The sequence below is a fragment of the Pinus tabuliformis genome, chromosome 2_1 (assembly GCF_031772625.1).
Source record: "Pinus tabuliformis cultivar Carrire ecotype Pingquan chromosome 2_1, CPIR1, whole genome shotgun sequence".
Taxonomy (NCBI): Eukaryota; Viridiplantae; Streptophyta; class Pinopsida; order Pinales; family Pinaceae; genus Pinus; species Pinus tabuliformis.
The window spans coordinates 485,331,330-485,475,508 of NC_142299.1; positions in this window are offsets into that span (position 1 = coordinate 485,331,330).

Here is a 144,179-nt window from a genome sequence, read left to right on the forward strand (position 1 = left end):
GAGATTTACTAAGATTGGAAGAGCATAACTTTGGCATTTCAAAGAGGAATACTCCAAGTTTGATAGAAGAAATCAAAGGGCCAAGGCATTTTGACCTACTGTTCTTGGTCTTTCAAATGGAAAAACCATCCCCATGTGGAGCCACTGTTAGCTACCTATACCAATAGGTTTCATATTTCATGATTGACAAAGAAAGGTCCAAATATGGTCTGCTTTGGTGATGCAAAGATCCCATATTTCCAAGAGAAGACAATGTGTGTATATAGCTTGATGTTCACAAAATTTTGGTGGGTGGTCCAACAGCCTAATTTGGATCATGCCATGTTTCAATTTTCTGTTGTAGATGTAAAAAAAAAAAAAGTTTGTCCAAACTGTTCAATCTTGGCAGACTAGTAGCTTAGGTAGAGAAGTAAGGTTCCCAACTACTTAATCTGGGACCTTGGAAGCAATAAGGGTAGTTCTAGATAGGAAATCAAAAGAAAAAAGCCAAACAAAAGAAAAGGCACAGAAGGGTCTGCTAGTCTAAGTGCACCCTCCATGAAGAAACAAAAAATGCTAGGCAAATAGATGGGTAGGCAGATGGGGTGGCAGAAATATCATTCCTTTCAAGTGAGTGTGTGAGAACCTATTTGCAAAGGAATATCAGTGAATAGAGAAGGTCCTCTTCTCCATCATGTTGCAGCAAAGCAAAGGAGCATGACTAACTTCCTTTCCCCCTTTCACACTCATCATTAACATCCCTTCATCAGTTGTAATTCATGAAAGAATTTAAGGTGTTATGATGGTCCTTATTCCTGAAAAGAAGCCACATTTCCTGTGTAAAATTCTTTTCATTTTGATCTACTTCCTAACTAAGTTTAAGTCCCAAAAAACTTAGTAAACACCATTTCCCATTCTTATTTCCCCCCAGTACTAACTACTTACTGTATCTACACTAAATCCCTTATGTTTCCCTTCCCCCTACTATTATAACACCATGGTGTATAAATCCCAAGCATTGTATAAATATCCTCCCTTTTTAGCACTATAGCTAAATAAGTTTGTCTAAGGGAGACATTAGTCCACCAGGGACTATGGTCAACCCTTTCATGGGATTGCTCTAACCTCTGGTTGGAGTGATAACCTCCCCCTAAGCCCTCACCTTCCCTCTATTCAAAAAATTCCATAAAAAACCCCTTTCCCTCTGCTAAAACCCACTTTTAACCTCTTTTTCCTAAAGATTAACCCAAAAAACTTGAAAAAATCCCAAAAAACCCACAAAAACCCTTAAACCAATGATCCCGTGCATAATTATTAAATGAAATATTTTAATGGCCGGGCAGGACCCAGCCCAGAGCTGCGCGACCGACGGTAGTACCCGCCAGCCGTCCGATCTCTGCCACCCCCGATCCAACAGTGGGCGGTCAATATCGCTCCCCGACCTGCCTCCCTTTAACGTCCGGGGAAGGGCGGTATTGGGCGTCGTACCCTGGACGCATGGCAGGCGCTGGGGTTGTTCGGAGCCCCCCTCCCCGATACTGCCTATCACCAAAAGCGGTGCGGGGAGACTGCTTATCGCCTTCCCGAAACCGCGCCTCCCACACGTCATCGCTCACGTCACTATGAAGTCATGCCACTCCGCCTGCCCTCGCGAACCGTGGCCCTCCACGTAGGCTCGCCACCGCATATGTCTGCCACCACATCCAGCCACGCTGGCCTCCACGTCAGCATCCACGTCACCCTCCGTACCGGGCCCGCCGTGACGTCATGCTGACGTCATTGGCGGAAAAAGCGCCAATGACCCTTTTTTCCCAAATTTGCCATTATTAACGCCCAAACTAGCCGTTTGCAGTCATTTTCATGCGAAAAAAATGCTGCTACTGTTGACCTGTTGCCGCGAAATTGCCTCCAGCCATCCAATTTGAAGATTGCGGCCGCTATAAGTGCGAAATTTAGCCGCAGTGAGCTCTCCCGTTCGGCCCGAAGGCGTTCCGCGCATATTCTCCAAGTATTCACCACAAATTCCCTGTTTCGCCCCTATGCATACCATTTCTATGTGAATTCCCCATAAGAATCATTTAAATCCTAAACTGCACACCGTTTGTCACTGAATTTGCCATCAAATCTACCTGCATTACCCTTCGCCCCGACAATTCTGTATTAAAACGATAATCCACAGTCGAAGGTTATAATTTCGGCCCCGAACTTGCCCGGCATTGTTCCCTTTTGCCGGGTGGAGGCCCAAGTCTGTATGTCACCAAATTGAAGCCCGCTCACCCTCTGCAATCATCCTCATGAATTCACAATCCCTGTGAATTTACCAGCAAACAGAAAAAACAAGTCTGCTAAGCCTGCCTTTTCAACTTTGAGGAGAATTTCAAGTATTGTCTGTTAAACCTGTCACTCAAATCTTTGAGGAACCTTGCAAACCATTGTAATCACCTCAGTTAAATTCAAACTGCATAATGGCTGCTCCTGCACCCTCAGCCCTCAGTGTTGCTCCATTAAATCCACCAAATAAAGACCTGGAGTCCTTGCCTCTTGCTGACAAGGACTACCTCATTGAAGACTTTGTGGGTAACAGGGACTTTCTGCAGACCTTCAGGCAATTGAGAGAGGACTACCTGAATGGTCATGATACATATGGGATATGGGAGTCAAACCTGCCATACTACTGTCTCCCCTCTGCCAATGTTTTTCCTGAGATCATTCGCCTATGTGCTGAAAACTATGATGTGCAGCACAAAGCTATTAAGTCTCCATCTGGGAGCATCCTCTTTTACATTAAGCCTGAATCCATCAATAAAATGCTCCATTTTGATCAGACTGAGCTGCTATTCCCTTTCTCCATGAATTATCTGCTGGACACTGGTGCCAAGATGACCAGTGAGGAGATTCAAAAGGTCACCAGGACATTCATGAGACCTAAGTGCCAGCCCACAGGGCCACCTCCCTCCTTGGATGTCTATTTTACTGAAGTAGGCAGACTATTGCTGGACATGATTGCTTATGTGCTGGGATACAGAACTAGCGAGCATGTGGATAAAACAATGCTGGTATTTCTAGCTGCTTACAGCCCAGGCCAACCCCCTGCCCGCAAATATAACTTTGCTAATTTCATAGCTAACAAGATTCATGATCAGTTGGGCACAGTGGACAGATAGGGTGTCTTCAAGTACTCGGCCTATATCTACCACCTTTTCATGTACTATCAGTCCGAGGCTTTTCCATGCTACATCAAAAAGCTGGATTATAGAGGGGAAAGAAGATCTGTTATCTTCTGGACATCTGTCTATCACAAAGTCTCAAATTCACCCTATTCCTATTGTGAATTTATTGACCAATTTGTATACCCTGTCTCTTGCTTATTGATGAGGTCCCCTCCTCCCAGAATATCAACTGAAATATAGAAAGCTCTGCAGCTTTCCAAGAAGTACAAAATAGGTGATTGGTACCTATATGAGAATCATACAGTCATCAGAGTCTATGGCTATGAGCTCTGTCCATACAGGCTCCCAAAATATGTGCCTATGAGAATATTTTCCTTGGAGTATTATAGGGAGTTGATTCAGTCTGACCTCACCCACTTCCACAGCTCCAAAAAGAAAGCCCATCTCAAGTTCAAACACCAAGTGGGCCCCTTCATCATGAATAGAAAGGCAGGATGGGAAGATGCTGACCTGATCCTCAAAGATAAATACAAGCTATCATATAGTTTTCGGTGGGTCCCTTATGACCCTGAAGGCTTCATTACTGCTAGAAGAATCAAGTACAGACTTCTAGGTTATAGGCATTGCAAATATCCACATATTGAAAAATATGCCAACCAACAAGAATGGCAGCAGGATACTCTAATTGAAAAACTAACTGAAGAAGAGACAATGTTAAAGAATGTCAAGGAACTAGAAAAAACTCTTGACCTAGACTCTATGCAGCAGGTACCCTTCAAACGGCCTTATTCAGCAGGAGAAGGGACCTCGGCCTCAAGGACTGCACCAGCCACACAGGAACCTTCTACAGAAGCACTAGTTACAGACAAAGGGAAAGGCATAATGGGTGCTGAAGAAGAAACAGTGAAAGAAAAGCCTGCCCCTTCAAGTGAACAGCAACAAGGGCAGCAACCGGAGCAGCAGCAAGAGCAGACTCCCCCTCCACAAACTGAGACACCAACAGCTCCAATTTTGCAGACCCCAACACAAGAGGACAGGGGTACGAAAAGAGCCAGAGAAGAGTCCACTCCTGCTAGTGGATCCTCCCAGCAACCCCAGACCAAGAGGCCAAGAGCTGATTCCCGAGAGGTAGAAGACATCACTGAAGAATTCCTTGACAGTTCAAGGAAAAACAGGGAGGGCAGCTAGCACACAGGTACAAGCTCCTTTCAGCAGGAGCAAGGATTACAACTTGGTTTGGAGGTGTCCTCCCCCTCCCAACAGAGAAAGAAGCCCAAAGGCACTAAGGACTTCTTCAAGCAAATAAAGGCACAGAATGACCTGCTGAGGGTGGAGGTTTATAAACAATTTCTCAATGCCACACCAGCCCAAAAGGAAAGGCTAATGTCTGTATATGACATTCAAGAGGAGAAAATGATCCTCAACCATTTCAAGCCTATAGTGCCCCATCCAAAATCAGCAGCAGATTATGTGAAGACAAGGGTGGAGGTCCTAGCCAAAGACATCCATCCCATGGACCAGATTGAACTCCACAAACAGACTGGAGAAATGGTCTATGCAACCTTGGTGGAGAGGGCAACCATGGCCCATGAACTAAAAGAGTCACTCAAAAATACCAACACTCAGTTGGATTTTGAGAGAATGTCCTCCTTAGCCAAAGATAACAGAATAAAGTCACTTGAGGACATTATTGTTGACCTAGGGCATGATCCTAAGGATCCAAAGGGTGTAAGGGCCCTTATGAAGAAAAAGGAGGATGACCTCAATGCATTAAAGAAGAGGTTAAAGCTGCTTCCTACAGAGCATCCCCAGACAGCAGAGCTGCAGAAGGAAAAGCAGGTCGATGAACAACTAGACCTCATAATGCAGCTAAACCAGAAAATTCTTGAGTTGGAGAAAGAGCTTGAAGGGGCATTACAAGACAAACATGGAGAATCCACATCCCAAGCCCCTCCAACTACTTCAACCACTACAACAACTACAGAGCCAGCAGTGGCTCCCACAACAGAAGCAGCAGCAACAACAAAAGCTCCAAGTTCCAGCGCAAGTGTGGAGGAATTAACCAAGGCCATTAAGGAAATGGAGCTCCAGGAAAATGAAATAAAGAAGGCCAAGGAAAAATTGGCAGAATTAGATGCCAAGTATGATAAATCGAAGATGACTGTGGCAGAAAAAGGCAAAGAAATAAAGGCCCTAAAAGAAAAGATAAAGGCCTTAGAAAAAGAACTGAATCTGGAAAGTACCATGGCTGAAATAAGAAGAATTCTGTGGGCCAAAATTGGCCAATCCATCGATAAACAGTGGAGGTCAATTAAAACTATACATGAGCAGATGGATTTGGTTGGCCAAGCACAGATAGAGATTCAGAGGGCCAAAACAACACTAGGAGACAAGCCTGAACATGCCAACAAAATGATAGATTTTTTGAATAGGCAGGAAACGGAGGAACTGGCAGCCATTGGCATAGTCAACAGAACAGAGGCCGTCCTCACAGCCAAGAAAGTACTCACTCTCAGGAATTATGCACAGACTATGGAGAGAAAGTGCTTTGAAATACAGGCTGAGGTGCATGAGTACCAACACAAAATGGAAGCACTGCAAGCAAAAGGACTGCCCAGCCTACTAAGTGGTATAGGAAGACTGATCTCCCGAGATCAATTTGCTAACAGGATGGCAGCTTATCTTGAAAACCAAATCACTGCATCTGGCAGTACCTCTCAGGAAATAGGGCCTCCAACAGGACAGAGCTTATATGATAAACTTGAAGGCCTGTTCTTTATTGAGAATGAGGTAAAGCACCTTTTTGAAATTCCTCCTAATCTTTACAGATATACAGAGGCCGACGAAACTTTGATAAAGATTCGAAGACATCAAATGCCTAAGGAAGATTGGTGGCAGGCAATGCTTCAAATTTTGCCACGGTAGCCTCAGTTGCTCGGTCACTGCCATCTCCAGCTCACTAGAAGAGAAACAACAGAAAAAGGTTAGCATTTAAGGCAGCTGAAAAGTGACTCAGCACATGGACAACGACAGCTAGCCCAAAGGATAAGAAAAAACGCATATCTTTGACAGCGTATCCTCAGCCGACTCCAACAGCCACCAAGTCAACAGTCTCTGACTATTTCTGACAGCTAAAGCACTGAAGAGTTATTACAGCATTAACTTTCTCAGCTACAACGCTCCAGGAGTTGGCATAACATCAATGAGCCATTAACTCATTTCCTTGATATTTTTCATGTAAATTTTGTATATATACCCCCCTTAGTAACGCATAAGGGGTTGGTAATTTTCACTCTGAGGAAAATGTATTGTATACTTTCAGATTGTCTAATACAAAGGGCTGGACCAGCTCAGTGATTTCCTGAAAATTTGATGTCTTGCTGATGACCTGCGTGCTGTTGCAGAATTCTTGTGCTGTCTGATGGAATAATAAGTTTTCTTAATCTCTGTTTTGTCTTCTTATGTTATTAAATCATACTCATGTTTTCACTAAATCTAGCAATAGAGAAAAGGGATAGTACAGGATATGTTTCATCACACCCTGTGCTCAATCTTTTATTGCTGTAAATGTTTTCTTCAGAATTAACCATGGACATGAAATCTTAAATGCTCATGTTTGCATTAATTCTATAAATGTGAATGTTGTCTAGAAATTTTTCACTGCTTCTAAATAATATTCTAATTTCTTTACATATCATTTTATTGAAAGATTCTTAACTGCCTTTCATGAACTGAATACATCACACTTAATCAAAATTTCAAAGCGTTGTTTCCAAGACATTTATCCAGCTCTGCAGCATCACTATTGTATCAACATAGCACACCAAGCAACTAAAGGACCACTGACTCCATGCCCAATGACCTATAACATTCTAGTGAGAACATATATATCTTGACTGAAACATTATCCAACCAAGTCCAAAAACAAATCTTGAACATCATAGCTAGCCTAAAATTTCTACACAAACAGAGCTAAACCTTAAAGAGAGAGCCCTCTCTGATTACAGCCTGGCTAGAAGCTGTAATCCAAAGATTGGTTAGTGGTTACCCCGGTCGTATTCCCTTGGGAGTCAAAGGGAACAACCTGGGTGATAACACCCACTATGTTGGGTGATGAATGTATGTATTGAGTCTTTTGGTGATAGGAAGGTCTTTTATAATGTATAAGTCATGGTTCTTTTGAAGAACATCTTTTTGCAGATCTTGCCTACAGTCAGGGGGAGCATGTTCAGCACAACAAAGCAGAGATATCAGCATGTACTCAGGGGGAGCACAGCCCTTTGCCCTTGATGACAAAGGGGGAGAATGACCTTGAGGATCTTGGGGTTGCCATCAAGTCCAAAGGGGGAGATTGTTGGCATTTTGGCACAGGTGTGGCGCTATGGTACAAGTGTTGTCCTCGATGGCAACTCTCTTTGATGACAGATCTCAGTTCAGACTACAAGAATGAAGATAAAGTTCATATACGCAGTTTCATTAAACCCAAGTCGCGTATACACGTCGTTTCACTATATACCAAGTAGCGTATATGCAGGTTCTATATATACCAAGTAGGGTATACACGCAGTTTCATGAACGTAAAAGAGAGTACATGTCGGAAAGCTTACTTTTGGTCCGTGGTAGTTAGTCCTCGGTACTTGAGCCTATGTTTTTGGACCAAGGTATCTCGACAGACGTGTTGATCCCTAGTATTGAAGTTGATGGTATTGTGTTACTATGGTTTTGGACCGTGGTATTGTGAAGGGCCTAAGGCTATATAAGGAGAAGAAGATCATTAGGCATGTGTATCGAAAAAGTCTTGAATATCTGATGAAGAAAGAGATCTAGTATGCAGGTTCTGGGTTGATAATGCATTGCTTGATCTGAGCTAAGGAGAGATCACACTGGTTGATGGAAGACAAGATCTAAGTATAGATCGGGATCAAATGGTTGGAAATGGACTATCTTTATATGGTTGATCATGCGTATTTTTAGATCTGCATACTAACGCAATGTTATGTTCTGGGTATGACTGATGTTTGGTACAGCTGCAAAGTTTTAAGAAAATATTTTTAGATCTGTACGCAGGTTGGCTTCGTTAAAGGCGCGTATATACGCGGGTTGGTTTCATTGAAGTAGCGTATACCTTTTGAAGCTTAATTTTTGAGGTTACAGTTGGGTCTGACTGTTATTGCAGAGTTCTGTAGTCTGCTCTGTGTTTTGGTGACTGGGTTGTTGACAAGGTTTCAGAGGTTCAGTGATTCAAAGGTTGATGATGCTAGTATTGATTGTTTTGTGCTTCAATGATCTTTAATGAAAATTGGATGAATCATGGTCTTCAGATTGTAGTATTGTGCTTCAGGAGTATCCAGTCTGAAAATGCATGAAAAGTGGTACCTGAAGGAAAGAAGATTGTAGGCCAGCACCTACGTACTAGTATCTTAGCTAGTACAAGAGAAAAGGGGGTTGGAGCTCCCTTCCAGGAGAGTCTGGAAAACGAGAGAAGGTTGTAGCCTGCTGCAGGTTGTAGCCTGCGTACTGGTATAAGGCTGCACTAGTACAAAAGATTGTAAACTGAAATTTCTTATTAAAGAAAGATAGAGACGACTTGCAGCAGGTGGTTTTCACCCACATTGGGTTTCCACCTTATATCATGGTGTTCATGTGTGCTTCTTGTGTGTGATGATCTATTCTGTTTACTGCACTTGCTTACTGTTCATATGGTTAATGAAGATCTGATGCCTAACTAATGTCTCACATTTAAGGGTTTAACTGAATCATAAGTTTTCTGATATACGCTAGTTGCTTTAGGCATAGTAGCGTATACACGCTGGTTCAATTAATTGAAGTAGCGTATATGTTTATGAATATAGAAATGAAAAAGTTTTATTGATCTGATAATACTGATTCACCACCCCCCCCCCCCCCTCTCAGTATTATTTCCAACATAAGGTGCTGAACAAATGAATTGAAATGAACTTATCCCTTAGTCCCGAAAAATTGGAGTTCTTGATGACTGCAGGGACTGTTCTAAGTCACTCAATATCCCAGGAAGGACTGCAGGTAGACCCAAATAAGATAGCCATCATAAAAAGGGTCCCGACTCCACAAAAACAGAGGGATGTCAGAAGTTTTTTAGGTTTAGCCGAATACTATAGGAGATTTATAAAATATTTCAACAAGTTATCTTCTCCTTTATTTGGGTTATTGGCCAAAGACTTCAAATTTTTATGGTCAGAAAGCTACCAAGAAGCCTTGGACACCCTAAAGGACAAGTTGACTACTGCACCTATTCTCTGAGGCTCAAATTGGGCTCTTCCTTTTCATATTCATGCCGATGCCTCTCACAAAGCTATAGGAGCAGCTCTAAGCAATATGGATGACAAGCTACCTTATGCCATTTACTTCATCAGTAGGAATTTGTCAAAAGCCAAGCTGAACTACACAGTGACTGAAAAAGAGCTCCTAGTTGTTGTGCATTCATTGAATAAATTTAGGCATTACATTACTGGTTACCAGACATTTGTACATACCGACCATGTTGCAATTAAATACTTTATGAATAAACTTGATGTAAATGCCCAAATTATTAGATGGTTACTTTTATTGCAACAATTTGATTTAACTATTATTGATAAGCATGGCAAGGAGAATGTTGTTGTAGATTTTTTATCCAAGTTGACTTTTCCTGCAGGGGAGGAAGGAATGGTTGATGATCAATTACCAAATGAACATTTATTCGCCATTTCAGTTCTCTCTCCATGGTTTGTTGACATAGAAAACTACTTGGTGTCTACACAGATTCCTCCAAATTTGTCTTCCAAGGAAAAGAGAAGAATAATAAGAAAGAGCACCCCATTCACTTGGATTGGGGGCAATCTCTTCAAGCTAGGTGCAGATAAAATTCTAAGAAGATGTGCCAGGGAGGAGAAAGTCTTCGACATCCTTCTGGCTTGTCATGATGGGCCTTGTGGAGGTCAGTTTGTAGCTAAAATAACAACATTCAAGGTTCTACGAGCTAGTTATTACTGGCCCACTCTTCACCAAGGTGTGAGGAGGTATATCAACTAGTGTGATCGGTGCCAAAGTATGGGGAAACCTACCCCAAGGGATGAGATGCCTCTGCAACCTCAAGTGACTTTCGAGACATTTGACAAGTGGGGCATGGATTTCATCAAGCCCATTGACCCTCCATCCAAATAGAAGTAATACATGTTTGTGTGCACTGACTACTTAACAAAATGGGCTAAAGCCAAAGCCATCAAAGTAGAAATAGAAGAAAAAGTGGTTGAATTCTTAAGGGAGAATGTGTTTTATAAGTTTGGGTACCCTAGAAAATTGGTCACTGATCAATACAGTCAATTTACATCTCACATGATTGAAATTCTATCAAGCTGGCACAAGATCAAGCACATAACATCCGCCCCTTACCACCCACAGGCAAATGGGCAAGTGGAAGTGACCAACATAAAATTGGAAGGCATTCTAACCAAGGTGATTAGCATAAAAAAAAAGGTTTGGGCAGACAGATTAGTTGAGGCCACCTAGAAGACCACCAATAACTTCACTCCTTATGAGCTGGCCTATGGGAAGAAAGCCCTGTTGTCCATTGAATTTCAATACAACACCTTAAGGATGGTAGCACTGCTAGATCTAGATATCACAAGGGCAGAACAAGAAATATTTCTCTAGTTGAATGGGTTATATGCATTTAGGATGCATGCCCTCTTGCACATAGAGGTGACTCAAGGAAAATCTGGTATGATAAGAATATAAAAGACAAATAGTTCCAAGAAGGTGATAGGCCCAAGAGGGTTAATATATATATATATATATATATATATATATATATATATATATATATATATATATATATATATATATATATATATATATATATATATATATATATATATATATATATATATATATATATATATATATATATCATGAGAATAAAAAGATCTCTGGGTGAAAACCTATTTTGAGGTACCCAGGGCAGGCAACTAGGATAAAAAACTCATTGGGGGTAGACTAGTTGCTTTTCAAAAAAGAAAAAAAAGAAAAGAGATACAAAAGATGACAATTCTGTTTTGCAAGTCTGCAAGAGGAGGATAAGAAAAACATGAGGAGGACAACAGGACCTACAAAAGCCATGTTTTAATTCACCCATATCGTACCCTCCATTATCCTCTTAGCCTTCCATCTATAAACCACTCCATCTCATTTCAAACAAATTCTGTGTTTTCTACAGGATTCCCTGTAATAGTACAAGAGTTTCCTGTAGAAATGACAGGAGACCTTGAAAACCAAAAAACCAAGAAGTCCAATAGCAAGGTGATGACACAAGCCTGTGTCTGAATGAAAAAACCATTTACCTCATGTTGGGAATGGGTCCCCTAGGGTAAATTTTGGGGTTAAAAACCCAAGTTTTGGGGTAGAAAGCTCGAATTTTGTATAAATAAATGTAAAGCCTCTGCATTTTGTGATTGCGGAGTGTGAAGATATCAATAGTTGAAAAGGGTTTCCACCCTTAATTTAGATAGGTTTTGTCGGCTTGATGAGATCCACCCTTGGCCCGTGAACTGTGGGATTATATAAAAAGGAGGTCTTAGAGGATTCTAAGTTAGTTTTAAGAAAAATTAAGTAGAGTTGATGGAGATAGAGTCATTCTTGAGTCTGTAAGGAGCTAAGAGTGAGACTCTTAGCATAGCAAGAAGGCTCTACAGCTGAGTGCGTAGAGGCCTAGGATAGAATTGTAGCTGAGTGTGCGAACCCTTGTAGCTGTGTGCGCAGGGTAGTCAGAGTCTATATTGAAAATTTGGATCATCAATAAAGAAGAGTATTATGAAATTACTGTGTATTTTACTTCTGTCAATTGCATGCGATTCTGTTATGTTAAGCATTGGGTTTATGTTTTACTACTAAATTGATGCGTGAATCTATATGTTTTCCTCTATTATATGAACGCAAGTAGAGATATATGTTTACGCAAAGATAATCTAAATTACATGATAGAATTGGCTAACACTTAAGATAATTCAGAGAACTATACAATAAAGTAGTTATAGAGGCACATAAGTGTTTAGATTGTTTGTTAGGGCTATGCAAAGGACAATCATAGACCTTCACGGAGGTTTTGAAAGACTAATAGAGAAGTACATCGATAAGCCCTAAAGGCTTACTGATCTATGCAAAGGTAGAGTTAAGGTATAAAACCAACATCACAACCATCTCACGGTGTAGAAGCTTGGTTCCTGCTTCCCCCCATACTGCTTCAGGTGAGACTTCAGTCCGCGCTTTGCGGATTGATTCCAAAAGGGTCAATAGTGTAGGGATTTGTTTGGCTGACTAACGCTGAACCTGGGTCAAGGCCCATCAAGCCAACAAATGGTTCTGTTGTCGGGATGGTGGAAACATTTACTAAAATATTAGAGAGTGCACTCATGAAGGTTTGCAATGCTCAAAGAAATGATTGGGATGTTCGCATACCTACGGTGCTATGGGATTATAGAATGACTTGCAAGAAGTTGACTAAACAAACACTGTTCAGACTAGTTTATGGCGTGGAAGCTATGATGCTGATGGAGTATATTGTACCTAGTCTGTGCATAGTGGCATTCACAAGAATGGAGGATCACGAAGCCCTGGAAGAGAGGCTTGCATAACTAACAGAGCTTGAAGAAGATAGGTTTCTAGCTGGATTCCATCAACAGGTTCAAAAGGGGCACAAAAATGCCTGGAACGATTGGCACATCAAACTGCACACATTCAAGGTAAATGATCTGGTTTTGTTATCTGATAGCAAGTTTGATAAATTTCTAGGGAAATTTAGGATGCATTGGATGGGGGCCTATGTCATCAAGGATATTACCGATGGTGGATCAGTTCACTTTGTAAAATTGAATGGAGAACCATTCCTAGGACAGGAGAATGGAAGCTGATTGAAGCCATACATTGGTGATCCATCTAGATGACTACATGATGAAAGCATAGTCTTAGCGCTCCAGGTAGCTGAAAGGAGGCGCGAGACTATAAACTACACTGCCCGGGTTGGGGAGTTGCGCGATTGGGGAACTGCGTAGAATGAAGGAATGTCACAGTATCAGTAGACATGTGCAGGGAGTTGTGTTATCCAAGAAGGGACCGCGTAGGGAAGTTAGAAAGTGACCATTATGGTCACTGTTCATGACTTGATAGTTGGAAAATGGTCAAACAGAGTGGGGGGGCGACATTCAAGTCAGAATTTAAGGGCAAGATCTGTGAAAATCTGTTGCCAATCCAACATTTATGAATGCGTTATGGGGGGAATGGTCGGATTTGAATTTGAAAATGCCTATAAATTCCATAAAGCCAACACCTCACCACACCATAGCCAATACCTCTCACCACCATGTCACCCGTGTATCCATCAGAGAAATCAGTTCGAAAAGGATTACAAAATAAAAGAGAAAAAGAAAAGAAAAAAAGGGAGATAAAAAGGAAAGAGGAGGCATAACCAAAGCAACATCCCTCTCCTACCATTCCATAAGCCCCTTCTCCACTCATTTCATCACCCCTTCTACTTCAGAACTGAGAAAAATGTGAAAGTTTAAGGGAAAGGCAGCTACATGACATCTTGTAGACATCTTGTAGGAAATCTTGTAGTAGCATATCCCACAAAAGAGACCACAAAGATTTCAGCCATCTTCAACACAGGGACTATAAGGATGAGGAAGCTCCTCCAGAGCCCAGCAATAGCAATAAGATCACCAACAACAAGGTCCAGCACCTGCACATCATCAAAAAGGAACAAAACATCAAATGATGAAATATACAGTGAAAATATGTAGATTGACAAGCACAGCAAAGTGGCACCACTCTCTAGCATGCATCATCAACGAAGAAAAGTACCCATAGGTATGTCATGTTACCAATTCTCTCTCATAAGTATGATATTATCAAAACTATAGGAATAATGCGGGAGTTGATTTTATAACTTAAGGTGGCTAGTAAACTTGGCCACCTTCGGCCAGTTAACTTGGCCACCCTCGGTCAGACAATGAGAAGAAAAGAGTTAGACCACTACACACGTGGAAAAGGTAAAATCAAAGGAAAAAGGGAATGAATACAAAAATGGTTAAGTTACGGAGGATAGGAGTGGGAGGTGATTACGAGGTAAGGTGAAATGATGGACTGATAGTGGGACCAACAGTCCAAATGAAGGTGCTCATGCTCGGCCAACCAGCACACCACCCCATACGATCATCGATAAATAGAAATAAAACATTGATTCCCATACGAAGAAAGAAAAATAAACTTCTAGGATTCATCAAACGAAGAGGTTTCTCTCGACATTCCTAAAATATCACCTACAGGAAATAGGTAACATCTACAGCAAGCAGGAAACCTACAGGATACAGAGAGATCAACCTACAGAGCTATTAGTGGACACTAAGGGAATTAAAATCAAGGTTTATCCTCACCATGACATACCAAAGTGAGGTAGGTTCCATACCTTCCATATTTTCCATTTAAAAAAAAAAAAGAAATCCTCAATTCGGTTACGAATTTGTAGTGCATCTTAGGATAGAAAAATTGAATTGCATGTCACTAAAAGTTAAATTCCAAAACTTCCTCACCTACCAGAAGTCTTGAACTATATTGACACAAACCTCAAGAATTACCAGGAAAATATGACAGGAGGTTTCAATAAGAGAGAACCCACCAACACAGTAAGAATCCACTAACATCCTCCTATGGTGGAAATTTTTACAAGGCATCAATGGATGGGGTTCTTTGAGATGATGAGAGGATACGATGATGATGTGGCCAGATAATTTTCCCTCTAACTCATACCCCTCACTAGGGCTAGTGCAACAACTGTGGTGAAGGGTTTATCAGTAGCAATTACCCCTGAGGTTATAAGTAGAATTACTACACTCCCCCTAGGGTTACCATGGAGAAAAGAATACAAGACTAACAACACCCTCGCAAAGAAAAGCTTCTTTTTGGAAGGAGAAGAGCCAATAGAGGACAAAAATGGGGTTATAAGGGAGAGCATTCCATACCCTTGGAATGAAGTCAATTACCACCTCATCAAATATATTTCATGTGAAGGGATATACAATGTAGTGTATGGATACCACTTCAAACTCCTCCAAGAATTGAGATTTGGATAGAACACACCTCCTGATTACAGATTGAGTATGCCCTATTTTCTTCTACAATCCATGATAGACATGAGCATCAAGGTACAAGAGGGAAAACATCAGTAGCTAGCCCATCATGGGTTGATTAAACTCATCCTTGAAGATGCTCTACAAAACTTAAGATTCCCTATTGCATGGACAACATTTGCAGATATGCAGGTAGAAGGAGGAATTCAAGCTATTGAGTATGACAGAAGCCCTACTGCTAGTGAGGGAGAAGAAGGAACAAATGATTTCAAGGAAGAAGAAATAGAGGAGGAAAATGAAGAAGAAACAGAGGAGGAAAATGGAGAAGAAATAGATGAGCATAATGAAGAAATAGAGGATGAAAAAGAAGAGGAAGGACGAAACAAAGGAGAGGATGAAAAATAAAATGGAAAAGAGGAAAAAGGATAGAAGGATGAACAAAAGTATGTATCTCAAGGTAGAGAAGAAGAAGAATCACCAAGGGTGTATCTAGAGCCTACAAAGAAAGAGGCAGCAATTGCTCTAATTGCCCTAAGTAGACTTGTTAAATCAAAAGGGAAAGAGGCAAAGACAAACCCCACTATACTTCAAGACAAGGAAGAGCACTAGGATTAGACAAGGGAGGCCTCAAAAACCTACCAAAACTCCAATTGTCATTGAGGATTCACCAAAATAACAAGAGAAGGCAGTCCTTCTAAAGAAAAATGAAGGAGAAGGAACAGCAAAACAATATCCTCCCAAGTCTCAAATCACCTATGTTAGGAGGTTTGTCACAAGGTTAGCCTCATCAAAGGGAAAATGTCTCCTATAGGAGACACAGTCAGACCTACAGGAAGAAAAGACCATCCTACAAGAAACTCTGTCAAACCTACAAGAAACACACAAAAGAGACCAAGAAGGAATTACTCAACAAGAAAAAAAGGAAGAGGGCCAAAAACTACAGGAACCTAGCCCATAGCCAAACCACAGCTCCTACTATAGGTTCATTGAAGGAGGTAGGGTGATACCACAAAATTTTACCATTCCTCTATTCTTTGAACTTGAAAAAGAGAGGGAAAGGACACACAGGTGGATGAAAATTGCTAAATCAAAATGGGTAGAGGATGTAGGCCACATGGAGGAGAAATTGTAGGAGATGCGAAGAGAACTGAGAAGCATAAGAGACAGAGAAGAATTGATGAAATCTCAGTTGGAGGCTAAGAACACATGGCTAAGGAAGCAACTACAAGAAAGGGAAAGGAAATTGGCAACTATGGCAAATTTTTCCATGGAGGCAATCTAGTGTAGGATGCCAACGAAGTCATATGCCTTATACCTCAAGGAAAAATGGCTACAATTCTAGATAAAGACCCTAGCACAAAGAGGAAATATGCCCTTCGAAGACTACATACAATTCATTGATCTCTATGATCAAAGCACCTTGGAGGATAGAGCAAGGATATCTGAGTTTTACCTACACAATTTAGCTTTGACAGATTTAAATGTGTGGAACCCAAATCCAAAGCTAGGGGACTTGCAATTGATGGCCTTGGCATCTTGGATGAATCACAAGGAGGCAAGAGCTACAGAGATGAAAAAGTTATTGGAAAAAGAAGAGGCAAAACACCTTATGATCAGAGCAAAACAATCTAACCCAATGTTTGTCATCAGCTCCCACAACCTCGTTGCAAATGATCCCAAGCTTGCGCCAAGGTACCTTGCTATACAAGAATAGGCAGTCACACACTTTGAAGACATGCTAATATTTCTAGGAGATGACAACCAACAATCCTGCCAAAGAATATGGAACACCCTACCTTACAGCCTAAAAATCAGAGAATATCATCCTCCTAACAGAATGAGAGAGCCACTAAATAGAACCCCAATGTATAAGCAGGCATTAAAAAGACTCAAATTCAATTGGATTGGCTTGAAGCTAGGTCCACCATTGCTTTTAGGAATGTTGGAAGTAAGGAAAGAAGAAGAAGAAGAAGAAATAAAGTAGTGGGAGGAGATAGAGAAGAATGCAGGGTTTTATTCACAGGAGGAAGAGACCACAATAGAAGCATGGAATGTCAAGGAAGCCATCAGAGCAATGAAGGACATGGACATAGATTGAGTTGCTTAGAGGATTAGCAACACTTTTAGTAGGGGGTCATGATGAGGCTCATCATTGGATAAAATATATGGACCTTAATACACCTCCAAGCTTACTAAAATCAACTCTTCTCATAATTCTTTACATGTTTTAATTATATTTTTCTTAATGAGATGAGTAAAAGTAAGATGTCATGTCTAGTGGTATAACGTGCATTGATTGTATATTTTTGGGAGAAAAGATGGATAATTAGGGTGCAGTAACTCGAATGAGACAAGAAGGAGATATTATAGGGCATGGATCTCCCTCATTAAATCCTCACTCACTCAAAGATCCCTCAATCAAATCACACCATCTCAGAGTTGCAGGTGTTAGGTTCCTATACCAATAAGAGTCATAATTTTTGAATGGCTGAGATTAAACCTGTAATATTACATACCTTTACTTTCTACAAATGTTTTCCATATTCGAAATATTAAAAAAAATGTAAAGAGGGTATGTCCTAAAAGAAAAATCAAAGGACAAAACAATAAAAAAGGTCAAGAAAGATGAAAAAATGAACCCCAAGAAAACAAAATGCCATGAAAGTGTACAAGTCAAAATGCCACTCCTAGTTACTTTTGATGCAGAATAAATGATTATGTGTAGATTGTTATCTTTGCCACAATCCATGATAGTCAAAATGTTTAAACTTGACTATTTCATGTTTTCAATTTTGTGCTTATAGATAGAGAATAAAATCTAACCAAACTGTTTAATCTTGGCAGATAAGTAGATAGGTAGAGTGAACAAAAGGAGCTCAATTGTTTAATCTGAGCCCTTGGATGTAATAAGGTTAGACTTAGTTAGATTACTATTGTAAAAGAAAATAAAATTTTTTGATAAGGGTTTGCCAGCTTAAATGCACCCTAATAAAGAGAAGTCAAAATGGTAGGATGAGTAGGTGGGTAAGTAGAAGAAAGGTTGCAAAATTGTGATGATTTTTAGATAAAAGCATATTGATCACCTTCATCATCAAAGTTCTAAGTAGGGATGAAAATTGGACATGCATCAAGTCCACAAAGTCAAAATGATTAACTTCCCTCACTCATTACACCTTTCACTTAACTAATTTCCAATAAAATGTCTTAAGTACCCAAAATCTTAAGTCAAAGGGGCTCAAAGAATTTCTCTAACTTTTGGAGGGACCAAACCCTCGGCCCAATGACTTACAGGTCCTAAGTACTAAAAACCCCCTCATAAACATTCACCCCCTTCAATTCACTCATATTCCCAAACAAATCCCTTTCCTAAGAAAAACACCATTTTCCTAAGGAAAAGTCATTTTCCCCTAATAAACCCCTTTTTTCTAAGGATAAAATCTTGTTATCCTAGGAAAAGTGATCACCTCCATGAAAAAGACCCATTTTCTCAAAAAACCCAAAAATACTTTTAGCCTAAGTCATAATATATGTGTGCTAAAAGCAAACAAAGGCAATAGATACATTATACTTAGCGCTTTTTCATTCTCCACCATTATCATATTAATTTCTAACGTTTATATGTATAATAATTCCCGAAGAAAAGAAATAACCCTTCCCTTATAGTTATAAATAAATCCTTTTTATTAATACCCCGTCCCCTAAAGTTTGAAACATAAACTTTATTAATACCACAACCCGACTAATGAGTTAATTAATCGGTCAACGATTAATTAATAATCAAAACCCTCCGCCAATAAAATCACCCCCGACGCCCTAAACCCACCTTAAACCATCATTTGATTAAAACCCGTTGTGCTTAAATATTAGTCGGGCCCATCCATTACCCTTCATACAAACTCCCCACCCCGATCACCATGCGATCACCTCCCCTTTAATCTGACGATTATTAAACATATCGGGCAGCCTCAACACCTGAACTTTACCTGCCCGATATGGGCTATTTTCCTTTGGGCCCCGATGCGATGTGGCACCCGATGAGTGGGATCGGGTGGCCTTCCCCCAAAACCACCCAGCCCACAAAAGTGGTGCGAACAAACCCGCTTACCGCCCCCCGCTAAATGACAAAGCATCACGTCATCCCACTAAAAGCCAAAAGTACTACTATTCCCATACACCCGCCAAATCATTGACTTTGTTAATAAAACAAAAAAACCTCATTATTTTTTGTTTTATTGTGGAAACAAACATCCCAGACCTCCATGCACGTGATTGACAACGTCCAACTGCCAACCTGCAGAAGCCACTGAACTCCCAGTCCACCCTCCATTTCACGTATACCTTTTGCAATCGTGCACAGTCACCTGTCAACCCATTTAGAGCCAAAACTCCCAGAAATTCAAGGTATTTATCCAAATTCACTAGAAACCCTGTCTCATTCCTGAGCCTGTTACTTTATTTCTTGGAAATTATTAAGAAATTAAGTAAAAGAACTGCACAACGACCCAAGACTTCTATGTATTGGAACCCAGTTGCCCTAATTCATTGAAAAACCCCATTACCCTCAAAAAACTGTAAGTTCTATCTCCCATTCTTAAATCCACAAGAACTAAGAATATCTGCCCCTATTACCATGGATGTTAGGCCAATTACAACTCCCCATCTGGACTTAGACCATATCCCTCTGGCAGATAAAGATTTCTAAATTAAGGACACTACTGTCTGTGAATCCCCTACCAAACTATACTGTCAATACAGGGACCAATACCTAAACCAAGTTGATAAAATAGGTCTTTGGGAGTCTAATTTTCCCAAGTATCAATTCCCCGAGGTGCACATTTTCCTCGAGATTGTTCATTATTTCCATGCAAACTACAGCCCCAGACAAAGAGTAGTGATGTCTCCAAACCAAGATGTATTCTTTACCATCACCAATGAATCAATCAACGAAACACTGCAGCTCCAACTAGGACAAAATATGACCCTTATTTCCATTGGAGACCTACTAGACAAATTCCCCAATATTACCCCTGCCAGACTTACTGAAATTTTCCAGACCCTTATTGTGGAAGAGAAACATATTCCAAATGATCCTCCCCCATACATGTGGACCATATTTTCTAAACTTGGCCAAGACATTGTGTCAATGATATCTAGTGTCTTAGGCTATACTACCAATGAGTATATTGATGAAAACATCCTAGCCTTCATATCCATCTTCACTCCAAGACAACCCCCTGCCATCATGTATGATTTTGCCAAATTCATAGCAGATAAAATGCACGATCAATTCTTAAGAATGAACAATGAAAGTGTTATGCTCTTAACATGCAAAGTAATACCAAACATAGAATATGCAAAGAAAAGATACCCAGAACACAGAATATACGAAGAAAATATACCCAAAACACAGAATAGCAATGATTTTGTTACTCAGAGAGAAATGTTCACAGGCCTCTTCGAGGGGGCAACCTCCAATAGAGCAGAGCTCGATTACAAAACAAGACACGATACTCCTCACAGGGAGTCTCTATCCTTTATATATGACTCATACATGCAATACCACGGGCCAATACCGTGGGTTTTATTAATACCATCTATCTAATACTACCGCCCATTTACCATCTATCTAATATTACCGCCCATTTGCAACTAACTGTGGTCCCGTCATTAATTGCGGGTTAACCACTTACAAATATTAATATGGGCTTTATTGACTCTTGACTATGACGTGATCCCATGACATAAATAAGGGGGTTAGGGTGGGACCCTAACATGCCCTACCCCTTAAGACTAGCCTTGTCCTCAAGGCTGAAGTTGCGAAAACTGTTGAAGAATAGTGGTTGGTTCCCAAGTTGCATCTTCCGGAGAGGTGTCTTTCCATTTGACGAGGACCTCCTTAATCATGCGGCCGTGTAGGTGCTTGTCTCGTGTGTCTAGAACCTGTTTAGGTTGAAGCCAGATTGAGCCTTCTTCGTCCAATTCAGGTAGACTGGTTTGAACTCGGAAATTGTTCCCAATCACTTTCTTAAGGCACGATACATGGAAAACTGGGTGGATTTTTGCTGTAGGTGGCAAAGCCAACTTGTAAGCCACTTCTCCAATGCGCTGAAGTACTTGGTATGGTCCGTAGAATTTTGGAGAGAGCTTTTAACAACCCTTCTCTTTGAGTGATGTTTGCTTATATGGTTGCAGCCTAAAAAAGACCTGATCCCCTTCTTGAAATTGGTGCTCTGAGCGATGTTGGTCAGCCTGTTGCTTCATACGGTTCTGAGCTTGATGAAGATTCTCGCGCAGATGGGCGAGCATGGTTGCGCGGTGTTGTTGGAGTTGATCCACGACTTGTACTTTGGAGCACCCCGTGAGATAAGAAGTAGGGGAAGGTGGAAGTTGACCATAGACTGCTTCATAGGGAGTCACTTTGGTGGTGGCATGATAGTTGGTGTTATACCACCATTCCGCCAGAGGTAACCATTGTACCCAAAGGTGTTGCTTTTCTGAAGTGAAACACCTAAGGTAGCTTTCTAGACATTTGTTGACGGCTTCGGTTTGACCATCTGTTTGCGGATGATATGAAGTACTGAGTTTGAGTTGAGTGCCTTGTATTCTGAAGAGCTCCTGCCAAAAATTACTGGTGAAGATTGGGTCGCGGTCGGACACAATAGAAGTGGGCATGCCATGCAAATTGAAGATCTGATCCATGAAAGTTTGAGCAACCAAAGTTGGTGTAAATGGTTGGGGTAGGGCGCAGAAATGAGCATACTTCGACAGTCGGTCCACAACCACCATGATGACTGACTTGTTCCCAGACTTTGGAAGACCTGTAATGAAATCCATGGAGACCTCCGTCCAAATTGACGCCGGAATGGGCAATGGTTGTAATGTGCCTGGTGTGTTGACGGTTTCCCCTTTGTGGCGTTGACAGACGTCACATTCTGCTACGAAAGTAAGGATGTCCTGTTTCATGCCGGTCCAAAAGAATGATCTTCTGGTGCGAGCATACGTCTTCTGAAAGCCCGAATGTCCTGCAATGGGATATGAGTGCAATTCTGCCAAAATGCGACTTTTGAGGGTGGATGTTGGTGATATTACGACTCTGTCCTTGTAGCGAAGAATATCATTCTGCCACGGGTAGCCCTTGCTGGAATTAGGATCTACCTGCAATTGAGAAATGAGTTGGGAGAGCCCGGGATGTGAAAACCATTCCCTGCGAGCCTCTTCAATCCAGTCTGGAATGGGGAGGGAAATTGCGAGCAAAGTAATTTCCTCCTCAAATTGGCGCGACAATGCATCTGCTACACTGTTGTCTTTCCCTTTCTTGTAAATGATCTCATAATCATATCCCATCATTTTGGCTAACCATTTATTTTGTTGTGGGGAAGATAGGTGTTGCTCCAAAAAATATTTAAGACTGTGATGATTTGTGCGGATTTGGAAACGTCGCCCCAACAAGTAAGGTCGCCAGGTCTCGACTGCATGTAAGATGGCCATCATTTCCTTCTCGTAGGTAGATTGGCCCAGATTCCTCCCACTTAGTTGTTGGCTGGTGAAGGCCAATGGTCGCCCTTCCTGCATTAAGACCGCTCCAATACCTGTTCCCGAAGCATCACATTCAATGACAAATGATTTGGTGAAGTCCGGTAGTGCTAAGACGGGAGTGGAACACATGGTGGTTTTGAGAGCGGTAAATGCCTGTTGTGCTTCCTCGTTCCAGAAGAAGGAATTTTTCTTTAGGAGTTGCGTTAGGGGCTTCGCTATGCGGCCATAGTTGCAGACAAATTTACGATAATAGCCTGTGAGACCCAAAAATCCTCTCAAGCTTTTCAAGGTCTTAGGTTGAGGCCATTCTTGCATTGCCTAGATCTTTTTGGGGTCCACCTTGACACCTTCACGCCCCACAATGTGGCCCAAATACTCAACTTCTTCCATGCCAAACGAACACTTAGACATCTTGACAAATAATTTATGCATGCGGAGCAATTGCAAGAGTAGATCTACATGCTGAAGATGTGCTGCCCAAGTGCCACTATAGATGAGGTTGTCATCGAAGACAAGGACAAATTTTCTGAGATATGGTTTGAGGAGGTGATTCATAAGGCTCTGAAAAGTAGAGGGGGCATTACAGAGACCAAATGGCATGACTAGGAACTCATAATGGCCTTCATGAGTTCTGAAAGCCGTCTTGGGAATGTCAACTTCCTTCATGCGAATTTGGTGGTAGCCTGAGCGAAGATCCAACTTAGTGAAGAATTGAGCCCGATTGAGCTCGTCCAGCAAATCGTCAACCACCGGAATGGGAAATTTATCTTTGACTGTTAACTTATTGAGGGCCCTGAAGTCGGGACACATCCGCCACTCCCCATCTTTCTTGAGGACCATGACCACTGGGGATGAATAAGGACTAATGCTGGGACGAATGACACCTGCTTCCAACAATTGCTTGATGATTTTTTCTATTTCATTCTTTTGGGTGAACGGATATTTGTATGGCCGCACATTTGGGGGTTGGGCCCCTGGAACCAATGTGATGCTATGATCATGTTCCCCTCGTGAGGGTGGAAGCTCATGAGGCTTGTTAAAGACCGTCCGATGTTTATTTAAAATCTGTTGCATCTCAGGATGAATTGGCAGAGACATGGTGTCGACTACCTGGATGGCATTAAATTGAGCTACCACTCCATGATGGCCCTTTTTGTAACCATTTTTCCATCCTATGCGAGCTGATGATAGAGGGGGCTCCCGCCTGTAGTCCACGTAGGGTATGTGTGGAGTTGTTCTGCTTAAAACTCATATATAACTCCTGGAAATCCATTGTGATTGGCCCAAGAGTGCGGAGCCATTCCGCGCCTAGGACAATGTCGCAACCCCCCATGTGTATTGCAAACATGTGGGTTTTCAATTGATAATCCCCCATTTGAAGTTTGACATTTTCACAGCGACCTTCACATTTCATTGTGCCCCCATCTGCAATCTGGACTTGGAAGTTAGAAACTGCCCTGACGAAACAATGTGTTGCTTTAGCGATCTTTTGATGGATGAAATTATGGGTACTTCCACTATCAATCAAGACTACTACTGGGCGATGTTTAAGAAAACCCCTGATTTTGAGAGTTTGAGGGGAAGAAATTCATGCCAATGCATTTAGTGAAATAATTGGTTCATCTGATACAATCTCCTTTTGGTTATCTTCTTCGATCGCCTCCGGTTCCTCAAGTGGTGGATCTTCCTCGGTGGAGCTGTAATCAGTGGAATCTATTTGAAAAAACTTGGGCTCTTTGCATTTATGACTCGGGGAATATTTTTCATCACAGTAGTAACATAGTCCTTGCTTCCTTCTTTCGGCCATTTCTGCATGTGACACCTTTTGAATCTTAAGTGTCTGAGTCGTATTGGGAGCCTGTGAGGGATGACCTTTAGCGGGGAATTTGGGGCGGCTGGATTGGGCTGTTAATGCACGTTCCACCTTACGAGCTACCTGGCAAGCCTCTGTCCATGTGGGAGGGTGGTGGAGTAGAACCTGAGCTTTGATGGCTTCTTTAAGACCGCTGATAAAGCATTCCATGTATAACTCATCTGTGAGACCCCTAGTGCGGAAGGCTAAGGCTTCAAAAGAAGTAATATATTCCTCCACTGTACCCGTCTGTCGGAGCTTAGTGAGACGCCCCAAAAAAGAGTCTTCCTGTTCAAAGCGACTTCAAAGAGCTTTGGCAAATTGGGCCCAATTCTGAAAATGTCCATTGCAACGCTGATGCCATTCCTTCCATTGCCATCGTTCATTGTCCAAGTACATGGTGCCCACCATAAGCTTAGTCCCCTCATCTATGATATGATTCAATTGGAAATACTGCTCCATTTGTGCTAGCCATGCGGACGTGTGAGACCCGTCAAATTTATGCATATCCAACTTGGGAGGTCGCTGACTGGGTGGTGGATGGGTGTGCTAGACGTGATGAGAGTGGCTAGACTCACCCTCATGGTATTCATGGCCATTATACGCCTCCTCGTGTGCTGGCTCCTTGCCCTTTGGGAGTGCATCATGTATCTGGAGACTTACTCCTTTAAGCTCAAGTTCGATATTCTTCACCGCAGTTTGGAGGGAGTTCACATGGTCTTCAATTTTGTCTATCCTTTCATTGGCCATCGCTTGAGCGCAAGTTTCTACCATACACCAACCTGATGAAAAATTGGGACCGCCTAAAAAAATTTTACTAAGAAATTGAATGGTACCACCTTGCTCAGCTCGTCGTCCTGATTCTGATGGGCTAGGTCACCAATAAGCGCCCCGGAAGATCTCAGACTCGTTTTTTTTTTTTTTTTGGAAAACTCCTAACGGAGTTTTACTCCTTCCTGATCAATACTGCAGTCGCCAAATCCTCAGAATGTCAATGCCGCCAAAAGTCCTGCGAAAATTATATCCAGGGACAGGAACCCTTCACAACTACTCCGATCTGGTGGATCTGAGAGATTTGAATGGTGGAACAACTGCTGCTGCTGATCTGATGGAGCGGCGGGACTGATGTCGGCTGCTGCTGCACTTGTTGATCTGGAATAGGTGATGTGTGATCCCCCGATAGAAAGGGAACTACGGTCTTGAGGAGTGTCAGGTGCTATAGATCTCAATATACATAAGGGTCTGACAGTAGTACTCGGCCCAATGTTTCAGGGCTCTAACTAAGGAGGATCGACCGTACCCTTAGCAGTACAACCCGACTACCCTATCGTACGGGCGAGTAATCTCTCCGAGTGCTGTTCTCGGTGTACTGTAGCCACAAGACGACCGAAGGTTTATCTATGGCGAGGCTTCAAGGGAGCTAGGGGGCTTCCTATATACCCAGAGGGTACGTGGAAGACAGTCCGTGCGCGGTTCTGTCTAATGGGCTACTACTCGAAGGGGTACCCACAGGGGTTACAAGGGAGTCCAACAGACGTGACCACCTCTTGTATTTCCTGTGTGCATGCCTCCCCAAATCTGCAGGTTTATGCGCTTAACGACAGATCCCGTGGTTTAAAGACGCTGGAACACGTCTCTAGCCAAAAAAAAAATTTGCTAAAATTTGGAGATCTCACCGAGCCCTGGAAAGTGCTTTGATACCACTTGTTATGCTCTTAACCTGCAAAGTAATACCGAACATAGAATATGCAAAGAAAAGATACCCAGAACACAGAATATGCGAAGAAAATATACCCAGAACATAGAATAGCAATGATTTTATTACTCAGAGAGAAATGTTCACAGGCCTCTTCGAGGGGGCAACCTCCAATAGAGTAGAGCTCGATTACAAAACAAGACACGATACTCCTCGCAGGGAGTCTCTATCCTTTATATATGACTCATACATGCAATACCACGGGCCAATACCATGGGTTTTATTAATACCATCTATCTAATACTACCGCCCATTTACCATCTATCTAATATTATCGCCCATTTGCAACTAACTGTGGTCCCGTCATTAATTACGGGTTAACCACTTACAAATATTAATATGGTCTTTATTGACTCTTGACTATGACGTGATCCCATGACATAAATAAGGGGGTTAGGGTGGGACCCTCACAGAAAGAGTATTCAAGTATTCCTTAGTTTTGTACCACCTTTTCTTATACTATCAAGCTGACAAGTTCCCATTCACTCTCCAAAATCTTGACACTAAAGGTAATCCTAGGTTTGTAATCTTTTGGACTCCTTTGATACATAAGCATGATACCCTATATCCATATACAGAATTCATAGATCTTTTTGTATATCCAGTAGTGGCCATGTTGCTAGGAAGTCCTCCTCCAAGAATCAGTTCAGACATAAGGAGAATCATGTAGCTGTCTAAACAACACAAAATGGGAGATTGGTACTTGTACCAAAATCACACAGAAATCGGGATCTATGGCTGTGAGTTGGCCCCATACAAGTTACCTAGATACCTACGAATGAGGTTATTTGCTTTGGAGTACTACAGGTAGATAATCAATTCAGATGAGGTACATTTTGTTAAATCCAAAAAGAAGGCTCAACTCAGAATCAAATATCAACTAGGCCCCTTTGTGTGCAATAGTCGAGAAGCTAGAAGAGAAGCAAAAGAAATCCTTCAACGGCTCAAACTAAAAAAAAGCTTCATATGGAGATATGACCCCTTTTATTTCATCTGCAATAGAAGACAGAAAAACAAGATGTCTCCCTATATCCACCACAGAATCCCTAAGATAGAAAAATATGCAAATCAATAAAATGGGTGGAGAATACTCTAGTGGATAGAGATAGCACTGAAGTTGCTGTTGAAAATGCATTAATTGATCTAGAGATGAGGCTTGATGAAGGTTCTTTCATACAGGGGCCAGGGGAATCTCAAGCACAAAGGGAATCACAGGCACACAGTGGACAACAAGCAGAAGAAAGACCCCACGTGCAGGAAGAGTCAGAACAACTAGACTTACCAGAAGAACTAACTCAAACAAAACTACCAGAGCACATTATGAGTACTCCCCCTAAATTGAAAACTCCTTTAAATGAGGAGAAGAACCTCAAAAGGAATAGGGAGGAGGTCACTCCTTCAGGCAGAGCCATTTCACAAACATATGTCAAAAGGAAAAGGTTAAATCCTTTCTCCGAGCAAGAATTCACAGAAGAAACAGTTGGAGCCACAAGTAAAGAAAGATAAGGGAGTAGGAATGCTACTCCCTCTGTGGGCACACAAGAACCTTCCACTACACCTACTCAGATGTTGGAAAGACAACAAAGTGTGGAAGTGTCCTCATTAAGGATTCTAACTGACCAAGACCAGGATATCAGAGAAAAGTACAAGGAAATAATGGCCAAGAATGAAAGGCTAAAAGCCCAAAGCTATGCACAGTACCTCAAAATGGCTCCCACCAACCAAACAAGGTTTATGTCAGCCTTTGATGTGAAATAAGGCAAAATGCAAATGACTTTCCTGAAATCCACCACTTAGCAGCCCAGATCAGCAGCTGACTACCAGAAGACAGATTTTGAAGTACTGGAAAAGGATATCCATCCTATTGACTAGATTTAGCTGCACAAACAAGCAGGAGAAATGGTATATTCCACTTTAACAAACAAAGCCATTGCAGCCCATTAGTTACAGAATTTGCTGAATAATATATCAACACAGTTTCAATTAGAAAAGGCCTCCTCACAGGCCAAGGATACAAGAATCAAGTCCTTGGAGGACTTAATCATAGAGTTGGGACATGATCCCAAAGATGTGAAGGCTGCAAAAAGGTTAATAAAAAAGAAGAATGATGACATAGCTGCTTTGAAGAAGCAACTCAAAATTCCACCATTGCATCATCCACAAATAACAGAAGTCCTGGAAACACAAAAAGGACAAGAAGAGCTCATGGACTTGGTCCTTAAGCTAAATGACCAATTGAAAGAAACAGAGAAAGAGTTGGACACATTGATTTAGTCTAAACAGAGTGAATTGGCCACCACTCCAGTGACTATTATTCCCACAGTATCTACTGCAGTTCCCTCTGTTATCACCCAGGTTGTTCCCTATGACTCCCAAGGGAATACGGCCGGGGTAAACACTAACCAATCTTTGGATTACAGTTCCTAGCCAAACTGTAATCAGGGAGGGCTCTCTCTTTATAATTTGTCTCTGTTCTGATAGTATTTTAGGCTAGCTATTATGCTCAGGTTTTTGGTTTAGGTTTTGGTTGAAGGACTTCTTTCAGTGCTTAAGATGTACTGTTCAGGTAGTAGTATATCATTGGGCAATGGAGTCTAGAGCTTTGAAATGTTTTGAAATACTGGAGTGATGATCTTCAGACAGCAGGGCCTATTGGGTATCTCCACAAACAAAATTTAAACTTAAGTGGTGATATATGGTCAACCAACAGAAAGCAATTAAGAATTTTCCATTAAGCTGGTGATGTGAAAGTGAAACATGTTGCTCAGGAGCAAACTTGAATTCCTGAAACAAAGGTCACTGTGAAAGATATATTCTGAAAGTGCAGCAATTAAGAATTACACTTATCAAGATTATAGCTGAAGAAAACATTCATTAACAACATAGATTGAACTCAGGGTATTGCATGAATAAGTCCTGAAGGTTATTCTTTTTCTTTGTTGCTAAACACTTAGAAATTAGAAACACATATGGATTGTAAGAGATTGAAACACATAACAAAGAGAGTTACAGAAAAACTTATTGTATTATGAGGTACACAGGAATCCTGCAGTTTTTCAACAGACACCAGAACGCATTCAACACTTCAGAACTCCGAGAAATTCCATCACTTTCTTTATTAAATTCTGAAAGGATTACAGCATAAGAACTTCTTCAAGAGAAATCAACAACAACCCCTCAAGCTTGTGCGAGGGGCAAATATATACCATCGGTTATACAAAATATCTGAGTGCTAAGTTATCTCAGAAATGAATACGTTCACCAACTTTTCAAGATATTTGATAAGAAAGTTATTACATCATTGAATACAAAGTAAATGCATCTTTATGCTTGTCAGAAGATATTTTGGCCTTAGGAGGCCACTGAGTCGGTTGGAGTGATCTGCATTAATGCTGAGAAATGCGCTTTTGGAGCTGTTCTGCTGTAGCTTCTCGGCCTGGACACCTGTAGCTTATCACCTTGCTTTGTTGGCCGTAATTTCTGCTGAGTTGGCTCAGCTTTCATCTTTAATGCATGCTGATTCTTTTAAACTGTCTTGTGTATGACAATTTGCATTTTTCATGAACAAAATTTATTGAATGGCTTCCTGTTTATAAAATCATCTGTATGGCCTTAGTCCACCATTCTAGTGTAGGTAGTTGATGCCTGAGAATTGCATCCATAGTCTCTTCTGCCTCTGTATATTTGTAAAAATTGGGAGGCACCTCAAACAGGTGTTTGATTTCATTCATTATAAAAAATAAACTTTCTACTCTGTTGTAGAGAGTCTATCCTGTGGCTGGCCCTGTTTCCTCTGAGGTGCTGGGCTTCTCATTGATCTGACTTGTGGCAAATGCATTAACCCTTTTGGCATACTGCTCATGAGTGAAAAATCTCCCTGCGCTGTTCAGTAAGCTAGGGAGCCCTCTGTTTTCTAATAGCTGAAATTTCTCCAAAAACCTGTTTACCTCAGTCTGCATGTCCTGGGTTCTTCTCTCTAATGTCTGCACCAAGTTTCTCAGTGTGAGAACCCTCTTGATTAACTGAATGTGCTCATTTCTGTTTGAAATTCCCATGGCAGCCAACTGGGTACTTGTTCTATTGTTAAGCACATTAATCATCCTGGTGGCAATTTCAGGCATATTGCTTAGAGCAGCTCTTGATCTCTGAATTTCAGTCTGTGCTTTTGGAATGAGCTCTAACTGCTCATGGATTGTTTCAATATATTGCCATTGGTCATTAATAGATTGTCCAATGTTAGCCCACAACACTATTTTAAGCTCAGCCACAACCTTATCTAATTTGAGCTCATTCTCTAGCTCTTTGATCCTGTCTTTGAGGCCTTTTATCTCCCTGCCCTTTTCTGCCACAGACTGCTTGGATTTGTCATATCTATCATTCACTTTGGCCAATTTATCCCTAGTCTCATTCAACTCTGTCATTTGAGCTTCCAGGGCCTGGATCTCATTCCTCAGCTTTTGCATGTCCAAGCTTGGGGCCTGCTGATCCAAGTGGATATTGGTGGCCACCTGCCAAGTCCACCTGGACCCCCACCATTGTCTTTCTCAGCATTTTCAATTTCCTTAATTGTAGCACAACTTACTATTTTTAGCAGTTTTTCGGGTCCTGAACTTCTAGAGCCGTTTTGAGGCCCTAAACGACGTTTTTTGGGGAATCTGGGGGCAACACGAGTCCATGGAATGGACTGGTGTTTCCCGTTCCAACAATGATAGTTCTCGGATAGATCTTTCTAATGAGCTATTGTACGCGTCAAACGGAGATCATATGCCAAAGTTACGACCCCGGGAAGTTGATGTACCAACTTACCCCCAAACGGGGCCCACAGTTTGGCGTTTCATCTCCTAGGGTTAGGTTTTGGAATGTTAAGGGTTTTTCCATCGTTTCTCAACAATAAATAGGCCTTCGAGCCTCATTCTAACATAGTTCAGAGGCATGTAGCCATCACATCTCTTCTCAGAGATAAGCTACCATCGCCCTAGCTAGTTTATTTCCATTTCTGTTTGTAAGCATGTTTTAATATTTTCCATTAATGAAATGAAGTATTATTTCCGCTGCATCTTTGTGTATATGGTTATCTCTGTAATTTGTTGCGTTCCTGTTTAAATCTGGATCAGTGGTATCATAGCGGTCTGCTTTTTCTCTATTTTTCTTTGCATGTCCCCAACAAGGTCGGGATATAAGGAGTTAGGGCTTGAACTGGTTGAACCTTTGCAAGACCAGCCTCGCAAATCCCGACGGCCTCCCATGGCGGACGAGAAGAAAGATGAGGGGGCAGGAGATCCCATCAAAATCTTGCTCGAAGAAGCGCTCGAGCGACAACGGAACGCGATGATGGACAGCTTCGCGCAGATCCTTCAGCGGCTACCCAGAAGTGGCGCATCGGCTTCCAGCAGCTCCTCTGGAAACGCCACACCTTTTAAGGTACAAGTTAATTTTGAAATCCCCATATTCGAGGGTCAGATAGATGCCGATGTCGTAGATAAATGGTTAAATCTGCTAGAGGGTTATTTTTCTGTTCATGAATTTTCGAGTCGGGAAAAGATTGTTTTTGCTCTTCTCAAAGCAACCCCCCACGTCAAGGATTGGTGGGAAACCTACTGCGAGCAGAAGGATGAAAGTACTGGCTCACTATTTTCAGCCGCACCCACCTGGGATTCGTTCCGGGATGCCATCAAGGAGCAGTACTACCCTGTCGGAAGCTATGAGGATGAATACATAAAGTGGACCACGCTGCGGCAGGGAAGGGACCAAGACGTGCCGGAGTTCACCAATCTTTTCCATACCCTTCGCACAAAGTTGGGTATCAAGGATTCGGAGCAACATTTGATACTCAAATACCGTGGCTGCCTGCACAAGTACATCCAGGAAGAAATACAGTTCCTAAACATCCCCTTGCTCGGCGCAGCATACCGGTATGCCGTCAAGGTCGAGCAGAAGTTTAAACAAAAGAAGCGAGACTTTGGATCTGCGAATCCAAAGCAGGGGAAAGGTGCCCCTAAACCACAGAACAAAGGACAAAGCCAAGGCGGGATAGCCCAAGACAACCAGCCGAAGCTGCAAGCAAAGAGCAACGCCGCGAAGCCGAGAAAGGACACTGGAAAATGGTGCGAGTTCCATAAGATCTCCACTCACAACACAAGTGAGTGTCGGGCCAAGCAGTCACTGGTGGCTGAGCTAAAGGTTTCAGAATCAGATGCATGTTCCGACTCAGAGTCAGAACCCGATAAGGGGTATGAAAAAGGGAAGAAGATCATTGATGTGGATCCCAGCGCCACTGTTGCTACCCCAAAGATCCAGAAAAATGAACCCGAAGATCCAGAGGAGGAGGAGCATCTCTTCCACTCCCAGATGTGGGTAAAGGGCTCCCCGATACAGTTCATTGTTGATAGCGGGAGTCAAACGAACCTCATTTCGGCAGAGGTCGTGAAGCGGTTGGGCTTACTGACCACAGCACATCCACAACCATACACCATTGGGTGGCTTCACCAAGGGCGAGATCTTCGCGTGAGCCAACAGTGTCGCCTTCCATACAACATCAAGCCCTTCACGGATGAGGTATTGTGTGACATTGCTCCCCTTGAAGTTTGTGATGTATTACTAGGACAACCATACTTGTGGAAGCGACATGCTGTGTATGAATCAAGGCCCCGTGCTGTTATTATTACATTGGGAAATAAGTTGTTCAGGATACCAGAGGTAGCACCACCTGCCGCCATCTCTTTGATTACTGCAAAACAATGCAGTAAGATCATTTCCAAAACCAGGAAATTTGTTTTCCTGATGATACGCCCTCAAGGGAAGAAGAAGACAGTGGCCGCGGCCTCCAAACGGGGTCCCTCTTCACGGCAGCTACAGATGGACAAGATTGTGGAGGAGTACGAAGACATCTTCACCTCCCCGGCAGGGGTTCCTCTGCACTGTCAAGTCAAGCACTCCATCGATCTGACCCCAGGTGCGCCGCTACCCAATGGACCAATTTATCGGCGCTCTGTTCTGGAGAACAATGAAATTAAGTGGCAGATTCAGGAGCTCTTGCAGAAAAGTCACATCCGTCCGAGTTCTTCGCCCTGTGGGAGCCCGATAGTGTTGGTACAGAAGAAGGATGGGACGTGGAGACTCTGTATTGACTATCGGGCGCTGAACAAGATCACTGTTCGTAATAGGTACCCGATCCCGCGGATTGATGACCTCCTAGACCAACTAAAGGGGGCGAAATATTTCAGCAAGATCGATCTGAAGTCAGGATATCACCAGGTACCAATTGAACCCTCAGATGTGTGGAAGACTGCCTTCAAATCCAAGGAGGGCCTCTTCGAATGGTTGGTCATGCCTTTCGGATTGACGAATGCTCCTGCAACCTTTATGAGGCTAATGGATGACATCTTGCGGCCATTCACCAACTCCTTTGTAGTAGTATACTTGGATGACATTCTGATCTTCAGCCAGAGTTGGGAAGAGCACCTCCACCACATCCGACAGGTTCTCCAAACACTGCAGCAACACAAGCTATGTGCCAATTTGGAGAAATGCACTTTTGGCATGACCGAGGTTCAATATCTGGGATACATCATTGATGAACAGGGGGTGCATGTCGATCCAGCCAAGGTCCAAGTCATTCGGGATTGGCCCTCTCCAACCACTCTAACAGAGCTCTGCAGCTTTCTAGGTCTTGCCAACTTCTACCGCAGGTTTGTGTTGGGATTTTCTCATATTTCTTGGCCCTTGAGTCAAGTCACCAAGGGCGGGGCGAAAGAAAAATTATTTTGGTCTGAATCTCAACAGAAGGCATTCAGGGAGTTGAAGGATCGCCTCTGCACGGCACCAGTGCTCGCGTTACCAGATTTACAATAACCATTTGAGGTCGAGACAGATACCTCTGACTATGTTATTGGGGCAGTCCTTACTCAACATGGACATCCAGTGGCATATCACAGTGAAACATTTTCAGACACAGTCCGGAAGTACCCCACTTATGATAAAGAGATGTATTCCATTGTACAGGCCTGCCGACAATGGAAGCATTACATTTTGGGGAAGGAAACGGTCATCCACACAGACCACCGACCTCTGCAGTTCATACAGACCCAAGGGAAATTGCAGAATGATCGCCATCAGAAGTGGTCTACATACCTGCAACAGTTTCACTTGAATATCAAGTATAAAAAGGGCAGCACCAATAATGTTGCAGATTGCCTCAGTCGACCACCAATCATGGCGCTAACCACCGTGCTCAACTCTTGCGGGCACGAGACTTCTGATTGGCCACTTCTCTACAAAAGCGACCCAGAATTCGGCCACACATACCAGACACTCTTGGAGGATCGGCAGGTTGCAGATTTTCACCTCCAGGATGCCCTATTATGCCACCTCAGTCACCTTTGTGTTCCTTCAAGCGAGCGTGCCAAGATGATTTGGGAAGCACACTACAGTCGCGCTGCTGGGCATTTCGGGGTCGAGAAAACAGTGGCAGTACTGCAAAACTATTTCTATTGGCCGAATCTTCGACAGGATGTTGGGAAGTACATCCGATCATGTACTGCCTGTGTCATTGCCAAACTGACCATTAAGAAGCAAGGCCTCTATACCCCGCTGCCTACCCCTAGTCGACCTTGGGAATCCATCTCCATGGATTACATGTCAGGCCTTCCTTCCACTAAGCATGGAAATGACTGTGTTTTTGTGGTCGTCGACAGGTTCTCAAAGATGGCCATTATGATAGCCTGCAAGAAGAATATCACAGCAGAAGCCACTGCTAAACTCTTCTTTGAACGAGTGTGGGTGCACTTTGGGATCCCACAGTCTATCATCTCAGATCGGGACAGTCGGTTTCTCAGCACCTTTTGGTCCAGTCTCTGGTCAATGCTGGACACCAAACTCACGAAGTCCACATCCTTCCATCCTCAAACTGATGGCCAGACAGAGGTTGTCAATAGGATGATTGTGCACATTCTGCGCATGTATAACTCAAAGCATCCACGCACATGGGACGAGAGCCTCCCCTACGTTCAGCACAGCTACAACCGAGCTCTTCACAGCTCCACTAGCCATAGCCCTTTTCAGGTGGGTTTGGGATTCCAGCCACTATGCCCCATTGATGTGGCCATGCCACTTGCAGCTACTCACATGAATTCAGCTCATGTCCAGTTCGAAACAGATAAGGCCACCAGCTTCATTGAGCGCATCCAACATATTCACCAGCAGGTCCATGACATTCTTGAGAAATCAAATTCCAAGTACAAGCAGCGACATGATCAACATCGGGTGCCACACAAGTTTCAGGTGGGCGACAAAGTCTGGTTGCATTTGCAAAAGGAACGTCTTACTGGAGCCTATCGGAAATTGAGACCACTCCGATATGGTCCTTACACCATTACTAAGGCTATGGGAGACAATGCATTTGAGCTCAGCATTCCCCCATTCCTTGGCCTGCACCTAGTATTCAATGTGGACCGCCTTCGGCCATACTTTCCACCATTGCTAGATACATCCGACATTGCAGAACAACTCAAACCCACAGAATTAAATCCAGATTGCATGGAACAAGCTGCAACTGATCGGATCATGGACACACAGATCAAGAACACTCGCCAACAGAATATCCAACTGTATCGAGTTGTCAAAGCGGGCCAACTCCTTCAGCAGGGCAAGTGGCTCACCAAGGAACAAGTTCAACAGAAGTTTCCTCATCTCATGGAGGAGCTCAACGCAATGGGGACCATTGCTTCCTAAGGGGGGAGGAATGATCCAGGTGGATATTGGTGGCCACCTGCCAAGTCCACCTGGACCCCCACCATTGTCTTTCTCAGCATTTTCAGTTTCCTTAATTGTAGCACAACTTACTATTTTTAGCAGTTTTTCGGGTCCTGAACTTCCGGAGCCGTTTTGAGGCCCTAAACGACGTTTTTTGCCCGTTCCAACAATGATAGTGCTCGGATAGATCTTTCTAATGAGCTATTGTACGCGTCAAACGGAGATCATATGCCAAAGTTACGACCCCGGGAAGTTGATGTACCAACTTACCCCCAAACGGGGCCCACAGTTTGGCGTTTCATCTCCTAGGGTTAGGTTTTGGAATGTTAAGGGTTTTCCCATTGTTTCTCAACAATAAATAGGCCTTCGAGCCTCATTGTAACACAGTTCAGAGGCATGTAGCCATCACATCTCTTCTCAGAGATAAGCTACCATCGCCCTAGCTAGTTTATTTCCATTTCTGTTTGTAAGCATGTTTCAGTATTTTCCATTAATGAAATGAAGTATTATTTCCGCTGCATCTTTGTGTATATGGTTATCTCTGTAATTTGTTGCATTCCTGTTTAAATCCGGATCACCTGCTCTGTTGCTGGTGGTACTGCTGAGGTGGATGTTGCTGCCTGTTCTGTTTGTTGAGGAGGAGGACCAATAGTTGGAGCAGTTTCCTCAAGGTTTATTACTTTAGGAGGAGGCTGGGAGGTCTGACCTTCTTCTCTTTGCTTCAAAGCTGCCTGTAATGCTGCCTGTGCAGCCTCTGATTCTCCCAGCTTCTCTTGTGTCTGGATTAACTGCTTATATAGGGACACCAGCAAGGCTGAGGCATCTTGATCATGCCTCTACTGGGCAACCTCATCTGTTTGAGGGTGAATTGTGGCTGGCATTTTGATCTTTTTCTTCAAAGCGGCCATGTCTGCATCCCTTAACTTCAATATCTCCTGTATGCCCTTGATATCTTTGGGATCATGCCCAATCTCAATAATTATATCTTCTAAGGACCTTATTCTGTTGTCCTTTGCTTGTGAGGATGCCCTTTCCAACTCAAGTTGGGCGGCTGTATTATTAAGGCTATTTTCCAGCCTATAATTGTCCAATGTTTTGTCTGCCAAGGAGGCATAGACCATCTCACCCGTTTGTTTGTGTAACTCAATTTTGTCCATCGGGTGGATGTCCTTGGCAAGGACCTCGAGATTGGTCCTTATATAATCTGCATGAGACTGGGGTTGTGCTACAGCTGGCAAAAAATGACTCATGATCATTTTGCCTTCACTAACATCAAAAGCAGACATCAGCCTTTGTTGGTTAGTGGGAGCCATCTTCAACAAATGATTGTACAACTGTATTTTTATGGGCTCATTTCTTTTCTTTATGTCTATGAACTGTTGTTTAATACTCAGTTCACCCTCTCTCTGCTGGCTAGAGGAGCTGACTTCTCCTCCCACAGTTATGTTCTGTTCCTCTTGGAAGGAACTTGTAGATGCTTCCCTACTAGGTGGGCCCATGCCCAGAGACTGCCCTGTTGGCATTTCCTCTTCAGAGAAAGGATTCAATCTCTGTCTTTTCTCACCATGACTTTCTGATGTGGTCAAGGGAGTCTCTCTGTCCCTTTTTCTGCTAGTATCCTCCTTTTGTGGAGTTTGGAGGATTGATGCATCAGCTGATGTTTCTTGCCTAGGAGGCACCGTATTTTGTGCCTGCTGTTCAGTGAAAATTGGGGCCTCAACTGCCCCTTCTTGCTATGGGGGCTGCTCTTTATTATGCCGCCCTTCTTCTTGCTGCAATTCTTGTTGTTGTTGTTGTTCTACCTGCTGCTGCTGTTGCTGTACCTTCTCATGAGGTGGTTGTTCAGTCTCCATTTCCTTTTCCTTGCCTTTGCTAGATATATCTTCAGTTGCTTTGGGTGCTTGCTGGTTTGCAGTCGAGGAGGATGCAACTGCTCCCACTTGTGTGCTTGGAAGGGAGAACACCTGTGAACAAAGTTCGAGGTCAGCCATCTTTTTTAGATTCCTCACCGCTCTTTGATTCAGATCTTCTTGTGTAACTGGCTCTTCTAGGGTTCCTCTCCTCCATTTTTCTTGGTTTGCATGTTTTTCAATGTGAGGGATCTTTACATGATCATAGCCAGATAGCTTATATTTGAGCCTTCTCAAAGTGATGAAGTGGTTGGGGTCATAAGGTTTCCAGAGGAAACTGGTTTGAAGGCCAAGGGACTCAAGTATCCTGTCTGCTTCTCTCCAACCTTCCTCCCTGTGGTTATAGACAAAGTGGCCAAGTTGGTTCCTGACTTTCAACTGTGCTTTCTTGCCTTTGCCTGAAAAGTGAAGCACATCAACATTGCCAAACTGCCTGAAGTATTCTAGGGCAAACAGCCTCATGGGCACATATTTGGGTAGCCTGTAGGGAGGCAATTCACACCCATATATCCTGATGACGGTGTGGTTCTGGTAAAAGTACCAGTCCCCAATGCTGTATGATTTGGATAACTGCAGGATCCTTTGCATTTCATCAGTGAGCCTTGGAGGAGGTGAGCCCATCATCATTGACATAGCTGGGTGGATGAAGAGATCTATGAACTCACAATAAGTATAAGGAGACTCGAATCTATAGTGGAAAATAGAGGACCAATAGACCACTGATCTTGGATTGCCTTGGGCATCCTCTCTTTTGATTGGAAAAGAGAACTTCTGATGTTGATGATATAAGATCAAGTGGTAAATGTAAGAGGTATATCTGAACACTCTTTCTCTTGCCAGGTTCATTAGTTTCTCATGTATTTTGTCTGCTATATAGGTGGCATAGTCATAGCAGATAGGAGACTTGCCAGGAGTAAACATGAGCATCACTACCAGCACAGTTTGATCGACAAACTCAATTGAGTTGTAGCCCAAAATGGGACTAATCATGTCTGAAAGATCTCTACCTAGTTGGTTGAGGTATACTTGATTGATAGGAGGATACATCACAGAGTCAGAGTCAATGTATAGCTGGTTTAATTTGGTGACCTGAGCATCTGTCATTCTGGCTCCTTGATTTATCAGGTCTACAAGTGATAGAGGGACCCGTTTCTTCTCAGTCCTGAAGCAGAGCATATCCTTGATAGCTTCTGGGGTGACATAAAACACAACTGAGCCTGAAGGGTCGAGAACTGCCCTCTGAGTGGGGTCATAGTTTTGAGCACACAGATGGATCAAATCAGGGAATTGTCTAACCTAAGGGAGCTTAAAAATAGGGAGGAATGAGTCCCATATGCCCAGCACATCTGTTCCAGTCTCATGCTTGGCCTTCAATTCATTGAGCAGGTGAATATGGAACTTAGTCCTCATCAACATTTCCTCTGAAATCTGATAGTCCATGTCTGCCAGAGACTGCCATTCCAATTGTCTCTGAGGGGCATTCAATGGAGCAACGTTCAACGCTATTGGAGCTACTGGTGGGTCCATGATTTCTCCTAGGATTATGGATGGAGTTGCTATGCAGAGCAACACAAAGAGTTTTCTTTGAGGGAGAAATGTGAATTTTTCAGGGATAGAGGATAAATGATCAGCTGCAGCAATTGAAATACTGCTTTAAGGTAGAGATAAGACTAATGTCTGGTATCAATCTGTCTCTTTTAGCAGGTATGTACAATTTGAGTGACTGGTTCGCGATTGCGCGAACAGAGTACAGTTTCTTATGAAAATGTGGGCAAACAATGGTTCAGCTGGTGCTTTTAGACCTCACAATTGCTAATGGGGACTAGGCACAGAGATTTTGCCGGTGAATTTGCAAGTTTTTTGTCTTTTAAGCTCTTTTGAGGGAACTCACAGAAAAAGTAGGCATATGAAGGATTTATAAGGGAAAATACCTGGTAAACAGCGAGCAATAGTCACGAATGTCTGTAGAAATGGCGCGCCGGAGGTCTCCAAATTGATTTCAGCAGGGTGGTGCAGGTTAGGACGTAAAAATCATGGAGAGACAGCAACAACGTTTTTGGAAAAAGTATGAAAAAATGCGAAAATTGGCCTAAATATGGATTTTTGGCATATTGGCACGTTTTTTGGATGATGTCAGCATGACGTCATCAGGTGTGGTCAAGGTTGGATGACGTCAGCATGACATCATCGGGTGAGGTGGTAGGCTCTGATTGGTCCACGGATATGATGAAGTGGCAGACATATCAGCGCGGGGGCGGACGAAGGAGCTAACGCGACGACGGGGTGGCACTGACGTGGGTATGACGTGGTGGTGACGTTGGCTGGGCGGATCGACTGAAAACCGGGAGTGGTTAGCGGTTTCTCATCGCACCGCTTTTGATACGGAAGAGGAATTGTCAGGCATATCTCCGATAAGCTGTGGGGATGACGCGTGGCGGAGGCCTGACGTCACCCTCTGACAGATATCGGAAGGTATCTGTCGGACGTCGGGGCCGCTCCGATATGAATGAGGACCGTCGGATCAAAGGGGTCCGATCCGACGGTTGACGGGTTAGTGAAATGATCGGACAATACGGAAGGGGGCGGGGTTATTTTAATATTTATTTCGGGATCTGTGCTTGGCGGAGACCTCTTGGTATAGGCGGATTTATAAAGGTTTTTCAATGCCCTTTTAATATAAAAATAACACGGCGCCCATACTTTGGATAAATGAGAAAAGTGGGTTTTTTGTTTATTTTGCAAATTAAAGCGGGTATAGGTAGAACAAGGTCTTTTATAAGGTTTTCTTTAGCAAATGAAGGTTTTACTGGGCCAAATGAATTCAGAAGAGGGGAGGGGGTTAGACTTAGGTTTATCAAAGTGACCAGATGTCATTTGATCCCTGACAGAGGACTTATTGGCTATAATGCCAAGGGGAGGGATATTTATACAATGTTTTGGGGTTTATACACCATGGTGTTATAGTACTAGGGAAAAGGTAACATAGGGGAATTATATAATAGAGTTAGGGTTAATATGGATGAAAGGAGTGGATGAGGGGAGATAACACTAAGTTTATTTGAAAATAACTTAGCTTAGGGAGTAGATCAAAATAAAAAGAGTTTTAGACAAGAAATGTGGCTTCTAATAGGACTAAGAACCACTATAAAACCATCAATTCTTCCATGAATCTCAACTGATGATGGGATGTTAGTTATGAATGAAAAAGGGGAAAATTTGGGAAGTTAGACATGCTTCTCTGCTTGCTGCAACCTGATGGAGAAGAAGGACTTCTCAATTCATTGATTTTGCTTTATGAACAAGGCTAATCACACTTGCAATTTGTAAGAAATGATATTCCTGCAACCCCAACTGCCTACCCATCTACTTGCCTAGAATTTTTTGTTTTCTTCTTGGAGGGTGCACTTAGGTTTGCAGACCCTTATTTGCCTTTTCTTTCTTTGGCTTTTTTCTTTTGTTTTTCTATCTACTTCTACCCTTATTTCTTCCAAGGTCCCAGATTAAGCAGTTGGGAGCCTTTCTTCTCTACCTACACTACTTGTCTGCCAAGATTAAACAGTTTGGATAGGCTTCTTTCTCTATTCTACAACTGAAAATTTAAAACATGGGATGATCCAGATTAGGCTGTTGGACCATCCATCAAAATTGAGAGAACATCCAACTATATACACAGATTTTTTTCTCTTGAAAATATGTGATCTTTGCATCATCAAAGCAGAGCATATTTGGACCTTTCCTTGCCAATCATGAAATATGAAACCTATTGGTATAGGTAGCTAACAGTGGCTCCACATGGGGATGGTTTTTCATTTGAAATACCAAGAACAGTAGGTCAGATTGCCTTGGCCCTTGACTGCTTTTATCAAAACTTGAAGTATGCTGCTCTGAGATGGCAAATTTTGATCTTCCCTTTCTTGGTAGATATCTAAACCTATTTGTCTTTTGCTGGTAGTTGAGAAAACTTTGAGAAATTGCATTTTTACATCTCAACAGAAAGTAATATATACATCTGGATATGTACAAGGGAGAACTCAGGCTGCACTTATGGGTGGTAGTCAAAATAGTGCTTGAGCATCCTGCCATTCACAGGACCTTCATCCAAATCAGTTTCATTAAGACTTTTAAGGAAATAAGTGTTGTTTCCTTGTACTGCTTGGACAGCAAATGGTCCTCTCCAAAGGGAATCAAATTTTCCATGTTTTCCCTTATCCTCTCTTCTTGAGTCCCATTTGAGGACTTTGTCTCCAACATTAAAGTCTTCTGCCTTAGTTCTTCTGTCAAAGGCCTTCTTTAGCTTTTCTTGTAGAACTTGAACTCTGCTGAAAACTTGATCTCTAGTTTGCTGTAAACATATTATTTGATTGATCCTTCTTTGCATATTATTTGGTTCAGCTTGGCTTTCTTGAAGAAGTTTCATAACAGGCACCCCTAATGATGAAGGGAATTTGGATTCTAATCCATAAACCAACTCATATGGGCTGGTCCCAATTGATCTCTTGGTTGTTAGTCTATCTGCCCATAGAGCATTCACAAGCTTCTTATGCCAATTCTTTTTGTTCTCTTCCAGCACTTGCTTTATGATGTTTACCAGGCTTTTATTTGATGACTCAGCAAGGCCATTTCCTTGGGGATAGTAAGCAGTAGAATGGCCCAAGGTAATGTGAAATTTATGGCAGAAATTCACCATCTTCTTGGATCTGAAAGCAGCAGCATTGTCTGTTATTATTTTGTCAGGACAACCAAATCTAGCCAATATGTTATTCTCCAAAAACTGAATGATTGTTGAATCATTTGCTTGTCTACATGGAGCAGCTTCAATCCACTTGGTGAAGTAGTCTGTGGCTGTTAAGATCCATCTATGTTGGCCTGAAGATGAGGGATGAATTTCCCCAATGAAATCCAAGCCCCATTGTTGAAAAGGTCTCTTTGTTGCAATAGGCTTTAAGGGAAGTGGCAGTAACTGTCTCTTTCCCTCAAACACTTGACATTTATGACATGAGGTGGTGAATTTCTTCACATCAGAGAACATGGTGGGCCAGTAGTAACCAACCCTTAGTATTTTATCCACAGTGGACTTCCAATACAAGTGTCCACCACAGTCACCTGCATGAAATTCTTTTATGATATTGTCAGTTTCATTCTCAATTAGGCAGTTTAGCAATATCCCTTCATGGTTTTTCCAAAATAAATTCCCATCCATAACACAAAATTTAGAAGATTTCATTTTTAAGAACCTACATTTAGTTCTGGACAATCCTAGGGGAGCACACAGGTTTTGCAATACATAACATATATCAGATTACCAAGGGGATTGTTCAAAGGCTACATTGATCTTTGGAGTCGCCATCTTCGGTTCACTGTCCAGCTGGTTGATGTCTAAGGCTTGGAAGTTTGCTTCTGTCATTAGTTTGGCCAAACCTTGCCCTTTTATTAGTTTTGTAGGTTTTATCTCAATATCAAATTCCAAGATGTTGGCAATCCATTTTCCTCTTCTGCCCTCTTGGTTTTCTTGAGTGAGTATGTCTTTTACAATATGACTTGGCACATATGCTATAACATGTGAATAAAGGATGTAAATCCTAAAGTCTTTGATGGCTTTGACCAAAGCATAAGCTTGCTTTTCCATGATTTGATATTTTAAAGGTGCATCTCTAGTAGCTCTGCTAAAGAAAGCAATTGGCTTCTCATTTCCTTGGTCATCTTTCTGTAACAACACAACAGCAATAGTATGCTGGGAGGCAAAAGAGAAAATGATAAATTCTTTGTCAAATTGAGGATTGGTCAAGATCGGGGTTTGGGTAAGGGCCAGCTTTATACCTTCAAAGGCTTGATTTGCTTCAACTGTCCATTTCACTTTTGAATCTTTCTTTAGCATGTTATTTAGTAATCTGATTAGTTCTGCTAAGTTTGGGATAAACCTTCTCAAGAAATTGATTTTTCCCAAAAATCCCTGCAATTCTTTGATATTTCTTGGGTGGGGCATTTGTAGGATAGCTTGTATCCTGTCTGGATCAATTCTTATGCCATCCTTTGAAATGATATGTCCTAACAACTTACCTTCTTCCAAACCAAATAGAGACTTCTTGGGATTCAAGGAAATTCCATATTTCCTACATGTTAAGAAAATCTGCCTCAAATGTTTTAAATGTTCTTGGTCAGATTTTGAAAAAGGTGTGAGGTCATCTAAGTAAATGACTAAAAAGTCATGAATCTCCTTTGCAAAAGCAATATCCATTGCTCTTTGAAAAGTTGCCCCTGCATTTTTCAATCCAAAAGGCATTTTTACATATTTGAAAGTTCCCCATGGGGTTGTAAATGCAGTTTTGTCTTGATCATCAGGGTGTACTAAGATTTGATTGAAACCTGAGAATCCATCAAGTAATGAGATCCTTGAGGCCCCTATCACTCTTTGGAGAATGTGATCCATCTTGGGTAAGGGATAGTTGTCTTTGAGGGATACTTGATTCAAGTTCCTAAGATCCACACACAACCTTATTTCACCAGTTTTCTTTCTTGTAGGGACTAAGTTTGAAATCCACTCAGAGAATCTGATTGGTGCTATGATGCCTACCTTGAACATTTTCTGTACCTCTTGTTCCATTGCTGGGAGAAGCATAGGATTGATTCTCCTCAATTTTTGTTTAAAGGGTTTTTGATCAGGCTTGAGAGGGATAGTATGCTGGATAACAGAGGTATCATAGGACTTTAGGTCCTCATAACTCCATGCAAAAACATCCTGGAATTCTTTAAAGAGGTCAATGTATTTAGGCTTTTGGTCAGGAGGTAAGGAAGCAGACAATTTTATTATTTTGGGTTGTGCAGCAGTCCCAATGTTGCATTCTTCAATGGCAGAGTTAAGGGGCTGCATTTTCGGTTTTCTAGGGATGTCATTTGAGTCAAAGATATCCTCTAATGGAGTTAGGCCTGTTGGAAGAAAATTGTCCTTCAGTTCTATGATTTCAGCTTCAGCATTGGCCACTTCTTCACAACTGATTTGGTGAATTTGCTGAATGTTTTCCTTGTTGAAGATGGTTGGATGTAGTATTTGTTTTGCTGTTCTAGGTGATATTGGGTGGTTGATCTGTTCAAACTGTATTTGTGATGGACTTGCTCTTTCAAGTATTTGTGATTGACTTGCTCTGTCAAGTATTTGTGATTGACTTGCTCTGTCAAGTATTTGTGATTGACTTGCTCTGTCAAGTATTTGTGATTGACTTGCTCTATCAGTGCCAATATTTAATCCTGCAAACTCTTGTTGCAGTGTTAAAAAATTGTTTATTTGCATATCATCCTCAAATACTTGCCAATCATCAACATTGTTTGGAATGGAGGGTCTGTGTTTTACCTCAGCTGTAAAGCAATGATGGGGCTCAAAAGACAGCTTGCAGGTACTTGCAAATGTGACTAAACTATGAGCATGCAGATTGTGGGTTCTAGGAATTTTAGTGATTTGGAATTCAGTGAAAAAGTTTAGTACTTCAGCAACAGCAGACCTATAAGACCTCAGTCTTTTGTCATTGGTGACAAAATTTCCCTTCACTTGTTGGATAACTAAATCTGAATCACCCATGATTGAAACCCTGGCAGCTTGCAAGAACTTTACTAACTTGAGGCCTAGTAAAAGAGCTTCATATTCTGCCATGTTATTTGTACATCTGAAGTTTAATCTATAGGCTCTACCTTCTGCATGACTATTTTCTTTATTGTGTACCCAAACTCCAGCTCCTGCCCCTAATTTGTTGACTGAGCCATCAAATTCAAGGAACCATAGAATGTCTTGTTGTGAAGGAGATTTAATGATCTGCTGATGGACTGGCAATGTAAGTTGAAGTTCTGGTTTTTCATCTGGCTTGTCTTCTAGGACAGTCTCATCATTTGATTCAATATGCTTAACAACTAGAGCAGCAGCAGTGTCTAGTGATTGATTGACTGTTGTTTCATGAGTGATAATTCTTTGATTAGAGTCTTCCTCTTGTATGAGTATTTTGGTTTCAACATCATTTTTTGAGAAAGTTGTGCTGTCATTGAAGAGAATGTATGAGTCTATGTCTGAATGGACAGCATATATGGGAAAGTTTTGAGGCTTTTCTTCACTGCTGACCATGTATTTCATGAGTGTTTCTCTGTATAGTCTTTTTGGTTGCCCAAAAACAGAGATGGTGGCATATGACATGTCTAATTGTAGGGAACCTTGGAGTTTAGCTCCCCATGATCTTGATAACAACATCCCATACTTAGGTGGGATATCAGCAACTACAACATCTATTAGAATTGTTTTGTTTGGGTATTGAACCAGAGACACACATAAATCTTTTATGAGACCTAAACACTTGACTTGACTGGAGTCAAAGGAAAACAGGTCCTTGTATGGTCTCGCTATATCTAGATTCAATCTCTCCATGACTGCTTTTGGCATGAGATTGTGAGAGGCACCTGAATCAAACATTGCGTTATGTAATATCTTATCATGAATATGTAAGCTGACATAAAAAGGTAATACCCCTGTGACTACTGTTTTTCCATCCACTTCTGGGCCAAATAGTAATTCCGGGGTGTCATCCAACACATTGAAATCATCTTTGTTGCTAGTGAGTTGAAGGGACTTCTTGATCTATTGTTTATAGATGTCATGCTTGGCTAGTTCTGAGAGAGGAATTGCTATCTTTAGTTTGCCAATTTCAGTTTCTAGGTCAAAGGGTTTTTCAGATTGGGCCTTAGGATTATGGATAACAGTCCTTTCCTTGTTCCCTAACTCTTCTTGTTGATTCTTATCTTGATTTTGGGACTTGTCCTTTTTACTCATCTCTTGGGGAGTAACATTTAAATTAGGGTGAGAGGATGAAGTAGCCAGAGGCTGCTGATTTAAGGAGAATGGTTCAGTGATCTCTTCAATAATTACTTCTTCTGCAGGTGAATTTGTTTTTTCATTAGGCTCTGTGACTATGGCTCTTTTAGGCTGTTGATTATCCTTTATCTTTTCAGGCTGATTTACATTCACAGTTCTGCTCCTTAGCTTGTATTGTTTATGGACTTCATAAACAGCAGTGTCATAGCCTTGTTTAAAGTCAAAGGATTCACCTGATTTGGTTTGCAATAGTTTGATTTCATCATCCTCATGATCTTCATGTGTTAAAAAGACTTGACTTTCACCATCTAGACCCATTAAATTAATCTGAGGATCTTCATTGGGTTCAGTTGATGTGGAAGTCTCTGCATAATTTTCTTGGAAAGGGGGTCTTATGTCTTGGTCAGCATTGGGCTTGCCAATGCCTGGGTTTTGAGTTCTCCTAAAATTTGGATTCCTAGGAGGGTTGTTTTGAGGTGCTTCCCATGATGATTTTCTCTTAACCGATTCCACTCTATCACCCAATCTTTTCATTCCATTGAGTATTGCATCCAGCTTTTGATCAAAAGCAGAGGGTTCTTCTTTAAAGGTTGTTCTTTTTTCCAACCTTGCTCTATTTCTTTTGGCAATCAGGTTAGCTTCCACTGTGACAGCAACCTTTTGGGCCTCTGCAAGGGTTTGAAGGTCTCTTTCCTTTAACTGATAGGCCATGTCAGGGTCAAAACCATCAAGGAATTTGTACAAAGCTAAATCAGGAGGGGGTCTTAAATTTTGTGGGATTGCGTTATATACATTGTTGAATCTTGCACAATACTCCAAAACAGTCTCTTGGGGACCTCTTTTGATAGTGTCATATTCACCAAGTATGTGCAGAGGATCCTTCTTCTTCTCCCATCTGCTAGTAAAGGCTTGATAAAGCTCATCAGGAGTTGTGATGGAATTTGCATTCAGGGATCTAAACCAAGTTCTTACATCCCCAGTTAAGATTTGAAAAAACATCCTCATTCTCACACTTTCATCATCTATTTCATAGGTCTCAAAATGGTCTTGCATCCTTTTGGCATGCTGAACAGCTGTCAAAGGGCCAGTGGAGTCAAAATATGAGATTTGGTTTGGTAGTCTTGGGGTAGAGCTGCAGCATTAGCTGGTATTTGCAGGGGTGCATATCTGTTAGCCATATTCACAAGGTTTGGGGGATTTACAGGGGCAACTGGGATAAAAGGAACGGTGTATACTACAGGGGTAACAGGTGTAGCAGCACCTAGAGTGTTGTTCAAGGGGATATGTGGAGTGGGTGAAGATGTACCAGGAGGGCTTTGAGATGTAGATGGTGAACTGGGGGAGACAGGGGTAGAGCGAAAAAGAACCTTAATAGGGGTTGGAACAGGTTCAGGGTGAACTGTATGAGGACTCAAATCACTAGGATCTTCTTGCCTTTGCTGCTTTCTAATTATTCTAGGGATTATATTAGGATTTTCAAAAACAGTTTATGGATTTGGGTCAGGGTTTGACCTAGTGTGTCTGGTTTCCTTTTTAGGAGCCAGCTTCTAAACTTCTTTTTGGTATTTTGCAGGATATTTTTGTGTCTAGAGAGGCCAGACAAGATTTTGAACTTACTGCATATTTTCCAAAGCTAGCAGCAAAGGGAATGAGCAGCTTTCAAGAGATAAACAGAAATTAGAAAATCTTGAGGAAGTCCCCAGTGGAGTCGCCAATTATGTTATCACCCAGGTTGTTCCCTATGACTCCCAAGGGAATACGGCCGAGGTAACCACTAACCAATCTTTGGATTACAGTTCCTAGACAAATTGTAATCAGAGAGGGCTCTCTCTTTATAATTTGTCTCTGTTCTGATAGTATTTTAGGCTAGCTATTATGCTCAGGTTTTTGGTTTAGGTTTTGGTTGAAGGACTTCTTTCAGTGCTTAAGATGTACTGTTCAGGTAGTAGTATATCATTGGGCAATGGAGTCTAGAGCTTTGAAATGTTTTGAAATGCTGGAGTGATGATGTTCAGACAGCAGGGCCTATTGGGTATCTCCACAAACAAAATTTAAACTTAAGTGGTGATATATGGTCAGCCAACAGAAAGAAATTAAGAATTTTCCATTAAGCTGGTGATGTGAAAGTGAAACATGTTGCTCAGGAGCAAACTTGAATTCCTGAAACAAAGGTCACTTTGAAAGATATGTTCTGAAAGTGCAGCAATTAAGAATTACACTTATCAAGATTATAGCTGAAGAAAACATTCATTAACAACATAGATTGAACTCAGGGTATTGCATGAATAAGTCCTGAAGGTTATTCTTTTTCTTTGTTGCTAAACACTTAGAAATTGGAAACACATATGGATTGTAAGAGATTGAAACACATAACAAAGAGAGTTACAGAAAAACTTATTTTATTATGAGGTACACAGGAATCCTGCAGTTTTTCAACAGACACCAGAACGCATTCAACACTTCTGAACTCCGAGGAATTCCATCACTTTCTTTATTAAATTCTGAAAGGATTACAGCATAAGAACTTCTTCAAGAGAAATCAACAACAACCCCTCAAGCTTGTGCGAGGGGCAAATATATACCATCGGTTATACAAAATATCTGAGTGCTAAGTTATCTCAGAAATGAATACGTTCACCAACTTTTCAAGATATTTGATAAGAAAGTTATTACATCATTGAATACAAAGTAAATGCATCTTTATGCTTGTCAGAAGATATTTTGGCCTTAGGAGGCCACTGATTCGGTTGGAGTGATCTGCATTAATGCTGAGAAATGCGCTTTTGGAGCTGTTCTGCTGTAGCTTCTCGGCCTGGACACCTGTAGCTTATCACCTTGCTTTGTTGGCCGTAATTTCTGCTGAGTTGGCTCAACTTTCATCTTTAATGCATGCTGATTCTTTTAAACTATCTTCTGTATGACAATTTGCATTTTTCATGAACAAAATTTATTGAATGGCTTCCTGTTTATAAAATCATCTGTATGGCCTTAGTCCACCATTCTATTGTAGGTGGTTGATGCCTGAGAATTGCATCCATAGTCTCTTCTGCCTCTGTATATTTGTAAAAATTGGGAGGCACCTCAAATAGGTGTTTGATTTCATTCATTATAAAAAAAAACTTTCTACTCTATTGTAGAGAGTCTGTCCTGTGGCTGGCCCTGTTTCCTCTGAGGTGCTGGGCTTCTCATTGATCTGACCTGTGGCAAATGCATTAACCCTTTTGGCATACTGCTCATGAGTGAACAATCTCCCTGCGCTGTTCAGTAAGATAGGGAGCCCTCTGTTTTCTAATACCTGAAATTTCTCCAAAAACCTGTTTACCTCAGTCTGCATGTCTTGGGTTCTTCTCTCTAATGTCTACACCAAGTTTCTCAGTGTGAGAACCCTCTTGATTAACTGAATGTGCTCATTTCTGTTTGAAATTCCCATGGCAGCCAACTGGGTACTTGTTCTATTGTTAAGCACATTAATCATCCTGGTGGCAATTTCAGGCATATTGCTTAGAGCAGCTCTTGATCTCTGAATTTCAGTCTGTGCTTTTGGAATGAGCTCTAACTGCTCATGGATTGTTCCAATATATTGCCATTGGTCATTAATAGATTGGCCAATGTTAGCCCATAGCACTATTTTAAGCTCAGCCACAACCTTATCTAATTTGAGCTCATTCTCTAGCTCTTTGATCCTGTCTTTGAGGGCTTTTATCTCCCTGCCCTTTTCTACCACAAATTGCTTGGATTTGTCATATCTATCATTCACTTTGGCAAATTTATCCCTGGTCTCATTCAGCTCTGTCATTTGAGCTTCCAGGGCCTGGATCTCATTCCTCAGCTTTTGCATGTCCAAGCTTGGGGCCTGCTCTGTTGCTGGTGGTACTGCTGAGGTGGATGTTGCTGCCTGTTCTGTTTGTTGAGGAGGAGGACTAGTAGTTGGAGCAGTTTCCTCAAGGTTTATTACTTCAAGAGGAGGCTGGGAGGTCTGACCTTCTTCTCTTTGCTTCAAAGTTGTCTGTAATGCTGCCTGTGCAGCCTCTGATTCTCCCAGATTCTCTTGTGTCTGGATTAACTGCTTATATAGGGACACTAGCAAGGCTGAGGCATCTTGATCATGCCTCTGCTTGGCAACCTCATCTGTTTGAGGGTGAATTGTGGCTGGCATTTTGATCTTTTTCTTCAAAGCGGCCATGTCTGCATCCCTTAACTTCAATATCTCCTGTATGCCCTTGATATCTTTGGGATCATGCCCAATCTCAATAATTATATCTTCTAAGGACCTTATTCTGTTGTCCTTTGCTTGTGAGGATTCCCTTTCCAACTCAAGTTGGGCGGCTGTATTATTAAAGCTATTTTCCAGCCTATAATTGTCCAATGTTTTTTCTGCCAAGGAGGCATAGACCATCTCACTCGTTTGTTTGTGTAACTCAATTTTGTCCATCGAGTGGATGTCCTTGGCAAGGACCTCAAGATTGGTCCTTATATAATCTGCATGAGACTGGGGTTGTGCTACAGCTGGCAAAAAATGACTCATGATCATTTTGCCTTCACTAACATCAAAAGCAGACATCAGTCTTTGCTGGTTAGTGGGAGCCATCTTCAGCAAATGATTGTAAAGCTGTATTTTTATGGGCTCATTTCTTTTCTTTATGTCTATGAACTATTGTTTAATACTCAGTTCACCCTCTCTCTGCTGGCTAGAGGAGCTGACTTCTCCTCCCACAGTTCTGTTCTGTTCCTCTTGGAAGGAACTTGCAGATGCTTCCCTGCTAGGTGGGCCCATGCCCAGAGACTGCCCTGTTGGCATTTCCTCTTCAGAGAAAGGATTCAATCTCTGTCTTTTCTCACCATGACTTTCTGATGTGGTCAAGGGAGTCTCTATGTCCCTTTCTCTGCTAGTATCCTCCTTTTTTGGATTTTGGAGGATTGATGCATCAACTGATGTTTCTTGCCTAGGAGGCACCGTATTTTGTGCCTGCTGTTCTGTGAAAATTGGGGCCTCAACTGCCCCTTCTTGCTGTGGGGGCTGCTCTTTATTATGTTGCCCTTCTTCTTGCTGCAATTCCTGTTGTTGTTGTTGTTCTACCTGCTCCTGCTGTTGCGGTACCTTCTCATGAGGTGGTTTTTCAGTCTCCATTTCCTTTTCCTTGCCCTTGCTAGATATATCTTCAGTTGCTTTGGGTGCTTGTTGGTTTGCAGTCGAGGAGGATGCAACTGCTCCCACTCGTGTGCTTGGAAGGGAGAACACCTGTGAACAAAGTTCGAGGTCAGCCATCTTTTTTAGATTCCTCACCGCTCTTTGATTCAGATCTTCTTGTGTAACTGGCTCTTCTAGGGTTCCTCTCCTCCATTTTGCTTGGTTTGCATGTTTTTCAATGTGAGGGATCTTTACATGATCATAGCTAGATAGCTTATATTTGAGCCTTCTCAAAGTGATGAAGTGGTTGGGGTCATAAGGTTTCCAGAGGAAACTGGTTTGAAGGCCAAGGGACTCAAGTATCCTGTCTGCTTCTCTCCAACCTTCCTCCCTGTGGTTATAGACAAAGTGGCCAAGTTGGTTCCTAACTTTCAACTGTGCTTTCTTGCCTTTGCCTGAAAAGTGAAGCACATCAACATTGCCAAACTGCCTGAAGTATTCTAGGGAAAACAGCCTCATGGGCACATATTTTGGTAGCCTGTAGGGAGGAAATTCACACCCATATATGCTGATGACGGTGTGGTTCTAGTAAAAGTACCAGTCCCCAATGCTGTATGATTTGGATAACTGCAGGATCCTTTGCATTTCATCAGTGAGCCTTGGAGGAGGTGAGCCCATCATCATTGACATAGCTGGGTGGATGAAGAGATCTATGAACTCACAATAAGCATAAGGAGACTCGAATCTACAATGGAAAACAGAGGACCAATAGACCACTGATCTTGGATTGCCTTGGGCATCCTCTCTTTTGATTGGAAAAGAGAACTTATGATGTTGATGATATAAGATCAAGTGGTAAATGTAAGAGGTATATCTGAACACTCTTTCTCTTGCCAGGTTCATTAGTTTCTCATGTATTTTGTCTGCTATATAGGTGGCATAGTCATAGCAGATAGGAGACTTGCCAGGAGTAAACATGCGCATCATTACCAGCACAGTTTGATCAACAAACTCAATGGAGTTGTAGCCCAAAATGGGACTAATCCTGTCTGCAAGATCTCTGCCCAATTGGTTGAGGTATACTTGATTGATAGGAGGATACATCACAGAGTCAGAGTCAATGTATAGCTGGTTTAATTTGGTGACCTAAGCATCTGTCATTCTGGCTCCTTGATTTATCAGGTCTACAAGTGATAGAGGGACCAGTTTCTTCTCACTCCTGAAGCAGAGCATATCCTTGATAGCTTCTGGGGTGACATAAAACACAGCTAAGCCTGAAGGGTCGAGAACTGCCCTCTGAGTGGGGTCATAGTTTTGAGCACACAGATGGATCAAATCAGGGAATTGTCTAACCTAAGGGAGCTTTAAAATAGGGAGGAATGAGTCCCATATGCCCAGCACATCTGTTCCAGTCTCATGCTTGGCCTTCAATTCATTGAGCAGGTGAATGTGGAACTTAGTCCTCATCAGCATTTCCTCTGAAATCTGATAGTCCATGTCTGCCAGAGACTGCCATTCCAATTGTCTCTGAGGGGCATTCAATGGAGCAACGTTCAACGCTATTGGAGCTACTGGTGGATCCATGATTTCTCCTAGGATTATGGATGGAGTTGCTATGCAGAGCAACACAAAGAGTTTTCTTTGACGGAGAAATGTGAATTTTTCAGGGATAGAGGATAAATGATCAGCTGCAGCAATTGAAATACTGCTTTAAGGTAGAGATAAGACTAATGTCTGGTATCAATCTGTCTCTTTTAGCAGGTATGTACAGTTTGAGTGACTGGTTCGCGATTGCGCGAACAGAGTACAGTTTCTTATGAAAATGTGGGCAAACAAGGCTCAGCTGGTGCTTTTAGACCTCACAGTTGCTAATGGGGACTAGGCACAGAGATTTTGCCGGTGAATTTGCAAGTTTTTTGTCTTTTAAGCTCTTTTGAGGGAATTCACAGACAAAGTAGGCATATGAAGGATTTATAAGGGAAAATACCTGGTAAACAGCGAGCAATGGTCACGAATGTCTGTAGAAATGGCGCGCCGGAGGTCTCCAAATTGATTTCAGCAAGGTGGTGCAGGTTTGGACGTAAAAATCATGCAGAGACAGCAACAACGCTTTTGGCAAAAAGTATGAAAAAATGCGAAAATTGGCCTAAATATGGATTTTTGGCATATTGGCGCGTTTTTTGGATGACGTCAGCATGACGTCATCAGGTGGGGTCAAGGTTGGATGACGTCAGCATGACGTCATCGGGTGAGGTGGCAGGCTGTGATTGGTCCACGGATATGATGAAGTAGCAGACATATCAGCGTGGGGGCGGACGAAGGAGCTGACGCGACGGCGGGGTGGCACTGACGTGGGTATGATGTGGTGGTGACGTTGGTTGGGCGGATCGACCGAAAACCGGTAGCGGTTAGCGTTTTCTCATCGCACCGCTTTTGATACGGAAGAGGAATTGTCAGCCGTACCTCCGATAAGCTGTGGGGATGACGCGTGGCGGAGGCCTGACGTCACCCTCTGACAAATATCGGAAGGTATCTGTCGGACGTCGAGGCCGCTCCGATATGAATGAGAACCGTCGGATCAAAGGGGTCCGATCCGACGGTTGACGGGTTAGTGAAATGATCGGATAATACGGAAGGGGGCGGGGTTATTTTAATATTTATTTCGGGATCTGTGCTTGGCAGAGACCTCTTGGTATAGGCGGATTTATAAAGGTTTTTCAATGCCCTTTTAATATAAAAATAACATGGCGCCCATACTTTGGATAAATGAGAAAAGTGGGTTTTTTGTTTATTTTGCAAATTAAAGTGGGTATAGGTAGAACAAGGTCTTTTACAAGGTTTTCTTTAGCAAATGAAGGCTTTACTGGGCCAAATGAATTCAGAAGAGGGGAGGGGGTTAGACTTAGGTTTATCAAAGTGACCAGATGTCATTTGATCCCTGACAGAGGACTTATTGGCTATAATGCCAAGGGGAGGGATATTTATACAATGTTTTGGGGTTTATACACCATGGTGTTATAGTACTAGGGAAAAGGTAACATAGGGGAATTATATAATAGAGTTAGGGTTAATATGGATGAAAGGAGTGGATGAGGGGAGATAACACTAAGTTTATTTGAAAATAACTTAGCTTAGGGAGTAGATCAAAATAAAAAGAGTTTTAGACAAGAAATGTGGCTTCTAATAGGACTAAGAACCACTATAAAACCATCAATTCTTCCATGAATCTCAACTGATGATGGGATGTTAGTTATGAATGAAAAAGGGGAAAATTTGGGAAGTTAGACATGCTTCTCTGCTTGCTGCAACCTGATGGAGAAGAAGGACTTCTCAATTCATTGATTTTGCTTTATGAACAAGGCTAATCACACTTGCAATTTGTAAGAAATGATATTCCTGCAACCCCAACTGCCTACCCATCTACTTGCCTAGCATTTTTTGTTTTCTTCTTAGAGGGTGCACTTAGGCTTGCAGACCCTTATTTGCCTTTTCTTTCTTTGTCTTTTTTCTTTTGTTTTTCTATCTACTTCTACCCTTATTTCTTCCAAGGTCCCAGATTAAGCAGTTGGGAGCCTTTCTTCTCTACCTACACTACTTGTCTACCAAGATTAAACAGTTTGGACAGACTTCTTTCTCTATTCTACAACTGAAAATTTAAAACATGGGATGATCCAGATTAGGCTGTTGGACCATCCAACTATATACACAGATTGTTTTCTCTTGAAAATATGTGATCTTTGCATCATTAAAGCAGAGCATATTTGGACCTTTCCTTGCCAATCATGAAATATGAAACCTATTGGTATAGGTAGCTAACACCCTCAACATTGGCTGCCTCTTTAGCACCAACAACTCCACCTACTACATCACTTCCAATCACAACCGAGTCTACAACTGCAGGTACCTCAACAGAAAAGACAACATAGTTAATGAAAGCCATGGAGGAAATGTCCATCCAGGCAATAGAGCTTAAGAGAATCAAGGAGAAAGTGGCAAGCCTAGAGATTAACTTGAAGCTTGTCTAAATACAACAGAAATAAGAAACACAAAAAACCCTAAGGATGGGTGAGAAGATAAAGGTCCTTGAAAAAGATTTAACTTTGCAAAATCCACTAGGACAGACTAAGGAGATGCTCTGGGCCAATATCATTGACTCTGTCAATGATATTTGGTCATCAATTCAAGTAATAACTGAGCAAATTGAATTGGTGAAAGTGGCCATTGAAGCAATACAAAAGGTAAAGGAAGACTTAGGAGACCAACCTAAGGATGCTGATAGACTCATCAAATTCTTGAACAGCAAGAAAAAGCATGAACTAAATGAGCTTGGCATGGAGGACAAAACTGAAGCCGTCATTAAAATAAAAAAGGTTCTGTCTAAAAGAAACCTTATGCTTAACCTGGAGGAAAAATGCCATGACATGTAGGTTGGCATTGATAGATTCATGACAAAACTATAGATTTTGAGGGAGAAAAGCCTTCCTAGTCCCATGGTAATTGATGAAAAAATTATGACCCAATTGGACTATGTTGACAAATTAAAGAAATTGTCCAAGGAACAGGCAAGCACTTCAGGAGTCAAAGCATTGCCAACAGGGAAAGTATTATATGATACTTTAGAAAATCTATTTTTCCTAGAGCATGAGGTGAAACATCTATTTGTCATCAAAACAAAATTTTCCAAATACACTGAGACAGACGAGATATATAGAAGGATGCTCAAGGTAAAGTTACCAGAAGATGAATGGTGGAAAAAAATGACAGATTTACCATAAGTTACCATAGTAAAATCTGAAGGCAAGTGGTGAAACAGGTAAATAGGGTGAAAGAGTAACAGGTTAAAGAGTATTAGTCAAAGGTTAAAGAAAAATATGATTCCAGCGTACACATATTAGCCAGCTTAAAAGGGATCAAGTTCAATTGCAATAGCCAACACTACCACAATAAGAGGGACAACATGATGCAGTTTTCCATTTGTCTCTGTCTTCATGCTTGAAGATATTTTGATTTCCTAGATTAATTCTCAAACTATTATGAGATATTTTGTAGTATTTTTTGTATAAATACTTCACATTTTGAAGTATTTAGGGTGGTGGATTCAAAGACATTTCAGTAGACATTTTCATATCAAGTTAAAGTGTTATTATATCAAGACTGGATTGGCTTGCTGGATCAAGGAATAAAGTAAAGACATTTCACAGGATTCTTGTGTAAAGCGGAAATCAAATAAGTATATTTTCTCTCATGTGTATTATTGTTTTTCCTTATGTTTATTAATAATCGTATGTGTTTTTATGAAATCTGAATGGTAAACTAGGTATGATATTTCAGAATTTTCTTTAATGCACTCTGTCTTGACTGTTAACCTTCTTAATATTTTTTGTTAAACTATCTTAGTTAGGGAATTCTTAAATGCTCCCTTCCTTCTGTAGTTTCCCCCTCGGTCTATAGTAAAGGATTCTTAGTCTCCCTTTGCTCATGATCACCTCCTACTCTTCATCTTGATCTCGGTCTAAGGATTATTCATTGCCCTTTCACCCTGGTTAGGACTATCTCATCCATTGAACCTAAAGATTTTCATTTTGCTTTGCTAGCCTGCCCTATGAACACTCCCTTTAGTGATCTAGTCCAGTTATGTTATCCTTTGGTTGACTCCATAGCCCAATGGCTTGAAGGCCTTGCTCTATCCATCTGTTCCTAGAATTCCACAACCCAACCAAATTCAAAACCTTATGAACACTAAGAACTAGCCTAAAATCCCACCCAAAACAAAGTTAAATTATAAAAAGAGAGCCCTCTCTCAACTTAGGTTGGCTAGAACCCGAGTCTAAAAGATTAGGTTTGTGGTTACCTCGAATTATTCCTTCTTTTGATAACTTCTAGGGAAGACTTCTGAGTGATAACATAGTGGCGACTCCACTAGGGATTCAAACCCTCAATCTTAATAAACCTTTGAGAAATTTCAAATTTTTATTTCAAGCCTCTTGAAGGGTTTATTAGAAGTTATTTATAAAATTTCACAAAAAAAAATAATTAGAAAAAGCTTGAAATCTGGCTTCAAGGAGAACTGATTATACTAGGGCCAACCCTGATCCAAACCCCCACCAAGTATTTGACAATCCTAATCTGATTTCATGAATATCTAGAAGACAAGAAATTTCAGTCAGTCCTACACCTTCAATTAAAGTAGATTCCTACCGGGATGAGTGGTTGTTTTTAGAAGACCTCCCCTTTGATGAGTATTTTGACCTTTCCCTATTTAGAACCAGGTCTGAGAGTGCACTTGATGACATAGTTCTAGATCTAGAATTTACAGCTGAACTTGAAGTCCAAAGGGCAAACTTGTCAATTGATCAATACATTCTAAATTCCCCTCATTCATCCCTTACTGCTGTTAGGATCCCTGAGCTTTCTGAAATAGATTCAAATTCCTTTAATTCACCATTATTCCGTTCAATCTCTGAAGTTCATTCCTCACCTCCATTTATACTTTCACTTCCCCACCAACCGATCATTACCCATCAAACACCTATCACTCCCAGTTCTCCATTACCCACTATATCATCTTCTAGTACCCAAACTCCACTTCTTAGTCCTACCCAACTTAGAGCCATGGTAAACAGATATGCTCCTCTTGTGTTGCCTGCTCCACTAGGTGCCATGCCACAAGACTACCATAACAAAATCGTCTAATTTGATGGCATAGGACCCTATACAACACAAAAACACACAAAAAAGATGATAGGTCATTTTGAATTACATGAAATTGATATTGAAGATGTCCAAATGAGACTGTTTGCTTAGACTTTAGCTGGTGATGTAAGAACATGGTTTAGATCTTTACCCGCTAACAACATAAACACTTTAGAAGTATTTTAATAGAAATTTTTAAATAGATGGGAAAATAAAAAGAACCCTCTGCAGATCCTTTCAGAATATGAAAACATCAAGAGAGGACCAAATGAAACAATCCAGGATTACTGTACTAGGTTTAACAATATATACAATGCAATACCAATCAACCTTAAACCCCCACCTGGCTTAGCTCTGATAAAGTTTCCTGACAAGTTTGACACTGATATGGCATTCCAACTTAGAGAGAGAAACCCTCTAACTCTAGAAGATATGCAGAGTGTAGCAGTTAGTGTAGAAGCTAATTTTCTAGCAAAAAGAGCTAGGGTTAGGAATGAAATGAGAGCACCCTTGAAAGACGAAGCCTCACCCTTTGACCTTAAAATGGATGCCCTAGCCAAAGGAATGAAAAAACTGATGGATAGGATGGAGAACATTGAAAGAAAGCCTCACTGGGATAATCAACAGGCACTTCCAATGAGAAGTCCAAACTTTAGAAAGAATCAAAATCAGAAAACTGGAAAAAATGGACCTGATCAGAATATTAAGCCACCTTTTCAAGAAAACTACGCCAAAACTTCCCATTCAGAAGACCCTGAACAAGACACACAAATTAACTTGATGGGATTAGAGGAAGAGGAAACTATCTTTTTGACTCAAGATGATCAGGAATTACATATGCTTCAGTAGTTGCAGATCCAATAAGGAGAATCATTTGATTACAAGCAAGGATATGATTCTTCTATCTTCAAAGTGCACAAACAATACAATTTGAGGAGTAAGAAGAAAATTGATACTCCTGACCAAAACAAGAAAGCAGTACCAAATCAACCTAAGAATGTTAAAGCAGTTCCAATTACAAAAAATCTCCAAATCCTCTCTAGACCAAATCAAAATCCTTCCGGTCCCACCATTGTGGATATAACCAATGACCAACCCCTTGATAATCAACCATCCACTTCAATCCCCTCCAAGGAGACAGTTGAAGAAACTCCAAACATCACTTTAGAAAATCCACTAAAAAAGACTTCAAATACAGAAAAAGAAGAGCAACCTGCTCCAAACCCTGGTGTTAAAATTCGAAACACTTAAGTAGAAAAGTTCCCTTTGCCTTTCAATTTGGGGGAAAGGTGGCCAAATTGAAAATCTCGGTTCCTTTAACAGAGCTAATTAAACATGAAACTTACAAATGTCAAATAAGAAAATCTTTAAACTTCATTGAGAATGAAGACTCTGTTAACTTATTTGATGATCAAATTGAGCTTATTTTTGGTCCTGATGTTATTGGAAAACTAGTGGAAGGAGGGATACCACCCTTTTACATTAGCCTTAACATTCACAATAAAATCCTATAGACTCTCGGGCTTCACACAATCTAATGCCTAAATCTGTTATGGAGAAATTTAACTTAGATATCACTAGGCCTTACAAGGATCTGTTTTCATTTTATTCAAGTCAAGTGCCTAGGGCTGATCAAAGACCTATGTGTTTCCCTAGTACAATACCCTGCTAAGACTATTCTTATGGACATAGTTGTTGTTGATATACCACCTAAATATAGCATGTTGTTGTCTAGATCATGGGGGGCTAAACTCCAAGGATCTTTGCAACTTGACATGTCATATTCCACAATTTCAGTCTTTGGACATCCTAAAAAACTCTACAGAGAGACCCTGATGTAATATGTAGTGAGTAGCCAGGAGAGGCCTCAAAAATTTCCTATATATTCCATGCATTTTGACATCGATTCTTTCATTCTGTACAATGCTAAAGCAAACCAAGAAAATACTTCAAACATCATTACTTTAGAACCAAAAGAAATTATAGTTGTAGTATAAAATCAAATTGTCCAAATTCAAGAGCTTTCAGATAAGAAATATGATCAACATGCCTTAATCAAAGAAGATTTTGTTCCCCTGGAAAATAAGAATTATGAACATGAAATACTATGGCATCTTGAATTTAATGGGTCAGTGAACAAACTAGGTGCAGGAGTAGGAGTGTGGATTTATAATTTAGAGAATGATCACTCAGAGGGCCATGCTTACAAGCTAAACTTCAAATGCACGAACAACATGGCTGAGTATGAAGCACTTCTTTTGGGTCTCAAATTGGTTAAAAAGTTAGGAGACATAAGAGTTTCTATTATGGGAGATTCTGAGTTGGTTATTAAACAAATAAATGTTGTATATTGTTATAGACAATTTTGTGCCTTACAGCAACAAGCATGAATTGTCAATAATCCAAGGGATCCAAAGTTCCCTAAACATGATGTTCCTACCCCTAGAGGAACAAGGTCAGCCAACCAACAGCTCTAAGATCAGTTCTCCACCTGAAAACACTCAAAAACAAGCAATCCTGAAATCAAAGCAGGTGCTCCACTAGGTTTCTGCGCTGAAACTCAGTTGCTCCATGGTGTACCTGCGTTGCAAAGCAAGTGGAACAAAGGCCACCTGCGCTGAGCGAGATGGGACAAGTGGCACAATGAGTCATTGCTTTGGAATCTTCCAAAAATGACACTTGGATCAGGTATTTCGCCTTGTGATGAGTCAGAGGCTCTGTTTCTCCAAGTGGAAGCAAAGTTCTCCAAGCGGACTCAAGAACTGAAGATCAACTAAAGATTAACTGAAGAGAGAGAGGACACAAGGCAGCTACACATCAGTTGCAAGCTGACTCATCCTTTCTCAATTCATCTATATATTGAGCTCTCTCCTATGAGCTCAGGAGGCTGGAATTTTGTGCAAAGTAATGATATGATTTTGGTTTCACTATTGAGTTATTGGGTGATTGTTTGAGAGAGGTGAAGAAGAGCAATTCTTTCTGCTGGGAGGTGTTGTTGGGTTGGAGCCTTCAATGGTTGTAATACTCTCAGAACCTTTACTTCTTCATTAATAAAAGCTATTGAGGTTCTTCTATGTGCTCTTGTTTCAATAATATATTGTGATGATTGCATGTTTGGTTTACACTAATCCATGAACCAGTTATGATTGCATGCCTCTTGTAGTTTCCTTCTTTGTTATTGTGCAGGATCTCATTGTAGCTGGGCAAGCAAAAGGACAAGGAGCTAGGAGTAAGCGGCCAAAGAGAAGAGTTTGGATTCGACATTAAGCGCAAGGCAACGGTTAGTGCATTTCTCCATTCTCTTTTGCTTTCATAAAGAAGAAGACCTTAAGTAGTTTGTTTTACAGTTGTTGCTAAGGAACTGTCACCCTTAGAGTGGGATAGGGTCATCCGAGTCGGATACTTTTCCCTACAACAAACTGGTGACTCCACTGGGGATCGTATCCATTTGATTGTGTTTGTAGTATTTTGCTATTCATTTCCTGAACAAAAGAGTACCAAATCGAAAAGCTTTTGACTATATCAAAAGCGAAGTAGAGGGCAGCTACTCTAGCTCATTTCTGAGCAAGTTCATGATTTGAAAAGCTGATCTACAAGGATCCTTGTAAGATCTTAGTGATAGCTTTGCACCTTCTTAATCATCCCTTTGAGTTTGCTTGACTGATTGCTTCTGATTTGAGAAAAAACCGTGCATTTTTGAGAAAATTATGACCCGGAAACTGTGAAAACGCAATTCTCGTTTTCCAAAGCAGGTGGTACACAGGCTACCTGCTTTGCAACGCAGGTCCCGAAGGGGCTACCTGTGCTGAGAGCCAGTTTGGCTGTGCAGAGCCTGCATTGGCCCAAATTTGCCTAGTGCATTTGGGGTTTCCTCCTTTCTCTTGCCTGTTTTCACTTAGTTTTGCTGCTAGGTGTCAGTCTTGTGCCTGTTTTGAAACCAATATTACTTGCCATCATTCTACCTCTGTTATATAACGAAATTGTACTTGTTCTTTGTATTTCTTACTCATTTACAATTTCCCATAATGAAGAGTAAACTAGTCTTGCTTTTGGCCTCTTAGATCTGAACCTGTGTTAGGCATTTTGCTGGTCTAAAGAGTTAGCTTGTTTGCTGTCCATAGCTGATTAGTCATTTTATTTTCGTCAGTATGGTTTGATTTCATGTATTTCCAGTGATTAAGCAAGTGAATCTTAAGGTGTCTTTTGATTTTGGACAAACTTGTTTGTTTTCGCTCTAAATCGAAATCAAAGTTATATAACCACTTTCTTTTTGTAATCCATCCACATTAAGAAAGGGAAAAGAAAATACATGCATTGTGCATTTTGCATTTGAAAAAGTTTGCATGATGATTTAGGAGAAAGTGCATTAGTTTGTGCTGTATGAACTGTGTGAAAAGAATTTGCCTTTCTTCTCCCTCAGTAGTTAAGATTTTCATCAGTCAAAAAGATTTGAAAAAGCTTGCTTCTCATCTTAGGCTGCATTTAGGAATTTGTCATATACATCTCGTGGTGAACCTTGAAAGGAAAACTTTAAAAAGATCAACTTAAAATATACTGAATGAACCTAACAACGCATTTGAAACATAACGCAAACATCTAGAGGTCTAGGTAGAGACGTGTTCCAACGTCGTTAAACATGGTGACTGTCGATCTCTACGAAGGTGGGTGATTCCTCCTGAGAGTCGGTGGCACTAATACGGACTTGTGCTCCCACGTACCGTCGAGTATATATTGGGAGACCCCTATAGTTAATTATCATTTATCCATAGGAAGCCGTGTCGGCCGCCCTACTGATCGCGATGCAGTGAACACAGCATTCACGAAGATCGACCACCCGTACCATAAAACGTATTCTGTGGTTTCGCGAAAGGTTTGGCACACCCTCTGCCTAGATCTCCAGAGCAGTTTCTTTTGGCCTTTTCAAACTCTATAACTGAAAAGGTCCAACCGAGCATTTGTCACTTCGGGCTCGTTAATACATCGAAGGAGACTAGAGTCATCTTTAGCTTTTTCTCGACTCTTAAAACATGAAAAAGCAAAGTTATGTTTAAAAGCGTCTAATAAAATTCATTCAAATCGGAAACACAAATTTTTCCCCTTTATATTTTAGTTGATCGAGTAATCCACAATCGTGGAAGAAAGTCAATTGAATATCCGTCGTTCTCGGAGGCTTGCGAGTGAACCGTCTTTGTCTCCGGAATCGAAAACAATCCGGACAAAGCGAGCTCGTCGAACCAGTTCAAAATCTCCTTTAAAAGTTAGAACAAGTGTTCCAACAACATCTGAGGTTCTGGTCACTCCAAACATTTCCGGAAACCCTGCCTCCATAGAAGAAGTTCAATCGCCACAGAGGGACAGTAATACTGATCCTAGTCTGGGGGCAAATACTTGTATGACTGAACCAGTTCCATCTGTAACCGGTCCAGAGAGTTTTGTCCCTCAAACATCTGTCGCGGTTGATACAACCCCTTCTTCGGCACCAAAAATCTTTTACGGACCTGACGGTCTTCCTCTTCCACCTGGTCTGATTGCGATAGAGGAAATTATAGAGGAACCGCAAGTATCCACTCCAATTCAATTTGGAGTAGGGGTCACTCTATTTCTTGCTACAACAGAAGTTTGTCCATCACCAGTGGAAGTTCCTGTAGAATCACTAGGTGATCAATTGGATAGACTGAAAATGACTGAACAACCGTCGACATCTAGGACTGTGTCGAATGACACGGTGACGACAGAATTACCTGCTGCAAATCCAACAATGTTCGCCGACATACCATCTGTCCCAACTAGCTCTCAGTCGCTAGAAGGAGTCCACCAAGAGACTATCTCGACAGTATGGTCTGTTCCTGTTTGTTCCGGAGTAATGTCTGGTAACTCTCATGGTGAGACTCATCATATTGACCCTTTTGGGAATCTAATTAGGCCATCCAGTCCTCCAGGACAATCAATTGCCTTGAGTTCTGGATTGCTACCGCATGGGGGGCAGTATGCCCTTTCATTACCCCCTCTGGGAGGGTACCCATACGGGAGTTCTCAACCTTATTCAAGTTATGGCGGAATTGCAACGAGTAGTTGGGTACCTATGATATCCCAGCCACCGAGAGTTGTATATTCTATGCAACAGTGTGTACCTGTGACAAACATCCCAACTACACCGGCTATTGTGACCGTGTCACAAGTTCAAACAACACCTGTTGTATGTCAACCTCAGATTTCTCAGGTTCTCATGCAACAGCCCCTTGACCCTGCGACCCAACCACAATCACCTACTGGTGGGGCAACACAAGTACAGTTGGGTACAACTACCCCACATCTTGGTCCAATGGTTAGTGTAGTGCAACAACCCATGGTGTCGCAACCGTGGATAATGCAATACCAATAGCCGCAATTCCAACAAGTGTACCAAGGTTCTGAACAGCAAATATTTGCGAATACTGGACAACCATATATTCAAAATGGTCAAAATCAACCACTTTATAGTGGTCAAGTCCATCAACCGTATTCATCATACCAACATCAACTCCATTATGCTGGTATGCAAAGACCGACTGTTCAGGCGATTCCATCGTATCCTGGTTACGCTTCACCTAACTTGAACCAGCAGTTACCATTCGTGGCGACTTTAGAGTTGCCTAATTTACATCGGTTAACCAACGATCCAATTGCTTACGCCCCTTGGTGGCCAGTGATTCCACACAAACTTCCATCCGACATTCCTAAATTCAATGGAAATCCAGGTGAAGACCCGTCGAATCATGTGATGACATTTCATCTATGGTGTTCGTCGAACACTTTAAATGACGATTCGATAAGGCTTCGCCTCTTTCAGAGGACATTGACAGGTCCAGCGGCAAAATGGTATATAGAATTGCCTAGAGCTTCGTTCGACAATTTCGGCTCCCTTGCCACGACATTCTTGACCCACTTTCAATTACCAATAAGGTATGAAACGGGAACAGAGATATTGACTAACTTCAAACAGACAACTGCAACTCATATATCAGATCATATACATGAGTGGCGACGTCGATGAAGAATGGTTAAAACATACGTTCCCGATCAGCTTTTAGCTGAGTGGTTTATAAAGTCGTTACTTCCGGCCATAACGGAAGATGTAGCAAAGGGAGGAGTCGTAACAAAAGAACAGGTTATCGCTCGTGCACAATACTTGGATTTAGTATATACTCAGTCCAGCACGCTCTATGACAAAATACTAGACGCCCCTAGACCAGAGTTTTCAATCCCTCCTCCTCCTAAATCAAACAGTGACTCTCATGCCGGTGATGGCGTGATTGGCACGGCAAACACGAATCCGAAAAAGGCCAATCAAAAGAAAGCCCGTAAGGATTCGAATCAAAATGCACATGAAGAGATTCTTGCTTCGGAAGTAAATGCCGTATTGACAGATAAGGGCAAAGAAACCAATCAACTAGGAAGCAAGAAGAATCAAAATGAAGGGAAGAAAGATCAAAGAAAGTCATCTCCTCGAAAAAATCCTCGTAGAAAGGAGAAAACACCTAGGAGATGTCACATATGTGACGATGATCATTGGACATCAGATTGCCCATACAAAGCTGAGTTTAAGAGATTCGTAAAGAATCCGCACACTCCAGCCATATTGACTGATCCATTTCCCGACCCAAGTCAGAATCTGGTTGACAGTGGAAATGCTTCCCCATCACAAGTTATGATGTTGTCAAGTTTTAAGCGCCAAGATGATGCTTCAATTTCAACATTAAACAAAAACCATGGGAATCCACAGCCGTTGAATAGCGAAAGAAAAGGTCGACCAGGCAGTTCGACAACAACTTCGACAGAAGTTGAGCCGCCATCCAACACGAGAAGCATTCCATCGATCCATGGAGGCAATCATCCTCTCCCATATATCGAAGTAATTTTCCTAAAAGGCCCTTCTTTAATGGGCACTTTTGCCCCACCACCGCCGAGTAATCTTGCGGAGATGGGTGCAACGGGATATGAAGCCTTCTATTTTTAATGGATCTAAAAGTTTCGAGGATAGTTCCTTTCTCAAGTCAACCTCGTTTAAAAAAATGAAATAAGGAGTAAAAGAGGATAGTTCTTTACGATGTCAACCTCATTAAAAAATGGAATGTCCCCTTATGATTTAGGGGGCATGGGCGTCATCTGCATTATTATTATGCTGGGGGCATCATTGAGCAGTGTTAGCAATGTTCATGCTCGTTAAAAAATAAACGTAAGAATCGAGCAGTTTTGTACAGAGTTCATGCTCGTTAAAAAATAAACACAAGTTGTGAGCAATCTTTCCCTACAGTTCAAGCTCATCCAGAAAAAATGAACCGGTAAATAACCTGGAGAAATGTAACCTTTGAAAGCCAGTTTTAAAAACCTTTGGTCGTGTTCTTGCAGTCTCACCTCCATCCATTCATTTGGCCAATCGTTCACCTCCATATGTTTGTTTACCCATTTTGAGGAACAGCTGCGAAGAGTGATTTCACTTAGCCATCCTTGTGACACTGCCGTGATTGGAGAATTCCAACCTGTACCTGGAATCTGCTGCTATCCCTGTTCATCACTCGTTCCTCAAAAGACGAGTCTTCTTTGAGCTCTTTTCACTGACTCGTAAAATATGAAAAGTTTGCCGAGTTTTGGCCTTCCAGCTCGTTAAAGGACAAGAAGAGCTATCCCTCCTCTAGATTTTAATCTTTTTGGACCTGAGGGATTATTACACAAAAAGATCGAGCGCTTGTTTTGTTCGGCTCGTTAAAGAAATCGAAAATTCATCCCTTCTGTATTGTTTTATACTTTTTCAGACTTAAGGGATTAGAAGACGAAAAAGGAATTTTGGAGTTAACTTTTCGTACCTTTTCAGACTCTCTAAAAATGAAAAGGACCGAGTTTTCTTTGTCGTTAGACTCGTTAAAATGATTAAATAGCGATAAACTTGTCTTTAGACGAGAACGAGTTTCCCTATCGCTAGGCTCGTTAAAACATAGCGATGGGCTTGCCCGAAGGGCAGGTTATAGAACAAGCATATGTTATCCTCCTCAAGCTTGACAAAAATAAAGAGGTACTGGTCAGCAATGACTGGGAAAAATTGGGAGAACCTCACAGCATTAATGGTAGCAAGTCGCTCTTGAACATGACACTTTGTCCTACGTATCACATCGGGTTGGGTTGTTTCATTCACTGGTCTCATAACCATGGTCCTCGCCACACCATCCACAATTGGGGTAATGCTACCAATCCATCACATCAGTGTCGTTATATGTTCAAGAGATGTGGTTCTGTAAAGAGTCAACCGTGTTCCACCCACTACCATACATTATCCTTCATCCACTTCATGACCGCCACCCTGAATCATACATCACAGTTTGTTTTCACCTCATCACAATCACTAGCTCCGTTCCGTGTCACTGATGTGGGATTCATTAAGGCCCTCCTTTGACGGATCGCTCCTTGTCGACATCAGCTCATTATCCAAGGAGTTGATCTAGGAACACCCCCTTCAGTACTTTGAAGCTTGCATGCCTCAATGGCAAGTTTCTCACTTCCGGCGACAGGTATACATCAATGACCTTCGACCAGAAGATTTTGCATGGTGGTCGACGCCAAGTCCTTTATTCCCACCATGTGGATTGTACTGCCGTACCTTGAGGGTCATCATCCTTATCGGTGATTCCTCTCGTGCTTGTTAACGGTTTACATCATTGACCGGTAATCAAGCGATGTCTTTCCATGTTCGACTTCAAGAAATTCTCACATGGATCGACTTGTACATCGAGTGAAGATCGGAAGAGATTGAAGACCCTGGATCTAGTTTCATCCATTCGGGCTGCGATATATATTCAGGACATAAAGACATTTGATATGTACATCATTACAGCAGATGATCATCCTTCTCAAAGGATGATAATTTCAGCAGAGAATTATCAGTCTACAATCAGACGATCGTCTGTTCTATGTACCAAAATGTATTTATAAAGCTGAGCATGGGAATGCCCGCCTTAGCTAGATCATGAAAATGTATGAAAAATAATGTATTGTATTGTATCTTATTATAGGACACTTCTCAGCAGATTGAATGAACTTCGGATCCTCTCAATAAAGCATTTCACCCGATAAACGACCTCATACTTTAGGGGGCATCTGTTATAGAAAATTTTGTGCCTTACAGCAACAAGCATGAATTGTCAATAATCCAAGGGATCCAAAGTTCCCTAAACATGATGTTCCTACCCCTAGAGGAACAAGGTCAGCAAACCAACAGCTCTCAGATCAGTTCTCCACCTGAAAACACTCAAAAACAAGCAATCCTGAAATCAAAGCAGGTGCTCCACTAGGTTTCTGCGCTGAAACTCAGTTGCTCCATGGTGTACCTGCGTTGAAAAGAAAGTGGAACAAAGGCCACCTGCGCTGAGCGAGATGGGACAAGTGGCACAATGAGTCATTGCTTTGGAATCTTCCAAAAAATAACACTTGGATCAGGTATTTCGCCTTGTGATGAGTCAGAGGCTCTGTTTCTCCAAATGTAAGCAAAGTTCTCCAAGTGGACTCAAGAACTGAAGATCAACTAAAGATTAACTGAAGAGAGAGAGGACACAAGGCAGCTACACATCAGTTGCAAGCTGACTCATCCTTTCTCAATTCATCTATATATTGAGCTCTCTCCTATGAGCTCAGGAGGCTGGAATTTTGTGCAAAGTAATGATATGCTGTTGGTTTCACTATTGAGTTATTGGGTGATTGTTTGAGAGAGGTGAAGAAGAGCAATTCTTTCTGCTGGGAGGTGTTGCTGGGTTGGAGCCTTCAATGGTTGTAATACTCTCAGAACCTTTACTTCTTCATTAATATAAGCTATTGAGGTTCTTCTATGTGCTCTTGTTTCAATAATATATTGTGATGATTGCATGTTTGGTTTACACTAATCCATGAACCAGTTATGATTGCATGCCTCTTGTAGTTTCCTTCTTTGTTATTGTGCAGGATCTCATTGTAGCTGGGCAAGCAAAAGGACAAGGAGCTAGGAGTAAGCGGCCAAAGAGAAGAGTTTGGATTCGACATTAAGCGCAAGGCAACGGTTAGTGCATTTCTCCATTCTATTTTGCTTTCATAAAGAAGAAAACCTTAAGTAGTTTGTTTTACAGTTGTTGCTAAGGAACTGTCACCCTTAGAGTGGGATAGGGTCATCCGAGTCGGATACTTTTCCCTACAACATATATATGACTAGAGATCCTAGGTTAGGTTTTTATAGAGGAACAACTGTATAAATATTGAATACTTTCTAGAAACTAAGCTTGCAGTCATTCCAAAGAAACATAATATGCAGGCTCATAGTTTAGCAATGTTTTCCAGCACTTGTAAGTTACCATTTCAACCTAACCATCAGTACACTGCTGAGGTTAGGCATAGACCTGCTATCCCAGACAACTTGAAAAACTGGCAAGTATTCACTAATGACCAACAAATAAACAATTTTCTAACTTTAGAGGAAGAATTTGTAAATAGAAACATAGATACTGACATAACATTAGATCTTGATTTTACATATAAAATAGAAATTAACAAATTATAAGATGAAGAGGTAGATAGATTCCATCCCACAAAGTTTACAAAATCAGATATTCAAAACCTAAAGCAAGTTGAAATTGATGAGATAATCGATGAAGACTTTGAAATCATCAATCTCAAAGACAATTTTTTGCCCAAAGGATTAAATCCTTTGGAAGACTTGTTTGATTCAAACGATGTCCCTATAAAACCAAAATGGAACCCTTAAAATCTGACATACAAGAGTGTAACATAGGCTCTGAGGAAGATCCTAAATTGATAAAACTTTCAAAATCCTTACCTCCTACTGAAAAAGTAAAATACACTGAACTGTTAAAGGAATTCCAAGATGTTTTTGCTTGGAGTTATCTGACATACAAGAGTGTAACATAGGCTCTGAGGAAGATCCTAAATTGATAAAACTTTCAAAATCCTTACCTCCTACTGAAAAAGTAAAATACACTGAACTGTTAAAGGAATTCCAAGATGTTTTTGCTTGGAGTTATGAGGACCTCAAGTCCTATGACACCAGCATAATACAACACACTATCCCCTTAAAAGAAAACCAGAAACCTTTTAGACAAAAGCTTAGAAGGATTAATCCCATTCTATTGCCTTCTATTGAAAAGGAAATCAAAAGAATGTACGAAACCAAGATCATAGCACCAATTAGATTCTCTGATTGGGTTTCGAATTTGGTGCCCACAAGGAAAAAGACTGGTGAGATTAGACTGTGTGTTGACCTTAGGAATCTCAATAACATTTCACTCAAGGATAACTACCCTCTCCCCAAAATGGATCACATATTACAAAGGGTAGTAGGTTCAACCAGAATCTCATTGTTGGATGGGTTTTCTGGTTATAATCAGATCTTAGTCCACCTAGATGACCAGGCTAAAACTGCATTCACTACTCCTTGGGGCACATTCATGTATGTGAAGATGCCTTTTGGGTTAAAGAATGCAGGGGCCACCTTTCAAAGAGCTATGGATATAGCTTTTGCTAAGGAAATCCATGACTTCCTAGTAATATACTTAGATGATATCACTGTATTCTCAAAATCTGATAAACAACACCTAGATCATCTAAGGCAGGTCTTCATCAAATGTAGAAAGTATGGAATTTCTTTGAATCCTAAAAAATCTTTATTTGGGTTGGAAGAGGGAAAACTGTTAGGCCACATAATCTCTAAATATGGTATCCGAATAGATCCTGCAAGAATTGAAGCCATCTTATAGATACAACATCCTAGGAGCATCAAAGAACTACAAGCCTTTTTAGGTAAAATAAACTTTCTTAGAAGATTTATTTCTAACTTAGCAGAACTAATTAGATTATTAAATAACATGTTGAAAAAATATTCGACTATTAAGTGGACAGTTGAGGCTAAAAGGTCTTTTGAAGATATTAAGCTAGCCTTAACACAAACACCAGTTTTGATCAGTCCAAAGTTTGATAGGGATTTCATTACATTTTCTTTTGCCTTAGAACACAAAATTGTTGTAGTCCTATTGCAGAAGAATGATGAGGGTTTTAAACAACCTATTGCCTTCTTTAGCAAAGCCCTGAGGGATTCCCCTTTAAAGTATAATATAATGGAAAAGCAAGCTTTTGCTTTAGTCAAAGCTATCAAAGATTTCAGAGTATACATCTTATATTCTTAGGTAATAGCTTATGTTCCCAATGTTGTGGTCAAAGAAATCCTAACTTAGGATGGTCCAGATGGAAAGAGAGGGAATTGGATAGCTACTATATTAGAATATGACCTTGACATTAAACCTACAAAGTTGATCAAGGGCCAAGTTTTAGCCAAGCTCATGGCTAAATCGAACTGTCAGGCCTTAGACATAAATTTTATTGCAGAAATGGATAATGGAGAGGAGATGGCGACTCCACCAATCAACCAGGCCTTTATTGAATCACCATGGTATGCTGACATTATATATGTTATACAAAAGCTACAAGATCCTCCTGAATTATCCAAGACTAAAATTAGGTTCCTAAAAATGAAATCTTTAAAGTTTTGCATAATTGATAATGCTCTGTTTTGGAGGAATCATGAAGGTATCCTTCTTAACTATTTATTAAAAGAAAAATCTGACAAAGTGTTACAGGAGTTTCATGCAGGTGACTATGGGGGACATCCTTACTGGAAAACCATAGCTGAAAAGATTCTAAGAGCCAACTTTTATTGGCCCACTATATTTTCTGATCTAAAGAAATTTGTAACCTCATTTCATAAATGTCAGATTTTTGAAGGAAGAAAATAACTTTTACCCTTACCCTTGAAGCCAATATCTGCTAAAGCACCTTTTCGACAATGGGGTCTTGACTTCATTGGTGAAATCCATCCACCTTCCTCTGCCCAACATAAATGGATTCTCACTGCTGCAGAGTACTTTACGAAATGGATAGAGGCCATACCATCAAGGCAAGCCACCGATACTGTTATAATAACCTTCCTTGAATCTAACATTCTATCTAGATTTGGATGCCCAACCAAGATCATCAGTGATAATGCAGCAACCTTCAAATCTAAGAGAATGATTGATTTCTGTAATAAGTATCATATAACCCTAGGTCACTCTATGGCTTATTACCCTTAAGGGAATGGACTAGTAGAGTCCTCCAACAAGAGTTTAGTGAATATCATCAAAAATATGTTGGAGGATAATAAGAAAACATGGAACAAGAAGCTAGTAAATTGCTTGTGGGCAGATAGGCTAACCACAAAGAAATCCATTGGTACTAGTCCTTATCAGTTAGTTTATGGAATGGAGGTTGTTTTCCCATCTTCCTTGGGAACACCAGTGATGAAATTACTCCAAGAGGTGCAGGTTGAGCCAAATGATATTCAAAGGAGAATCAACTAGATAATTCACTTACATTAGACTAGGAAAGAAGCGTACATCAGATCCCAAGTTGTGAAAGAAAGGATCAAGAAATATTTTGATAAAAGAACCAAGGCAGAAGATTTCTATCTAAGAGACAAAGTTTTGAAATGGGATTCAATAAGAGAGGATAAAGGTAAACATGGGAAGTTTGATTTCCTATGGAAAGGTCCATATATCATTTATGCTTTTAGGGGTAATAATGTTTTTTTCCTCAGAGGATTAGATGGCACAAAAGAAGAAGGAGGACCAGTTAATGGTCGAATGCTTAAACACTACATAGAACCTAGTTACCGATTTCACTAATCACTTGTACATATTCTACTTTTCAAAAATTGTAAACTTGATTAGATAGTGAATTTTTGGAGTTGAAGCCGAAAGAGAAGGCCCTAAGCTTCAAAGGTTTTACTGTCATAAATAGCAATAAGTCAGAAAAGTGAAAGGGAAAAGTTGCAAAGTAAAATCACAACAATTCAGAATGGCCATTGATCTACAAGTTCTTGACATTTCACTAGGAAATGCCATCCCCAAGTGGATTCACTGTTAGGTTCCTATACCAATAAGAGTCATAATTTTTGAATGGCTAAGATTAAACCTATAATATGTACATACCTTTGCTTTCTGCAAATGTTTTCCATATTCAAAAAATTTAAAAAAATGTAAAGAGGGTATGTCCTAAAAGAAAAATCAATGAACAAAAAGAATAAAAAAGGTCAAAAAATAAGAAAAAAATGAACCCCAAGAAAAGAAAAGACCATGAAAGTGTGCAAGTCAAAATGCCACTCCTAGTTACTTTTGATGCAGAATAAATGATTGTGTGTAGCTTGTTATCTTTGCCACAATCCATGATAGTCAAAATGTTTAAACTTGACTATTTCATGTTTTCAATTTTGTGCTTATAGATAAAGAATAAAATCTGACCAAACTGTTTAATCTTGGCAGATAAGTAGATAGGTAGAGTGAATAAAAGGATCTCAATTGTTTAATCTAGGCCCTTGGATTTAATAAGGTTAGACTTAGTTAGATTACTATTGTAAAAGAAAAGAAAATGTTTTGATAAGGGTTTGCCAGCTTAAATGCACCCTAATAAAGAGAAGTAAAGATGGTAGGATGAGTAGGTGGGTAAATAGAAGAAAGGTTGTAGAATTGTGATGATTGTTAGATAAAAGCATATTGATCACCTTCATCATCAAAGTTCTAAGTATGGATGAAAATTGGACATGCATCAAGTCCACAAAGTCAAAATAATTAACTTCCCTCACTCATTACACCTTTCACTTAACTAATTTCCAATAAAAAGTCTTAAGTACCCAAAATATTAAGTCAAAGGGGCTCACAACATTTCTATGACTTCTAGAGGGACCGGACCCTTGGCCCAATGACTTATAGGACTTAAGTACTAAAAACCCCCTCATAACCATTCACCCCCCTTCAGTTCACTCATATTCCCAAACAAATCCCTTTCCTAATAAAAACACCATTTTCCTAAGGAAAAGTCATTTTCCCCTAATAAACCCCTTTTTTTGAAGGATAAAATCTTGTTATCCTAGGAAAAGTGATCACCCCCATGAAAAAGACCCCTTTTCTCAAAAAACCCAAAAATACTTTTAGCCTAAGTCATAATATATGTGTGCTAAAAGCAAACAAAGGCAATAGATACATTATACTTAGCGCTTTTTCATTCTCCACCATTATCATATTAATTTCTAACATTTATATGTATAATAATTCCCAAAGAAAAGAAATAACCCTTCTCTTATAGTTATAAATAAATCCTTTTTATTAATACCATGTCCCCTAAAGTTTGAAACATAAACTTTATTAATACCACAACCCGACTAATGAGTTAATTAATCAGTTGGTGATTAATTAATAATCAAAACCCTTTGCCAATAAAATCACTCTCGACACCCTAAACCCGCCTTAAACCATCATTTGATTAAAACCCATTGTGCTTAAATATTAGTCGAGCCCATCCATTTCCCTTCGTACAAACTCCCCACCCTGATCACCGTGTGATTGCCTCCCCTTTAATCCGATGATTATTAAACATATCGAGCGGCCTCAACACTCGAACTTTACCCACCCGATATGGTCTATTTTCCTTTAGGCCCCGATGTGATGTGGCGCCCGATGAGTGGGATCGGTGTTGGTATCCAGGTATGAACGATTTGTCAACCCTTTCCTACATTAATTTCATCAATCTGGGTGGGTACTCTTTTGAAGGTAAGGAGCAAAGTATATGCAGGGGAAAGGTTACAATCTACATCAATCAAGGGTTTGTGATTAAGAAATCAAAGCATCACTGTAACAGTGATGAAAATTAAATTGCAGAAAAAAAAGCATTCACAACAATCTATGGAAATCTGTAACAACAATAAAGGAAATACAACAAGTAAAAAAATATACATATTCAAAAAAGGACACATGCACAACACCTGATTAGAAGAGTGGTCCCAACCCTTTCCTACATTAATTTCATCAATCTGGGTGGGTACTCTTTTGAAGGTAACGAGCAAAGTATATGCAGGGACAAGGTTACAATCTACATCAATCAAGGGTTTGTGATTAAGAAATCAAAGCATCACTATAACAGTAATGAAAATTAAATTGCAGAAAGAAAAGCATTCACAACAATCTATGGAAATCTGTAACAACAATAAAGAAAATACAAGAAGTAAAACAATATAAATATTCAAAAAAGGACACACGCACATCACCTGATTAGAAGAGTGGGCCCAACTCCCTGGTTAGGGCTATGATTAACTCACATATTGAGAAAAATATCAGAAGGCTGGAAATTTCATTAACAAGAGTTCCACTGTTACAAGGCTCAATTCTTACATCAGCTAGCTCCTCTCTCTCTCTGAATTGTGTCTTTTAAATATACAAAAATCCAAAGGAAACTTGCAACAAACTGATCTCAATATTAAAGATGACATCTGAGAGATCTGTTCATCATGATTCAGCTGGAACAAGTCAAATTTGGTTATTACAATTGGGCAATTCTGGAAAACGGCCGCAACAATAAATATGCAAATATGTCCTTCAAAGAACCTTGATTTTCTCCCAATACAAACATAATTTCTGAAAAATACTCCTCTGGAAACTAATTTGGTCCATTCTGAACAAAACCCATGTCTCAAATTTTCCATATTCTCTTTCATTTTCCCAAAATTTCCAATGCAAAACTATCACTTCTTATGCCAGCGAATTCCTGAGTTGGAATATCTAGTTATTTGTTGAAGACCAAATCTGCAATCTAGAAGAGATCTTGGAGGCTAAAATCATGAGTGAGGTTATAACAAATGAATAAACGAAACTCATGCATAATAATCATTAATTCTTAAAAATAAATGAGATCGGATATTATTTATCCACAAGAGCATAAATGATTATGAAATGGAATTATATAATAAATTATGGTAAATAATGTGATAAAAGAATAGTGGAAATAGATGAAATGAATGTTAAGAAGTGGTAATAATAATGACAAATTAAGAGCCCAACATTCCCCCAAACTGAATATGTTGCATGCCCACATGCAACCCAATGTCTCTGTATAAAGTAGTGGAGCTAATGGTCTGAAAAATATGAGTGAATAATGCTCAGTGGTTTTTTTTTATGACATTCTCCTAAACTTTTAATAAATCAAACACTCATGTTATTTCACCTCAATTGTTACTTTCAACAAAATAATGTGGAATGACATCTATGGATTAACATTTGTTGAAGCTAATGTAGGTTGAGCTTGTGTAAGTGATGCGAAAGGTGGAAGCCATGCAAGCTCAAAGAAAGTAATTAAAAAGTGTAGCAGGATTTCCTTCCCCCAAACTGATTAGTTTCCCTGTCATCAAGATTTCTATAGCACATCTCATGAGTATCCTCAGTCAGTAATTCATCAGGATTCAAAATCAGAATTAGGCCTCTTCATCCTTCCCCAAAATAATAGTAGTGTTGTTAAGCTAGGATAAAATAGAGATTGATTGGGTAAAGAAACTATCTTTGGTTAAAGATATGAAACTTGTAGAATAAAGGAATGATAGATTAGATGATACAAAATGTCAAATATCAAATATCCTAAAAGTTTCATCCCTAACATGTAAAGTAAATATTGATAACTCAATAATAAATATAAACCATAACCACCATTATCTAAGAATTGATTAAATATTACCCCATGAACCATGAGTTCTAGCAAACCTTATATATACAACAGTGCCATTATCGGCAGTTAGTTTTGAGAAAACAAGGTAACCAAGTAGATCATAGTATTGAATTAACTTCTATACCATAGGCATGGCCATTGCTTCCAGTTGGTGTCGATAGCCTCGACAAGGATTCCTTTTTAACCCATTGAGATGCCAGTGTCCCATCTATTAGAAATAAGTACATAGTTACAAAAGCATTTCAATTGACTTAGATGTCTACTGAAGATCATTGCTTTGGCTTGGTAACCAGTTAATAAAAATTCCATTCACGGGAACTAACAAAAGTGAACAAGTCGGCTCATGATGAGACCTCTTTTCCTTCAGTTTTATGACCGAAGGCCATTACCCCGACTTGGTGACCAGTAGTGGTAATGTCACTCTATTAGGACCTATGATCATGGTAGGTTGGCTTGTGAAGAGACCTCCTATCCTCTAGTTGACTATTTATGTCTAAAATTTAACTATGGTTATTGTTAATCAACGAAATATCACTTAATAGATGGGGTGGCAAGCCAGCTTCTTAAGAGCTAGGGATGGCGTAAAATGTTTTGTAGTAACTATTTTCAACTCGGGTAATTTTGCTTCTCAAATACTAATAACCTTCAAATGACTGTTGATAAATATATTTTTCTTTGTTAGGATTGGGGTTTGAGGAATAATTCATTAGATAGTGATGAAAAGATTTAAGTACAATTTTGTGGTCATCATCATAAATCTTACAAAATTAGGGACTTGACAAATTACGAAAGTTGAAAGTTTCCATGATGAAATCATCTTTTCATAATTATTCCTTAAAAAATAAAATTATGTTTATAGATAAACAAAGATAAATTGGCTACCCAATCATTATGTCAAAGAGGACCTAGACAATTAAATGTATTTCCCCAATCACCAAGTTAATATCGTCGTGCACGATTCAAGTTCCAATGTGTGTGGATAAGTGGGGGTTATGGATTGGTATGGATTATGGTGGTAATAATCGTGAGATGTATGAGTTGACATAAAATTTTAATAACAATGATGACATGACATAATTGATATTAAATATAATACATTTTCTATAAAATGCAACACCTCCCCCCAACTAAGATATGACTGTCCTCGGTCATAATTGAAACAACAATCAAATACATGGAGTTGATTAGGGACGTACCCGAAGACTTACCTTGGCGAAGTATCAACATGTCTAGAGTAACAGCTATTATAGACATATTTGGTCACTGCAACCCCAATCACATATGTCCATAAACCAAGGGCTTCTAAGTCCCTAAAAGTGTTGTTTCATACCCTAAAGGAGCAAGGTCAGCTGATTACATCATCTCCCAGAAGTTCTCCATGAAAAACTACTCAGAACTGGTCAAAGAAGGACCATACAGACTGCCCAGTGCTAAAGGTGCGATGCATCTCACTTGCCACATGCAAAAAGTGCGATGCATACTGGAAAGCCCTTCTATAGGGTGCAATGAGCGAGAGCAGACAAATAGAACAAGCAGTTTGCTAGGTGGAAACCCAAAGAATCTTCTAGAAACTGCTCATTTGACACTTGCCTCTCTGAGTTCGCCCAGGGATGAGTAAGAGATCTAAAATCTCCATGTGGAACCAAGAACTATCAGAGAGATGACACTAATCAAAATCCCAGAAGCTGACTCACCCTCCTGCAAATATCTATAAATGGATCCCTCATCCAAGAGATCCAGAGGTTGGAATTTGGTAATTTGCAAAGAGGTGCTGCTGGTTTCTCTTTGAAGACATTGTTGGGTGATCTTGCTTTGTGTGAGGTGAAGAGGGCTTTCAAGCTGGGAGGATGGTGCTGGGTCAGACCAAGTGGTTGTAATCCTCTCTTCTATGACTTTTTACTAATAAAGCTACTTGAGTTTTCCTCCATATTCTTGTGTATCTCTGAATGTTGTGTTGTTATATGCATTTATATGGTCAACATATATCTGATCCTATATTGTTTACAGTGAAAGATCTCTATGCTTTGATGGTATTACGCTGCTGTGAATCTACAGGTGCTCTTTGAAGCTGGACAAGTAAGGAAGCAGTGGTGAGATTCTGTCAAAGGGGAAAGGAAACAAGCAAGGAGCCAAGCGGAAGACTGAGGTTGGTACTCTCTGCTTCTTTTTCATCTCTCTCTCATAAAGGAAAAACAAGTGACTTTAATCTATTTGTTTATAAGATAGCTACCCGTCTTAGTGGGACTAGTATCTCTGAATAGACACTAGATTTCCCGATAACAAAATGGCGACTCCGTTGGGGACTGATTAGTTTGATTGCTTGTCTCTATTTGTTTGATTCATAAACCACAGACGGAGCTTGAAGTCAAGCCAGCTAGCCTTCGAACTGCATTTGCTATGCAAGTGCAAAGTAGATCAATGCTGCTTCAGTCAATCTCCGGGTTTGTTTATGAGCTGAACAATTGACTTGCAAACATCCTAAGTGCCCTAGAGGTAGCTTGAGTAACCTCATTAGATCAGCCCTATACTTTGTAGTTACTGACTATCATTTGCTCGGCCTAAATCCCTGAACTAAACTGCAAACTGTGACCAAAAACCAAGTTAAAGTCTTGTTCCTTGACCATCGCACCCTCTCCTTTAGGAAATCTGGATGCATCGCACCTCCCGTGTGCAATAGGTGGGATGCATCCCTGTTTCCTTGTGTTACAGGTGCGATGATCAGACAAGACTAGATCTGCCTCCAGATTTTGGTTTTTTCTTCACTCTCTTCAGTTTTATTCAGGAGTTTTGCTATCTGTGATCAGTAGACCACTGTTGAAACCCCCTTCTTTGCATCATCCAACCTCTATTGTACAAATAATTGTGAATGTTTTTATGTATTGTGCGCCATTTACAGTTCTCTTTTACAAAGAAGTAGCTTAATCGAACTGTCGTCTTTTGATTTGGAAGTGTTGCAAGTGTCGTTTTCAGTCAAAGAAAAGAATCCTACTATTCTTGATAGTCGATTGTACTGTTACTCTTGTATTTGATCTGAATTAGTAGTATTTCAAGTGTCGAAAGCAGTTTTCAATTCAAAATCGCAAAGTGTCGTCTTGCCTTCCTATCGTTTTTTGAAAAGAAAATCGTTAGTACTGTCGCTTTGAAAGAAGAAATAATTCAGATTTGTATTTAGCATTCTTTTTGTCATTCACACATTAAGAAAGCGGAAAACAAATACATGCACGTGAATTTGCATTTAGAATGCTTGTTGATTTTGATTTAGGACAGTGCATCTAGTGTGTGCTCTCTGCTCTATGTTGAAAGGATTTCATTTCTCTTTCCTTAGTAGCTAGGATTTTCATTGCAAAAAGAAGATTAAATGATTGTTTATCATCTTAGATTGCATTTTAGGAATTGTATATCTACATCACGTGGTGAACCTGAAAGGAAAATTTCTTAAGAAAGATCAACTATAAAATAAATTTAATAAACATAAAAATGCTTTGGAACCTAACACACAACATCTAGAAGTCTAGGCTAGAGACGTATTCCGGCGTTGTAAAGCTCGGTAACTGTGCTTTCATCGTAGGTTGGGTGATTCCTCCTCTTTGAGACGATAAGTGCCCGTACACACTTGTGCTCCCACATACCGTCGAGTATATATTGGGAGACCACAATAGGATATATCCTTTATCCTTAGGAAGTCGTGTCTGCCGCCCTATCGATCGCAATGCATTGAACACAGTATTCGGGAAGATTGATTGTCGTACTGTAAAAAGTATTCTGCAGTTTTATGATTGGTTTGGTAATCCCTCTGTCTAGATTTCCAGAGTAGTCTCTTTCGTTCCTTTTTAGACTCCTTAAAGGAAAAGGTCCATCTAAGCACTTGTCACTTCAGGCTTATTAAAAATCGAAGGCGACTATAGTCATCTTTAGCTTTTTCTCGACTCTTAAAAAGTGAAAAAGCAAGTTGTGTCAAAGCGCCTAAAATTTATTTTAATCGGAATAACGTCACTGTTCCCTCGTTGGTCTTAGGTTGAGAAAATGGAGTCCACTAACCAAGGATTTCCCCTTGGGGGAAGTCCTAGTCCTTTCTCCTCTTGGGGAGATGTTGGTGCACCTCATATGGCCACATTGTCCCTTCCAGGACTGACAATTGGCCTGTCGGTATGGCTTTTCTCGACCTTGGTCGTTCAAAGCACCGTGATTCCTGAACAATTGAATCAGCAACTAGATGATGCCAGAGTTCCCCCCCAACCTTCTACTTAGTTTGTCTCTCCCTCTCCTTCTTCCTCTTCGCTTGGTAAAGATAGTAAAACTAAAAACCAAGTAATTGAGAAGAAGAAGGAGGAGCCAACAGCAAAAATGGGCAAACGTGCATCATCTAGCGAAAATCCACACACTGCACCTTCCAAACCTAAATCTCCATTTGTCATCTGCAAAGGACACCACTATCATCGAGATTGTCTTTGCATCCCATGGATTCTAAGGGACTGGTCTCCCCACTTGCACAATCCGGTGTCGTCAACCTATGACGATCATGTTGAAAGTACACCATCAACTAGTGAAAGCGAAGTCACTAGACAAAAAGGAAAATCTGAATTTCCCTACAGACTGTGTGAAGGGGACCATGCCCTCCACTTTTGTCCCTTCCTGGAAGAAGCTAAAAGAGTTTTGGATAATCGTCTTGTATCACCACAACGACTCCCTCCTGGGTACAAGAAACTCTTGCTGAATCCATCGGTAGTTGAAAATCTGACTGACCCACCTTTGGAGTCAGTTGAAGCACCTATCATTGAAGATAAGCCCTCTGAGTCCACATCGGACCAAAGTCAACAGGTTGAGACGGCAGTGGACGCCATCTTGACTTCAAATGATTTACCTTCAAATGATATAGTCACCAAAGAGAATGAGAACGACACCGTTCAAATTCTTTTCGTAAACACAGACTCCAATGAACATGGGGGCAATCTGCCAATTCCTTTACCACAGGAAGGAAATTCTTCAGAGTTGTATTCGGCTGTTTATTCAGTCCCACCTCCAAGCAAACTAGTCGTTTCCTTCGATTGGAATCTATTAGGCAGATCCCATTTACCATCTAATGTACCATTTCGAATCATAGTGCAAACTTACAAAATGGTCATGGTTGGTACCATCATAGATGAAGGGGCTTCTGTGAGTATCCTTTCCTCAACTGCTTGGAAAGCGCTTGGTTCACCATCGCTTTTGCTTGAGATGCGATATATGACAGGCTTCGATAAAGGAACTAGTTGGCCGTTAGGGATCCTTCCAAGTTTGCCTATAACTTTGAGAAGCAAAACTATTTATCTGAATGTAATGGTAGTCCAAGGACCTTTAGATTACAATCTACTCCTTGAGCGTGACTACATTTATAGCATGGGAGCCATCGTCTCCTCACTCTTTCGAGTAATGTGTTTTCTGTAGGAATTTACAGGGTGAGCTCCTCAGACAGAACACCAAAGGACACCGCTCACAACCAGATCACAGATCAATACACCAGTATTTTTGACGTGGTTAAAACCCTCAAAGAGGGAAACAGTCCATGGCCTGAGCCAACGCGGCCACTTCAGGCAATTTATTAATAAAAGAATGAAATTTACATAAGCTTCTCTCATAGACGGATTACCCTACAAATGACCCTCCATGCGCTTTAAATAGAAATCATGGACCAATCGAGTGTCAAGCCACGGATCAAGTGTCGGTAATATCGAGGAGAGAATGAACCATCGGATCACTACATATCGTGACCGTCGGATTGTAAGTTACAAAATGTACATAGTAAAGAAACACACTTTACCTAACCCTATACTAGACCAAGTTGTACTTAACTATTTCCTATGTGTCGGAATATCCTAACATCCCCCCTTAAGAAAAAATTGGGATAGGATTGAAGGATTTACAAATACGACACAATAGGAGAAGGAAGGAGGCACTAGAGCCTATCCCCCCTTGGTGAAAACTTCCTGAACTCCAAGCATAAATCGAAGTTTAGTGAACTTCGCCTCTGTGAGAGCCTTTGTAAAGATGTCTGCAACTTGATCATCTGTTGAACAATATTGCACTTCAAGAACATGGTCGTGAATGAGCTTTCTGATGAAGTGCATGTGCAGTTCAATGTGTTTGCTGCACTGATGTTGGACTGGATCTTTGCATAGTTGAATGGCTCTTTGATTATCACACCAAAGTGTAGTTAGATGCTACTGCTGAAAGCCAAACTCTGACAAGATCTGATGAAGCGACAAGGCTTCCTTACTAGCCTCTACGGCACCACGATATTCTACTTCTGCTGAAGAAAGAGAAATGGCACCTTGTTTCTTCCAAGAGTGAACACATAACCGGCAGTAGACTTCCGATCATCAGGGTCACCAGCCCAATCAGAATCAGTGAAACCGACTAATAGAGGAGCTGCTTCGGCACTGTAATGAATCCCAAACTCAATTGTACCTCAAACATAACGAAGTATTCTTTTAGCTTCTTTCCAATGACTTTCATGTGGGTTTTGCATAAACCGAGCAATAAGGCCAACAACAAAGGAAAGGTCAGGACAAGTATGGGTTAGATACAAAAGTTTTCCTACAAGTTGACGGTATAAGGTAGCATCAACTTCAGGAGAAGTACAAGTGACTGAAAGTTTGACTCCAGACTATAAGGGAGAAGGGGCTGGCTTACAGTCTTCCATGTGAAAATGATGAAGAATATCACAGGCATACTTGGACTCGGAAAGGGAAATACCCTCCTTGGATTGCAAGACTTGAAGACTGAGAAAATAGTGTAAGTGTCCTAAGTCTGTCATTTCAAATTTCTTTTTAAGGCTGGACTTCACATGGTTTATAAGGTTGGGATCACTACCAGTAAGGATAAGATCATCAACATAAAGAAAAAGAATGATAAGAGACTTGCCCACTTTCTTGGTGTAGACAGTATTGTCAGAATGACACCTAGAAAAGCTAGATTCTAAAAGAAAGCTATCCATTTTGGCATACCAAGCCCGAGGATCTTGCTTGAGACCATAAAGGGATTTCTTAAGTCGACATACAAGGTTGGAGTCTATTTGTATAAAGCCAATAGGTTGTTCCATATAGATTTCTTCATGCAAGTCCCCATGCAAGAAGGCAGATTTAACATCCATCTTATGGACTTCCCATTTGAAAGAGGCAGCAAGGGAAAGAACAAGGCGGATAGAGTTCATTTTGGCAACAGGGGAGAAGGTTTCAGTGTAGTCAATGCCTTCAACTTGTGAAAAACCCTTAGCAACAAGACGAGTTTTATGTTTATCAACTTTTCCATCTGGTCCATACTTGGTTCTGTAAACCCATTTGCATTTAACAAGTTTTCGTCCCTTTGGTAGAGGAACAAGATCCCATGTGTCGTTTGCCAATAATGAATGATATTCTTCATTCATAGCTGCTTCCCAATCTGGATGGCCTGAAGCTTCTGCAAAGGTGTCAGGATCATAATTCACTGGAGCTTGAGCCAGTAAAGAAGAGGCTCTATCAAACTGAGAACGTGTACGTCGCTGATCTGTAGGATCACCGGCAAGATCACCTGCTGCATCTTGAGTAGCACGAACCCATTTTGGAAGTTGAGGAGCTGAAAGAGGATCCTGAGATGGTGGGGGAGGATTTTCATCCTCACTTTCATCATCTGAAGAAGAAATGTTTTCAAAAGTAGAAGAGATAGGGAGAGGTGGCACATCCGCCAGACTAGGCTCACAGGCCGATATATTTTCAGCAAATTTTACATCTCTTCTAATGATAACATTTTTGGACTTAAGTGGAATAAGTCTATAGTTTATGACATCTTCAGACTATCCAACAAAAGTACATTTTTCACTCTTAGGTTCTAAAGCTTTATGCTTTTCGTCTGGAATATGGGCCCATGCTTCACTTCCAAAAACACGAAAGTGACTTACATCTGGTTTAATTGAGCTCCATGCTTCTTCTGGAGTGATATTCTTTAAAACCTTAGTAGGAGTGCGATTTATTATGTAATTTTCATAGTTAATTTCTTCTGCCCAAAAACTAAGACCAAGTCCTTTAGATTATAGCATACAATTAGCCATTTCCTTTAAGGTGCGATTCTTCCTTTCAGCTACACCATTTTGTTGTGGAGTATATGGAACAATATGTTGCATTTGAATTCCATTCTCAGTGCAAAAGTTGATGAATGTGTTTTTAACATATTCTCCGCCATTATCAGATCTTAGCTTAAGAATTTGATGTCCAAATTGTTTTTCAACAAAGGCCTTGAAGGCCAAAAATGTGTTAAATACTTCACTCTTGAGTTTTAAGAAGTATACCCAAGTGCGTCTGGAGAAATCATAAATGAAAGTTAAGAAATACTTGTAGCCAGAGAATGAAACAACTGGAAGTGGACCACATAAATCACTATGCACAAGCTGTAAAGGGGCTGAGGCATGCCAAGAGGCACGTTTTTCAAAAATGTCCCGATGATGTTTTCCGAGTACACATCCGGAACAAACACCATCTCTGCAAGATACCATTGGAAGACCTGTCACCATATTTTCTTTACGTAGATGCTGAAGAGAGCGATAGTTTAAGTGACCAAATCGCTCATGCCAAAGTTTGCTCACTTCATCGTTATGAGCAACAAATACTGAGGGAAGATTTGATGACCCAAAGTTGTGAAACTTATACAACCTTGTAGAATCATCAACAATGCCAGTAGCTAAAATCTGTCTAGGATCTCTTAGATCCTTAATTACAACATCATAAGGTGAAAATTCAACGATTTTACCTTCACCTGAATGAGTTATCTGATATACAGATAGAAGGTTGCAGGATAAGGTTGGAACACATAATACCTCATTAAATCGACCATTGTCTAGATGAACAGTTCCAGTCCCTACAACATTAAGAGATCTATCATCACCAACATATATATTTTTGGTGTTACAATCATTTAAAGAAGAAAACATGGCTTTGTTTTTGGCCATGTGATAAGAAGCTCCAGAATCAATGAGCCACTCATGAGAGTGAGAAGAAGAAGATACATTTAGTGCATAACCAGACCGAGATGATTGACAACCACATGCAGAAAGTGCCATTCCCGAAGATGAAGTTGAAGTTGAAGAGTGCTCCAAATGGATGTTATGCTTCTTCATTGCTGCTTCCAAGGCTTCCATTTTCTTAAAGCATTTGGATTCTAAGTGGCCATCTTGATTACAAAAGTTGCAATGTCTATCAGACTTCTTCCCTTTGTTTTTATTTTTCTTATCATTTTGCTGAAATGATTTTTCATTTTGAGGCTGAGATTGCTTAGGACCCTTGTTTGGTTTAGGACCATTCTTTTTAGGATATGACTTCTTAGGATTCTTTGAATTTGGTTGCTGCTGGGCGGCTAACGCTTTCTTAGAAGAGTTTCCAAGATTAAGAAGACCAAGGTGTAAGAGTTTTTCTTGTTCTCTTATTAAAGAATCACAAAAAGAATCAAAGGAAGGGGACTTGTAGTCTTGTCCTTGAGAAATGAAGGCTTCTCTTGTAGAATGGAAGGTGGAAACAAACACAGAGTAGGCTGGTCCCAACTTAGTAAGGATGGAATAGATAAGGTTACTATCTTGTTTCTTAACCTTAACACCTTCCAAGAGATATCTAAGGGTCTTGAACTTGGACAAGAAATCTTCAATGCAAGAAAAATTATTGGGGTCCAATGTAAGCAACTCATTTTCAAGTTGATGGGCTCTAAGTTCATTTTTAATTCCAAAAACTTTATTGATCTGTTTCATTGCTTCATCAGGAGTATCAAGTTCTGCAATATGGAATCTAAGATCTGGAGAAATAGACATCCCTATCAATCCACGTGCTTGATCTTGCCTATTTTCCCATTTAGCAGCCTTCTCTTCATCTTTCGGTTTGGTTTCTTGGCCTGAGGCTATTCTGTAGAGACCTTTACTTCTAAGTAAATCCTCAATGTAGGACAACCATTGGAAGTAGTTGGTGCTGTCAAGAGTAACTTGGTATTGACTTTCCATTTCAATGGAAACTGAAGCTAAAGATGCTGAAACTAAGTGTTCCAATGGATAGATCTCGAAAAATTAGGCTGGTTTAAAAAAATGGCTCTGAAAACGGCTTCCAGATGAAGAAGTTATGGCTTTTTGAAAAAAAGTTGTTGAAGATGCCGACGAAGTGCGGGAATGTGCGGAAATGAAAAATCCGCCCCCAAAAAAAGGAGATTTGAACCCAAGACCTCTACTCTCTTAAAATAGCTTTCAACCAAGTGATCTATACAAAAAATTTGAGAGAGAGAGAGAGGGGGGGGGGGGGTTGATGCTTGGGTTGCGTGCTTGCTTTGAGAAAGCTCTTTTTCCCTACAAAACAAAAAACACAAAACCCAACACGGACATACAAAGAAAACGAACCTTATGGCTCGAAGTTAGCTTTAGCCGGAAACTAAATATTTTCCTCAATGTTTCTAATTTTCCGAGATCACACTAAGGCGCAGGGAAAAGAGCATACGCATGAGAAAAATCCTTCCTTTCTGTTTCTGATTTGCCCAGATTGCATAGAGTCGCGGGGCAAAGAGCATATGCAGAAATGAAAGGTATAGATCCGGTAATAAAAAAAGCTAAATAAACCGAAACCGAAATAAACAGAGAGAAAATAACTGTAAACTGCAAATAAACATTGTATACCTCCAGATCTTAAAAATGACATAGCTAGGGTTACCAGAAACCTTTTCGGGTGAAACGAAAGGGGTTCCTCACTGGAACAGATGCTCCCAACATAGTGGAGCAATCCTCTCGGCCCGAAAGTAGTCAGAAACAGTCGATCTAGGAAACGACAGTCACATGCAGTTCTACCGGCATCATATTTGGATCACCAATGGACGCGGCCCTCAAATAGCTCTGATACCATGTAGGAATTTACAGGGTAAGTTCCTCAGACAGAACACCAAAGGACACCACTCACAACCAGATCACAGATCAATACGCCAGTATTTTTGACGTGGTTAAAACCCTCAAAGAGGGAGACAGTCCACGGCCTGAGCCAATGCGGCCACTTCAGGCAATTTATTAATAAAAGAATCAAAATTTACATAAGATTCTCTCATAGATGGATTACCCTACAAATGACCCTCCATGCGCTTTAAATAGAAATCATGGACCAATCGGGTGTCAAGCCACGGATCAAGTGTCGGTAATACCGAGGAGAGAATGAATCGTCGGATCACTACATATCGTGACCGTCGGATTGTAAGTTAAAAAATGTACATAGTAAAGAAACACACTTTACCTAACCCTATACTAGACCAAGTTGTACTTAACTATTTCCTATGTGTCGGAATATCCTAACATTTTCCGCATGAAGGCAGAGTGGTCCAGTTCGTAGACCAGCTTTCATTCCCCAGTTCACACATAGCTAATAGTCAAATGCCATCCCGAACAGGTCTTTTTGCACAAGGAATGTCTCATCAATCTCCAGTTCGTCCACTTGATGAACGCGAGTGATTCGGTGGTTGTGACTGAAACCCAGGGGGCATGCACCCTGATCTGCTTTGGCAGGGAAACTTCAGGTATAGGGTAGGTTTCTACAGAGGATATATGACTGGTCTGACACACCCGTCTGCTTAGGAAAATGGAATTAGACCGGAATAAGATACCTCTGTTAGAAGGTAGGCCTTTCCCGATAGAACAAATGTTTTGTCTGCAAATTGAAGGGTAACCTGGAAAGGTAGGCCTTTCCCGATAGAACAAATGTTTTGTCTGCAAATTGAGGGGTAACCTAGGAAACTCTACTTCGGTATACCTGGGGGCATGTAAATTTTTTGCATGAAAGTGAAAAGCGACCATTTATTTTCTTAGTTTGTAGGTTCTTAACCCTTTAAACTCATAGGATTGGTCACTCCTAGCTTACATAATGAAAGGAGTCAGAGCATAATTTCGAATGGTGCAAGCTCCCTAAAAAATGAACCTATCGATGAGACATCCTTATTATACGACTGGCACGAGCAGTTTTACGCGAAGTTCAAGCTTGTTAAAAATTAAACCTAGCAATGAGCATATGTTCCACCAGAGTTTAAGCTCATTAAAAAATGAACCCATCTCTGGTAAATAACCATTGTGAATGCATTATCATCAGCTTTTGAGCCTTGGTCATGTTCTTACCATCACCTCCACTCTGTTGTTGCCGATCATTCACCTCCATTTGATTGTTTACCCCTTTTGAGGAACAACTACGACGAGTGATCCTATTAGCCACCTTTTTACACTACCGTGATTGGAAAGTTCCAAACCTTACTTAGAACCAGCTGCTATCTGAAAACATCACTCGTTCCTCAAAAAACGAGTCTCCTTTAAGCTCTTTTCATCTGACTCGTAAAATATGAAAAGATTGCCGAGTGATTGGCCTCTCCAGCTCGTTAAAGTGATTGGAAGTGCTATCCCTCCTCTAGATTTTAATCTTTTTGGACCTGAGGGATTATTACACAAAAAGATCGAGCGTTTGTCTTGTTCGGCTCGTTAAAACTATCGAAAAGTCATCCCTTTCGCATTGTTTTATACTTTTTCGGACTTAAGGGATTATGTTACGAAAAAGGAATATTGGAGTCTTCTTTCCGTCTCTTTTCAGACTCTCTAAAATTGAAAAGAACCGAGTTATCCTTGTCGTTAAACTCGTTAAAACAATAGTGACAAACTTATCCATTCAGACAAGAACGGGTTTCACTGTCGCTAGGCTCGTTAAAACATAGTGACGGATTTGCCTGAAGGGAAAATTATAGAACAAGCATATGTTATCCTCCTCAAGCTTGACAAAAAATAAAGAGGTACTAGTCAGAAATGACTGGGAAAAATTTGGAAGAAAACTTGAAGAAGCTTTATTGGTAGCAGGTCGCTCTTGAACATGACACTTTCACTCCATCACCATGATTGAGTCGGGTTGGGTTATTCTGTTCATCGGTCATGTCACCATTGGTTCACCGTACCATCCAATTTTAGGGTTAATTCTACCAATCCATTTCAGTGTCGCTGATATGTTCAAGAGAAGTCGCTCAGAGAATTCATCTACCCAGCTTGTGTCTCATCCGCTACAATACCTTCACACTTCATTCTTTCATGACCGCCATCCTAAACCTTGTATCATCAGATCGTTTTCACCTCTACAAAATCATTCTCTGTTCCATGTCGTAGATGTGGGATCCATTAATGCCCTCCTACAATAGGTTACTTCTTGTCAACATCAACTCATTATCCAAGAAGCCGACCTAGGGACAACCCTTCCAATACTTTGAAGCTTGCATGCCTCAATGGCAAATTTCTCACTTCCAGCAACAGGTTTACACTAATGGCCTTCGACCAAAAGATTTTGCTTGGTGTTCGACATCAACTCATATATTCACACCACGTGAATTGTACTGCAGTACCTTGAGGGTCATCATCATCATCGATGATTCCTCTCGCATCTGTTAACAACTTACACCATTGGCTGGTAATCAACCGATGTCCTTCCATGTTCGACATTATAACATCTTTTCACATGGATCGACTTGTACTTTTGGGCGAAGATTGAGAGAGTTTTGAAGACCCCGGATCTAGTTTCATCCATCCGGGCTGCGATATAATCAGGAAAATAAAGACATCAAATGTACATCATTGCTGCACAGATAATCATCCAAACTAAGGGATGATGGCTCTACCAAAATCATTAGTTTGCACACAGACAGTTGTCTGTCCTATGTACATGAAAATGAATTTATCAAGCTGAGCATGGGAATGCCCGCCTCAGCTAGATCATGAAAATATTATGAAGATAATGTATTGTATGGTATCTTATTACAGGTCACCTTCTAGTGTGAAAACCTCGGATCCTCATTATAAAGCATTTCACCTGACATCAAAAGATTTACGACCTCATGCTTTAGGGGGCAACTGTTATAGACATATTTGTGCACTATAACCCCAATCACATATGTCCATAAACCAAGGGCTTCTAAGTCCCTAAAAGTGTTGTTTCATACCCTAAAGGAGCAAGGTCAGCTGATTACATCATCTCCCAGAAGTTCTCCATGAAAAACTACTCAGAACTGGTCAAAGCAGGACCATATAGACTGCCCAGTGCTAAAGGTGCGATGCATCTCACCTCCCACATGCAAAAGGTGCAATGCATACTGGAAAGCCCTTCTATAGGGTGCGATGAGCGAGAGCAGACAAATGGCACAAGCAGTTTGCTAGGTGGAAACCCAGAGAATCTTCTAGAAACTGCTCATTTGACACTTGCCTCTCTGAGTTCGCCCAGGGATGAGTAAGAGATCTAAAATATCCATGTGGAACCAGGAACTATCAGAGAGATGACACTAATCAAAATCCCAGAAGTTGACTCACCCCCTCGCAGATATCTATAAATGGATCCCTCATCCAAGAGATCCAGAGGTTGGAATTTGGTAATTTGCAAAGAGGTGTTGTTGGTTTCTCTTTGAAGACATTGCTGGGTGATCTTGCTTGTGTGAGGTGAAGAGGGCTTTCAAGTTGGGAGGATGGCGCTGGGTCAGACCAAGTGGTTGTAATCCTCTCTTCTATGACTTTTTACTAATAAAGATATTTGAGTTTTCCTCCATATTCTTGTGTATCTCTGAATGTTCTGTTGTTATATGAATTTATATGGTCAATATATATATGATCCTATATTGTTTACAGTGAAAGATCTATATGCTTTGATGGTATTACGATGTTGTGGATCTACAGTTGCTCTTTGAAGCTGGACAAGTAAGGAAGCAGTGGCGAGATTCTGTCAAAGGGGAAAGGAAACAAGCAAGGAGCCAAGCGGAAGACTGAGGTTGGTACTCTCTGCTTCTTTCTCATCTCTCTCTTGTAAAGGAAAAACAAGTGATTTTAATCTGTTTGTTTCTAAGATAGCTACCCGTCTTAGTGGGACTAGTAGCTCTGAATAGACACTAGATTTCCCGATAACGGCAGCACTGGGTACTTCGAAAAAATTTCACCACGGAGTAGCAGCACCGGAGGAGTAACATCACTGAAAGAGTAACAACTCCGAAGGAATAAAAACACCAGGTACTTAGAAAAATTTCGGTAGTAACAACATTATTGGAGTAACAACAGAGGTGGAGTAACAACACCGACAAAGTAACAACAGCGGTAGAGTAACAAAATTAGCTGAGTAACAGCACCAACAGAGTAACAACATTGGCTGAGTAACAACACTGACGAAATAACAACACTGGCGGAGTAACAACAGTGGCGGAGTAACAACAGTGATAGACTAACAACATCAACGAAGTAACAACACTGGCGGAGTAACAACACCAGCGGAGTAACAGCACCATCGGAGTAACAACATCAGCGGAGTAACAGTAGTGATGGAGTAACAACACCGACGGAGTAATAGCAGAGACGAAGTAACAACACTAGTGGAGTAACAGCTCTGGCGAAGTAACAACACTGGCGGAGTAACAACAATGATGAAGTAATAGCACCGAAGGAGTAACAACACCGGTGGAGTAAGAACATCGGTGGAGTAATAGCATCAGTGGAGTAACAGCACTAGCGGAGTAACAACAATGATGGAGTAATAGCACCAACGAAGTAACAACACTGGCAGAGTAACAACAGTGATGGAGTAACAACACTGATGGAGTAATAGCATCGGCGGAGTAATAGCATTGGCAGAGTAACAACGTTGGCAGAGTAACAACACTAATGGAGTAACAGCACTGGCGGAGTAACAACACTGATGGAGTAACAACACCAATGAAGTAACAACATCTAAGGAGTAACATCATCTGACACTTAGAAAATTTTCGGGAGTAACAACACCCAAGGATTAACAACATCCAAGGAGTAACATCATCCGACACCTAGAAAAATTTCTGGGAGTAAAAATAACGGCAGAGTAATAGCACCCAAGGAGTAACAACATCCAACACTTAGAAAATTTTCGGGAGTAACAACAGTGCCAGAGTAACAACACCAAATGGATCTAAGGAAACCATATAGTGATAAGACTTAGGAACAAATGGATAAATATGGAGCAACATCATGAAATTTGAGAACTTCCTTTTATTTTGATGAAGGAACAAAATTTGTGACTTTGAACACATGAAAAAAAAAACATAAGAGGAATCAGAAAAGAAACAACAATTTTATTTGAAAAACAATAAATAAATAAATAACTTAAGTTGCAATGGCTATGATTTTGACTGCAACAATGTTTTTTCCTAAGGGAATATCAATCTGTTTCCAGAAACAACAATCTATCAATGGTAAATGAATGGAAAAATGTTTTGGCGGAAATGACTTGGATCTTCAAATGGAAATGAATTCTCCATTTCTCTTGTTATGAATGTATTAGGTAATAAAAAAGTCTTCATGTTGTTGGTGAGAAATAATAGGAATAATTTGTAACAAACTCTTATGATCAATTTCCATGGCACCTCGAAAGAATCAAAATTATGTGATATTAGATTTCTTAATAGATGCTGGGATGAAAATCTATTATTTCATTATCATTGCCTTCAATAATTACTTGTTCAAAAACAAATTAACCTCCTTTATTCTCCTCGGACTTGAAAAAAACGAGCGTCTACCTGTAATAAAACATGTAATCATGGAATAAGAGAGGTGATCGAGCTTTCAAAATCCAATAAATATGAAAAAAATTAACAAGTAGTTACTCTGTAAAACAAATCCATGGAAAACAAATAACAAAGTAGAGTTAACTTATTACTTGCGGGACAACGGTGGCCAACCATACTAACCAACAGTGTTTTAACCATAACTTCTTTGTTTTTCGTTTGATTTGCATGATTCCAAAGCCAAATGAAAGTGAATTAATAGGGATATCTCCAATTGAAACAGGTTTTAAAAATTCCATGACATAATATGTCAAATTTACTTAGAACAACCTGCATAATAGAGTCATTTTCGATTTCCCAACTTAGACCAACAATTCATATTTTAATCATAAATTTTTCATTTGATGACAACCGATTCAAATTGGATATTCAAGTATATTCATGTAACTATATCCAATATAAGCAGTTTTTTAAATCATGAAGAATTTATGGGTCAAATGTGCGCAAGAACAGTCAGAAAAACAAAGATTTAAAGGTGCTGATTTACGATAGATAGTCAGTATTTTGGTCATAACTTTCTCATACGATATCAAAATTGGGTGATTCAAATTGAATTGTAAACTAGATTAATAGGGTGATATACCATAGAAACAGGTTTCAAAAATCTAGTCATTTAGGCCTCCAAAAATGGACTGTCCCAACTCTGTTCCTGAGCTGCCTACTCGACATACTGTCAATGTTTTGGTCATAACTTTTTCATTTCAAATCCAAATTGAGTGATTCAAATTGGATTATAAATTAGAAATAAAGGGTTACTTAGGATAGAAACAGGTTTTGAAAATATGCCCATTTTTTTCCTCAAAACATGACTATACCGACTGTGATTTCAGTGGTTTTATCAAGCCCACACGCCCTAAGATATGATAATTTTTTTTTTTTCAAAATGATGATGAGTGTTTGTAGAAATCTGTTTTTCAATATAATACATCTACATACACAATTAAATTCAAATATTTACCATTGATATTGATATACTCAACAAGTTGCAGCAAACACAACTTGTTCTACATATAACAAAAATTATTTATATACTTATTTATTCTATTTTCTACACTGACCTATTCTACTTTGAAAAATAAAGAATACTTACGTATAAGAGTACTTCCAATGGAGCCATTTTAGAAATAAGGCCTCAAGTGTATACACACCCGAATTTGAGAAATGTCTGTCAATAAATACTAGGGTATGAGAGACCAACTTCCCTTGAAAATATGGTGTCAAAAATTGTTGAAGTATGGAGTAATGCTGCGAACAACTGATGGAATGAAACCAATCTTCAATATTTCCTTTACTTTATTGATTTCCCGTATTTTTCATCTCATGAAGTTCTTGAGTTTCTAAAACAAATTGTTGACACAGACTAGAAGAAACCTCATTTTCTTCCATAACTTTTACAACTTTTGGATTTGGAACATTTCCAATCTCGATATAAGTTTTCTGCAATTGTGTATGCGAGATAGGTTGGGTGGGAAGGGTAGGTAAATTTTTAAATTCAACACTGTAAGCATGTTGTACGGGTTTATTATGGTGAGGGTGTGGAATGAGTTGAGCAGGATATTGTGTAGGCCATGGAGGATTTTGATGATGTATTTAATTGGGATGTGTGGATGATTTTGATACACAAGCAAGGTGTTCTTGAAAAGATGGAAAAGAATATGGATGATATTTTTGTGCTACAAGATGAGGGAGAGTAGTCATGTAATCATAGGATGAACCATGCCAAACTTGTGGACAAGATTGATGGGGGTTATATTGAGATTGGCATGGCTGCCCTAACACATGAGTATTCCATAATAGATTATGCAAGTAAGACAATGGAGAGGAAGTGTTTTGAAACATACATGTAGGCCAAGGTTTCAATGGTTGTGAAATTGCTGCAACTTCTCCATCTCTTGGAAATGTTGTTTTCATCCCAGGTAAGAAAGATAAACTATCCATGGGATGCTCCTTTTGGCATTGAGGAAAAATCACTTCTTCAAATTCTGCTTGACTTTTCTTAACCTGCAAAACATGCAATTGTGAATTTAGAGAGCTAATAAAATCAACTTTAAAATGTTCAAATAAATCATTAATTTCATCTCTTATATCTCCTGTTCTTGTAGCAGATTTGGAAAGGAAAGAAGAAAATTCTTTAGAATTCTTACCAGCCTTGGATATTCCTCTTGAATACCTTATGCATAAATCACAAACATCATCATATGATAGCTGAAAAACATCACATTTTCCTATCAGATTTAAGATTTCTAAAATTTCATCTTTGATTCCTTTAAGAATGAGTGTTTTTAAGATCTCTTTTTCCAAATTCTTATGCTTTGATTTTTGAAGGTTGTATTTAAATCGCTCCAAATAGTCCTCCAAGCTTTCATCTTCCCCTTGTATCATACTGAAAATATCTTCATTGTCCTTGCAATAGTCTTGGTACTTCTCCAAGAATACATTCTTCATGTCCTCCCATATTTTGATGCAATTCCCACGAAGGCTCATGAACCATCAGAGAGCTACTCCTTTTAGAGTAAGAGGAAACAATTTCAACCTTTGATCATTAGTACAATAATCATATCCTCTATAAAGTACTTCAAACTCAAATAAGCATGTATCTGGGTCCTCATTATCTAAACCATGAAAATTTGGTAGAGAAGATGGAGGAATTATATGCATTTGTGTCACTCCTCCTAGATCACTGATAGGGAATTCAAAAGTAACAATGTGAGCCATTTCTTACCATAATAGAAGATGTTCTTCATGTGTTGCTTTGAGGTTCCTCCTTCAGATATTCCTGTCAATTTGTTAGTGGAATGGGTGGTGCTTACATCACCACTTGAGTGAAATGATAAGATTTCTTCAAATTTCTACCTTTTTCTTCCTAGTCATTCAAAAAAACAATTTGAAATGAAATCTAAAGCTCAAGACCTAGACCAGGGTGTCAAAAGACCCTTCCCTTCCCAGGATAAGAAACCAAACAAGAAAAGAATGCACACAAGGAAATCTTAAGCTCAGGACCTAGAGCAGGGTGTCAAAGGACCATTCCCTCCCCAAGACGAGAGATTAGTTTTTCCAAAATAAAAACAAACAAAAATGTAGGAAAAATTTAAGCTCAGGATCTAGAGTAGGGTGAGAGAACTCTTTCCCTCCCCAGGATGAGAGAGGGGACCCTATAAAATAAAAACAAGCAAACATGTAGGAAAAATGACTATGCTCAAGACCTGGAGCAGGGCGTCAAAGGATGATTCCCTTGCCAGGACGAGAGATTGACCCTATGGTCGATACAGATCATGTCTTGCACCTTGTTAGCCTTCCCTGACAACAATGCCAAAATGTTGGTGTCCAGGTATGAATGATTTGTCAACCCTTTCCTACATTAATTTCATCAATCTGGGTGCGTACTCTTTTCAAGGTAACGCGTAAAGTATATGCAGGGGCAAGGTTACAATCTACATCAATCAAGGGTTCACGATTAAGAAATCAAAGCATCGTTGTAACAATAATGGAAATTAAATTGCAGAAAGAAAAGCATTCACAACAATCTATGGAAATCTGTAACAGCAATAAAGAAAATACAAGAAGTAAAACAATATACATAAAAAGGACACACGCACAACACTTGATCAGAAGAGTGGACCCAACTCCCTAGTCAGGGTTGTGCTTAACTCACATATTGAGAAAAATATCAGAAGGCTGGAAATTTCATTAACAAGAGTTCCACTGTTACAAGGCTCAATTCTTACATCAGCTAGCTCCTCTTTCTCTCTGAATTGTGTCTTTTAAATATACAAAAATCCAAAGGAAACTTGCAACAAATTGATCTCAATATTCAAGATGACATCTGAGGGATCTGTCCATCATAATTCAGCTAGAACAAGTCGAATTTGGTTATTACAATTGGGCAATTCTGGAAAACGGCCGCAAAAGCAAATAAGCAAATATGTCCTTCGAAGAACCTTTATTTTCTCCCAATACAAACCGAATTTCTGAAAATTGCTCATTGGGAACTAATTTGGTCCGTTCTGAACAAAACACATGTCTCGGATTTTCCAGATTCACTTTCATTTTCCCAAAATGTCCAACACAAAATTGTCACTTCTTATGCTAGCGAAGTCCTGAGTTGGAATATCTAATTATTTGTTGAAGACCAAATATGCAATCTGGAAGAGATCTTGGAGGCTAAAATCATGAGTGAGGTTATAACGAATGAATAAACCAAAATCATGCATAATAATCATTAATTATTCAAAATAAATGAGATTATATATTATTTATCCACAAGAGCATAAATGATTATGAAATGAAATGATATAATAAATTATGGTAAATAATGTGGTAAAAGAATAGTGAAAAGAGATGAAATGAATGTTAAGGAGTGGTAATAATAATGACAAATTAAGAGCCCAACTATTGGGCGACCTTCCCCCGAAACCACCTAGCCCACAAAAGCGATGCAAACAAACCCGCTTACCGCCCCTCGCTAAATGAGAAAGCATCACATCATCCCACTAAAAGCCAAAAGTACTACTATTCCCATACGCCTGCCAAATCATTGACTTTGTTAATAAAATAATCATGGAAACAAACGTCCCAGACCTCCATGCATGCGACTGATGACATCCAACCGCCAACCTGCAGAAGCCACTAAACTCCCAGTCCACCCTCCAGTTCACGTAGACCTTCTGCAATTATGCACAGTCGCCTATTGATCCATTTAGAGCCAAAATTCCTAGAAATTCTAGGTATTTATCTAAATTCACCAAAAACCCTATCTCATACCTGAGCTTGTTACTTTATTGCTTGGAAATTATTAAGAAATTAAGTAAAAGAACTGCACAATGACCCAAGACTACTCTGGATTGGAACCCAGTTTCCCTAATTGACTGAAAACCCCCATTACCCTCAAGAAACTGTAAGTTTTGTCCCCCATTCTTAAATCCACAAGAACTAAGAATGTCTGCCCCTATTGCCATGGATATCAGGCCAATTACAACTCCCCATCTGGACTTAGACCATCTCCCTCTTGTAGATAAAGATTTCCAAATTAAGGACACTATTGTTCGTGAATCCCCTATCAAATTGTACTATCGATATAGGGACCAATACCTAAACCAAGCTGATAAAATAGTTTTTTGGGAGTCTAATTTGCCCAAGTATCAATTCCATGAGGTGCACATTTTCCCTGAGATTGTTCATTATTGCCATGCAAACTACAGCCTTAGACAAAGAGCAGTGATTTCTCCAAACCAAGATGTACTCTTTACCATCACTGTTGAATCAATCAATGAAATGTTGCAGCTGCAACCAGGACAAAATCTGACCCATATTTCCATTGGAGACTTGCTAGACAAATTCCCCAGTATTACCCCTGCCAGACTTACTGAAATATTCTAGACACTTATTATGGAAGAGAAACATCTTCCAAATGATCCTCCCCCATACATGTGGACCATATTTTCTAAACCTGGCCAGGACATTGTGGCAATGATATCTAGTGTCTTAGGCTATATTACCAGTGAGTACATTGATGAAATCATCCTAGCCTTCATATCCATCTTCACTCCAGGGAAACCCCCTGCTATCATGTATGATTATGCCAAATTCATAGCAGATAAATGCATGATCAGTTCTTAAGAATGAACAATGATAGAGTATTCAAGTATTCCTTAGTTTTGTACCACATTTTCTTATATTATCAAGCTGACAAGTTCCTATTTAGTCTCCAAAATCTTGACACTAAAGGTCATCCTAGGTCAGTAATTTTTTGGACTCCTTTGATACATAAGCATGATTCCCCATATCCATATATAGAATTCATAGATCTTTTTGCATATGCAGTAGTGACCATGCTGCTAGGAAGTCCTCCTCTAAGAATCAGTTCAGACATCAGGAGGATCCTGTAGCTGTCAAAACAACACAAAGTGGGAGATTTGTACTTGTACCAAAATCGCACAAAAATCATGAGCTATGGCTGTGAGTTTGCCCCACACAAGTTACCCAGATACCTTCCAATGAGTTTATTTGCTTTGGAGTACTATAGGCAGATAATCAATTTAGATGAGGTACATTTTGTTAAAGCCAAAAATAAGGTTCAACTCAGAATCAAATATCAACTAAGCTCAAACTGAAACAAAGATTTATATGGAGATATGACCCCTTTTATTTCATCTGTAATAGAATACAAAAAAACAAGATGTCTTCCTATATCCACCATAGAATCCCTGAGATAGAAAAATATGCAAATCAATTGGAATGGGTGGAGAATACTCTAGCGGATAGAGATGGCACTGAAGTTGCTGTTGAAAATGCATTAATTGATCTAGAGAGGAGGCTTGATGAAGGTTCTTTCATACAGGTGCCAAGAGAATCTCAAGAACAAAGGGAATCATAGGCACACAATGGACAACAAGCAGAAGAAAGACCCCAGGTGCAAGAAGAGTCAGAACAACTAGAGTTAGCAGAAGAACTGACTCAAACAATACTACCAGAGCACATTATGAGTACTCCCCCTAACTTGCAAACTCCTTTAAATGAGGAGAATAACCTCAAAAGGAATAGGGAGGAGGTCACTCCTTGAGGCAGAGCCATTTCACAAACATATGTCAAAAGGCAAAGGTTAAATCCTTTCTCCGAGCAAGAGTTCACAGAAGAAACAGTTGGAGCCACAAGCACAGAAAGAGAAGGGAGCAGGCATGCTACTCCCTCTGAAGGCACACAAGAACCTTCCACTACACCTACTCAGATGTTAGAAAGAAAACAAAGTCTAGAAGTGTCTGCATTAAGGATTCCATCTAACCAAGACCAGGATATTAGAGAAAAGTACAAGGAAATAAGGCCAGGAATGAAAGGATAAAATCCCAAAGCTATGCACAGTACCTCAAAATGGCTCCCACCAACCAAACAAGGCTTATGTAAGCCATTGATGTGAAAGAAGGAAAAATGTAGATGACTTTCCTGAAACCCACCACTCATCAACCTAGATCAGCAGCTGACTACTAGAAGACAGATTTCGAAGTATTGGCAAAGGATATCCATCCTATTGACTAGATTGAGTTGCACAAACAAACATGAGAAATGGTATATTCCACTTTGACAAACAAAGCCATTGCAACCCATCAGTTACAGAATTCGTTGAATAATATATCAACACAATTTCAATTAGAGAAGGCCTCCTCACAGGCCAAGGATACAAGAATAAAGTCCTTGGAGGACTCAATCATAGAGTTGGAACATGTTCCCAAAGATGTGAAGGCTGTAGAAAGGTTAATAAAAAAGAAGAATTATGACATAGCTTCTTTGAAGAAGTAAATCAAAATTCCACCATTGCATCATCCACAAACAAAAGAAGTCCTAGAAACACAAAAAGGACAATAAGAACTTATGGACTTAGTCCTTAAGCTAAATGACTAGATGAAAGAAACAGAGAAAGAGTTGGACACATTGATTCAGTCTAAATAGAGTGAACTGGCCACCACTCTAGTAACTGTTATTCCCACAGTCTCTACTGTAGTTCCCTCAACATTGGCAGACTCTTTAGCACCAATAGCTCCACCTACTACATCACTTCCAATCACAACCGAGTCTACAACTGTAGGTACCTCAACAGAAAAGACATTAGAGTTAGTGAAAGCCATGGAGGAAATGTCCATCCAAGCAATATAGCTTAAGAGACTCAAGGAGAAAGTGGCAAGCCTAGAAACTGACTGCAAGCTTTCCCAAATACAACAAAAAGAAGAAGCACAAAAAGCCCTAAGGATGGGTGAGAAGATAAAGGTCCTGGAAAAAAGATTTAACTTTGCAAAAGCCATTAGGACAGGCTAAGGAGATGCTCTGGGCCAATATCATTGACTTTGTCAATGATATTTGGCCATAAATTCAAGTAATATTTGAGAAAATTGAATTGGTGAAAGTGGCCATCGAAGAAATACAAAAGGTAAAGGAAGACCTAGGAGACCAGCCTAAGGATGCTAATTGACTCATCAATTTCTTGAACAACAAGAAAAATCATGAACTAAATGAGCTTGGTGTGGAGGACAGAACTGAAGCCATTATTAAAATGAAAAAGGTTTTGTCTAAAAGAAACCTTATGCTTAACCTAGAGGAAAAATGCCATGACATGCATGTTTGCATTGATAGATTCATGACAAAACTACAGATTTTGAGGGAGAAAGGCCTTCCCATTCCCATGGTAATCGATGAAAAACGTACGACCCAATTGGACTATGTTGACAAATTAAAGAAATTGTCCAAGGAACAGGCAAGCACTTCAGGAGTCAAAGCATTTCCAACAGGGAAAGTATTATATGATACTTTAGAAAATCTATTTTTCCTAGAGCATGAGGTGAAACATCTATTTTTCATCAAACCAAAATTTTCCAAATACACTGAGACAGGCAAGATATATAGAAGGATGCTCAAGGTAAAGTTACCTGAAGATGAATTGTGGAAAAAAATGACAAATTTACTATAAGTTACCATAGCAAAATCTAAAGGCAGGTGGTGAAACAGGTAAACAAGGTCAAAGAGTAATAGGTTAAAGAGTATCAGTCAAAGGTTAAAGACAAAGATGATTCCAACGTACACATATCAGCCAGCTTAAAAGGGCTCAATTTGAACTACAACATCCAACACTACCACAATAAGAGGGACAACATGATGCAGTTTTCCATCTGTCTCTATCTTCATGCTTGAAGATATTTTGATTTCCTAGATTAATTCTCAAATTGTTATGAGATATTTTGTAATATTTTTTGTATAAATACTTCACATTTCGAAGTATTTAGGGTGGTGGATTCAAAGAAATTTCTGTAGACATTTTCCTATCAAATTAAAGTGCTATTGTATCAAGACTAGATTGGCTTGCTACATCAAGGAATAAAGTAAATACATTTCATAGGATTCTTGTGTAAAGCGGAAATCAAATAAGTATATTTTCTCTCATGTGTATTATTGTTTTTCCTTATGTTTATTAATAATCATATGTGTTTCTATGAAATCTAAATGGTAAACTAGGAATGATATTTCAGAATTGGTTTTAATGCAATCTGTCTTGACTATTTACCTTCTTAATGTTTTCTGCTAAACTATCTTAGTTAGGGAATTCTTAAATGCTCCCTTCCTTCCGTAGTTTCCCCCTCGGTCTATAGTAAAGGATTATTAGTTTCCCTTTTCTCATGATCACCTCCTACCCTCATCTTGATCCTGGTCTAGGGATTCTTGATTGCCCTTTCACTCTGGTTAGGACTATCTCATCCATTGAACCTGAAGATTTGCCTTTTGCTTTGCTAGCTTGCCCTGTGAACACTCCCTTTAGTGATCTGGGCCAGTTAAGCTATCCTTTGATTGACTCCATAGCCCAATGGCTTGAAGGCCTTGCTCCATCCCTCTGTTCCTAGATTTCCACCACCCAACCAAATTCAAAACCTTATGAACACTAACAACTAGCCTAAAATCCCACCCAAAACAAAGTTAAATTATAAAGAGAGAGCCCTCTCTGGAATTAGGTTGGCTAGAACCCGAGTCTAAAAGATTAGGTTTGTGTTTACCTCAGATTATTCCTTCTTTTGATAACTTCTAGGGAAGACTTTTGAGTGATAACAACAGGCAGCCGATTCATGAGGACCATTAGCAGCCAAGCTAGTGATAGTTAAGAACTAGTTAATCCCAATATTGGGAGCCAAGCCTCCCTAGATTTAAGGAAGTTGTTGACAACTTCAGTCATATAAATAAAGAGGCCTACAGCCTCATTAGGATTTGGATTTTTTATGCAAAATAGATAAGAATTTTTCGAGTTGAAGGATTGTGACCAAACAACATTATGTATTTTTCGATATGTTAATGAAAATGAGCAGCATTCCCTTGATCCAACACTGAGTTGAATCAAAGGGCTGAAGCTCTTGGGTTAGGGCCCAACCTTAGCAACAAAGGTTCCTCTTACTGTACTTGTATGCTTAGTATCTCATAGATTAGTTGTTAAATTGATTTTGGTGTTGTTAAATTACAAGTATTGGTAGATTTGATTAGTTTGCTTCCATTTGTGCATAGCTTTAACAATAACATCATATAGATAAGAAAATATTCAAAAAAGGCTGATAACAGGTGGCTCTTACCTCATTCCTCCCTTCAGGGACCATGGCTTGAGGAACAAATCCCATTCAGCCCAAAAAGATAGAATTCTAGTTTCTTATGAAATTTAGAGTTCTTCTATTAATTAGGTCATCCTCTTTCAGTTTTAGAAGATAGGTTGCAGTTTTCATTTATGATATCTTAAGTTTTGTGTTAGATTTCATGTTGCTTTCATAATAGGTTTCCTATATTAATTAGGTCATCCTCTTTCAGTTTTAGAAGATAGGTTGCAGTTTTCATTTATGATATCTTAAGTTTTGTGTTAGATTTCATGTTGCTTTCATAATAGGTTTCAAGCATTTCCATGCATGAACTTGGCGAATAAATGATGCAAATTTTGTTTCCTCGTATTTTTGTAAACCCTTCTTGTTTTGAGATGATTTATGGATAAATGCCATCAATGATGTATATGTTGCAAGAGTTTCTACATTGCAAGAAGACCTTATGTCATCAGCCTCAGCTAACCCATAGCCACCCATGATCACCAAGGGCCACTAAGTTCTCAATTCGAAGTATCATTTTAAAAACACAACTTGCAAAGCTTATTGAGCAAATCCAACCATCATAAAGCTTTGGTTTGAGTTTTGAGTGAGTTCCAACCTCTCCCTTGCCTTAGTTCTTCCATTCCTCACCTTCCCTAAGCTCCATACCACTTTCCAAATCACTCCTTATGCTTTTATCATGTTCTTGTAGGAAAATAGGGGATCCTGTAGGTGAAATAGGACATCTTGTAGACATCCTGGAAGAAAACCTGGTGTGGCCTATTTTGAGCTTGATTTGTGAAAAAAACATCATGAAAGCTAGGAGAAGACCCCTGCTCGCCTCCCAATCCATCTGACCCATTGCACTCATCTCCCACCACACTCATCTCTCCTACCATGCAATCAAGAAGTATTAACATTCATGTTTTTACAAAAAGATAAAAAGAAAAGGGTTGTTATGTTTATTCATGTGCACATCAGTTAAGTGCTTTTATAGATCAGATTCCATGCTTAGGGTAGTTAAGATTTCACATGTGTTAAATTAGAAATCTTTTGAAATCAAGGTATATTAACAAATAGCTAGATGAGTTGTGTGTTTAAGTCATCTATTTCAGTTTTTCATTACTGCAGTAGGTAGCATTTCAATCCTCTCAATTAGGGTAAAATTATCCTTTCTCAATTGGTAATCAAATTTCTTCTAAATCAATAGAAGGCTGGTTTGAGAAACCCTAGTGGTCTGTCACCTCAGCTCAGCAGTGAGAAAGAGTGGACCCATTACATCTATTTGTGTATACAACACTGTCACCTCCAAGTTTGTATGAACCACGGGTTGATGAAGTAAAGTTGGTAGCCCCAGGAGTTGCAGCATTCTTCCTGCAATACTAGTGCTCATCAAATCCTACCTTCAATCAACAATATGGTCCAAGTACATAAGTGCCACTTTATCAAAATTCCCAGTATACTAGGCAATATATACCTTAGATAACTTTTCCAAGTATTGTTGTACCTATCTAGTAGCATATTCAGGGAATTCCTCAAATAGTTGTCCAGCAACCTATTCAAAGAATTCCTCAAACACCTTTTCAACAAATGATTCAACGACATGTTCAGAGTTCACCACATTCCCCTATTCAAACAATTGTTTCACAGCCAGTTCCAAGTTATCCTTAGCCACCTATTCCAGGAGTATCACAAATGACCATTCTAGTAACCCCTCAAATATATGTTCCTCAAACTACTCAGGAAATCTCGCACCCTTTTTTTTATCAAATTGTTCCTACGGTCCAGTCTATACCACCAATTCCTTTCAGGAAACCCATTTTCGGAACAGGGAAAACACCTTTTCAAGGTCAAGCTTTCCAAAGCCCTCCTTTTCAAGGTCAAGCCTACTAGGTTCCACCTTTCCAAGGACAAGTTTTTTAAACACTGCCTTTTCAAGGTCAAACTTTCGAAAACCCACCTTTTCAAGGTCAATCCATTCAAAATCAACATGTTCAAAGTCAAATTGTTCAAGGCCAACCTTTGCAAGTGCAACCTACATAGGGGAAATATTACTTAGGTCAAATGGATTAAGCTCAACCTTTCTAGATTCAACCATACCTCAATCATACTTATCAAGTCCATGTTCAACCTGAACCTGATATGGTTCACCCTGGTGAAATTCCAATTCTAACTGCTCAAGCTATTCCATGATATACTGGATATGCAACTCTAGGGGTTGGTCTTAACCCTCAAGGTTACAAAAATTTACCACAAGATCCTAGCCAACAGTTACCATTTATTGCAATGCTAGATATACTAGATTTATCCCTGTTAAATAATGATCCTATTTATTATTATCCTTTTTGGTTGGCGATTCCTACCAAATTACCAAGTGAAATACCTAAATTCGAATGGAAATCAGGTTATGATCCATCCAATCATGTGATGACATATCATCTTTGGTGTGCGTTGAATTATTTAATCGATGATTCCATCTGTCTATGCCTTTTCACACTAACTTTAACCGATTTGATAGCTAAATGGTACATTGAGCTACATCGTTCCTCTTTCCATAACTTTAACTCTCTGGAAAAAAAAAACATTTTTAACCCATTTTCAACTACAAATCTGTTATGATACGGGTACTGAACTATTGACTTCTTTAAAACAATTGAAGTCGACTCACATCTCTAATCATATCCATGAATGGATACATAGACGTCGCTTAGTCAAAATTTTCATTCTAAATCAAATTTTAGATGAATGGTTTACAAAGTCTCTTCTTCCCATTATCACGAAAGATGTTGCCAAGGGAGGTGTCATCATAGAAGAGAAAGTAATTGCTCATGCCTAGTACTTAGACTTGGTCTACACTTAATCTGGCACTTTATACAAAAAAATCTTGAATTTACCTTGTCCTACAAGTGAGCCCATTATTACATCTCTTACAGGATAAATATCTAATGTCATTGATGGAATTATAGGTTATGTTAGCCAACATTCTAAGGGGAAAAAGAAAAATTCTAAAAATTCTCAAACTTTGGCCATACAAGATACACCATTTGAAAGCCTTACTCCAGAAACTATTTCCGAGATCAATGTTGTAGAATCATCTATTGGCGAGACGAAATCAACCAAAAATAAGAATGGGAAAGGTAATTTGAAATAAAATTTTGCTTCAAAGGAGAAACTTGCTAAAACTAAGCCTAGTGATGAAAAATGAAAACCTCACTATCCCTGCCTTACTTGCAATGAGGACTACTATACGAAGGAATGCCCACATCAAATAGAGTTTTCTAAATTCATTAAAGGTTATCCAAATCCTATTGTTTTGAAGGATCCATTAAATTCTCAAGACAACAAAATGGTTTCTCATAACACATATTCCTCTTCCACATCACAAGATATCCTGATGATGTCTTCACAAGATGTTTTGGTAGCTACGAGATCCAAATATTACGGGTCCAAGAGTCCTGTCGAAAATGGAAATGAAGCTAGTTTGTTTGGCCAACCTTCCAATTCAATTCCTCCTTCTCCTTCTAAATTATTACAGATCGAGAATCCAAATCCTGATATGATGATCTGACCACCTCCCAAAGGTGTGCTTCAGAAATCAGCTTTCAACCCGCATGCTAGAGCTGCAAAAAATTACAACATTGCTGAAGACCTGGCTATGTCTCCTTCTGCAATGTCAACTTTGGAAGTATTACAAACATGCTCAACACAATGAAATATTTTATTCTCAACCATAGGATCTATTGATCCACAATATTCTAACTTAATTATATTTTATCTTGAGAGTCATATCTCGAGACTCCCTCATCAACTGGAAATCAAAATTGCAGTTTTTGTTAAAACTATACAGTATTTCGTATAGTTGTTGATGAAGGAGCTTCTACATGAATTATGTCAATTTCTTGTTGGAAAGATTTAGGTTCTCCAACAATTAATAAATCACCTACCACTCTGAAATCCTTTGATGGAATAGGTTTTCATCCATATGGGATTCTAAACGATTTTCCCATAGAGCTAGAGGGAAAAATGGTTGCAATCGAAGTTGAAGTTGTGGATGCTCAACTAGATTACAATATTTTGCTTGGTCAAAGTTCTACCTATGCTATGTTAGCAGTGGTCTCATCATTGTTTCAAATGATACAATTTCCTCATAAGTGAAAAATTGTCAAAGTAGACCAGTTGTCTTACTACACTTTAGACCCTAACTCTGCGGGTAACATACCTTTTCTCGGAAAAATGAATTCTCCTTATGAATATATTGGTGTTGGTTTACTGAAAGACTCATCATTGATGGGAATCTTTGCGATTACTCCGCCGAATTCTCTTTGTAATTTTTCCGAGGTAAACATGATTACATCAAGCACTACACAATCTCATGATCTGTGGATAGTACCTTTAGAGTCTAAGTTATCCTCCTATGGCAGTGAGATTCCTTTGAGCCCTTTTGAATTGGCTTATTAAGTAGTACAATAATTTTTTGACCCATCATCTACAAATATTGATCAAGTGGATACGATCAATGAAGATTATTCTCCTTTGCCTTGGTTAGAACCAGTTTCATTCTCTGATCCTTTCAATCATATGTTTCCAACTGATGAAAGTATCATGGAGGTCATGACTTTGGATGAAATTCCATGGAACGATCACCATCTCGTTTATCATTTCTACCTAGCCCTGAAAAAATCGAGAATGATTTTTCAAACATGTTTTCACCTAAGATAGTAAATAGTCTAGAATCACCCATTTCAATATTTCAATTTGAATCCGAAAGAAATTTTGGGAATATATTTGCTACCATTTCCATTGAAATCTCAATTAAACAGGGATTGTTGAAAATATTCACATAGGTTCCTCATGCTCAATCGAATAAATATAAACATATAAGGCCCTATTTCAAGAATTCTGCAACATTTTTGCCTGGTCCTATGAGGAAATGCCAGGAATTGATCCAAGCATATTAATAAATGAAACCAAGACTTACCCGGATGCCAAGCCTATTAAACACTCATTAAGTCTGCTGCATCCAAGAAAATATGTTGCGATTAAAGCTAAGATTGAGAAACTACTCAAAGCAGGTTTCATCTACCTAGTTCCCTTAATTGATTGGTTTTCAAATATCGTGCCTGTTAACAAGAAACATGGAACCATTACAGTATGTGTCGACTATAGGGATATCAATAAGTCTTGTCCAAAATACAATTATCCTACTCCATATATCGATCAAATCATCGATGAATGTGTCGAAAATGAAACATTTTTATTCATGGACGAATTTTTTGGCTACAATTAAATCAACATAATCCCATCTGATCAACATAAAACCACATTCATTTTCCCATGGGGGACTTTTGCCTATCGAAAACTCCCATTCAGTCTAAAGAATGCATGTGAAACTTTTCAATGGGCTATTTCTTATGCATTTCATGATATCAATCATATTGTGCAACTGTATTTGGATGACTTGACAACTCATTCATTAAGACGGGAAGACCATCCAATGCATTTGAGATAAATTTTCCTCAAATGTTGCTATTACAATATTCACTTGAATCCACATAAGTGTGTTTTCTATGTGCAATCTGGTAGATTGCGAGGGTTTCTTGTTTCAAAGGAAGGAATTCATGTTGATCCATTGAAGGTTGAGGTTATCTTAAATTTACCTCCTCCTTCCAATCTATGCTAACTCCAAATTTTGCAAGGGAAAGTAAACATTCTAAGTCGATTGATCCAGAACTATGTCAATTTGACTAAGGGTTTTAATCGACTTTTGAAAAAGGGCATCCCATTTATTTGGGATGAATTGGCTCAAAAATCCTTTGATGCACTTAAATATGCATTGACCCATAGACAAATATTGTATCCTTCCAATTATCACGAAGATTAATTTTTGTACTTAACAGTGTTCGATGCCACCATTGGTATGGTCTTAGTTCAAGTCGACGAGTCGAACGAAGAGCATTTGATGTATTACTTAAGTTGTAAATTAACCAAAACTAAAGTAAAATATGCACATGCGGAGAAATTGGCCTTGATAGTTGTTCAAGTTATCCAATGTTTCCATCACTACATTTTATTGCGCAAAACTACTGTAATTTATGATTTCAACCCCATGATTTACATTCTTACTAGACAATTGTTGGGGGGAAAGTATGCCAAATGGATAGTCATCCTACATGAATTCCATTCGGAATTCATTAAATCCAAATCTAAGAAATCATTAGTATTTTTTGAGTTATTGTGTGACTTTCCCCATACTGAAACTGAAAACGTGGTAGAAGATTCTCTTCCAGATTAGTCTCTCTTTATAATTAGTATTTCCAATCCCTGGTACGGAGATATAATCATTATCTCCATACCCAAACATTTCGGCCATAACTGAGTCGAATTGATCATCATCGAATTTGGTACCAATCCCAGCAATACAATTTTGTTAGCGACACACTTTATCGTTGTGGTGCCGATTCTATTTTCTGACAATGCTTAAACATGCAGAAGTTGAAAAGGCATTGAATGAATGACATTCTGGAGCTTGTGGCGGTCATATGTCGGGGTTTGCGACTGCTCAAAATATCCTGCGCGAAGGGTATTTCTGGCCATCTATGTTTAAATATTGTATAACTGCGGTCCGTAAATTCCATAATTGTCAAATTTATGATCAAAAAATGTGTGCACATCCAGCTCCTCTTCATCATTGTTTTTAGTCCTTCCGCTAAATGGGGCATTGACTTTCTTACATGTAAAACACTTATTTTACAAAATGAGCCGAGGCGATGCCTACATACAAGGATGACATCCATTTTCATGTTCAATCATGTAATTGCTCTGTTCATAGTACCACGAGCTATCACCACAGACCATGGTAGCCATTTTGAAAAACATATGATGACCAATTTTACCACCAGGCTAGGCCTGCATCATGATAGTTCTACCCCATATTACCCACAGGAAAATGGCCAAGTGGAAGCTGTTAAGAAGGTTTTAACCACCATGATTAAATAGATTATCAGGACTCATAAACGATAATTGCATCTAATGCTACATCCATCCTTGTGGGAATACCACACTACAACAAAAACTTCAACTAGTTTTACTCATTTTCAACTTGTCTACGACATGGAAGCAGTTTTGCCGATTGAATGTGAGATACCATCTTTGAAACTGGAAATTGAATTATTACCATCTACTTCTGTACTTATCACATCTCGATGAGACTCATTATGATGTTGCATTAGCTAGCAAGGCCCAAAAGAAACTAGTTAAAGCACAGTATGATCAGAATGTAAAACCTCATTCCTATGCAAAAGGTGATTTAGTCTTGGTCTGTGATCAAGAGAATGATAAGTTAGGCGCTATAAAATTTGAGCCTATGTGGCATGGCCCTTATATTGTAAAATGTGCACTAGCAAAATGGGCCTATGAACTAGTGGATTATGAGGAATTCCTTTGGGACCAGAAATGATCTCTACCTAAAGAAATACTATGCTTAGATTGTTTGGTGAAACGTTTGTATATTACTGTACCATAAATTTTCATATGACAACTTTTAGTGCTTTTGCAATTTTTTGCTGCTTCTCCTGCATATCTTGTGTTACACCTTATTTTCAGATGTTGACATTCCCCCAGACTTACATTGGCTTCGCTAATGGCGTTATTCGTAGTACTCATAATTTTTCTTCTGTGGTTTGAGTCATATATTCACCCACAGACGAGTTAGTTTTTATTCATGGGATATGCCTTAGTCGAACAATGAACAATATTGCAGAATATAGTGCAGTGATTGAGCTGTTATCTTATTCAATTTCATTGGCATTCATCGATTGGTTGTTCGGTTAGATTCACAACTCATGGTATTACATTTGAATGGTGTTTATTTAGTTAGAAGTGCTTCCATGTTAAGGATGTTTTTTCGGGTTCGTCACTTGGAATGAGAATTTAATTATATTGAATATCAGCATATTCTAAGAAATTTAAACACATTAACATATGCATTAACTAAATATGTGTGAAATTGACACTTGTAAAACATTTGTAAATAAATAAATGCAATATTCACTCATATTTTACAAGATGATCAGAAATAGAAGTAGTAGGATTTTCCTTAAATAAAAGTCTATAAATAAGTGTGGCTTTTACAAAAAAATTCATCAAATGACATGAGGTCCTGTGGCCTTTATTTTCTGAACATGTCGATACATCATCATAAATAAAAAAAATGTATCCATCAGACTAGTCACTATGCATGATGGTGATCATGGTAGCATACAATAGCATGTGCTACTCGTCGTACCAAACAACTAATAGGACCAAGAACTCCTCCAGTATGCCTCTGGTAGCAGAGAGGAAGATCATCTATAGGGACATCTGGAATGTCCAGAGTCAACCTCTCAAGGTTGTGCTCTATCTCTGTTAATGTATCTTCTGCATTTGGTTTATGTACTATGGGGGAAACTGGCTACTCATCACGCTAGTCATATCTACATAATCGAGCTGGTCCCACTTGGGCCACATCTGCATGATCATTTTACATAATTAGTTGGATGCCAAAGATAAAATTAAAAAATATTTTAAAATCAACCAAAATGTGAATTTTTTCCTATAGCACCCCACTTCATCTCAGAAGGTAGTGGCATGTTCGGATCTCCTGAGTGGTCCATCCCTACATACAGAAATTCCTTGATCATGATGATATGTCTTTCCATCCACTCGAAGAAGCCAAGATAGTTGGTCCTTCGTGACCTCCATGGTGTGCCATAAGTGTACCCCATTTTAGCATGCAAAGGTCATGAGGCCCTCCTCTCTCTATAGATACCTGTGGAGCAAGAAGAGGAATCCGCTCCAGAGAAAATGAAATAACGAATCCACCATACCTGAAGTTTTTGAGTCTACTAATTATGACCCTAGTTAGTTTCCCCTTCAAGTTAGCAACTACAACCTCACACCAGTTAAATATGGTACCATTAAAAAAATCCACAGAAGTCTGCATCTGAGCCTTAGTGAGAAAATGTAAAGCTTCACTACCACACAATTATGAAACAGTAAACCTGATGATTTTCAAAGGAATATGAGATATAATCTTGATAGCAATTCGACCATCTTTGAGAGCAGCCCCATCAGTGTAATATTGTATCAAATAGGTAGCTTTGGTCTCGCCACCGCGCCTATGGCCATACGAGCTGGTTTCCTCGCCATGACATGGAAGTCCACTCAGGAATTAAATTTCATCAGCATAGATGACAAGTTTGTTGTCTTCGATTATAAGGACATTCTACCTGAACATTCCACTTGCCTACCATCCATTCAAGCAAGTCTAGTTGGGCCCTCATGCCCGAAATGATGAAAAACTTGTATAATCCACAATTTGTCAAGGTTTGTATGGTTGTTGGGTAATTCAGAGCAAGTATATCTTGTTCTTCATGCTCACACTCTCTCCATTCCATGTTTATGGTTCACAAGGCTACAATTAAACATTAAAGATCATTCGAAACAATCATAGATAGATCTAGCAAAAATTTGAGGGTGTCTTCATTTGTTTTTTCTTTCCCTCGGCGCTATGCACAACTAGCTTTAATGGATAGTATGCATGTGCACAGTTTCTTTCCTTGAAAATGTGAACATAGAATTAAAAAAATATTTTGGTGTGCGCAGGCCTGATGAAGGGTACCTGCGCACATCGAGGGTGAAAGACATTTTAGAAAACCCTTCCCAAAAATCCAAAATCGGTAGTGAAAAGCTGAAAATTTGACATGAAAATGAAGAGCTCGGATAAGCCATTTACCGGGTGAAAGCAGCTCGCAATTTCGTCCAATGGTTTTCCCGGAATCAACTTTAGAAGTTTCAAGTAAAAAATGGCTTCTATCTCACTCAAAATGGTAAAAATGCAAATGGTGAAAGATTTTTACTTTTTTGGAATTTTATAAGTTTTTAGGGATAATTAAATATTATTTTAAACCTATTAAGTTTTTTAAGTCCAATTTTAAAAATGTTTTCATTTTATTGTTGAGCAGAGATAATTATTTTGAATTTAAGTATGCAGGTTATGGGATAATTACAGAAACAGATCATTTTGGTACTTAGTACTGTTTATCACTTTTTCAAACTCATTAAAACTTGTAAACAAGGAAAACCATGGAATTCTCTTTACACCCTTTTCAGACTCCTTAAAAATGAAAATATAGTCAAGTACTTGATTGTTCGAACTCGGAAAAGTAAATGAACAGCCGTCCTTTCAGTATAAGTTGACCCCTTTTACGAAATGAACAAGACTATTTACGAAAACGGTATATGTTAACTAATCATGGCCAATAGATTTCTCTCTTGCATTATTTTATCCTTTTTCAAGCTTGAGGGAATAAATTTATGAAAAAGAACATTGTGGATTTTACTTACATTTTTCTTCTAACTACCTAAAATTGAAAAACATCAAGCTTTACTTTCTTCGGGCTCATTAAAATTTTACGTAAAAGAACTAAATGAGTTTCCTTTTCCTGTCTTTTCAAACTCTTTAAACATGAAAATGACATCGAGTTACCCCTCGTAAAAATTAAACAGTATAGGACTCATTAAGCATGATGAAACTGAACCACGCCTTCTTAGGGTTCGTTAAAAATATTTTAGAGGACTTGTCCAAAAGATGAGCTTATAGGACAAGCATATGTTATCCTCCTCAAGCTTGTAAGAAATAAAGAGGTACTTGCCAGTAATAGTGGGGGGAAAAGTGAGAAAGAATCTTTGTTTTGCATTTGTAAAAGGCAATATGTCACTCTTGAACATGACACTCTGTCACTTTTATGTCTGGATTGGGAAATTTATTTGTTACTCAGCTAACCATACCTCATTGAAATTATTCAGCTGGGTTGGGTTTTTATTTTTTGAGTCAAATGCTACCAATTCATCATGTTGTGCCTCTGATATGTTCAAGAGAAGTTCAACCTTAGCCAAAATTACTTTTCTAGTCCTCACCTTCAGTTGCATCGACCGTCCCTAAGACAGTCCTGAATTACTCTAAACTATTGTTCTTCAAAACTTGACGTGAGTTTCGTGTCATAGGCCCTTCAGCAATGGATGCTTCCTATCAACTTCATCTCATTATCTAGGAATATGATCTAGAAACGTTTAGTACCTTTAGGCTTGCATGCCTTAATGGGAGCTTTCTCGCTTTCGACGATGGGTTCTCATCATTGGCCTTAGATCAAATGATTCTATGAGTGTTCGACATCAAATCATCTATTCACACTTCATAGATTGTAATGGAAGTACCTTGAGAGCCATTGTCATTATTGGTAGTTTCTCTTGCGCTTCTTAATAGTTCACACCATTGACTGCTAATCAAGTGGTTTCTACCATTCTCAATTTTGAGACATTCACTCACATGGCTAGATTCATAATATGGATCGAGAGATGGAGATCAAGACCCTGGATCTAGTTTCATCCATCCAGGCTACATGGAGTTATTAAATATTCATGATTGTATACATAAATCCATTCATGGCTAAGTCCATACTATGTCATCTTTTGACATGGATCTTCAGATGTATTTTTGTACTATGCTTTGAGACATTTATGTTCTGAATATGGGAATGCCTACCTCAGTGATGATGTTATATATTCCATTGTAACATTAGTTTGACTTTTTTTAGGTCTTCGATTGTAGTCTCTAACCCAAACATTCACATGATAAAGCACTTCAGTAATCAAAATATATCTTCTAACTTTGCACTTTAGGGGGGGAATCTGTTACACATCATTTTGTCCAATTAGGTAAATGACCATTGGTTTGGATCTCTTGCGATCCACACATGTGTTTCAGAGCATTACCCTGCAGACTTTGAGACTAAACCACCCCAAAGAAGGTGGAATTTCTAGATACTATGGTAGAAAACCCTAATTTTGGCTATGTTCGTAGTTTCCTAGTCACTTCATGCACATATGCAGGGAATACCATTATTATCTACACAGAAGTATGCACTGTCTTCCACTATGAACTGTGAACATGACTTGAAGTACATTAAAATAAAAATTAAAGTCTAGAAGCATTGTTGGTAGCATCTATCCCAACCAACAAGCTTCGAATGAGTGCCTAAAGTGTCGATCCCTCTCATCATGGATTAAATCCCCTTCTTTTGTGGAACCTCTATCCCACTATTAGTGGATCTCATCCCTTAGAGAATGGATCCATAACTTCTCATCCTTGGCCTATAAATCCATTACATGTCTAAGGTTTGAGGGTGTACTATTGGAAGTAGGTTTATGTTGTTGAGATTACGTTGGAAGGCTTGTCTTGCAAGGGAGAGGGTAGGAGATTGCACATATGGCTTTCCACATCAATGCTACATGGTTGTAAGACTTTTCTCTAGTTTTATGAATATAAGAAATTGTTCTTTCTCAGTTACATCTTTATTGATTTGATTTGTAAGATTTCTTGATCACTTACATGAGTTTTGGTTGAATAATTGATCAGTTTGAATGTATAATTGGTTAATGAGTTCATTATCTCTTTGATTATATGTTGTATGCTTTGATCTCTTGTTTTTCTTTTTCTTAGCAGATCTCTTTCAGAAAATTGCGGAGAAGCTATTGGGAGTGATGGGAGGACATTTGGAGCATCAAAGAGTGAGTGATCGAAAGACTTGAGGGAATTCATCAATGAGTTCGTTAAACCGATAAGAGGCCTCTTTCATTCTATTTCTTTTAAATGATCAAAACTTAGAGAACGGTAGAAATTGTTGTGTGTTTTTTTACTAGGGGTCTTAGAATTCTAGGGAGATAGCTCTTGTCCGCAAGAGGGATTTGTCCTCATAACATTGGAATTATTTCCATGATTAGAAAAGTGTGTTTCCTTTTTTGTTTTTCAGTGCCAATTAGAGTACAAAAAGTATATATTTAGCTAAATGGGCTCACTTAGCAACTCGCAAGGACTGTGGCGGTTGGGGTGTTAAAAATATTTTTCCATTTTCCCAAGCTCTTTCTAACATAAATCTATGGAGACTCACCTAAGGAAACTCTATTCGGGGCAAGGTTACTTAGGAAAAGTCTTTTCCGAGGATGTTAATTGTTTATTGTTTTAGACATCCTAAAAATGTTACAACATTTTTTCATTTCACCGCATATATGTAAATATAACCGAGTAAGTGTCAGCGTGAGATCCACAACTAGACAACAAAAATTTATTTTGAACACATGAATAATTAATGTGAAATTAATTGGTGGTTGATTGAAGGAATGGGAAACATATATCCAAATCTTGAGGGGGAGGGCCTGCTGTCTCAAGGTTCCAGGAGGGTCTTGAGCTTGTTTAATGTCTCAAGAAGGGTCATTCTTTTCCAACTATTAGCTGATTTCTTATTTTAATGTCATTTCAAAATTCATTTTCCAAGGAACATGCATGATGCAGTTGCACTGGCTCATGAAGTCTTAAACTCTACCAATAAATTGAATCCAATTGTTTTTATCCTCAAGTTAGATATAGATAAATCATATCATGAAGTTGAATGTACTTTTGTGTGACTTGTTCTTATTTAGATGGGTTTGGGAATTCTAGTTGTAAATTGGATAATGGGTTGTATACAATTCATTTCATTTGTTGTCCTTATAAATGGGGCTCCCTATAGATTTGTTTTGGGCATATTGTGGGGTCCATCAACACTATCCTCTCTCCCTTTTGTTATTTCTCATTATTATTGAAGCTATAAGAATACCCATTTTAGAATCCAGGTCTTTGGGTCTTCTAAAAGAAATCAATTTTTTTGAGTCAATTCAAGTTTCAGATCTTCTATTCGTTGATGATGTTCTATGTTGCGTACAGGGTGGATGGAGAGACCTAGTCTCTCTTAAAAGATAAATCAATTTTTTCTCCTTTGTCACTAGAAAGAAGATTAATGTCCAAAAATATTGTCTGATTTTTTTTGGAACCTCTGTAGCCATTAGAACTCAAATGGTAACTCTTTTTTCCTTACACTACTACAAATTAAATCAATTTTTGATGACCTCTGGTTTCTCTTTCAACCCCTTGTCATTGTTGTCATGACAAATCAAGCTTCTTGTAAACGTTGCATGGTGTGTAGTCAAAATTTTCACATTACATGTTTTCATCAGAATTTTGATGTTAACTGTCATAAGAAAATTTCTCATACAAGATAGCAACATTCATCGAAATCCCTCCACATACCCATCATAAATTTAATGACAAATGTGTATGTCTAGAGACACATTGCCCAACACAATCGATGAAAAAAACATTATATGTCATTGGAACCGTTGTCACAAGATTGATGTCTATGTCAATATTTTCTTGACAAATTTGTTGTATTGGTGACATATTGTGCCATCGAAACTGTCATTGCAAAACCAGCTCCTACGATTAGATTTTTCAAACAAATTTTCCATACTAGCAACATCATGTGATGTTGGAACCTTCTTCGCAAGACCGACACCTATGAATGGATTTGTGCGATGAATTTTCCATAGTGGCAACATCCTTTTTCGTCAGAACGTGCATCGAAATATTGACGGTGACACTAATTAAAAACAATTGAATCCCAACCCCACACTCACATTTTTGTTTGGAGTTCCATGAATGTGATTCGACAGTGCTTTTCTAATTCTCCCATCCAATGGTATGTGGGGCCTCACCCTTACCCCACTGATGTCACATGGGGGAAGGCCCCATGACATTATTCATCGTCAATCTCTCAAGACCCATCCAATGGCCCTTATCCTTGTGGGACCTCCCCTATCTCTTGGTGATTCCACAGGGAGGGAGGCCCCACTGATCTCTCACCTATTAATCTCCCGAAATCCGTTTGACAATTGTGATTAAAGTGGGGTCCCCCCCCCTTATTGATGTCACCGGGGAGAGGCCCTACTACACTCCTGACCATTGATATTGGAAGGAGATCTTTGTCGTCCATTTTATGCCTAGGTTTCCTCCCTTGGTTACAATGACCAATTATATGACTTGACGAATTGGGCCTTAGGGATAAACCTTTAATTCAACTCATATGAGCCCCAACCCCTGGCCATAATGCTAGTCACTTATGTAATTCTCTCGATGCTAAACCCAACGCTCATTAACATTTAATTGTAGTACATACATACATATACATAAACATATACAAACTTCTCGGCACAGGTCTATGGCTATGTAGACATTAATTCCTAGAGTTGAAAATTGATTTTGGAGCCTCCTTTTACCATGATTTGTAGTCTGAGTTGGGTTCATGGATATTTTTTCAAGATAGGCATTATATGTTTCCAATTATCATGTATAAAAAAAAATATCAAAAATATTGGGACATATTTTCTCATTATTTGGACGTGTTTCATGGTTGTGTGTGGGATGAAACTTCTTGGCACAGGGCTATGGCTATGTAGACATTAATTCCTATAATTGAAAATTGATTTTGGAGCCTCCTTTGACCATGATTTGTAGTTTGAGTTGGGTTCGTGGATATTTTTTCAAGACGGGGAATATATGTTTCCAATTCTCATGTATGAAAAAAATATAAAAAATATTGGGACATCTATTTTATCATTATTTGGATGTGTTTCTAAATCCTTCCTTATCCATGCCTTGGGTACAAGAACATATGAATATCCCATTGAAGCTTGGATGGAATTTGTTTGTAGCAATGTAGATTTGCAGAAACATTAGGGAGTCTATTTTTTACTTGGAAGTGTAAGGTTTTCGGTTCCACCTTCACTTGTCAACAACAAAATGATGTAAATATCAACATAATTTTGGAGATAACTTACAATATCCTTCGTTTGGTTTATAATAAAATATAAGGGAATATTTTTGTGACTTTAGTATAATCGTATGTAGTTTGATGCCATGCAAAAAATATATGACTTTTGTCAAAATTGTGATTGGAACATTCATTACAACTCATTGATGGGATCACAATATAAGAGGCATACTATCAATGGCTACACAGGGTGCCCTTTTGATATAGAGCTTTTGTGAATGTTGGGTTTGGATGATTTTACTAACATGAAATGTTTATGATTCTTAAGAAAAGTATTATAAGAATATTTTAGGTTTTCTTGCAATTAATGAGAATATTGCTAATAGAAATAATCATTGGGCTACTTCAAGAAATGATAGCTCTTTAGATTGTGAGGTGGATGGCCATAGAGATCAAACAAGAATTTCACAAAAAATGATATTATGATGGTGACCACTCCATCAACACCTAGTGTGCAAGTTCAATGCTAAATGCTACAGATGAACTGGATGGATCTACATTAACGGTTAAGGTGGTAGTTTTCACTAGTTTAGTTTATGTAATAGTTGATTTTTTAGATCATTATCAACCTATGTTGTGGTGATCAAATATATGTTTGTGAATGTATGAGAAAGCCCCAAATATTTAGCTTCATCTTCAAGAAATTTGCAAACGTTATGTAGATAGCCTCATAATAGATATTTTTCAAAGTTCATTAATTTTTTCCAATAGATTGAACATGAGTCAGTGATGAACAACATGGGAGGGAATTTTTTTATAATTATGTCTCACCTAAAATGAGAAGGGAAGAGGAGAGGATAATAATGGCTATGAATTGCATGTAAAGCAAATGAGCAGGATGGACCCTTATCAACAACATTCAAATAGAATTAATTGTGACAATACAATATCTATTGTATGGTCTGAACACATTAGAAGGGTAGATAGAAATATTTGATGGTAAAAAACAAAAAAGTGGCATATTCTTAGCATGAAATATAGTGATTTTAGTTCCATTGACGAGGAATTCACACCTACGAGAAGAGAAACAATAATATCACATACAATCACTCAACCATTAACTAGATTTTAGTATTTAGTAGACTAAACTTGAGTGTTGAGGATATCAAATTAAAACATGTTGAAGATAGTAGAGAAGTAATTAATGACCCTACCTATTTTGATGACTCACCCCATAGGAAACCTTCATATAGTAAATGGATTCCACGATACAATGAGCATGCTTATATCATGAAGTCAAGTTATTTTGAAGAACATAACTAGTTTTATTAAAAAATTCCACTATCTCTACCTCCCAAGTGCCTACTTGTTGTTGTTTCTATGGTATCTGAAGCCTAGTTTCAATCTATGCTTTTGAATGAAAAGATCCTTCTAGGAAAGTTTTCAACATTAGGAAACACATTATCTAAATCTATCACCAATGAGGATGATAATAGTAGTCTAAGGATGACATGGAAACAAGTTCAACTTCAAATGATTCTAAGAGGAATTTTATTGAATTCCATATGAAAAATTGAAAATCTCAAAGGAACTTGTATTAGCCTAAGGATAGAAGAAGTAGGAAATAGAGGTCAAGGGTTGATGAGATTTCCATTTTTGTTTTGGGGGTTTGGAATTTATTGGAAAGGTAGATTGCATGACAGGGCCTTCTATGGAGGAAATTATTACTGTGACAAGGCTTCAATTTTTTTAAATATAGCCATTGAGTGTTTGCTACTAGTATTTATGGCACTTTATTTTCTTATGTTGTTTACACCATCCATAGTAATTGGGACAGTTATAGAAGAAGCAAACTTTATGGATTCACTCCCTTTCGTTGGGTCTCCTTTTTTGAACAGTTGAGCATGCAACCTTTATTAAGTGGGGATAATGGATAGGAACTCACCCACATATATTTCTACCAGACATATGCAGTGAACCTACCAAGTTACATTTCAAGGCCATGGTGCATAATATTTTGGAGACAAGGAACATTGTGAGTAAGGCTTTAAATTTTCCAGTTGAACAAATCTTTGAAGGATTTTTAGATAAACCAATGACATTTGGTAGCACTGTACAAGTTCATTAGGAAGTATTAAATGATAAACTATCTCCATATCAAAATCTTGTCACTGTAGTGGTCAAGGTGTGTCATCCTCATGTAAGAAAACTAATCCAAAGGGATTCACAATAATAAAATATTTTGTAAAGCCTTCAACATTGATGCCTAGTGTGAAGCATTTGCAACTTTACTAGAGTGTGCACCACTTTGCAAGTTTCATAAATAAGCAGGGTAATTTTGCTGGATTATGAAAACATGATAGGATACATCAATATGCTAAAGCTTTATGGGGCAGTTGAGATGGGGTGTTGGAAGCCATAGACCTATTTCTTCTATTGATAGAAATATTTTATAGCTAGTCATATAATTTATTTAAATCATCTTGGGATGGAAATTAGGGAACAATGTAACGTACTTAACTACAAAGAAAGTGTGTAGTCCATCCTCATGGGGAATATTTTCAAAGCTTGTCAAAAGGTTGTCTTGGGAAGTGAAGAATTATTTCTATCTAAAGGAATTATTTTGTTTCTTACCATTTACAATGAAAGACAAATATGTCAAGGAGTTCAAGCAAGCTCACCAAAGAGATAATTACAATGCACTTGTAAATGTAGTTCATCACAGTAATATGGGTAGAAAAACTACAAAACTACATGGGCATCAATGAACTAGTTGTTAGGGATGTTTGGGAAGGTTTTTGAGCATACATATAACTACATGGAATGCTTTGGCATAGGACCCACCTGCTCATAACATCCTGATGCATCGAATTAAACATGTTAACAAGGTTGACATGGTATAACCTCTTGGTGGACCCCGCATGGTTGATTTTTTTCAAATGTTGAATCATCTAGTGGCGGATCTTGACTTTGTTAGTTAACAAACTTCGTTGCAAATAAAAATTAGCTAAGTGTGGAGTGCACTCAAATATATTGTATATCCATGGGGTTAAAGCTTTGTCTCTCTCATGACTCTCCTCCTACTCTTGTTTCATTCCCTTAGTATCTACACCTTGAGCCTTCTCTCACAACCTTCTTTTGCTCCTCCTATAATAACTCTGACAACTGATGTATATGCATGTAATGCCTCTTGGCCCACTCTCTCCTCTACCTGTGTTATATGACTCAACTCAACTCATGTGTTCAATTTTCCTCACTGTTTTTTTGTTATGCCACTTTGTGTTCTTCTACTGCAATGCACACTAATCCTGTGAGTATATACGCATGGATCTATCCTTAATTTTGATCACACACACAATATACAAATTGTTATAATAACATAGTTCCATATACATTAGAAAAGGTGCACAACCTACCTAGAACACTTAATAAGGTATTCTTTATTAACAAATAAGCCAAATATATTTACAATAGACCCTCTCTGGCCCGATTACAACAATGGAGCCTTCTTTGGCCTTGTGACCCTAATTGGCCTTCAACTCCTCTCAATATTCTATTACACATATTTCTATATCTTTTTTTTTTTTTAATTCAATATATGAATAAGTATATAAATGAGTTCCTTCCATATCCATGAAAAGTGGATATAAAATCTAATTTTGGCTACAAAATCCAAACACTCTCAAATTTCTCATACAAATTAACAAAACTATAAAATTTCTAGATTACATGGCAAAATAAAAGTTCTCCTAATCTAATCAAATCCAGACTTTGAAGAAAAAACTCCTCTAGTAAAAATTATTGGCCTTCTAAGTCAATTGGGTTTTATGATGCTCCTACATCACTTACATTTGAAATTCTAAAACTATACAAATTTTTATGTATTCAAGTAAAATTAAAGGCTAAGAGCTAAGACGTTGAATTTACATACATGGCGGAGCACTACCACAAAGGTTGAGGTGGATGGGTACAGGTGACAAAGAATGTAAGCAAGTTGGAGTGAAAAATACCATGTGAAAGTTACACATTATGGATTGTGATGGTATTCCCGTAGATTCCTCAGAGAATTAAGTTGAAAATGTAAAATTGAACCTTAGGAGGTTGAAAAACAGAAAACCAAATATTGAGTAATAAGGATCATGGTCTATAGTTCTTCGCATACACAAAGGAGAATGGGGGTTTGGGTTCAAACAAGTAGACTGAGGGAATGAAAGGGAAGAATATTTGACAGGGTGATAAGTGACACCACATAGAATGGATAGAGAAGTAGCAATAGAGACATTAAACATTTAAGCCATAGAAAAATGGAGCAGATGGTAGAGACTTTTGGTTTCATCTTCCAAGGTTGGTGTAACTCTTCATATCCATGTCAAAGGAGTGAATCTTCATATTTCAACTATTTACAATTCGTTTGCAAACACACAAACATGAAGGATTGTGCATCCAACAATATATATCAAAAGGATATTTTCCTACCATTGGGTGGAATAAAAAAGAAATCAACAACTATGAAAGATGAAGAATGTGAGGCTCTTGAAAAAAGGAACCAGGAATAATACAACTATGCCTAGAAATGTCGATGGATTTCAACATTTCAAAATGAAATACAACCAAGGATATGATGAAGGAGATGGCTAATTTTATGAAGAACTTTTATCTTCCAAGAAGGTATTCCTTATCAAGCATTAATTTAATATGAATATGTTAGCAGGTTGGTCTATTGTTGATCATTTAAATGAGTTTAACATAGTCACTTGTTAAGTTAGATTATAGGAGTAAAATTTGATGTTGATGTTAGGGCTCTTATGGTTTTGTGCTCATTACTAGAAAGATGGAATGGCTTGGCCATGGATATGTGTAACTCTATCATTAGTTCAATAATTTTAAAATTGATGATGTTGTTGGTGTTATCATTAGTAAGGAAAAGTGATGCAAAATGACAAGTGAGACGTCAAGTAACATGTTGACTGGAGAATAAGGGAAGATAAAGGGAAAAAGAAGAACCCAGGGAATCATAGGAAGTATAAGAAGTGTAGATATGAATCCAAAGGGAAATTGGAGTCTTGGCATTGCAAGAAGAAATGACACTTGTAGAAATCGTTTTAGTCTTAGAAAAGAAAACAATGAGATGGAGAACAAGAGAATAATCAAGAAGCTAATTTAGCAGGTGAGGTGTTGCAAGATGCTTAAATCCTTTCATTAGATAATATTATTGATTATTGGGTGTTATACTTAGGGGACTCATATGATGCAATAACATCAACCCATAGGAATTCATTTTCCTTAAACTCAAGAAATAACCATGTAAATTCTTAAGGGATAACATATATCCCTCATATTTGTTAAAAAAACATGTTGAGACAAGTGTCTTGATTCCAGGTTTATGGGTTGTTAGTTGGGTTGATGATTTTGGTCAATTGGGCCTTTCCAATTGTAATAAATCATAATCGAGTTGTTAGGGAGTTAGAGTAGGGAAAAGTGTAAGTAGTTTAGTCCATCTTATGTGTCCTTATCAAACAACTACAATTTTTTTATTATGGTGGATTCTAGAATAGCCAAAGTATCTCCATTCAAGTGGCTTGCGTGCAGGAAACCTCTCTCAGGTTGTTAGGAAATATCTCATGTAAATGTATATGTACATATATGTGTTCTATAGAGAGTAGTGGGTGTGGTTGTTGGTCCAGAGGAAATAGGAGGATAGGTAGCTCAAATAGATCTTGAGATTTGGCATAGTGCTTGAACAGGGCTGCGAGGGCTCAAACAATAAGTCATCAAATACCTCCCCTATAAATATGGTTTTTTGAACTAATAAAAATTTGGAATATTCAGTGTTTATATGATGGTTTATTCTTTTTCCTGTGTAACTATATTGAAATCACATATGTGGTGGAGATGAAATCTATGATTTCTATGAGAATTTTTAAATCCTTGCATTTATTTAATGATGGAATGATTGCCCTAGTGCAAGTTAGCCATAGGAGGAAGTCAGGAGAGTAATACTGTGGTAAAAGGTAATTTGGACATTGTCCATTTCTTTGTTTAACACAAAAATTTGGGGTTCAAATGGCAGTAGTGTTGAACCATCATAACAAAGGAAGTTGGGTGAAATTTGGAGTTATGGAAAAACTACTGTCGATTAAAAATGTTAGAGGTATAGGAAACATCCTTGTCAACTTGTCGTAAAGCGCAGTGTCAGACTAAAGGTAATGCTAGCATTGTGTTGTTAAGGAAAGGGCCCATTCTAGTAGTCATAGGAGGAAGGAAAAATTTAGCAAGCCCCTTTGGTGGAATTTTTCAAGAAATACCCATCGATTAACACTACAGTTTCCATCGTAGAACCCATTAGTTGGAGTATTTGGGACCAAAACTTAGTCAAGCCTTGAAGCCATCAGAAATTTAACATTGGGTGAGAACCTCGACTACTCCTGACTAAGTTGCATAGATCAGTTGTTCGGGCCAGCTAGTGAATCTCATGGACAATGTATATAGACCCTGACTATCCAACTTATAGTCTACCATCAAACTTGGTATGAAATATCAGCCATTAGTTTTTACAAAGTAGCCAAGGCTCGTTACGGTCCTCCCTATCCATGGAAACTATACATTTGGTCAAGGATACTTGGCATGGACACTAGTCAAACCCTAGCTTGGGAATTCAAGAAAGGTGCTAGAGATTTTATTCGAGAGGAGGAAGTGAGCATATTAGCTATTGGACACATTATCCTGAGAGACAAAGCACCAAACTCATAACTGTCCCACCACTGAGGGAGGCAAATATTTTTTTCATTTTATATTGTGCAAGGTGGAATGTTGCATCAAAAATTTGAATTAATTGGGTGAGCATTGGTTTGTATTGTTTGGGTTTCATTTATTTAAGTTGGAGTTGGGAAGTAAATTGAAAGAGGGATCCACCATGGCCTTCATTGTGTCAAAGTGGTATCAAAGCTCAGAAGCTCTTTCATATTTAATACATAAAAGAAGAATTGCAACCAGTAAGAGAAAGAAGAATTTGGTGCAGGATACACAAGAGGGACCAAAACACAGAGGCTGGGATTGGAAGAGTTCATAACAAAAAGACATAAATAGGCAGAAGACAAAAGATAAAAAGGAAAGAGAAGAAGAAGTTGCTGCTATGGGGTAAAATGCACGATGTATGGAGAATGAAAACTACCCTCAAAGGCCTTCTCGGGCCTTTGATAGACTATAAGATTATCTGCAGATGCTACCAATTTATACACATGTTCATATACAAATATCAATTAACAATGTATGGAAAGAGGATTACCTCAAGTCTCCTTCTAGATTTGTTTGGAGATCACAATGTAGCCAAGAGGAACTCCCTCAAAGCCGGCTCCAAATCAATTCCTACACAAAGGAAAGGTAAACACAATCACCGCATACAACCTTGAAAACCAATATATGAATACACAATGAACATATATTTGCATACAACTAAACTACTCATATAAACAAGTATCGAATGGACAACTTAATGAACAATGTTACCGACACCATGGAGTAGGGAACACAACTGCAGTTCTGTATTAATAATGGAAGAGTGATTACAACCATCTGTTGTATTAGTCTTCCTTTGCCCCTTCCACTTCTCTCTCTCTCTCTCTATCTCTCTCTTCTAGCTCAATGCGAATCCAGTGTCATAATAGAATCATCTTGAAATAACTGTCTCCAAAAAACAATATCCGCAGCTTGGGAGAGGAAACAAGGCTGAATGATGCAAGCCTCTACCCAAGGTCTCTATTTCCGATTCACTGAACAGCATAGATCGATACATACGAATATATGTGTTGATGTCAAACATGCACGAAATCATCTGATTATCAGTCAATAATGGAGACCGTTAACAGATGCGAGGAAGGCCACCGATAATGGTGATGGTCTCCAAGATCCACAGTGCAATCTAACGAGTGTGAAAGATGTTTTTGTCGTCGAACACCTGTAGAATCGCTTAACCAGGAGCCAATAATGAGAACCCATCATCAAACACAAGGAAACCTACCACTAATGTCTGCAAGTACCAAGGCACTGAATGTGTTTCTGGGTTATCTTCCTAGATAGAGTGTTGAAGTTGATAGGAAGAAACCTGTCGAAAGGTAGGAAATAATGTGTCCTACATCAATCGACATGAACAGGACAAGAATGATTTTGTTTTTTGAGGAATCTTTTGAGCATTTGGGTCTAAACAACGGAGGGCATGATGAAAGGATATGTTTGATCGGTTGATGGAGGAAAAAAATGGTTAACCCTTCAACAATAGAAGGCATGACAATGGTTTTAACCAGACAGCACTAGACTCATGAACACTACAGAGTGTTAGGATACAGAGATGCAATTACATCAGGGTATATAGGCTAAAACTCATAGGATGATAGGGTTCATATTGAGAGGCCGTCAAAAGGAAGGTTTATCTGAGGGAGTGCCATGTTCAAGGGAACGACTGCTGCCAAACCACGCTTTCTAATATGGAATACAATTGTATTGTCCACTTTCCCCGTCTGATTAATCTTATGAGTCCAAATGGGTAAAATCATCGATATTTTCATATTTAAAGATTCTGAAAAGGACTGCAAAAAGAGAGACTCTTTGCCCTATCTGATTAGTTTAATGAATCGAGATAGGCAAACCGTCGATTTTTTCATGTTTTAAGAGTACGAAAGGTATCGTAAAAATAATGACTCTATATCTTGTCTGTGTAATTTAAAGAGTCTAGACTAGACAACTTAGTGGTCTTTTCATATTTAGAGAGTGTGAAAAGATCGTAAAGAGAGACACCATGGTGGTCCCTTTGTCATAGTTGTTAACCAGGTGTGACAAAAGGTTAATAGTATATCCGGATCGATTACCTTTTCGTAAGTTAATCTATTGAACCCGGATAAAGAGAAACCTATTTTCAATAGATGTCGACCTCATTTTGTTACGAGTACGAGGCGACGCCCTAAACTCATTTTTCAGCGTGAATTTTTAATGAGTCATGCGACAACAAACTCAATACCTTCATCAAAATTCTTAATGAGTCAAATGAAGAAAACTCAGGGTATCTTTTTCAGTTTAGTGAGTGAGAAAAAGAGGGAAAAGAACTGCTCATTCCTTCTTCATAGATTTAACGAGCTCGAAGGAGGGGAAAAGCTCAGGGATTTTTCGATTTAAGAGAAAGAAATGGTCCCAAAAAAGAAAGTGCTCTAGTTGCTGCCGTATATTTTTTACGAGCTTGGTAACAAAAACTCAGGATTTTTCAGTTTAACAAGCAAGAAAAGTACCTAAAAAGAATGCTCGGGTCATCTTTATAAATTTTAATAAGCTTAAAGACAAGCTTGGGATTTTTTCAGTTTAAAGAGCGAGAAAAAAGCGCCTAAAAAGAATTCTCCCTTGGTCTTTTTCGGTTTAATGAGCTGGAAAAAGATCAAAAAAGAGTTGCTCATAGCATCATTGTATAGATTTAACGAGCACAATGATGAAAACTTGGAGATGTTTCTATTTTTTAAAGAGCAATAAAATATCACAAAAAGTGCTCTATCATCTTTGTAGTAATTTAACGAGCCCAAAGAAGGAGACTTGAGGTTTTTCAGATTAATGAGCAAGAAAAATACCATAAAACGAATGCTCGATCTTCTTCATGGTAGTTTAACAAGCTTGAAGAAGGAGACTCGAGGATTTTTTAGATTAACTAGCAAGAAAAATACTATAAAAAGAATGCTCCACTTTCCTTGATCTCATGCTCGACAATAGAAGGGTCTATGCCATGCATTTACTCATAAAAACAAGGGAAAACATCGCGGAAGTCCCTAAATGGGTGGGTGAAGCACACAATTTCCTCAGGATTGTGATTGGCTCCAATCTGTATGTTTTCCACGATGCCTGTCATGACAGAAATATCAATGAGCAATGTTTTTGAAATATTGCCCCTATTTCATTCCGCCTCCAAAGGTTGGAGGATCGTATAGGGTGAGGAAACGATTTACGGTATGTTAGGGGACAGGATTTGAAGAGGCATCATGTCCAAATCAGATATCGTAACATGATGGTGCCAATCCTCCCAATGTTGCTCTCCAAAACTCATGATTTCTCGAACAACTTCTTCCGTAGGTAGGAGTTGATTGAACGGATCTAAAGGAGGAGCAGTTATGGGAAGGGTGGTGGTACCGTCGGTAGTAACCAACATGACCAGAGATATGGATGTGGATTGAATGGTTTCGTAGGCCAATTCAGCTGGTGACAGCAGCATCTGTTCTCTGAATGTGTCAAGGTCGGAAGGAGCCGACAGGATCCATGGATCAGTCAGTTCATGAGGAATAAATGAAAGCATGTTGACCGTTTGTGAAACCTTGGGCGGCTGAAGAGGAAAACATCCCATGAGGGAAGAAGTCTTCAGTAGACCGGTACTAAACTCACATAGCAGTCAGTTCCACCTCCTACTAGGGGTATAGAGCCACTTGGTAATGGTGAATAATCAGGGGTGCAGAAAGACAACTGATCTACTATAATAACCTTTCCATCCAGTGGAAATAGGATGATGCAAAAGACAGTAGATACGATGACTATCATGGCATATGTCCAACTACGACCCAACAAGAGATTATAGTCGAGTTTTTTGTCTATGACTTCTATGTCTACCGTTACGGTTTTCCCATACAAAGTGATGGGAAAAATGGCTAGGTATCCTTTTGGGATAAAGGTATGGGCGTCGAAAGCTTTAAGGGAGTTCAACAACAGGGATAGGGTTGGAGAACCCAGGGCCAACGAACATGAAGCCGACATGACGTAGGTAGAAGCACCTTCGTCGATGACAGTTCTGTGTATAACTTTACCTTTCGAAATGATATGCACCTGGAATGCAAGCTGGTGAGAAAGGGGAGGTTTACACTTGTCCATGTCGAAAATAGCAAGCATGGAATCTGTTGGGTCAAGACCTCCAATAGCCAAAAGCAAAGATTTCCATTGCGTTGGGCATGTTTTTAATACTTCGAGTGCCGACATAACCGACGGCTCTTGCACCAAATATTCTACAATGTTGTAGTGTTGGGTGGCACATGCAGATGTATTGTGCATTGTGCATTGAAGTGCCCCTTTTGGGGGTCGAATTACAAGGTCCTCAACTAGCCTTTCGATATGAAAATCGTTAGGCGGCAGTGGGTTTTAACCTGAGGATGGTTCTGTTGCAGGAGCGACAAGAGCTCCATAAGATTTGGATCTTGTGGTGAGTTTTACCATTTCAAATGTGTAAACGGTAGAAGATCCTTCACCAGCCGAAGGATGTTGTGAACCATCATTGCCCCCTTGCGGGGGTTGTGATTGGTTTGCAATAAGATTTTGCTTTTGTTGAGTGGGAAAAGGATTTCTAAGGACAGTGGGGGCCTTACCAGAATCCCTTTTGGCAAGGCATTATGTGCATTCCTGAAGCCGTGGAAAACATCAGGTCATGTGGTCTTCAGCACAGAGTTTGCATGGATGTCTGGTGGGTTTATCCTTTTCCTCGTCAGTGGGCACAGTGACCTTCTATTTTAGGTTGGGCTGTTTGGTTGACTGCTCTTCAAAAGGAGCGGTCTTTTTCTTATTCTTCTTGTTCTTGCCACTGGATTTTTGCGTAGACTGCACAGAGTTTATCGCAGTGGCAGGAAGAGTAGTCATATTGGTAGAGGGGTCCACTACCATCTTGGCAATGTGACCACTGAGTTGTTTTACAGCAGCCCCAGAGGTTGCACCGACAATCTCGTCGGTGTGCACTCTGGGGTGCTGAGTGGCGAAAGCATTGGGGTTACCAGGAGCATTGGGGATTATGTCGTAAAGAGTGCCAGACTATGAATATATCAGATCTAAGTACTGGGCATGATGTATGGATTGGTCTTCTATGACTGCACCACCTAGAGCGACATCTCTAGCGATTTGTAGGAGTAAGGACTTGCAAAACCAGTCCGTTAAGAGAAAGTTTGGGATGGGAGCTTTGACTAACCTCTGCCTATGTCTCCATTCATGAATATGATCGAAGATGTGGGTGGCAGTATCCTGACGAAATGAAGTGAGGAGCTCTGTCCCAGTCTCATAGTGGATGGGTAGCTGGAAGTGCTTTAGGAATTCCATCGCTAAAGCGTCAAAGGTGTTTACTGACACGTGTGGTAACTCAATATACCATTTCGTTGTGTTTCCAATGAGGGTGCGGGGAAAAAGATGTAACCGAACATTATCATCCACCATAGAGTTTGAAACACACCAGAGATGGTAGGTGGTGATATGGGTGCCCAGATCCTCCCCTTGTTTTCCATCGAAATTTGGGATGTCCATTGGTATCTTATGCGGGATCTATGGCCATTGTAAGTTGTGATAGATGGGGTCGTTTGTTAGCTTGTACAAGACGAGTATATCCAACGTTGCCAAAAAAGGCAGAGAATTAGGTTCCCCTGACTCAGACCATGGTGATGATAGATGACTTGAGGAGCTTTGCACTCCTCCCATCATTTGGTTCCCCATATTATACATGGGTTTCGTGGTGTAGCAGTTGCTTTGAGGTATGGTGTTGTAGAGTGGATTTCCATGAGGATTTTGATATTGGGGTATGAAATTGCCCCCAGTATAAGCGATGCCCCCTTGACTCATTTGAATATGTGAGTAGGGTGCCCCCATGGACTGGTTGGGAACCCCTTGAGGATTCCTGCCCGACACAGAACTAACCATTTATCCTTGATTGATAGAGGGAATGCTCATGTCAATTAGCGACTGACCATGCATGCCTAAGAATGGAGGGGGAACTGTTACGTTCCCTACCGGCATGTGCATATTGGGAAACCCCCCAGGTATATGAATCTGGGGGTTTGAACTGTACATTGGCAGCCGACCATATTGTTGGTAAATGGGAACCACGCCCATAGTGCTGCATTGAGTGTTATACGGAGCATTGTATGTGGCACTTGTCGAAGGTATGCAGTTTGGAACCACAGGGGTGGAACTTGGCATCTGCTGGGTTCCACTCATAGAGGGTGTCATGTGAGTGGTTGTACCTAGGAAAAATGGGATAGTGGGATTCGTCATTATCGATGTCGTGGTGACTGTCGACTAGGGGAGTGGTGAAGGACCAAAAGTGTCCCTAAAGTTCCACAACTCGTGAGTCTTTGACTGGATAGATGGAAATGTTCCAACGACCAAAGTAGGAAGTACAGGTACCACGGGAGCCAAGACAGGTTCCAACGAATTTGAGAGCAGAGGGTTAAAGGGAGGAAGAAATCCTTCGGTAAAGAAATCCTTTGGCAAACTTGAATCATCGGTTGTCCAAACAGATCCCATGTAAGATCTAGGAGACTGATCCCCAGAAGATGGGGAATCTGATTTAGTGGAACTTGGTGGATCTTCCACAATGAGTGGAGGAAGTCCTAACAATCGCCTAGAGTGACGACGAGGGCTAGATGTGGCCACGGTGACCATTAATTTTAATCAATAAATTTTATCGTGATATTCATTAAAGTCTCAAATGATAACACTTAGGTACCTAAAAAATATAAAAAATACACTAAATGGATCAATCAGCAAACAAAGGGAAATTACCTTGTCTTATAAGCACCGATCACCAAAGATGAAACCCAGTATCTCAATGAATAACAGAGAAGGATGGCCAGATGTATGGTTGCAATTACTCTAGAGCTTCGCCCAAACCTCATATTGAGGGGGCAAGTACCCTCGTGAAGGCGAGCACCCTCCCAAAAACTGAAGACAGAGTATATTTGTTCGTGTTAGGTACTAGGATAGTCTGTCCCAGTCACCTTGTGTAAGTCCCTATAAGTGTGTCAACTAGAGATACCTCATATCACAAACACCACTAGGGGGGACATAGTCGTAGATAGCACGCTGTGTGGGTGGGATACCTGAGTCCCCGACTCAATTTTGAAATCCCCGAAGGGACCCCCAATACACAAAATACCTAAAGGATTTGTAAGAGAAGGCGGGCTACCTTCAATTACAGTTCGATGTTGTCTCGTATTTCGCTCCGCTTATACTGGAGTGGTCTCGATAGTATGAGTGCAGAAGGAATTTTTCGCTCGTTAATGACACTAGTTTTGGTTTTCGACCTTGGCCAGTTCACTCACATGCTTATCCCAAGATCCTAGCCTAGATAATGTTTGTTTTCTCCAAAGAGTTACTGATTGATTTTTATGTAAATTTTATGTGTACTTGATTATTGTCTTCAGTAGGGGAGTTGACATATGAAATATGGTGAGACTCTTGACTCAATAAATCATGCAAAAACAACGCTTTGAAAAAAAAAATTCAATTTGATGCAAACAAGTTGTATTTTACATATTCATATTTTTCACATATTCATAGTTTCTTCCATGCATCTATAGTCTTTCTACACATGCATAACCAAAAGATTCTTTTCCAATGTTTCCTAACAACTACTTGAAACCAAAATGAAGCAACATACAACTAGTTAAACAGAAGGATGAATACAAATTGTCAGTCTTTCTTTCAAAAAAAAAAAAAAAAAAAAAAAAAAAAAAAAAAAAAAAAAAAAGTTTTTAAGAGAGAAAAACCAAAACTTTTTTCCTAAAAATAAATTTGTAGGACACCAATTTTGCTGACCTAATACAGTTACAGATCTTATTTCAGCTCATGAGAATATTTCCTATCCCTTTTGGTCCACAGACACTGCTGAAAATCAAGGTAATGGGAGACTAACGCTCTGTAACAATGGCTACAGAGAGTTAGTAGGCCCACTAACGCTCCCTGTGAACAGGCACAGTGCTTTATAAAGCTCTGTGTAGCCTGCTAACCTGCGTTAGTGTGGGAAATCTATCAAAAAGAGGGTTTCCAAGATCAGTTTCTGAGATGAATGTATACAAGCAAGATGCAGCAAGATATTTGGTGGGTCAGAAAAGGATTGCAGAAGAATAGGGAGCTCTTAGAAGGAGGAGAGAACCAAGAAGAGTCTGGGTAAACCGGGAACTAGATGTATAGTCCCCAGTGGAGTCGCCAATTCTGCTATGGGGTAAAATGCACGGTGTATGGAGAATGAAAACTACCCTCAAAGGCCTTCCCGGGACCTTCGACAAACTGTAAGATTATCTGCATATGCTACCAAGTTATACACATGTTCATATACAAATATCAATTAACAAAGTATGGAAAGAGGATTACCTCAAGTCTCCTTCTAGATTTGTTTGGATATCACAATGTAGCCAAGAGGTGCTGGAAATAATACTGAGAGGGGGAGGTGAATCAGTATTATAAATTTAACAATTTTTCATTTCCATAAACAAATTGATATACGCTACTTCTGTTAATCCAACCTACGTATATACGTAACTGTGTTTACAGAAAACCACGTATATCTTACAGACTTATAATTTAGTTAGCTAATCTTAATCTATGTATCAGAACCATAAAACAGTAATCAAGTGCAGTAAATAGTACAGGCAATCACACACATGAACACAAGATATAAGGTGGAAACCCAATGTGGGCGAAAACCACCTGCTACAATTCGTCTCTATCTTCTTTTAATTAGAAACTTATTTTTACAATATTTTCGTACTGGTGCAGTCTTATACCTATACGCAAGCTTCTACCTGCAGAAGGCTACAACCTTCTCTCGTTCTCCAGCTTCTCCTAGAAGGGAGCTACAACCCCCTTAGCTCTTATACTAGCTGATGTACTAGTACGTAGGTGCTGACCTACAGAAGGCTACAGCCTTCTCTTTTCTTCTAGGGACCACGTTTCATAAATTTTCAGACTGGATCCATCAATAACATCAATCAAACATCAAATATAACTACATCAACCAATCTCCTTTGCACCAACCAAAACTGAATCAAAAAATCACTTCTCTAAACACTGTAACCAGAATACAATAACAGTAACCAGAAACTAATCCTGAACCCAAAACACTGTAGCAATAAACAGAAGTAGCTAAAACATATTTTTATGAGATGTATGCTACTTCAATATGTAGAAACTGTGTGCATACGCTGTTATATTAACGCAAACCTGCATATAAGTCGTTTTGAATTACCAAACCAACATATATACGCGCCTTTTCTATGCTAAACCTGCGTACATATCTATAAAAGATAATTTACCCTTTTCAACTATTCAGACATCAATTATACCCAGATCATCAGATTTATAGATCAAGTCATGCGCCAAATATAACAGATCAAAATCACACAAAGATACTTCTCTTCAAGCCTTAAGATCTTGACCCATCAATAGAACTTATCCTTCTTCTAGCACTCAGGTTCCTCCTTGATTTAGATCCAGCTATGCACCATAACCCAATGATCAGTATTCTAGATCTTGCTCTTCATAAGATATTCAATCCTTGAGTGCCCTTGCCTAATGATCTCCTTCCACTTTTATAGTCTTAGGCCTTACTCAATACTATGGTCCAAAACCATTTAGAACCAATACCTGGGTCCAAATGCCTAGGTTCAACTCTTCAGACGAGATACCATGGTCCAAAACCATAGGTCCAAATACCAAGGACCAAAAACCAAGATTTCCAAATTGTACGTGCTTTTCTGTGCATGAAAGTGCGTGTATACGCATACGCGCCTTTTGGTCTGTGAATCCGCGTGTATACACAGCTTGGTCAACGGGAACCTGCATATACCTCCTTTTCCTTTATTCTGAGAGCCTGTGAGCCTAAACTGTCATCTGAGTGATTTTCTGAGTGAGTTGCCATCAAGGACAATACCTGTGCCATAGTGCCAATCCTATGTCATAATGCCAACAATCTCCCCCTTTGGAATTGATGGCAACCCCAAGTCACTCAAAGTCATTCTCCCCCTTTGTCATCAAGGGCAAAGGGTTATGCTCCCCCTGAGTACATGCTGAAATCTCTGCTCTATTGTGCTGTCCATGCTCCCCCTGACTATAGACAAGGTCTGCAAAAAGATGTTCTACAAGAAAGAACATGACTCTATACATCATAAATGACCTTCCTATCACCAAATACTCATACATACATCCATCTCCCAACCAAGTGGGGATATACCAAAATTGACTCATCCACCCAACCACGTGGGGATATACCAAAAAAAAAATTATACATGATAAAACAAGAATATTACATCATCCATCCCAGGCATAGTGGGGAAACAAAATAGGTCGTTACATGACCTTGATAAAGAAATACATGACATGGAGACCAAGACTATGATAGTCATCAGCAACTATCATCAGCAGCATCTGTCAATCACCATCCAGACCAACAACCATGATCTCCCTCTGCACCTGTTCCACCTGAATCAAAAACAAATATGAAATTGTACCAAGATCTTCTAAGGTAATGCCAACAATGCACTATTAGAAGTATATTATCCCCCTAAACTTGAGCCAGATGATTAGACCCACATCAGACTCTTTTCATCCTGATTCTGGCCCACTGATATTCTTCAAACCAACATATACGCTACTGTATCCACAGAAACCGGCGTATGTACGCGGATACGTTTCATGAAACTCGCGTACGACCACTATTCTCTGAAACAGATGAGTGTCAACAACAAGATGATGCATCAACTAATCCCAGCTTCTGTCTGAGGTATTCAAATGTCTCCCTGGGTAGTGGTTTGTTGAGTATATCGGCAACCTGTTCCTTGGAGGGAACATAATCCAATTTGACCTTTTGTTCAAGCACATGTTCCTGGAGAAAATGATATTTGATAGGTATGTGCTTGGTCTTTGACTGCATGACTGGATTCTTTGAAATACTGATTGCATTTGTATTATCACATAAAATGGAGATAGGTGGAGTACAAGTGATTTGGATGTCTTGCAATGTTTGCATCATCCAAAGGAGTTGTGTGCAACAAGATGCAGCAGCCACATATTCTGCTTCAACTGTAGATAATGCAATTGAACTTTGTTTCTTGCTGAACCAAGATACTAACCTAGAACCAATAAAAAATGCACCACCACTAGTGATTTTTCTGTCATCCACGCTTCCTGCCTAATTGGCATCTATATATGCATGAAGTGTGAGATCTTTATCTCTAGGATGCCATAAGCCATAGTTTTGTGTTCTTTGAAGATATTTGAAAATCCTTTTAACTGCCTGAAGGTGTGCTTCTTTTGGATTTTCCTGGAATCTTCCAACTATTCCCTTTGCTGCATGATGGCTGGTCGGGTACCTGTCATATAGAGTAAACTGCCAATCATGGATCTATAGGTTGGTAGATGTACTACTGCTGATTCATCATTTGTGTTGAGGTTGCATCCTGTTACCATAGGGGTACATACTGGTTTCGAATCTTCCATGCCATATTTCTTCAAGATCTGCTTGAGGTATTTGGTTTGTGATATAAAGATATCGTCTTTGTTTTGTTGGACTTGTAAAGCAAGAAAATATGTGAGCTCACCTAGCAAGGACATTTCAAATTCTTTTTGCACCACCAAGGCAAAGTTTTGACTCATGGCTTCTTCGTTGCTACCAAAGATGATATCATCAACATACACAACAAGTATTAGCAATTTATCATTGTCAATTTTTATATATAGATTGTTATCTGCTGATCCTTTTGAAAAACCTTGTTGATGGAGGTATTTGTCTAGACAATAATACCAAGCCCTTGGAGCTTGTTTAAGACCATAGAGAGCCTTTCTTAATCTACATACAAGTTTTGGATCATTTCCAACGATAAATCCATCTGGTTGCTCAATATACACTTCTTCTTCTAAGTCTCCATTTAAAAAGGCAGATTTCACACCCATTTGATATACTTTGAACTTCTGAAAGCTAGAAAGAGCAAGGAACATTCTTATGGTTTCAAGTCTGGCAACCGGTGCAAAAGTTTCTTCAAAGTCTATACCTTCTTATTGAGCATACCCTTTACAAACAAGTTTGGCCTTGTTTCTAATAACATCTCCATTTTCATTCAGCTTGTTTTTGAATATCCATTTGGTCCCTATGACATTCTTATCATTAGGTCTAGGAACCAATTCCCAAGTGTTATTCTTTTCAATCTGCTCAAATTCCTCATTCATGGCCTTGACCCAGCATTCATCTTTGCATGCTTCATTTATGTTTCGTGGTTCGATGGAGGAGAGAAATGCTAGATAGCTTGAAGATTCTGTAATATATCTTCTTGTTTGTACACCTGCCTCTTGCTGCCCCAAAATTTGAGTCTTTGGATGGTTGTTCTGGACATATCTAGATGGAGTTTTTTCTTCTACCCTTATCTGTTCCTTTGGTGCCTCATAAGTTTCTTCTTTAGCATTAGTCTGATTTGATTTTGAAGGATAGTCCTCATCATCTTCAAAATCTTCGGTTTTTATCTTCTTTGGATTGTTGCCTGCTTCATCAACCACCACATCAATACTTTCAACAATTTTTCCAAGTCTTTTATTGTAACACTTATATCCTTTACTTTGGGAAGAGTAACCAAGGAGAATGCCTTCATCTGCTCTAGGTTCAAACTTGCCAAGCTTTTCATCAGTCCTTTTGATGTAACATTTGCTTCCAAAAACTTTGAAGTATTTTACAGTAGGAGTCTTACCATACCAAAGTTCATGAGGAGTTTGAGTGCTGTTTACCCAGACATTTGTTTTCTTGAGAATAGTAATGGCAGCAAATGTTCAACCCAGAAGGTTGCAGGAGTTCCAGATTCATCAAGCATAGCATGAGCCATTTGTTGAACCGTTCTGTTCATCCTTTCCACCACTCCATCTTGCTGAGGAGTCCTTGCAGTAGAGAATTCCCTTCTTATTCCATGTTCTTCACAAAAGTCGAAAATTCATCCAAGGTAAATTCCCCTCTCGATCACACCTGAGGCATTTGATTTTGCGATCTAATTCATTTTCAACCAAGGCTTTGAAAGCTTTGAACTTTTCAAAAGCTTCGTATTTATGCTTCAGAAGTCCTATCCAACACATCCTGGAAAAGTCGTTAATGAACAATATAAAGTATTCTTCTCCACGAGGTGACTTTTTCCTTGATGGACCACATAAATCAGTATGGACAAGTTCAAGTGGCTTACTAGCTGATCCTTCCTTCTCAGGGAAATGTGTTCTGGTTTGCTTACCAAACTGACATGATTTGCATATTGTATTGTCTGGAATTCTAATGTCAGGAAGATCGCGAACAACCTGATATTTGCATGCTTTCCTTATATGAGAGAAGCTTAGATGCCCCAATATTCTGTGCCATAGCCAGTGTTCATCATTTTTTCTTAGATAGCATTGTTGCTGTCCTCCCTTGAGTATGTATAAATTATTTGGAGTTCTTATGCCTTTGATCATTGTTTCTCCTGTATCAAGCTCATGAACAATACATCCATTTGGCCGAAATACTACCTCATTTCCTTGATCACACATTTAACTAACACTCAATAGATTATGCTTTAAACCATCAACATACATAACATTTCCAGCTTTGACCTTTTCTTTTAAAAGAATAGAACCTTTACCTTTTATGAGTACGGGGGTGTCATTTCCAAATGAGACCTTCCTTTCCTTTTCTAAGGCACTATATGACTGAAGTTTTTCTTTATCTCCTATCATATATTTCTAGCATCCAGTGTCGATGTACCGCTAATTTTCCTGTCCTTCTGCATATATGGCTATACCACATCTTTCTGTTTGTGGTTCTTTCTTTCTCCATGTTTTGGGACCCAATGAAGCTTGCTCCTTTTGAGATGTTTTGCCAAAACTTACTCCTGCATTCAAAATCTTCATGACTGAAGTTGTTACAAATAGAGCATTCTATTTCATTTTCAAGAGCGTAAAAGTTATTGTAGGTCCTCTTCATGATCCCAGTCACACTCCTTTGATTTCATGCTTCTCTAGTCATGATGGTCTTGTAGGCAACACATTGAGCAACTTTGTGTCCAAAGTTATGACATGAGAAACATTGGCCATTAAAGAAATTCCTGCGATTATCAAATCTATTGACTAGGTGATTGTAGTTTCCATTTACATTCATTCTTGAAGTAAATTGGGAATGATTTACCTGTGGTTGGCTGTAGCTTCTATTCATCCTTGAAGTAGTTTGACCCCGATTTACCTGGTGATCCGCTTTATGCCTTTCCTGATGATTGTCAACCTGTTCACTTCTCCTTGCTGCATCAAGATAACTTTTGGAGGTGGATGGCTTCTGTAATTGAGATTCTTCTTCAATATATCCAAGACCTGTCTTTATTAGAGGAGAACGCTGCACTTTGATAATCTCATCTAAAGTTTCAGATCCTTTAACAAATCTAAGATTAAGAGCTTTTGTTTTCTCAATATCTTTTCTAAGTCCGATAATTTCACATTCTAACTTTTCATTGTGTTTTTCCCTTTCAGCAAGTTGGAATATCAGAGTATCTATAATCATACTCTTTTCTTCTAAACAAATTTTAAGTTTAGAAATTTCTTCATAGAGATCATCTTCATCTATAGAATCCAAGAAATCATCATCTTCAAAAGCCATCAAAAGTATATAATCATTACCATGTTCATCTTCATCACTATTTGAAAATCCATCGTTGTCTTCATGTGTATCATAGCTCTTCTTACTTACGCTCTGTTTTCTATTCCATTTAACCGGTTCCTTACCTTTATCACGCTTATCTTTATGAGGACGGTTGGCTGCATAGTGACCGACTCTTCCACAAGCAAAGTATTTGAAAGGTAACTTACCTCTGAATCTTCCAGAACCCCGTTGAAGGTTCTTGAAAAAATCTAATTCTTCCTCTCCTTCTGACATATGTCCTAACTCATTGTATTCTCCTTTTCCTTAAGCTTTGAATGTGGCTTCTCTCATGTCTGATGGACCCCCTTTTCTCATTTCGAAAGCAGTTAGGATTTCATGCAGCTGTGACATAGTAATACTCTAAAGATTCTACTTTTCTTCTATGGCAGAAACTTTTGGTTCAAACTTAGAAGACAAGGATCTTAAAACCTTTTCAACTAAAGTAACTTCTTTTATCTCTTCACCCAAGTTTTTCATGCGATTAACAATCTCATCTATCCGTAGGAAATAATTAGCTACACTTTCATCATTGTGCATTTTGAGAGTTTCATATTGAATTTTGAGAGATTGTTTTTTTCACATTTTACTTGATCATCTCCTTCATAGCTTAGAATGATCTTATCCCATATTTCTTTGGCAGTTTTGAGCTGCATAACCTTGATGAATTCTAATTGTGATAGACTCCCCAATAAAGTATTGACAATGTTTGCATTTGTTCCATACTGCTTTTTACCTGCCGTATCTGTAGGAGTTGCTGCTGGAAATGTGTATCCTCCTTCCACGATATCCAAAACTTCTATCCCAAGAGATTGAAGATAGGTTGTGGTTCTTACCTTCCAATAGACGAAGTTACTCCCATAAAAAAATGGTGGCCTGATGGATGCCTCTTTTTCATAGTTGCTCATGATGATAGATCTTCGTTCAAGCGATCAAGCTTCTTCTGAAGGACCGGCTCTGATACCAATTGTTGGAAATAATACTGAGAGGGGGGGTGCGGGTGAATCAGTATTAGAAATTTAACAATTTTTCATTTCCATAAACAGATTGATATATGCTACTTCTGTTAATCCAACCTGCGTATATACGCAACTGTGTTTAGAGAAAACCACGTATATCTTATAGACTTATAATTTAGTTAGTTGATCTTAATCTGTGTATCAGAACCATAAAATAGTAATCAAGTGCAGTAAACAGTATAGGTAATCACACACATGAACACAAGATATATGGTGGAAACCCAATGTGGGCGAAAACCACCTGTTGCAATTCGTCTCTATCTTCTTTTAATTAGAAACTTTTTTTTACAATATTTCTGTAGTGGTGCAGTCTTATACCAGTACGTAGGCTTCTACCTGCAGAAGGCTACAACCTTCTCTCATTCTCTAGCTTCTCCTGGAAGGGAGCTACAACCCCCTTAGCTCTTGTACTAGCTGATGTACTAGTACGTAGGCGCTGACCTACAGAAGGCTACAACCTTCTCTTTTCTTCCAGGGACCATGTTTCATAAATTTTCAGATTGGATCCATCAATAACATCAATCAAACATCAAATATATCTGCATCAACCAATCTCCTTTGCACCAACCAAAACTGAATCAAACAATCACTTCTTTGAAAACTGTAACCAGAATACAATAACAGTAACCAGAAACCAATCCTAAACCCAGAACACTATAGCATAAACAGAAGTATCTAAAACATAGTTTATGAGACATACGCTACTTCAATATGTAGAAACTACATGCATACGCTGTTATATTAAGGCAAACTTGCATATACGCTGTTTTTAATTACCGAACCAGCGTGTATACGCACCTTTGCTATGTTGAACCTACGTACAAATCTATAAAAGATAATTTACCCTTTTCAACTATTCAGACATCAATTATACCCAGATCATCAGATTTATAGATCAAGTCATGCGCCAAATATAACAGATCAAAATCACACAAAGATACTTCTCTTCAAGCCTTAAGATCTTGACCCATCAATAGAACTTATCCTTCTTCTAGCGCTCAGGTTCCTCCTTGATTCAGATCTAGCTATGCACCATAACTTAATGACCAATATTCTAGATCTTGATCTTCATAAGATATTCAATCCTTGAGTGCCCTTGCCTAATGATCTCCTTCCCCTTTTATAGTCTTAGGACTTACTCAATACTATGGTCCAAAACCACTTAGAACCAATACCTGTGTCCAAATACCTGGGTTCAACTCTTCCGACGAGATACCATGGTCCAAAACTATAGGTCCAAATACCATGGACCAAAAACCAAGTTTTCCAAACTGTACATGCTTTTTTGTGCATGAAAGTGCGTGTATGTGCATACACGCCTTTTGGTCTATGAATCCGCGTGTATACGCAGCTTGGTCAACGGGAACCTATGTATACCTCCTTTTCCTTTATTCTGAGAGCCTGTGAGCCTGAACTGTCATTTGAGTGATTTGCTGAGTGAGTTGCCATCAAAGACAATACCTGTGCCATAGTGCCAATCCTGTGTCATAATGCTAACAAGAGGAACTCCCTTAAAGCCGGCTCCAAATAAATTCCTGCATAAAGGAAAGGTAAACACAATCACCGCATACAACCTTGAAAACCAATATATGAATACACAATGAACATATATTTGCATACAACTAAACTACTCATATAAACGAGTATCGAATGGAAAACTTAATGAACAATGTTACTGACACCATGGATTAGGGAACACAACTTCAGTTCTGTATTAATAATGGAAGAGTGATTACAACCATCTGTTATATCAGTCTTCCTTTGCCCCTTTTGATTCTCTCTCTCTCTCTCTTCTAGCTCACTTCTTCAGATATGTGATAGTTCACAACAACTTAGTAGGCTATCCTTTCAAATGCTCTGACCCCTTTCAAAATGACCCTCTCATTGCTTATATAGAAATCAAGTTAGGGTTTCCAAGTTCCTCATAGAGTTCACTAGGGGAAAAGCAATGAACTTGCCCTGCTTTTTAATTCTTTCCCATTTGTCTCCTTT